Raw genomic sequence first — 144,179 nt, 5'->3', positions numbered from 1 at the left:
ACCTTAGGAAGCCATGATTTAGGCATTCATGTAAAAGGTCTAGGAATTCCATAAATGTGGAAGCTTTTAAAACAGAGCTACCTCTCAAAGACAGATGTAAGCAGTTTTCCTTTAATGCCATTTCATCTGTGCTATCCAAAGCTGGGAAAACAATAGCAGCAGAGATGAAGGCAACAAGGTTGTAAATCATGTTAGTTATGCAATGGGATCTTTAACTTAGACCTTGAAAAACTACTGAAAGAAACTGGGATGCATCAAGGGTTGGACCATGACTACATTGTCTGATTCCTTCTAATTTACATAGGAAGACTGTGTAAGAGTTGTCCTTTCTCCCAAATATGTGAGAAAGGGAGGAATAGAAGTAGGGGTAGAGGTAAGGATATAATTATGGCAACCTTATTGAAATACTTTCTTGGAACATACTTAGAATGAAATACAGAACTGTTACTTTTTTCTTTCTTTCACTTTCTTACTACTTTTTTTTTCCTTCCTTCCTTCCTTCCTTCCTTCCTTCCTTCCTTCCTTCCTTCCTTCCTTCCTTCCTTCCTTCCTTCCTTCCTTCCTTCCTTCCTCCTGTCCTTCCTTCCTTCTTTCCTTCCTTCCTCCTTTCCTTCCTCCTTTCCTTCCTTCCTTCTTTCCTTCCTTCCTTCCTTCCTTCCTTCCTTCCTTCCTTCCTTCCTTCCTTCCTTCCTTCCTTCCTTCCTTCCTTCCTTCCTTCCTTCCTTCCTTCCTTCCTCCTTTCCTTCCTCCTTTCCTTCCTCCTTTCCTTCCTTCCTTCTTTCCTTCCTTCCTTCCTTCTTTCCTTCCTTCCTTCCTTCCTTCCTTCCTTCCTTCCTTCCTTCCTTCCTTCCTTCCTTCCTTCCTTCCTTCCTTCCTCCTTTCCTTCCTCCTTTCCTTCCTCCTTTCCTTCCTTCCTTCCTTCCTTCCTTCCTTCCTTCCTTCCTTCCTTCCTTCCTTCCTTCCTTCCTTCCTTCCTTCCTTCCTTCCTTCCTTCCTTCCTTCTTCTTTCCTTTCTTCCTTCCTTCCCTTCTAAGGGAAACATACTGTGACCATTTAAAATATGTTAAAGTTCTTGGAGTTCAGGAATCCAGATATCATTTTGCAGCACTTATTGAACTGAGCACATAAAATTGAGCAGTTCATAAGAATAAGTGACAATAATAAAAAATAAGGTTTTCAAAATGCTTTACCATATCATATCATCTTCTTGATTCTCCTAACAATTCTATAAAATAGCTATTATAGATATTATTATCCCTATTTTGAAAATGAGAAAAGAAGTGTTCAAAGACTTTAAATTGAGAAGAACCAGAGGAAAACAGGATAGAAAAGCTTGGGTGATAAAGGACCTTTATATCATACCATGTGAGAATTAGTTGAAAGAATTGGGGATATACATTTTAGAAAAGAGAACACTTAAAAAGAGATATAGTTGCCTTCTATAAATATCTAAAAGTAGTCTTTTACATGGAACAGGTATTAGACTAATAATACTTAATCCTAGAAAGAGGTAATAGGAATAGGGATAGAGTAGAGGAAGATCTTTGTGTAAGGAAAAAAAAAATGAACAAATTAGAGTTATAGGGAAATGTAATATACTGCTTGAGATCTTTAAACAAAAGTTGCATGTCCATTTTGGGGCATGTTGCAGAAGAAATATACCATTAGTCAATTAATAAGCATTTATTAAGTATCTGTTATGGACCAGTCACTGCCTGTTGGCTGGCTGTAACTGATGAGGTTCTGGAAATAGAAATGCAAAAATGAAACAGTCCTTGCCTTCATTTTTTTTTCATAATTTTCCATATTGATGGAAATATACTATGTTCACAGATAAATATATGACTTAAGTCAGCAATTGACTTAAGGTAGTTAACTGGTAACAAAAAATAAAGAATGTTCTCTCATACAGATGATATGGGTTTTCAGGGGCCACTTACTTTATATCTTTTGGAAAGGGGCTTCTCTAAGATTCACAGAAGCCTTTCCCTACCTGGCCTTCTGAAGATCCAGAGACTTGAAAGAGTGAAACCTTCACTTCTGTGCAAGCTTCCTCTATCCAAGATTAGTTACTAAGTGGACCTTTGTGGACAATAGAAAGCTCTAGGAGTTTCTTCCACATTTATGGTAAAGTAATCTCTTGGTCACATTAAAATTTAGAATAATTTATTTTATCAGAGTGAAACAGATTTCCAATCTCAGTTACAGACAGCAACATACACAAAATAAATGTGAAATGATTGAGGGAATGGGTGCTAACAATAAGAAAATCAGTGAACACTTTTTGAAGGAGATGATATTTGAATTGGGTCCTGAAGTGAGAGAGAGAGAGAGATTCCAATAGACAGAGGCTGAGGACAGACAGTATTTATATATGGAAAATATCTTATACAAAGGTATAGAAACAACAGATAGAATGTTGTCAGCAATTAAGTCTGGTGGAGCAAGAAGTACATTGGAGAAATAATGTGAAATCAAATCAAAAAGGGGGCAGCTAGGTAGTGCAGTGGATAGAGCACCAGCCTTGAATTCAGGAAGACCTGAGTTCAAATCTCGTCTCAGACATTTAACACTTCCTAGCTGTGTGACTCTAGGCCAGTCACTTAACCCCAGCCTTAGGGGAAAAAAAAAAGAAAGAAATCAAATCAAAAAGATAAACTGGGACCAAAATATGATGCATTATAAATGACCTAAAAAAAAAAAAAAAAAAAAAAGAAAAGAATTTGTTCCTTATCTTAGAAGCAATGGGACAGACTTTAAAACTCCTTCAGCAAAAGGGTGATTGTCAGACCTGTATTTTAGAAATCTCTGTATGAAAGCTATATGAATTACAGAAAAGAAAAACAAGATGAGAAGAAATTAGGAGATTGTTCCAATTGTGTAGATGAATAATAATGTGGTCCTAGAAAAGGGTAGTTGGTGTATAAGTACATAAAAGGGAATGAATACAGAAGATATTGAGAACATGGAATTGCCAACTGATTGAAAATGGGGTGAATAAGGGAGAAGTTGAGGATTACTCCTGGGTAATGAAACTGGGTAACTGGAAGAATATTTCAACAAAACCCACAATGGAAATAGGGAAGTTATGAGGAGGGTGGATTTAGGAAAGGACAAAAATAAGCTCTGTTTTATACATCTTTGGATGATGGCTAGACATCCAAGTAGAGTCTCATTTAGGTCTGAGATTCATATGGAGATGTCCATTGTAGATTTCTGAAGTTTTTTCCAACTCTGAGATTCTCTTATCTGATAATTTGTCAAGAGACTTGCTCATATACAATACTCAGTAAGTTTTGAAGGTAGGATTTGTGACTAGGCAAAGAAATTCTGAAAATGAAATAAATATTTCATTTACATAAAATTTTAAAATCTTTTATACAAACAAAATCAATGCAACAAGAATCAGAACAAAGTAATGGATTTGAAAGAAAACTTTTCATCAAATATTACTAATAGAATTTTGATATCCACCATCTTAACATAAAATAATTTATACAGATATTTAAGAATTGGACCAGAGAGTAATTTATTTATGAGAGCCATTCCTTAATAAACAATAAAAGGATTTAAGCAAACTTTTGTCGAAAGAAAAAATGTAAAGCATCAACAATCATAAAAAATACTTCAAAACATTTCTCAGAGAAAATAAGCTAAAACAATTCTAAGATGTCACTTCATTTTAATTAAATTTATAATTATTATAAAAATATGGAAAGAGTCAATAATAGAAAAATTTGGGGGAGGCTTTGGGGAGGTATACATTCTAATACAGGTAGAGCTATTATTGTGTCAACTGTTTTAAAAGACAACTTGAAATTATTCAATTATTCATCACCAAACTAAATATTCCCTTTAATCCAGTAATTTTACTACTGAATTTTAATGTTAGCATAGTATGTGACAGAAAGAAAAGTCCCCAAAATTACCAAATATTTATTAAAACAGTATTTGAAGTAGCAAAAAGCTAGAAAGAAATTATATTCCTAGTCCCTGGAAAATGGTTAACATTTTGTGGTATATATGGATATGAATGTAGTACATTAATAAAATGGAATATCATTCTTATGTAAAGCACAAATAATAACATCATCAATGATAATGATACCTGCCATTCCTGTAATGCCATTTAGGTTTGCAAAGGCTTACAAATATTACTTCATTTTATTCTCACAATGATAGTGGAAAGTAGGTACTTTTGTTTACCTTTTTTGATAAAAGATAAAACAAAGGCATGTTGAAATTAAGGGACTTGACCAGTATCATACAGCTAATAAGTATTTGAAGCCTGAGGCTTCATTCAAATCTAACTCTAGATCATATATTCTATCTATTGTCTGAATTCAGAAAAAAAAAAAAATATATATATATATGGGTAGGTTTGAATGAACTGATTCAGAGTAAAGAAATCAGAACCAAATTAAAATATTCATAAATACTAAAAAATGCAAATGAAGAGAACACTAAAGAAAACAATAGTTTTTATAAAAATATGAGATTCTGATGATTAAGGAAGGCTAAAACACTCATTTTCTGTTAAGAGATATAAAACTATAAGAGTTAAAAGTTATGTTGTGATGCCATTCACAATCAATATATTGGACTATTTTATTTTAATTGTTTTGTTTTGATGAGAAGATCATCTGGGCAGGATGTTAATTAGTAAGTGATTGATGTAGCAAAACAATATCAATAATTTTTTAAAAAAATGAGCAATGGCTATATAAACAGCAGACTTAAAGTATTTAAATTCCAGCTTGATTCAATTCAATCCATCAAACATTTGTTAAATTCCTATACTGTGTAATGGGATCATAAATATTTACATGTGACTGAAAATAATTGACCAACAACAATAATGTATAAAGCATTGGGCTAAGTTCTGGGAATAGAAAGAGAAAATGAAATAACCTCTTTATTCACCCTTCTGGGGTATGAAGTTTATTTCATTTTATAGCATGGATGGTCAAGGGAACCTATGATTTGTCATATTGGAGTATATCCTTTGGAGCTTGACTTATGTTGTAGTCCATTTCTGAATGACACATGACTTCCTGGGATATCACAATAATTATTGAAAATCTTAGTAGGGTTTAATTGGTAGTGGCTATGTCAGGAATTGCTTTGTCATCTCAACAAAATATTTGCCTTTCTGTAGTGGGTAAAATATATATTCGACTTTGTGGGAAGTTCTCCAGTTCAGCAAATTGAGGTTCCTTCAAACACATTATTTACACAGAAGACTAAAAATGGTAATTTCAGGTGGAAGAGAAATATAACAACAAAGAAGATCAGGGAAGGCTTTTAAAAAAATTTTTATTTTCTTCAGTTACATGTATAAACAACTTTTTTTTTGTTATACATGTACATTCATTAAAAAAAAAATTTCCTTACAAATCATATTGGAAGAGAAAAATCAGAACAAAAGGGGAAAAAAAAAACACGGAGAGAAAAAAAAAAAGGACAAAAAAGTGAACATAGCATGTGTTGATTTACATTCAGTCTCCATAATTCTTTCTCTGGATGTGGATGGCATTTTCCACCCAAAATTTATTGAGATTCCTTTGGCTCACTAAACTGCTGAAGAGAACCATGTCTGTCATAGTTAATCATTGAGCAATCTTGCTGTTACTGAGTACAATGATCTCCTGGTTCTGCTTGTTTTACTCATAATCATTTCAGAAAAATCTCTTCAGGCTTTTCTAAAATTAGCTTGTTCATCATTTTTATAGAACAATAATATTCCATTACTTTCATATACCATAACTTATTCAACATTCTCCAATTGATGGGCATCAATTCATTTTCTTTTTTTTTTTTTAATTTATCTCCCTGTTTATTCTTCTATTTAATTTTTTAAAATTTAATTATAGTTTTCATTTACTGGATATATGATTGGATAATTTTACAGCATTGACAATTGCAAAAACTTTTGTTCCAATTTTTCCCTTCCTCCCCTTCCCAGATGGCAGGTTGACCAATACATGTTAAATATGTTAAAGTACAAATTAAGTACAATATATGTATACTTGTCCAAGCAGTTGTTTTGCTGTAGAAAAAGAATAGGACTTTGAGATAATGTACAAGTAGCCTGTGAAGGAAATAAAAAATGCAAGTGAACAAAAATAGAGGGATTGGGAATTCTATGTAGTGGTTCATAGTCATCTCCCAGAGTTCTTTCGCTGGGTGTAGCTGGTTCAATTCATTACTGCTCTATGGGAACTGATTTGGTTCATCTCATTGTTGAAGATGGCCACGTCCATCAGAATTGATCTTCATATAATATTGTTGTTGAAGTATATAATGATCTCTTGGTCCTGCTCATTTCACTCAGCATCAGTTCATGCAAGTCTCTCCAAGCCTTTCTGAAATCATCCTGCTGGTCATTTCTTACAGAACAATAATATTCCATAATAATCATATGTAACGTGCTGTTGTCTCCAGAAGCTGCCAATCACTCTCTGGGAGGAGATCTGCTGTGTCAACTCAAATCTCTCGAACAGATTCTTCTTCCCATAGAGAGCCAACTCAACTCTGGCCTAGAGCAGAGACTCCCCTTTCCTCCAGAGCTGCCCTCTTTTATCCTCCCAGAGAATGGGCGTGGGATAATGCAAGGGCTTCTGGGAAAAATTACTTCAACCAATGAACTTGCTCCTCCTAAGCATGCAAGCTCCTCCCCAGTAAAGGCCAGAACTAGAGAATTGTCAAGTACTGACTTAGTACTTAGTAAGAACCTAATATCTCATTATCTCATTAGCACTTAGTAAGAACCTAACATTCATATACCACAATTTATTCAGCCATTCTCCAATTGATGGGCATCCACATAGTTTCCAGTTTCTGGCCACTACAAAGAGAGCTACCACAAACATTCTTGCACATACAGGAGGGAAGGCTTTTTCTTAGAAAATGGCACATGAACTAAGTCTTGATAAAAGCTAGAATTAAAGGCTAAAGAATTGTTTATCTTGGGGGCGGAGCCAAGATGGCACAGAAGCCACACATGACATTCTGAGCTCTCTCTTACCCTCATTACCAACTATTTAATTCAACCTCAAAAATAGTGCTTGACTGTTAAAACCCATGATGATTAGAAGTACAACAACAGACCAGCTGAAGGCAAACTGGAATTTCATCAGAAAAGGTCTGTCCTGAGGGGCAGGAAAAGACCAGAGCGAGCAGTGATAGAACTAGGCTAGCATATTGTTCAGACTGGGCTGGAGAAGCCTCTAGGGTTAGAAAAGCTACAGAGATAGATGACTCTGGCATAGGCTGATTGCTCTACTTTGCTTGTAAAACAGCAGATCAGAAGAGAAATCAAAGCTACTTTCTAAAAATGCCAGAACCTATAGTCTGCCTATAACTACCCAAAACCGGAAGTGACTCAGCACAGATCACACCACAGTTGTGTAGCCCCATTCTGCTATATGGGGATTTTCCTTGGGGCAATTAAGAACTTGCAGGGTAGGGGGACACAGCCCAGGGCAGCCTCTAATCTGCACAGCCTGAGGCAGTGGAATTTCCACCTCAGCGAAACTTCTGCAGCAGCAACTGTGCTTCCTGGGGCAGAGAAAATTCTAGTCTGTGCTCAGGGGATATTCACTGGTCAACTGCTAATATCTACAGCCCCAAGGGGGCTTTGGCCTAGGGTTGCTACACTTTCACTGTTCAGCCTCTAGCCTCAGGGCAGTCTCTAGGCCACACAGTGGGGGTTCTTCACTGTGCACTTCCACAACCCAGCCCATGCTAACCAGTTCTGAATTACTTCTGGTGGGGGGGGAACTCTCTCCCAGAGCACCCTTGTACCTTTGCAGCCCATTCACAAGACAGCTGCCATCCATATACCTATCCCTGTTCTGCAGAGGAAGCTGGTAACCTCCTTGCCCTGAAAGCAGACATTATAGGTTTTTTAAGATGAGTAAAAAAATTAAAAGGACAATCAATAGCTTCTATACAGAAAGAGAGCCGGTTTGCAACCCCAAGGAGACAAATAGCAGACAGTCTCCAGATAATATCCTGAAGGGGAATGTTACCTGGCCCCTATCACATAACTCTCTCCTAGAAGAGATTATTAAAAAAAAACTCAAAAGAGAGTTAGAAGAAAAATGGGGAAAGGAAAGAGAAGCTATGCAAGAGAGTAACAACATCTTGAAATGTGAATTAGAAAAGATAAAGAATTCACAGGAAGTACAGGGAAACAGAATTTGTGAATTGGAAAAGGTTAAAAAATCCCTGGAAAGTAGGATTTGTGAATTGGAAAAGATAAAGAATTCCCAAGAAGGTAGGATTTGTGAATTGGAAAAAGAAGTAAAAAAAGCAAATGAAGAAAATAATTCATTAAAAATCACAACTGAACAAATAGAAATGAATGATTCATTGAGACACCAAGAGTCAGTCAAGCAAAACCAAAAAAATGAAAAGCTGGAGAAAAACGTCAAATATTTCCTTGGAAAATAGAAAGACCTGGAAAATAGATCTGGGAGAGATAATCTGAGGATTATAGGACTTCCTGAAAATTATGATGAAAAAAAAGAGCCTATATTCTATTTTACAAAAAATCATCAAAGAGAACTGCCCAGAGGTAGTAGAACCAGAAGGTAAAATAAGCATTGAAAGAATTCATTGAACACCTGAAAAAAGACCCTAAAAAAATAAATAAATAAAAAATAAAAATAAAAATAAAAACTCCATGGAATATTGTGGCCAAACTTTATAACTATCCGACTAAGGAAAAATATTACAAGCAACCAGTAAAAAACAATTCAAATATCAAGGTGCCACAATAAGGTTTGCTCAAGATCTGGCTGCCTCCACATTAAAGGATCGAAGGGCCTGGAATATGATTTTCCGAAAGGCAAAAGAACTTGGAATTCAACCAAGAATAAACTACCCAGCTAAGTTGAGCATTTTCTTCCATGGAAGAAGATGGACATTTAATGAAACAAATGAATTCCATTTGTTTCTAAGGAAAAAAACCAGATCTAAACAAAAAAGTTGGTCTCCAACACAGGACTCAAGAGAAGCAGAAAAAGGTAAAAGGAACTCATGAGAACTATATTTCTGTTGTGGATATACATAAAGTCCACATATATAATTTGATTTTTACTGATATAACATAAAAAGGGGAAATAGAAATGGAAAGGGGAAAGTGTCAGAAAACAGGAAAAGGGGAGATAAAAAGAGGGAAATTACATCCCAGGAAAAGGCAAAGAAAACTTATCATATCTGAGGGAATTTAGAGAGGGGGAGGAACATTGTGTGAATCGTACTCTCATCAGAAATGGCTCAAAGAGAAAATACTTGACATATTTGTTTTACAGAGAATTCTCTCTCACCTCATTAAAAAGGGGGAGAGGAAAAGGGAAAAGGAAAATAGTAATAAGGGAAGGGTACAAGAAAGGGAAAGGGATTTAAAAGGAGGGGGGAGGGATACTAAAAAGGGAGGGTTTTGTGATGCAAGTGGGGCCCATAAGTTTAATACTGGGGAAGGAGTTCAGGGGGGCAAGGGAAAAAAACATAATCTGGTGATAAAATGATGGCAGGAAATACAGAATTAGTAATTTTAATTGTAAATGTGAATGGGATGAACTCTTCTATTAAGCAGAGGCAGATAGCAGACTGGATCAAAAGTCAGAACCCTATAATATGTTGTTTACAGGAAGCACATTTAAAGCAGGAAGGCACACACAGAGTAAAGGTAAAAGGCTGGAACAGAATCTATTATGCTTCAAGTGAAGTCAAAAAAGCAGGGGTAGCCATTCTTATCTCAGATCAAGCAAAAGCAAAAATTCATCTAATTAAAAGAGATAAGGAAGGAAACCATATCTTGCTAAAGGGTAGCATAGACAATGAAGCAATATCAATACTAAACATATATGCACCAAATGGTATTACAATTACCTTCCTAAAGAAGAAGTTAAGAGAGTTGCAAGAAGAAGTAGACAGCAAAACTATAATAGTGGGAGACCTCAACCTTGCACTCTCCAAATTAGATAAATCAAACCACAAAACAAATAATAAAGAAATTAAAGAGGTAAATAGACTATTAGAAAAATTAGGCATGATAGATCTTTGGAGAAAACTGAATGGTGATAGAAAGGAGTATACTTTCTTCTCAGCAGTTCATGAAACCTATACAAAATTTGAGCATATATTAAGACATAAAGATCTCAAAATTAAATGCAGGAAGGCAGAAATAGTAAGGGCTTTCTTTTTAGATCACAATACAATAAAAGCTATATTCAATAAAAAGTTATGGGTAAATAGATCAAAAAGTAATTGGAAACTAAATAATCTCATCTTAAAGAATGATTGGGTGAAACAGCAAATTATAGACACCATAATTTCATTCAAGATAATGACAACAATGACACATTATACCAAAATTTGTGGGATGCAGCTAAAGTGGTAATAAGGGGAAATTTTATATCTTTAGAGGCTTACTGGAATAAACTAGAGAAAGAGAAGATCAATGAATTGGGCTTGCAACTTAAAAAGCTAGAAAAAGAACAAATTAAAACCCCCCAATCAAATACTAAACTTTAAATTCTAAAATTAAAAGGAGAAATAAATAACATTGAAAGTTAAAAAAGTTATTGAATTAATAAATAAAACTAAGAGTTTGTTTTATGAAAAAAACAATAAAATAGATAAACCTTTGGTAAATCTGATCAATAAAAGGAAAGAGGAAAATCAAATTGTTAGTCTTAAAAATGAAAAGGGGGAACATTCCATCAATGAAGAGGAAATTAGAGCAATAGCAAGGAGTTACTTTGCCCAAATTTATGCCAATAAATTTTATAACTTAAGTGAAATGGATGACTACCTCCAAAAATATAGGCTTCCTAGATTAACAGAGGAGGAGGTAAATTGCTTAAATAGTCCCATTTCAGAAAAAAGAAATAGAACAAGCTATTAATCAACTCCCTAAGAAAAATCCCCAGGACCAGATGGATTTACATGTGAATTCTACCAAACATTTAAAGAACAATTAGCCCCAATGTTATATAAACTATTTGAAAAAATAGGGAATGAAGGAGTCCTACCAAATTCCTTTTATGACACAGACATGGTACTGAAACCTAAACCAGGTAGGTTGAAAACTGAGAAAGAAAACCAATCTCCCTAATGAATATTGATGCTAAAATCTTAAATAAGATATTAGCAAAAAGACTACAGAAAATCATCCCCAGAATAATACACCATGATCAAATAAGGTTTATACCAGGAATGCAGGGCTGGTTTAATATTAGGAAAAATATTAGTATAATTGACCACATTAATAATCAAATTAAAAAAAACCATATGATCATCTCAATAGATGCAGAAAAAACATTTGATAAAATCCAACATCCATTCCTACTAAAAACACTTGAGAGTATAAGAATAAATGGACTATTCCTTAAAATAGTCAGGAGCATATATTTAAAACCATCAGTAAGCATCATATGTAATGGGGATAAACTGGAAACTTCCCCAGTAAGATCATGAGTGAAACAACGTTGCCCACTATCACCATTACTATTCAGTACTGTATTAGAAACACCAATCTCGGCAATAAGAGTGGAGAAAGAGATTAAAGGAATTAGAGTAGGTAATGAGGAAACCAAACTCTCACTCTTTGCAGATGATATGATGGCATACTTAGAGAACCCCAGAGATTCTAATAAAAAGTTATTAGAAATAATCCACAACTTTAGCAAACTTGCTGGATACAAAATAAATCTACATAAATCCTCAGCATTTTTATACATCACCAACAAAATGCAATAGCAAGAGATACAAAGAGAAATTCCGTTCAAAACAACTGTCGAGAGTATAAAATATTGAGGAATCTATCTACCAAACGAAAGTCAGGAATTATATGAGCAAACTTACAAAACACTTGCCACAAAAATAAAGTCAGATTTAAATAATTGGAAAGACATTAAGTACCCTTGGATAGGTGGAGCCAATATAATAAAGATGACAATACTCTCTAAACTAATTTATTTAGTGCTATACCAATCAGACTCCCAAGAAAGTATTTTAATGACCTAGAAAAAATAACAACAACAACAAAAGGTTGAGAATTTCAAAGGAATTAATGAAAAAAAATAAAATGAAGTTGGCCTAACTGTACTTGATCTAAAACTATATTATAAAGCAGCAGTCACCAAAACCATTTGGTATTGGCTAAGAAATAGACTAGTTGATCAGTGGAATAGGTTAGGTTCACAGGAAAAAATAATGAACAACTATAACAATCTAGTGTTTGACAAACCCAAAGATCCCAGCTTTGGGGATAAGAATTTATTATTTGACAAAAACTGCTGGGAAAAGTGGAAATTTGTATGGCAGAATTTAGATATGGACCCACACTTAACACCATATAACAAGATAAGATCAAAATGGGTCCATGATTTAGGCATAAAGAATGAGATCATAAATAGGTTAGAGGAATAGAGGATGGTCTATCTCTCAGACCTGCGGAGGAGGAAGGAATTTGTGACCAAAGGAGAACTAGAGATCATTATTGATCACAAAATAGAAAATTTGATTACATCAAATTAAAAAAGCTTTTGTACAACCAAAACTAATGCAAAAAAGATTAGAAGGGAAGTAACAAATTGGGAAAATATTTTTACAGTTAAAGATTTTGATAAAGGCCTCATTTCCAAAATATATAGAGAACTGACTCTATAAAAAATCAAGCCATTCTCCAATTGACAAATGGTCAGAGGATATGAACAATTTTCAGATGATGAAATTGAAACTATTTCCACTCAATGAAAGAGTGTTCTAAATCACTATTGATCAGAGAAATGCAAATTAAGATAACTCTGAGATACCACTACACACCTATCAGATTGGTTAAGATGACAGGAAAAAAATAATAATGAATGTTGGAGGGGCTGTGGGAAAACTGGGACATTGATACATTGTTGGTGGCATTTTGAAAGAATCCAACCATTCTGGAGAGCAATCTGGAATTATGCCCAAAATATTATCAAACTATACATACCGTTTGATCTAACAGTGCTACTACTGGGCTTATATCCCAAAGAAATACTAAAGAAGGGAAAGGGACCTGTATGTGCCAAAATGTATGTGGCAGCCCTTTTTGTAGCAGCTAGAAACTGGAAAATGAATGGATGCCCATCAATTGGAGAATGGTTGGGTAAATTATGGTATATGAATGTTATGGAATATTATTGTTCTATAAGAAATGACCAGCAGGATGAATACAGAGAGGCTTCGAGAGACTTACATGAACTGCTGCTGAGTGAAATGAACCAGGAGATCATTATACACTTCAACAATGATACTGTATGGGGATGTATTCTGATGGAAGTGATGTCTTCAACAAAGAGAAGATCTAATTCAGTTCCAATTGATCTTTGAACAACAGAATCAGCTACACCCAGAGAAGGAACACTGGGAAGTGATTGTAAACTGTTTGCATTTTTGTATTTCTTCCCAGGTTATTTTTACTTTCTGAATCCAATTCTTCCCGTGCAACAAGAAATTTGGTTCTGCACACATATATTGTATCTAGGATATACTATAACACATTTAATATGTATAGGCCTGCCTGCCATCTAGGGGAGGAGGTAGACAGAAGGAGGGGAAAATTTGGAACAGAAGTGAGTACAAGGGATAATGTTGTAAAAAATTACCCATGTACATTTGATACATATGCATGTATCAAAAAATTATATAATTATAAAATTAATTAAAAAAAAAAAAAAACCTAATGGTTTCACGAATGGGAAAAAAAAATTGTTTATCTTAAAATCAACAAAATGCTGCTAAACTCTTTTAAATAAGTGATGTTATCAGAACTATGTTTAAGAGTATTAATTTAGTAATTACACAAAGGCAGTATAGGGGAAGTAACAAGTAGAAGGGAGACCAACACTTTCTAGCTACTAGAAAAGGAATTAAATCTCTGAGCTTCCGTTTTTTCATCTGCAAAATGGGAATTAATATTTCCACCATGAAATTTATGGAGTTGTTGGAAGAAAAAGACTTTGTAAACCGTAAAATTCTGAAGAAATATGAGTCATGATGGTCATGATATTTTTTGACTGTGAGACCATGAATCAGCAAGCATTTATTAAGAACATCCCATGTGCTAAGTACTGTACAGGAATTACAAAAACAAAAATGAGACACTGTCTCCTCTAGGAAAATTGATTTAAAACCAGAAGTTTGAATGGACCTCCTTAATGTCAATCTAAGTGTCATCAATAAATGCTAATTTGGTGATCTTGACTTCCTTTTCAAATCTAAGGGAAATACTTCATTTCATCCCTTTTACAGTTTTCTTTTTCTTTTCTTTTTTTTTTTCTTTAGATACTAGTGGAGAATAAGAGTGAATTCATTGTATAATATGATAAATATCCATTTTCCAAATGTGAAAGTGGTAGGTTAAATTGTTTTTTTCCTCCCAAAATTCAAGCTGACATATAAAACAGACCCCTTTGGACTATACTTTAAAAGTTCAAAAAGGAAGAGATAGAGTTTTTCTTTTACCATGTCTTATTTATTCTGTTGATATAAAATCCAAACTAAAGCATAAATTTAGGAAATACTCCTGAAACAATGGCATGATTTTGACTCCCTCCTCCTCCAGGTCTCCTTTTCCTGCCTTCTCTCCATAATATTTCTAATGAATAATTTATATTAGAAATCTCACCCAGTGAAAGGTTTTTCCCTAAGGCATATATATATATATGTATATATATATATATATATTTTTTTTTTTGAGGGTGTAGAAAATGGTGTAGTTGACCTTCAGGGGAAAATTAGAGTGAGCTTCGAGGATTTTGAAATTTGAACCTTAAACCAGGTGGAATTCTACTTAGCTCTAAGTCTGGTTTCAAAAATTTTACCATAATATTGACTCAGCATTCTCCAGAAATCAAAGTAGAATAATACTTCAATTTTTGGAGAATGCTGAGTATTCTATGTAAAATCTAATCATCTGGAGCCCATTTTACTCTGTTAAGCATCTACCATCAACTTCAAACTAAACAGGAAGAACTTCTACAAAAGAACCTCGAAAATTTGGGAAAATACTGCCTGCATTTTAATTTTTCAATTACTTCTCCAAAACACTTTTAGCTTCTCTTGACAATCTGGAATGTTTCTGTTAACATGAAATTCAGTAAGGTCCAGGTGGGCCATTGCCCATTGACTGATCCTTAAAAAATGTTCTCCTTTCCTTTCCTTTTCTTTTCCCCCTTTGGAATGTATACTCTTAGATATCCATTATCCTGAAAGATGAGAAATGCTTACCTTCTTGCGTTTATCTTCCTATTTAGTGTTTACCTTCCCACTCTTGATACTGTTACCACAGCCACCTTGCCTATACCCAGATTCTTTCCTTGCCTCAGTTACCATAAAAGTATAATATCAACCTTCTCTCTCCCTCTTTTGACTTTGGATTTCAAGTCAGGTACCAAGCTATAAATTGAGGTGAAATTTACAGCTGGGTCAATAAAACTGGTGGACGGATAGGAAAGTGAAATGTGCTTCCTATCGTTTTTCACAAAGTTTGAAAAACAGAGTTGGCAGAAGGGGAAAAAAAATAAAATAGGAAGGAGGGTTGTACATATAAATTAAACTTTTTCACCCCAACCCTTTTTAGATAGCCCAGAAGTAATAAGAATGTGTGTGTTTTGGAAAGGCTAAGCAAGCATTCCAATAGTAAATGGCTTCCTGTTCAGTGTGTTCGAAGGCTGGGCCTGTCTTTTGGGGTTGGTTAAAAATATGTGTGAAATATGTACTTTTATTTCAAGCCAAATCAAATGTTTTTAATCATTCACATCCCCTTGCAATTTTCCCCTCCCCCTCTCCTTGAACCTGCCCCCTAAAGACAGCAAAATGTAACCCAACTGTGTTTTCTTTCTCTAAGGAAGTTCCAGGATTAATCAGGAATTATCTAATAACATTTATTATTTCCCTCAGAACTACTTAGCAAGGACCTGGGCTAATGTCATCCCAAATTGGCATTTTTGCATTTTAAGTTGTGGGCAGTAGAGGGGAAAAGAAGCATGCAGGAGACCAGGTATTTGGCTCAAATACAAGAGGGAACCAAAAGATATTTGAGGGTGAGAATTGGACTACAACATTTCAGTCGACTGGATATGAACCTATAATTCTCAAATTGTTCATACATTTTTTTCTATTTCTACCATGTTGGTGTCAAATATTATTTTGTACTGCCTGTTCCCAGCGGATTTTTTTCTTCAGTAAGGTCCAATTACAGATGTCCCAAAAGAAAATAACATACCTCGGGGCAATCTTGGGTACTAAGAAGTGCCACAGATGTTTTAAGTGAAGGAAACGTAGTCTCTTGGTGAAAGCCACACACAGTCTCTTTTTGCAGGACATTTCATAAATATTCCTCAGTTATTGCTATTGTTGTTTGGCTCTAATTAGAGGTATCTTTTAGTCATAAAAATTTGACATCACTTTCTCTAGTGACCTTTTGCTTTACTTTTAGCTGCAGAATCTATAAGTCTTGTCCTGAAAAGATCCAGTATTTTTTTTTTTTTTTTTTTGAATTAGTTTCTCATTTGCAATTGTGCCACTGAAATTCAGGGTTGGTTAGTAGGCTACTTTGTACAATGTTAAAAATACACTGAGATTGCCTGAAGAGGGCTCTAATATGTTAATACTAGGTGTGTCCTGGAATTAACCTTTGCAGCCTTTTTGAAGTTATTGCTTCAGGGAAGAAGGTGGACATCACCTTTTATGTGAAAACCTGACTTTTGGAGTTTCCAATGAAAATCTTATTGATTTAGCTGCAGAAACATTTTTAAGGAAACAGGAGTCTGGGAAGTACATCCATGAATTTCCATTTTCTCAATGTTCAAGTCTAATGTGTTGTCATATAAAAATGTTATGAAAATTTCATTAAATAATAATAATGGGAAAACACAAAAGGAAGATGCATCAGCTATTGAATAAAAGTAGATAATGGAATTACTGTCTGCTATTATATTAAATATACTCATTTTTTTTCTTTTGTCATGGCTCTAGCAATGGTTTCTCAATAACAATAGGAAATGGTGTAATGTAAAGAATACTGGATCAGAATTCAAGAAACTTGGATATCTGGCTCCTATTCTGCAAATGAACTCTGCTGTGTTTTCTTGGATAAGTCCTTTCATTTCTCTAGGTGTTGTTTTCTTTATCTGTAAAATTAGTAAGAGGAGGGAAGCCTCAGGAATCTCAAAACTGAGACTTACCAACTGCTAAATTATTAGCAGTCTTATAATGTAGATTTTTCTACTAAGTATTATGTAATATCAACAGTTTCTCATCTGGTCTCCCTGCCTCTATTCTCTACCCTCTTTAATCCAAACCTTCTCTGCCAAAGTAATCTTTTTAATACAAAAATCTGACCATGCTACTAGCCATCAGAGGTCCCCTCTTGCTTACGAAAGAAAGTATAAATTCCTTAGCCTACCATTTAAGGGCCTCTGGAATTTAGTTTTAACCACTTTCCCTAATTACACACTGCTCTTCTTTGTTCATAAACTTCATATTCCAGTGTAGACAACTTACCATTTCCCTATCCTTTTGTACCCTGTACCTTTGCATATGCCATCCTCCTTCAGTGAGAGATTGCTTTTATTCCTCTGCCTGCTGAGATGTTTCCCTCTCTTTAAGCTCCAGGTCAGATGTCATCTATTCTCACAAACACCATGAACCCTTAGCTATAAAACATCTCATCCTGATCAAATATCTCCAAGAAATATTTTTAAACTTCTCTTTATGCACTGTTCTAGTTCTTACAATAAGTTCTCTTTGTGTATTTTATGCACTCTTTTGATTGTAAGCCTTTGAAGGTAGGCACTATGTATTACTTCACCTCTGTGTTTCTAGCACCTGGGAAAATGCATGCACATAATACTTTAACGTTAATAATCCAAAACATTCTTATTACATTTCTGTGCCAAAAATTATTTGATGATGAGCCTCACAACTGAGGTTGGGTGAAGACATATTTGAATATTTGTCTTGAGCATTTGGGTGCTGTGGCCAAATATGTGACATAGAAAGATAATTTAGCCAATTATATGGAGGATGGATTGAATAGGAGAGAGAAGAGAAACAGGAAAGATTACTTAGGAGGTTTTCACTGTAATCTGACAAGTGGACTTAGGTTCTGAACTAAGGTGGCAGAATCTTGAGGGGAAAAATCTAAGAAATACTGTGGCAATAGAATGAAACAGATTTTATAATTCTTTGAATATGAAACCAAAGAGAGAAAAAACAAATCAAAAATGAAAAGCATCATAATATTGTGAATAGTGTTGGTCTGATATCCAGAAAGGTCCTTATAAAAATCGTTATTCTATGTGGATAGGACCAGCATATATTTTGTGGACAAAGATGTTATGATCTAATGAATTTTAAATATTATTTATAATGTTCATTTTTTTAAATTTCTATTTTCTAGTTTCAAATTCTCTTCTTCTTTGAACCCCTTTCCCCACTCAATTGAAAAGGCAAAAAATTCAATATCTATATACATCTATATACATGAAGTCATGTAAAAAGTATTTCATATTAGTCATATTGTGAAAAAAGCAAGGATTTTTTTTTCTTGTGGATGTTGTTAAAAGTTTGTACAACAATTTATATAATCATATTATTTTTGTTGTTTTGTTATTGATGTGGTCAATTATGCTGATAATTTTTCTAATATTGAATGAACCCTGCATTCCTGGTATAAATCCCACTTGGTCATAGTGTAAACTCTTTGGGATATATTTCTGTAGTCTCCTGGTATTCATTGGTCTTCTGGAAAAGAGTGTAAGGCTAAAAATTTTGTATAGCTCTGCCTCACATATCCAATTCACACAAGTCAAGTCATCACCCCTGTGATGTCATTGGTCCTCTTCAAGAACAAAGGACAAATGGTAAATTTGGATATCTTTTGTCTCAACTTTTACTAGCTCTTAGTCATCAAATGGCCATGGCTTCTCTTTGTAGTGGCCAGAAACTGGAAACTGAGTGGATGCCTATCAATTGGAGAATGGCTGAATAAATTGTGGTATATGAATATTATGGAATATTATTGTTCTGTAAGAAATGACCAGCAGGATGATTTCAGAAAGGCCTGGAGAGACTTGCATGAACTGATGCTGAGTGAAATGAGCAGGACCAAGAGATCATTATATACTTCAACAACAATACTATATGATGATCAATTCTGATGGACATGACCCTCTTCAACAATGAGATGAACCAAATCAGTTCCCATAGAGCAGTAATGAACTGAGCCAGCTACACCCAGTGAATGAACTCTGGGAGACGACTATGAACCACTACATAGAATTCCCAATCCCTCTATTTTTGTCCTCTTGCATTTTTTATTTCTTTCACAGGCTAATTGTACACTATTTCAAAGTCCAATTCTTTTTGTACAGCAAAATAACTATATGGACAACTGTATATTGTATTTAACTTATACTTTAACATATTTAACATGTATTGGTCTACCTGTCATCTGGGGGAGGGGGTGGGAGGGAAGGAGGGGAAAAAGTTGGAACAAAAGTTTTTGCAATTGTCAATGCTGTAAAATTACCTATGCATATACCCTGTAAATAAAAAGCTATAAAAAAAAATGGGCATGGCTTCAGACAAACTGGGAAAGGCCTAAAGGTTAATGTTATCCACAACTTCCTGGGCCATCACCATTCTTCTTGGCTTTTGCCCAAATGTGCCACGTACAGCCTCATTAGTATAGTTTTACTATCTATTTTCTCTTGTAACTTTTCCTTTAAGAATTTGGATGCTATGTCATTTGGTACGTGTTTGTTTGGTATTGATATTACTTCATTTAGCAAAATTTAGTTTCCTGTCTTAACTCTTTTAAAATAGATCTGTTTTTGCTTTTGCTTTTTTTAAAATCTTGATTGTTATCCCTGCTGAAGGTCAGAGAACTAATAAGTGTCTGAGGCCAGATCTGAACTCAGTTCTTCCTGACTCCAAACTCATGTTCTATCTATTGAGCCAATTAAAAAAAAATAAATAAAGATCATTTCTTTCAAGTCCCAAATAGAACCAAATGAATTTGAAATATTTTCAAGGGTCTGACCAAATTTAGAATTACCAAGTGGGCAAACTTTATTTTTATTGTGTACTGCACCATTTGTCTACTATAGACTGTTTACATCTGCCTAAGTAACCATGGATAAAGGGGGCCAAAGGCAATACATCTGGAATTGCTTCTGTATGTCTTGGAGTTATAAAAGAACACCCTGACTGACTCATGAAATTAATAATGTATCTGACCTGCCAATATTGTGTTCAGTGTCTGGGAAGCCAATATAATATATTTTTGCCCATATTGGTCGTGGCTGTGATTCACTGAGACAGTTTGAACTATGCTGGGATCATGTAACAGGGTTTAGAGTTCTCTACCTGGCAGCAGAAAATGTAAGGTTTCCAAACTACTGTAAATTATCCATGAAATCATCTTTTGCCCTAGTTCTCCTTCCCATATTTAGTCAGATTTTGCTTTGTGGAATATAGGTCAATCAGGACTATTAGCATAAAAATCCCAACATCTTCATGCATTTTCTCTTTCCTCTATTAAAAATAAGATTGAGAGAGACAGCAAGGGAAACATGGGTTTTACATGAAAGGTATAGTTAGATAAAATACTTATCATGTGCCAGGCACTGTGCTAAGAGCTGGTGACACAAATTCAAGTTAAAAAAAAAAAAAAAGACTCTCTAAGAATTTACATTCAGGGGAAGTACACATACAAGGAACTAAAAAGGAGAGGGAAAGGAGAAAGAAGACTTGGGGCAAGACTGCTGATAAGTAGTTACAGAAATTTGGAGAGTGAGGAGTGGAGATAGAATTGAAGTGAAGATAAATGGCCTAAGCTCTTCACAAAACAATGACCCAGGCCAGGAATTCACAAATCAGAAGAGAAGCATCTCTAATGTGAAAAATCTGTTGTCAGGGAAATCTGTTTTCCAGTGGAAAAGCCTGGAGAATGATAGTAGGTAGAGATATTGTCTAGTTTCTAGAAACTTGGTTTGTCTTTTGTAAGAGCATAATATAAGAACTATTGATTAAAAAACTTTCATAAATAATCCTTCACATCTCATCTATGATCAGTGATCTAAATCAATAATTTGTTACATAGTGACTTCAATGTAATTAGAATAAGTAAGAATTGGCGAGAAAGTTATGAGATAATATCTATAAAGAATGAGGAAAAGATTTATAAAATACAAAAATTACCAAATAATCATTACTTTTAAAAAAGTCCCATTCCTATTATGTCATGAAGCCCTTCCTGATCACCAGGCCCTAGTATCTATTCCCCAAATTGAATTGTATTTATTTTGCATCTATTAATATATTTAGAGTAGATAGAGTGGCTGGGCCTGAATCTTCATAATTTTATATCTGTTCTCAGACATTACTAGCTCCTCTCGTAAAGTTTATAGTCCAGGAGAGGAAAATACAAATAATTAAATAATTATAATTATGCTTATTACATATTTTAATATATTAAAATACCAAATGTGAAATATTTTTCTATGTATAAAATACTATAAATACTAGTGAATACTAATATTGAATGAAAATTAGATATAAAATATAGTCACTGAGATTAAGAAAAGTTTTATGGAGATTGTAATATGAATAGGATTTTATATAATAATAATTGACATTTATATAATACTTGGTTTACAAGGCATTTTAATACAATATATCATTTGACCATAGATACTTTGGAAGGTCTGTACAACAATTATTATTATAATATATAATAAATATTTTAGAGGAGGAAGGTAAGGTTTAGTTAGGTTAAATGACTTGTCTGAAGTATATTTTAGAGCTGGGATAGAAGTTGTTTTTCATTGTATTCCAAGTTCATTGTTCTTTCCTCTGGCCCTCAATGTTAAAGTAATTTTTTTTTTTTTTTTTTGTATCAAGGAGACCTTTGGAAGTTTGTTAAAGCCTATGGGCCCATTCTCAGAATAGGAATTTTAAATACATAAAATAAAATATAAAGACATAAAAGATATTGATTATATTGAAATATAATTTTTAAAATTAAATATATATATATATATATATATATATATATATATATATATATATATATATATATATATATATATATACTTCAGGTCAAGAGCTCTTGCTTTAAAGGATGAAAAAAAGTTGAATTGAAAAAAAAAATGTAAGAAAGCCATTCTACATGTAGAATTTGGAACCAGAAAGACTTATTTTAAAATCCTGCCTCAAATACATACTAGTCTGTGACTGTGAACTTGTCATTTAAATTCTCTCAAATACAGTTTCCTCATTGAAAAACTGGGATTATAATACTACCTACCTCACAGAGTTGTTTTGAGGGCAAATTCATAAAATTTAAAGGATTTTATATGTGTGTGTACACACATATATACACAACTTAAAGTATAATATAAATGTTAACTACCATTATTGTTTATTATGATTATAATTGTGGCCTCAGGGAATAACATAGCAAAGGCAGTGAAATAGTACAGCTAGGTGTTCAGAATGAGACTTATATTTGGATGAGTTATGTCTTAAGGAATAATATAAAGTAGGAAAGATAATAAAGCTACTAGATTGTTTAGGATTTTGAGTGTTAGTCATGGAAATATTGATTTTATTGAGGCAATAATGAACCAGTGAAGATTTTCAAATAGAGGAGTAAAATGGCTGATAATGGTAAGTAGGAAAGATAATTCTGAAAAATATATGACAAGTGAATCAGAAGGGAGAAAAACTAAACTCAAAAATTTTATTAAGAAGATATTTTGATAGTTTAAGTAGTTATTAACAAGAACCTGTGCAAGGTAGCTGCTTGATAAGAGATGAATATGAAAGATATTGAACAGGTAGAATTCACAGAACTTGATAAATGACTGGATAGTAAAGGTAAGAAAAAGGGAAAATCAAATTTAATTTCAGATTATGAACACAAGAGGAAGTGTGATTAGTGCTGTCATTGTCAGAAAAGGTGAGGTCAGAAGGAACAAATTTAAGGAGAGAGATAATTGGAGGTGGCAATGCAACATTACTATAGATATATGGATCTTCTTATGATTTCAATGAGAGAAAAATCGTTCTTCTCTACCCTGCCAAAATGGCAGTAGGAGTTATCACAGAGTAATTTAAGGCACCAGAAATCATAGTAATGTGGACATAGTTTGATTAGAAAAGTAGCAGAGCTATAAGGTTAGAAATTTATGATTATGAGTCAAATTTCAAATATCCAAATTTAAGATGTGTTGTAATTCTGAGAAATGGTCAGGCCTGACATCATTATTTTAATTTCTAGCCAAAGTTAGGTAGAAAAGGAGAGATAGAGAGAGTCATTGGGGTCAAGAAACTGAGTAATTGAAAGATCAAGTTGATGTAGAGGTCACCAACATGACTAGAAATCTTTGAGGATGATGTATTTGAAAGGAGAATTTTACTAAGTACCAAAGTCAATGAGAATAGTGTGAAAGCAATTTGGAGGTTAATAGATGATAACAAGGATTGGCTGATGTTAGAATAGAGAGAATGTATGGGCCTCAAAAAATGGAGAGATTCATAGTGGAAGAATGGAAGGAAAGAAGGAAGAATGGGTCATATCCATCTACCTGGTCTTGTGATTACTAGTAAAATTAAGTACTCAGAAGAAAATTTCACTTTTTTATTGAACTCATTCCTCAATGATTAACAAATTCTCATCTGGTCACATCCCTGCAGACATCAGTGATTTCTATGACTAGTATTCAAACCCTTATTGCAAGTCCACAAAAAAAAAGATAGATAAAATTCCAAGTAAATTGTAAAATAGAAAAGTTATTTTTAATCAATAAGAGAAATTTTCATAGAGGAAAATATATTGAAACTGACTTTTGAATGTTCCACAAACATGGAGTCTATATCTCCATAGTGAAAAGAATTGGATTCTATATTACATTTTCCTCAGATATAAAAAAAAGTCACATATTTACTATGCAGGATACGGTATATTATATTGATGCATAAGAGTTTTTGTCCTTTTTTATTGAACTCATTGTGCTTACTGTAAAGATAGGAGAATATTAATATAAGTAAACAGATAATATATAGAAATAGGTCAAATAAATGAAGCATGTGGTAGATTTCCTCCCCAATATTTCTTAGAAATTGTTGACAACATCCTTGACTTTCCTGTCTTTAAATAGAAAAAATGCCTTTAATGTTTAAAATAAATCAAGAGAAGAACTGAATATGAGTTTTCTGAGGCTAGCAAGGACTGTGGGAGGGATAACTCCCTTTATCCCTATTCTCTCATTTTACAATACAAGAGAGGTAACTAAGAGAAACATGAAGTGCAAGTTAAACAGAGAGTACAAGAGGCAGTCTCCAAATCCACCCTCTTCCACACTGCTTTTAGATATTGATGAAGTATTTGGGTTTGGAATAGCAAGAGAAGGGGAAACATAATGAAGAATGTAAAACAGATAATATCTCTAGGCCCAAGAGGAAAAGTTTCAGAGAAGAACAAAGTGATTTTAAGTAGCAATCTGTTAGGTATATCAGGAATACTCAGTGCATTACATCACTGGGAAAGAAAGAGTAAATATTTCAGCAGACAATTAATCTACCTTAGAGCCAACAAGAGAAAACAAAAGCATCATTGATATACTTTACTTCCTTTTCCTGGCTACAGTTCTGGAAAGAGCTACAGGAGCTTACGACTTTTTGTTGTTTTGCAAGGTCATGAGTTTCCACAATACTCTCTGCAGCTGTTGTAAGGTTAATTGCTGGAGCATCATTGGTTGGAATGAGCCCACTGTTAGCCTTTGGATTTTCATAACAACAAAGAAAATCTTGGCAGGAATTGTTAGGAACAGTTTACAAATATGAATGTATTTAGATCAATTCCCTGAAAACTGTTTAAAAAATTAATAAACGGAATACATTTTATATATATATATTTTTTTATTTTATTTTATTTTTTTTTTTTTTGTTACTTTTGTGAATTCATTCTCCGGTATGAGCCAATGGAGATTGAAACACATCTAAACTTTTTCATCCTCTATGATTTTTGTCCAAGTTTTCTCAGGTGTTAGGAGACCATAGAACTATAAATGGAATGGACCTGGAAGTCATCTAGGCCAACTGCATCATTTTACAAATGAGGAAACTGAGAGACAGAAAATTTAAGTGATTTGGTCAAGGTCAACGATTTGCTCAATATTTAAATCCAGATGCTTCAGCTTCAAGTTCACCATTCTTTCCACTTTACCACACAGTCACCTTCCATGGTGGGTTTGCCTGGTAGAAATTACTAATCATATAAATTATTTCCAAGACTTTAGTTTAGTCAAATTGTTGACAGCAGCCTCTGGTAGTTTTTAGTAGTCTGACAAAGCATCCAACAAATTTAATGAATGATTAAGACTTGAATAGTCTCCATAAAGTAGACAGGCCAAAATCCCAATGTACTAGGGCATTAAGCAGAGTTTCCAGGAAAAGTACACAAAAGGTCATTACCCTAAAGATGCCTGAAAACCCGTTGGGAGAGATAGTCAGTTCCTGACTGTGACTAATTCAATAAGATTCAAGAGTAGACTTGGAATAAACACATTTGAGTTTCATGATTTTCTTTGCCTTGTGTGCTTTCTGTAGAAGTGCTAATAAGTAGACATAAGGCACAGAATACCAAACGTATCACTAGGCCAAGAATAAGGAGTTCAGAACTTTTAGTTATCCTTCTGTAATTAACTAGGTAAGCAACACCAACAAAGATACTTGGATCTTTCTGGGGCCTTAGTTTTCTCCTCTGGGAAATGAAGACTAGATGATGTCCACATTCTAGGTCTCATAATTTATGAAAAACAAAGGAAGAAAAAGGTGCCTGAATATAATTCCTGGATAATCTGAAAAAGTAAGCTACATGATAGCTCCTGAATGGTACTATCATAGTGCTTGAAGTCTTATTTTCATTTAGGAAGTAACATTAATTTTTTAATAGGCATTTAATGCTGGAACTCTGTCTTCCCAGAAATCAGCCAGAGTCAGGATCACCAAAAATCTTTATTCTTGGTCTTTTGGAGTTGCCGGCAGGCGATTAAATCTAGCAATCTCCACACCACCTTCCTCTCTCTCCACCAACAGGAGAATGCCTCTATCTCCTCCTCCTACTCCACCCACACTAGTCACTTCCCCTTCTTTGTCCCACCAATCAAGCCAGCACAGAATAGTTGGGGAGGGTCATTCTTCAAACATGTTATTAGAGTATTGTCCAATTGGCAATTAGTCTCACGTGCTCCATTATCCAACTGCATTTGCTCAGTTCTAGCCCTTTACAATTTAAAATGATTATAACATGATCTGTCATTAAGAATTAGCCAGCTTTGGGGCAGCTAGGTAGCATGGTTGATAGAATACTACCCCTGAAGTCAGGAGGACCTGAGTTCAAATATGGTCTCAGACACTTAACACTTCCTAGCTGTTTAACCCTGGGTGAGTCACTTAACCCCAATTGCCTCAGGAAAAAAAAAAAAAAAAAAAGAATTAGTCGGCTTCAATAAACTGGGAAAACAATTTGACATTCAAGGTTCTGATAAAGGCCTCATTTCTAAAATATATAGAGATTTAAGAATTCAAGCCATTTTCCATTCGATAAATGGTCAAAGGATATGAACAGATGATTTTCAGATAAAGACATTGAAACCATTTCTAGTCATATGAAAAGGTGCTCTAAATCACTATGGATCAGAGAAATGCACATTTAAAATAACTCTGAGGTACTACTACACATCTCTCAGATTGGCTAAGATGACAGGTTAAGATAATGACGAATGTTGGAGGAGATGTGAGAAAACTGGGACACTAATACGTTGTTGGTGGAATTATGAACGTATCCAGCTAATCTGGAGAACAATTTGAAACTGTGTCCAAAGGGCTATCAAACTGTATGTACTCTTTGATCCAGCAGTGTTTCTACTGAGCTTATATCCCAAAGAAATCTTAAAGAAGAGAAAGAGTCCCACATGTACAAAAACATTTATGGCAGCCCTTTTTGAAATGGCAAGAAATTGAAAACTGAGTGAATGCTCATCAACTGGAGAATGGCTGAATAAGTTATAGTATGTTAATGTTATGGAATATTATTATTCTATAAGAAATGATCAGCAGGATTATTTCAGAGAGGGCTGGAGAGACTTACATGAACTGATGTTAAGTAAAATGGGCAGAACCAGGAGATCATTATACATGGCAATAACAAGATTAAAGAAAGATCAATTCTGATGGATGTGGCTCTTTTCAATAATGAGATGATTGAGGCCAGTTCCAATGTTCTTGTGATGCCATCTACACCCAGAGAGAAGACTATGGGAACTGGGTTGGATCACTTTCACTCTTTTTATTGTTTGCTTGCATTTTGCTTTCTTTCTCATTTTTTTTTCCTTTTTGATCTGATTTTTCTTGTGCAACAAGATAATTATGTAAATTTGTATGCATATATTGGATTTAGCATATTTTTAAAACATGTATAGCATACATTGGATTACTTGCCATCTAGGGGTGGGAGGGAGAGGAGAAGGTAGGGAAAAATTTGTAACACAAGGTTTTGCAAGAATCATTGTTGAATTGTGGGTGGAATTGTGAATGAATCCAACCATTCTGGAGAGCAATTTGCAACTATGCTCAAAAATTTATCAAGCTATGCATACCTTTTGATCCAGTAGTGCTAGTATTAGATCTTAGTAAAAAGATCTTAAAGAAGGGAAAGGAACACGCATGTGCAAAAATGTTTGTGGCAGCCTTTTTTGTAGTGGCTAGAAAGTGGAAACTGAATGAATGCCCATCAATTGGAGAATGGTTGAATAAATTGCGATATATTAATGTTATAAAATGTTATTGTTCTGTAAGAAATGACCAGCAGGATGATTTCAGACTTACATGAACTGATGCCATGTAAAATGAGCAGGACCAGGAGATCATTATATACTTCAACAATAATACTATATAATACTATACATTTTTGATGAGCAGTTCTCTTCAACAATGAGATGATCCAAATCAGTTCCAATTATTCAATAATGAGGAGAACCAACTACACTCACCAAAAGAACTATGGGAAATGAATGTGGACCACAAAATAGCATTTCCACTTCTTTTGTTATCGTCTGCTTGTATTTTTTGTTTTCTTTCTCAGGTTATTTTTGCCTTCTTTCTAAATCCAATTGTTCTTGTGCAGCAAGATAACTGTATATATATGTATACATATTGTATTTATATATGCTTTAACATATTTAACATGTATTGGACTATCTGCCATCTAGGGGAGGGAATGGAGGGAATGAGGGGAAAAGTTGGAATAGAAGGTTTTGCGAGGGTCAGTTTTGAAAAATCACCCTTGCATATGTTTTGTAAGTAAAATGCTATTATAAAAAAGAATCAATATTGAAAAATTATCCATGTATATGTTTTGAAAATAAGAAGCTGTAATTAAAAAATGATAAAATAAAAAAAAGAATTAGCCAGCTTCTCTTATAAATTATTGATCTTTAGTCAAACACTGGCTATTTGGCAACTCTTGAATAGAATAACATATAGAGAAAACTATAATACAATATTTCATTATTAACCTTGAATGACAATTATAGAATGGAAACTAGCAAGCAATTGTAGAAATAATCTAGTCCAAAACTCTTGGATTAGGGATTAGCAATCTGAAAACTAAATAATATTGGTATTTTTTAATTCAATTGTCTTCTCTTCTCCCCCAAAATAGAACCTTATCTATTTACTAACTCTACCAATGCATTTTATAGTCTACCCATATCTTTTTATCCAGTGTAATTCTTGCTATATTTTTTCATCCTGCATAGAAGACTTACTTTTCCTCTTTGATTCTTTCTTTGACTTTTTTTTGAAAACTTTAGGGATATCATTGTAACGCCTGATTTGGAAGGAAGTCAACATGGTATAGTGGAAAGAAAACTGGATTTATAAGGAGAGGAAGAGAAATTCCATCTTGACTCTTCTGCTTGTTACCTACTAGACTTTGGGCAAATCACCTAACCCCTTTGTAGGTTTCAGTTTCCTTATGTGTAAAATGAATCTATATTCCTAAACTTCAGTTTACATCTGTAATGTATAATAATACTTTATCTTTGTTATACTTGCATTGTCCTTTGAAGCAGACCTATGGAACAGATACTTACCTATAATTTGAAGGATAACTCCAACAAATTCTTGGTTTTTTGATATACTATTGTATTAGGATGACTCTGGGTCATTAAACTATGAGTTCCTTGACAGAAGGGACTAGGGTTTTTGTTTTTTGTTTTTTCATTTCCTTTCTTCCCTCCTCCTCCCTTCCTCCCTTCTTTCTCCTTCCCTCAAATAGTGTCTGAAATTGGATTTGAATTCAGTTCTAACTCCAGCACTCTGTCTACTGTGCAATAAAAATTACTGGACTGTGTCTATTATTTAAAGACAACTTTACTAAGTTTGGAGACACTCAGCAATACTTTTCATTTTCTACTCAACTATGCTCTTTTGTAATTCTTTATTATGTCTCAGGAATCTCTTCATTTTGCAAACTTACTTTAGCTCTGGAGGCCCCTTTTGTTCAGTACCCTCTACTTATGACACAAGCCAGCTTTCTCTTAATTTCCCTTAGGTCTGAACTCCTCTGGAGTTCTCCATTATTTGCCCCACCTACCTTTCATTCATTTTCATTTTGTGGATTGTCTTTCTTCATTAGAATGTAAGCTTCTTTGAGGGCTGGAATTGACTTTTATTCTTTTTGTTTCTTTATTTTCTTCAGTGCTTAACTATTATTCTCAGTTTAAATAAAAAGAATCAATAAAGACCTATTAACTTGTATCCAGCAATTTCAAGGAACAGTGTAATCCTTATAGATAGCAGAGAAAGCAATGAGCAACAAGACCTTAATTCTTTCTAGTCCTGATACAGAATTGAGCAAAAACTATTTTACCTCAGTGGATGCTTAATTAGATGCCTTAGGCCATAGTAGGCACTCATTGACTAATATTTTTTGTAGTCACAGTAACTCTTTTTTTCCCCCTGTGGCAACTGGGGTTAAGTGACTAGCCCAGGGTCATACAATTTGGAAGTGTGAGATATCTGAGGTAAAATTTGAACTCAGGTCCTCTTGACTTCAGGGTTGGTGCTCTTTCCACTGTACCATCTAACTGCCCTGTCAGCCTGTTAAGGGCTGAAACTTTGAGTTGATGCACAGGAATCAGATGACCGAGCACTTAGGGCTAATAACCAATTGGACAATACTCTATTAGCATATGCTTGGAAAATGGCCCTTCCCACTATTCTGTGCTGGCTTGATCTTTTGGTGTATACAGATAATTGTAGAAAGGATTAGGGGGTGGAATAAAACAAGCCAGGGTTACTTTGGCTGTAGATGAGGAGAAGGGAGGTTGTGGAGAGCCTGCATCCATGCCTTTCACTTCTACCTCTAAAGACCAAGAATAAAGATCAAGGACTTATGCTTATCCTGACTCCAGCTGATTCCAAGGCCTCTTGGGTGCTACCTCGGTCTTCACAGCTCCAGTTATATTAACTCTAAAATACCATCTATTATGTTTAAAGGAATTGCAATTTGTATCCATGAAGGCCTGTTTTGGAATCTTAGATCCTTGAAGCAAGTAAAGCTTTTGAGCCAAAAACCCCCACAAACTTATTTCTTAAGCAACTAAAACCTTATGTAAAAAACAAACAAACAAAAAAAACAACAACAACAAAAAAAAAAAACCTTTCCCGACACACATTAATTAGAACATTAAGTCTATATTATAGAATATTTTGTAAAAAAAAAAAAAAATTAGTTATTGTTAACTGTTACCATTAATTTCTTTATCATTCAGTGGGGAGTAGTAGCCATAAACTCAATTGAGTTTAATGTAATTATACTAGTGACTTTAATTTGAAAAAGTACTTTCAAGTAGAGGTCCTTGGGAATTTGTTTTAATGAATGCTTAAAAAAGGTGTAATTAGCATATTAATTATAAATGGCACTTCAATGATTAAAGTAGTTTGTTCAGTTAAACATCTCCACAATCTCATTCACTTGTTTAGCAACTCCTTTCTTCATAGACAGAACAAAAGTAAACTTCAGCCCAACCAGTACTTATATGATTTGAAATTCTTACAAAACACAGGATGCCACATCTCCCATTTACAAGGCCAGAAAGCAAAGCTACCTCATTTTCTTATTTAAATCAATTTACATTTGAATCTATCATCCCTATACATCCAGTGAAGATCTGATTTGAGATTCTACTCTTTTTATTCTTTGTCCAATTCAAATCACATAATCACATAATTTTATGGTTGGAAAATATCTCAGCATCTCTCTAGTTCAAATCATTCCAGAAGAATTCTCTTTACATTTCTGACCTTTAGTGGTCTAGTCTTTACTGGAAGAGCTCTGATATAGAAGAAAAGGAAAGAATCATAACTTTCTAAGGTAGTCCATTCTACTTAGGGGCAAGTAGATAGTGCAATGGATGAAGCACTGGACTTGGACTCAGGAAAATCTGGGTTCAAATCCAGTCACTAACTAGGTGACCTTTGGTATGTCATTTAACTTACTGCCTTAGTTTCCTTATCGGTTAAATTAGCTTAATAGTATCATACCTCCTAAGGTTGCAATGAGAATAAATTAAGATAATTTTTGCAAAGTATTTTGTAAACCTTAAAGTGCTATGTAAACATTAGTTATTATTATTTTGGAAAATTCTGCTTTTCACGGAATTCCCCCCACCCCCCTCCTTTTTCTTCCTTGTGCTATACCTAAATGATAATCTTTTCAAAGTCTATCTTCTGCTCCTAAGTCAATCTTCTGGAGTCAAATGAAACCATCCTAATTCCTCATGAAGTAGGTAGTCCTTCAAATTTTTGAAGATACCAATCAAGCCTTCTTGCTCTTCCTTTTCCTCCATACAAATACAATACTTTTTCGACTTCTTATTTGTCTGAAATAGTTTTTGCACAATCATGTATCAGGACTAGAATTCAGGTCTTGTTGCTCCTAGCTCAGTGCTTTCTCTGCTCCTGAAATTGTGAAATACAAGTTAACAGGTCTTTATTGATTCTTTTCCCCTAAGAAATAAAATAGTCCTTTTGCATAAAGTTAGGTTTTCTCCAACATATAAATCTGCCTCCAAAGTTCACCTTGGGGTTTCAAAAGACTCTACTCCTGGTAATGAGATAGAAAAGCTATTCATTATTGAGGGTTAATGTTCATGATGGGAATAGAGTGCCAAGCAATTAACACCTTGTAAACTTGATTAACTGCTGAAACACTCCTGGGTGCTAAAGAATATATTTAGTATAGAGGCATTCAAGACTATAACCATCTATTTGATTGCAAAGCCAAGAGACAAAACAATGTCTAAATTATACCTGCAAATTCACTATTGGACTGTTTCCTTCATTATCTTACCTTTGTGATTAAGGGACTTGGAGATGTTTTGCACCTTCTTGTTTGAAGTCTCTGGAGATTGCCAGTTTCAAAATGAGCAATGAAAAGTGAGAAGAAATTATTTTCTCAAGGCAATTAGGCAAATAATTGCTTAATTTTATTGCTGACATGAAGAAATGGCTGTCTTAGAGACACCAGGGGGTATCCATCAGGCTAAGTGCCAATTAAGAAGGTAGGAGAATGAGAGAGCCAGCAGTTCTCATAGAATTTAACTTTTAGATTAGAAATAATAACTAAAGTTTTCCCCACCAATTCTTCAATTTTTCAGTGACTATTGAATGGACTTCTCCAATCCCCCCCACTCTGGGGGGAGTTAATCCATCCTGTTTTGAGACTCACTTTAGACATAACAGACCCCTATTAAAGGATGAATGAGTCACTTTTCAATATTTATCAAGTTCCAGATAATGTTTTAGTACTTCCTGCAAGACACCAAGGCCTACTCAACAACTCTTAAGATACTGTGTTACCCTTCTTGTCTTTTCTATGCTCCTTCTCTACTTTCTATTTCTTGTTCAGGTGACGATAATTATATCAATATTACCCTTACTACTGGAAAAGGAGTGAAAATCTCTTGTTTTATAATTCTATTCACAAATCTTGGGTGTTGCAGAGAGTGAAACTGCCTTCTTTGCCCACCACTTCTCAATGTGCTGTATCCCCTAAAAGAACATCAACTTAATGAGGGCTGAGATGTCTCCATTTTATATTTTTATCTCCAGCACTTAGTATATGACCTAGAACATAATGAGTGCTTAAGAATAAATATTGATGGTTTTGGAACTACTTAATGGTCAAACCCAAAGCATGGTACAGGGGAAAAACCATTGGATTTGAATTTGAGGGACCTAGTTTGAATATTTTACCTCTATCACTACTTGTGTGATTTTGAACAAATTTCTTTTATTTGAATTTTCTATAGTATTTTATTTTTCTAAATACATGTAATGATAGTTTTCAACATTCATTTTTGTAAGACTTTGTTTTTTCTCCCACTCTTTCTTACCTCTCTGATCCCCAAGGCAGCAAAGTATTCTGATATAGGTTAAATATGGTGAGCAAGTTTGTTTTTTTTTTTAAACCCCCTTTTACCTTACTTTCCATATTTGAAAAAAAAAAAAAGGTTTTATTTGATGTTAGAATGACTAGTCTTTCAGAGACTTTAATTTTCTTCTTGCTCTATATTTATAATTCTGTGATTTTTTGTGGATTAATAGAATGATATTTAACTGGAGAGGGCAGGGGTCTCTATTTTAGTATTGCAGAAATATGGTCTGAAAGATTTTTGCTAATGATTACATGAAGACATAGATTGGCAGTATGGTATAACTGAAAATAAAATGCTGTACTGGCATTGGGAAAACCTGGGTTCAAATCAACATCCAACACTTGTTAGCTGAAAAGAAAAGACACTTAATTTTTCAGGCTCCCAGTTTCTTAATTTGCAAAAATAGGATAATCATCACTATAGTATTTACTGTAAAGGTTTGTTATAAGAGTGAAAATAATGTATCAAAAGTTTTTTTAATCAACTTCAAAGCACAGTATAAATTTCAGATATTATGTAATACTTATTAAATTTGGATATAATATGAAGTTGAAAGGAATGGATACCTAACATGTTGGATGATAGCATCAAAATCTAAAAAGAATCTCATATGCCAGCAAAACTTAACAAGCTAAGACACAGTGTTCAGGCTAACTGGCTGAAGGTTTTAAGGAACAAATGCAAAGTCCTGTTGTTGTTCAGACATTCAGTCATGTCTGTCTCTTTGTGACTCTATGGACCACAGCATGTCAATACAGTCCGTATGCTTTTCTTGGGAAGGATTCTGGAGTAGTTTGCCATTTCCTTCTCCAGAGGATTAAAACAAATAAAAGTTAAATGACTTATCCAGTCACAAACCTAGTCTGAAGCTATATTTGAACTCAGGTCTTCCCAACTGTAGGCTGCCAAATAAGCATGACCTGGAAAGATTTCAATTTGAGCAAAAACAACTTAACACTTTTAGTGGATTCTCAATAAAATATAATGTAATACATCTGACTAAAATGCTAATTCTATCTTGGCCACAATAACAAAAGTGGAAAAGTCCAGAATAAATGAAATATTTATTAAATGCTTATATTTGAAGACATTATGCTAAGCACTAGTGGCACAATTTGAAAAGTAGAACAATCTTGGAGGCAACACATATGGAATGCTTAAGATATTAGTCTGTGAGGTAATTGATCATTTAGCTGTACTAGTAAGGCTACTTCTGGCATATGGAATCTAGTTCTGAGTGCCACATTTAGAAAAGATATAGGCAAGGTGAAGAATGTCCTGAACATTGATTGTAGGAAGTACCTTCAAATCTTTTTAAACTCTTATTTTGATGCATAATATCCCAGTATTTAGAAGGGATTAAGCCATATAATTTACTGCCTTCATTTCAGATAAAAAAACTGAGTTTTACATAGTTGAAGTGAGTTGCCTAAAATAATTAAGTACTGTAGTTGATTAGTTGTCTTTTGTTCTCAAAGAGGACCAAAATGATATCATGTTAGAGTCAAGTTAGAGTATGTCTAACTGGACACACAGTTATCTGCGATCAGACCAATATGAGCTTAGAATGTTCTGCCATAGATTAGGCACAAATAGTCCATGTAAACATTTGGGATGGCTTCTCTTGTACATCTTGTATTTCTTTGAGCTACTGCAATTCGGCTTCTCTCCTAGAGCATACCACCTTCTCTGATGAGGACACACCATACTGGTCAGTCCTGTGCCATTGACTCTCATGTCATACAATCAATTCCAAAGTTATTGAAAGAGAACTTGAGTGTCCTTGTATCACTTTTTCTGATCACTTTGTGAGGACTTATCTTGTATAAGTTCTCCATAAAATAGTTTTTTAGGCAAGTATATATGTGGCATTTGAATAATATGGTCAGCCTTTTGGAGTTGCACTTTCTACAGAAGAATTTGAATGCTTGACAGTTAAGATCAATAAAAGACTTCAATGTCTATTACCTCATCCAGTCAAGAGATCTTTAAATTTTCCTAAGACAATTCAATTGGAAGTGATTCATTTTCCTTGTAAAGTGCTAGTACACTGTCCTATATACTATATTGTATCTTGTACTATGATAACAAGATAGTTGTTGAGGTTGGGAAGGGGAACCCTAAAAGTCCCAGACCAGTGTTGTGAATTATCTCAAAAGAATTTACAGGCTTGAATCCATCTCCTAGTCAAGGGGCAAAGTTTTATTGAAAGTAATGTACACCATTACAAAGCAGACTGAATTCTAAGGGAATCCAGTAAAGAAAATGAAGCTAGGAGGTACACTTATACAGCTTTCAATCATAGATATGTTAATTTTATGGCCCAAAGGTAAGGTGAGGGAGTAATCTCTATTAATTGAGAGTGGTCTCCAAAATTTGATTATCATTGATTGATTATTCAGCAATGAATTGAGAAATAGTCTTATTCACTATTGTCTCAGGAGTTTGATCTCTGTATTTCCTGAGGCCAGAAGCTATCTGGCTTAGCTATTGTGAGTTTCCTGAAACAAACTCCAAAACTCAAAGTTTTAGGGTTTCTTATTATATCACAATGATTCCAAAGTTTAAATCTTGATAAAATGTTGAAGCTAAGATTGTCTGTTACAAACACTCCTTTAGTCGAAATAAATTTGTAAAGATAAGTTCTTTCTAAATTATGCATAAAGATAGATATGAAATCATATTATTTCACTCTTCCATTATTAGGTGTTTGTGCAATACCCATTTATAATGTAAATTCACTCAACAAATGTGTCAGAGCAAATTTTATTCCTTGGTACTTGGTATTTTATTATTTTGCATTTTAATATTTGGTAGTTTTTTAAAACACTATTTTGAGTCTAATGAAGATATTTCCTTTTTTATGAAAATTTAATTCTGCTTTGTCCAAGAATTACAAATTATGTAGAACTTTATATTTGCATATTTGTACATGGTTGAGGAACAAATAACTTGGATTGGGCTATCCTTAATTCAACTCAACAAACATTTATTAGGTGCAGAGCATTGCATGAAGCACCGAAGAAGATGCAAATCTTAGATTAGATTCTTTCTCTGCTCTTTTTTGGAATGGTTACCATGGGAAAGCTGGTCAGTGGCTAGGATTATATGTCAAGATGTAAAATTATAAGTTGGACATAGTGAAATTCATTGTAATTCCTGCCTCCAAAGAGGCTGAGGCTGGTGAATTGCTTGAGCTTGGGAGTTCTGAGATGTATGGGATAATCCTATTAGTTGCTCATAAAAAGTGCATCAACAATACAGTGATCTCCTGAGAAGGAGGAACACTAAGCTTCCTAAAGGAGTGGTGAAATAGCATAAGAAGCAAAGTAGGTAAAAGCTTCTATGCCAGTCAGAAGTGGAACTGGATCTGTTAGTGTGAGGATTCTTATAAGGTGCTAAGTAAGTGAAATTGAATAGATAATGGTTAAATCTAGTTTAGCATTGATTTAATCCTACAACAAATAATGGTTTCCTAGTGATATCATGATTGGTGTATACTCAGTGTGGAATATATAAGGAATAGCTGTCAGGGCCAGAAGGACAAGCATACTAGAAGCTCTTTGGAGGCTTGAGACAGATTCATTCCATCTTCCACCTTTGTTGTAGCTGGGGGCTGAAGTATAATCTTTGCATTCAGAAACATTCAGAGGTAGCTAGAGGCAGAAGCTGGCAGAGGCAAAGGACTAGCGGCAGGAGCTTTCGGAACCAAGAAGAGAGATAGGCCTCTTTTAAAGCTAACTAGGCCCCAGGAAAAGAGACAAGACTTTGAAGGAGACAGTAAAGGATTTGGACTTTAAGACCTGGCTGCATTTGGGGTGATGACTCTGAACTGAAACTAAGGCTGCCTCCAGAGACCCCAAGGAAACCTCAACAAGAGAAGACTAAATTTAGAGAAGAATATTACATGTTAGTGGGATATTTTATGTCTAGCCTGGGTAAGATACAAATACTTAGTCTCTAAAGAAAAAGAGAGGGAAGAAAGGAGGGGACAGAGGAAGAGGAAAAGAAGGAGAGAGAGAGAGAGAGAGAGAGAGAGAGAGAGAGAGAGAGAGAGAGAGAGAGAGAGAGAGAGAGAGAGAGAGGAACAAAATTAATTTTTTTAATTTTTAATTTTTTATTATAGTAAGTTTATTTTTAATTCACATTACTTTATGAATCATGTTGGGAAATAAAAATCAGAGCAAAAGGGAAAAACTATGGGAGAAATTAAAAAAAAAAAAAAAACAGAAAAAAAAGAGTAAACAGCATGTGCTGATTTACATTCAGTCTCCTTAGGTCTTTTTTTCTGAATGCAGATGGTATTTTCTGTCCAAAGTCTATTGTGATTGCTTTGGATCACTGAACTACTAGAAAGAACAAAGCTTTCAAAGTTGATCATTGCATATTCTTGCTGTTATTGAGTACAATGTATTCCTGGTTCTGCTTGTTTTGCTCAGCATCAGTTCACTTAATCATTCCAGATCTTTCTACAATCAGCTTGTTCATTATTTTTATAGAACAATAATATTCCATTACCTTCTTGTACCACAATGTGTTCAGCCATTTCCCAATTGATGAGCATCCCCTCCTTTTCCAATTCTTTGCTACTAGAAAAAGAGCTGCTACAAATATTTTTGCACATATTGAGTCTTTCCCCCTCCTTTATGATGTCCTTGGGATACAGATCCATTAATGTCACTGTTGGGTCAAAGGGTGTGCACAGTTTTATAGCCCTTTGGTCATGGTTCCAGATCACTCTTCAGAATGGTTGGATTATTTCATAACTCCACCAACAATGTATCAGTGTCCCAGTTTACCCACATTCCTCCCCCTCTCACCCCCCAACATTTATCATTCTCCTGTCATTTTAGCCAATCTGAGAGGTGTGAGATGGTACCTCAGAGTTGTTTTATTTTGCATTTCTCTAACCAATAGTAATTTAGAACATTTTTTCATGTAGCTATACATGGCTTTAATTTTGTTATCTGAAAAGAGAAAACAAAATTAGTAACTAGTTTATCATTCTCTTTTGGACTATGGAATCAAGTTTTAGTAGAAAGAATAATAGGTTCTGAGATAGAACTAGGTTCAAATCTTGATACATACATACTCTGTAACCTTTGCCCATTAAATTAATTCTCTTGACTTTGATTTTCCCATCTGTAAAATGATCTTTTATGAGATTATCAGTAACTTCAATCTCTGATGTTATAGAGACTGCTGTTTAGATTATGAGTAATTGTTAAATTTCTGCTAATTATTAGGCCCTATGTTAGGCATGTAGGATACAAAGTTACAAGCTATAGTCACTTTCCATTCTCATTGTTGAAGCATAGTTGAAGTTCATTTGCACTTCAGTATGAGGAGGTCGCTATCTGGTTTGAATTGGAGATCAATAATATATGAATCTTGGCTGTTGATTTGGTACCTTTTATGAAACATTAAAATGCTACTAAAATTTTTTAATACATTGAAATAAAAAGACCCTTGAATCCAAGAAACTAGTTATTTGTTATTTTTTTTCTAAAGGTCTGAATTCTGTTTCTCAAATGGTCCTTGATAGGAACTGGAAATAGTTCTTGTCAATGCATCCATTATCTCCTGTTACCAGAAGATATGTGGGAGGCAGGCAGGGATTTCAGAATTCCTTTTACATAGGAATTACATATCTGTCATTTAGTTAAAAGAAATGATTGATTTGTAAATTAAATGAAAACCTTGACTCTTCACAAACAGCTTCTATGCCTGGAAGGCTTAAGTTTGCCTTTATTTTTAAGAAATGTTTTTCCTCATTTTATGACTGGCCAATTTTTCAAAGTGACCGAATAAAAACATGTTTTGGCATTCATGGAAACCGGAAAAGCCTAGGCAATTATAGACTAATCCAAAAAAGGTTTGAAATGCCTTTTTTAAACCGGGAAAATGAACCATCCACTTTCTTATCTTATGAAGTGGGCAAGTTGAAAACATTCTTTGAAACAATTATAGTACTCATTTTCTTTTTCCTCTAGAGACCAGTGTAAATACAAAGCTCAAAATTTAATTTCCACACCCTCTTACTTTCAGGTTTCAACTGAGACCAATTATTTGTCTCTTAGCAGAAGCTCACCATTTGGTATGGTCTCAAGAATAAGACAAAGTAAAGGCTTAGAACCATTTAAAAGAGGAATTGGAATAGCTGTAGTTTTTATGTAGTGTGAAGGTTTTAGTTCTACTCCTGGGAATAGGAGTTGAATAGAATTTGGATTCTAAATCCCATTCCATCAGGACTTATAGAGCAAGAATTTTGACAAATGTCTGACTTGTACTTTCTAGTAACTGGAAAGCCTTTTTATAGCATGCAATTTACTCAAGGTTCAGTTCAATGCTAGTGACAATAATTGAAAAAGTTGGTAAAGTGGATAGAGACTTGGAATCAGGAATATTCTTCTTCTTAGGTTTAAATCTGGCCTCAGATACTTCCTAGCTATGTGACCCTGGGCAAGTCCCTTAATTGTTTGCTTTAGTTTGCTCAACTAAAAAATAAATGGGAGAAGGAAATGGCAAACTACTTCAGTATCTCTGCCAAGAAAATCCCCAATAGGATCACAAGATTGAAACCACTGAGCAGCAGCAATAACACAATGATTAAACCTTTTAGGTTTATACTGATAAAACCTTTGCTTTAAAGGGGTCTTTGTGAAGGCTACATAGTATAATGCTTTAAAGGACAGCCTTTCTGTGTCAAAATTATAAGTAATAATGATGCCATTTGTAGCATCACACATTTCGTGTGCATTTGTGGAGGGAATTTCTATACCACAAAACTACAATAATGAAGTCACAAGCGCAGATAAGACCAATTCACTTAATAGCAATCTACTTTGTTCCAATAACTCCATCACATTTCTTATCTTCTTTCTGAATGCTTGCTTCTTACCAATAGTTTGGAAAATGAATCAATAGTTTGGCCTATGAATTTCTGAAGTGAACTGACCAAATTCTCCAGCAAACTATTTATGTCTCCTAAGGTCATTTCAGATTATTAGCCCTCCTCTATTATGTAGTGGGCAGGAAATGTTTTCCTCCTTTTTCATATGAGCAATTAATTAGGGAGAATGCAAACAGCTCAATATGCTATCAGCACCCTCCAGTTGTTTACCATGGCCTTTGCAGTCTTAACTGGGACATTAAGTTCTCTTAGATACTAGTTAGGGTAACATGGTTTTATATATAAGGCAAAATAAACACTTCCTGTAAGGCTTCAGAGGATTACTTCCCTGAGTCTTATCTCTCAATGTCATATGAGATAGAGGAGAAGAAAGATTCCGTTTTTCTGAACAGTCTCATTCTTCCTTTAGGGAGTTATGCTATTATAACTTCAGATCATTCTGTTTTGCCTCAGAGGAGACAAAAAACAACACTTCTTCCCTCTCTGCATGTAATCTTTTTCTCTGCCTTCCCCTTCCACCCCTATATTTAATTTTTCTGTTTATGAATGGATTTGGCATGTATTCAAGGTCATCTAAAAACAATAAAGCATCTCAATCACTCCCATTCTTAAGGTCCTGTTTGAAAAGGATTGTTTTGTGTTGCCAAAATCTTATGAGCTATCAGTACTGCATGCCAGAGATGCTGAGGAATTTGACTATTTCCAAAGGAAATTTTCTTATTGTAGTGGGCCCCCATGGTGAAAACACTCTGTTATTGCAAAGTAAATGTAGACTTTGGCTTGGAAAATACTGTCTGTACAGGGATGGCCTGAGACCTTTTCATCAAGATAGGCTTACCATGATTTACTCTTATAAAGTTAACTTCATCTATGAGGAGGCTGTCAGAGAGGCCACCCAGCTGAAAAGCAATTCTCCTCCTTTTGTCTTACATTCTGTTATGAATTGCATTGGCTAATATATATCTACATACATAATTTTTTCCTCACTTAGAAAAAAATAAGACCACCTTGATTGTTTATCAATATATTCTTTATCAAAACTATGCATTCTATTCTTCACTGTTTGCAATGATATGAGGTATTAAGCAGATAATTAATTACATATAATGTCTATTTTTTAGAAGTGAGATACAGTGGAAAGATCACTAATATGCCACAAGTTTGAATCCATATTTTGTCACTACCTATGTAGATTTGCCCAAATTTTTCTTGGCAATCAGTTTCCTCATTTGTTATTGATGGACTAAGTCATATCTATGGCTTCTTTGACTTTAGAACTATGATTATAAAAGGTAACACTTCAAAGATGTTTAGCCACCAGGGCTCTGACAAAGAAAACACATATGACATGCTTTCAAGTTTAACATGTATTACTAATATTTTTCTCTTTCACTTTCCTAAGTCTGGACAATCAACAAAACAATATATCAAGTTCTGATTTGTAGCATTTGCTAATTTTCAGAATAGAAATACTCACTCTGAAAATTTGACAACTGATTCTCTAAAAGGAGCAACATTCTTATAACACCTATACAGATGGTTATGCCTACCATTCCTTAGACATACAATCAACAGAATAAAAAACATTAAGCAGATTATATATATATATATATATATATATATATATATATATATATATATATATCACTTTTAGGCCAAGCTTAAAGGCATTTTAAGAGTATGGAACAATAGTAATACATGATAATTTCATAATTGGGATAGAACTGATAAACCAGCCAGTCTAACACCTAGTTAAACAAGAATTCACTCTGTAACCTCCCCATCAAATGGTCATTTTGGGGAAATGAAACAATGAAGGGTATACCACTTATGCATATCTCTGAATTTTTTTTCATATATCAAAACTATATATTTTTTTCTTCAATTTCCACCAGTCTGCTTTAGTTCATGACAATTTCAATATTGTGAGGGAAGTCATAGGCCAACCAGTCTATATATATACATCTAAATTTTTTTTTTTGAGATATAATGTACCCATCAAATGGGTACATTGGAAGAATGTACTTTGCTGGAAGATCAACAATGAAAGAAAACCAACTTTTATTCTATCTCCAATGTTCTAAAGTTTTTTTTTTCTCATATATCAAACTTATATGTTTCTCCCATTCTTACCAATTCTCTAGTTCTGACCCATGACACTCAGGAGAAAAAGTTTCATCTTTCATATCTGTCAGCTCTTCAAATATCTGAAGACAATGATAAAACCAAAGCTTGCGACATCTGATTTTCAGTTGATCTCAACAAGGTTATTGCTCTGCTATGTACCAAATGTTGGCTGCTCTGAATGAAATCTAAGCAGTATCTCCTTGGGATGGGAAGAATGTGATCTTCTAGGAACAAATGTCTTCTTTACAGACCCCTGAGAAAGATCGTAAGCTATAATGTTGTATTTTCTATTTATTTTCTTATCAGACTTGTGAATCCTTTGTTAAAGGGACCTTCTAATGAAGAAACACTCAACCAATGTAGTAAGCAATAGCTCTTCTCTTTCAGTCTTAGAGATTTTTCTGAGACACTAAAAAGTTCAATGATTTTACCAAGTCAACCAAGAACCTGAATTTCTCAGAGGAAAGGTTCTGATATTTCCTTCACTAGAGTTCAAGTTCAGTCAATTTAGAAGAACTGTGGCCTTTTTAGGGTCTATTTAGTTATTGTAGACAAGGCAAAGTCTCTCACTTTGCTATCAATACTGTGGCTTTCTTTTTATCTTTTCAACATTAGTTTTCCAATTATCTAATGTTTTTTCTGTCTTTAATCTCTTCTTCTTTCCCTTCAAACAGAATTCTTTTATTAGGGTTGAACAAAACAATTTCCCATTTTGGGCATATATAAAAATGATTTCTCATTCTCATTCTCTTGGTCATAACATTTAAAATATTTTTCTTTGTAGTCCTATGGACTCATGGTCACTTTGTTATCAAAATTGTCTTCCAGAAGTTTTCATTATTATAATTTTAATGTTATTGTATAAATTCTTCTTTTTATTTTTCTCATTTCATTTTGCATCAAGTATTGTAAACCTCCCCAGTACTCAACACTGTTTCTTTCTTCATTTCTTATGGCACAATAATATTGTTTCCTTCATATGTCAGAATTTATAAGATCACTGAAATGGACATGGTCCCTCTTCTTGGACTTAGTATATTTAAATTCCTTTCTTTCTTCTCTATTCCTTGAGAAAGTCCAATATAAAGGAAATCTCATTACATGGTCAGTTTTATCTTTGCTTCACCTTTAAGACTTTACCACAATAAGTACACATATGCATACACACTCACACACACTGATTTGAAAGAAGTAAACCCAAAGGATGTGAAAATCAAGCTCAGAAGTATTTCCCCATATTTTCTGTGTTATATATTGAAGTTATATTGGAAATATGTCAAAGAAAATCTTTCCAGTAGCTTGGAAACATTGAATAAAAGAATGTTAAAGATAATTTATTATTTTTTACCCTGAGATTGATTTATAAGATAAAGAAAGATAAAGAAAGGAAAAATATTCGAGAGTCAACAGCTTGGAAAAGGGAGGCAATTCCTTAAGAAAAATAGTTGGTGAAATGCAAAAACAAAAACAAAAACAAACAAAAAACAAACAAAAAACCCCCACCACCAACAAAAACAAACAAACAAGCCAAAAAATACACTGAAGAAAACAATACCTTCAAAAGTAGAATTAGCCAAATGGAAAAAGAGATACAAAAATTACCTGAAGAAAATCACACATTAAAAATTGGAATGGAGTAAATGAAGAATCAGTAAAAGAAACTAAAAACAATAGAAACAACAACAACAACAACAACAACAACAAAACAGGTAAAAAAAAAATGGACCTCATTAGAAAAACAGTCCATCTGGAAAATAGATCCAGAAGAAACAACTTAAAAATTATTGGCCTACTTGAAGGCCATGACCAAAAAAAGAGCCTGAATAGTATTCTTCAATAGATCAAGGAAAACTGCTCCAATGTTCTAGAAATAGGGGGAAACACTCATTGAAAGAATCCATTGATCATCTTTAGAAAGAGATCCCACAAGGAAAATAGGCTAGCTCCTTGGAGGCCTCAAAATCAGCCAGAGTCAGGATAAGCAAAAGTCCTTGGTCTTTAGGGGGAGAAGTGAAGGGGATGGACAAAACTGCCAGGAGTTTTGTCTAGGATCCTTCCTTGATTCTAGAGTCCAGAATCTCCAAGAATCTCCACACATGTCTCATTGTCCTGAGGCCAAGTGAAGTTCTCTCATCTCTCTCACTCCACCCCCTAATCCTTACCTACAATTCTCTTAACCCCAAGCATTGAGCTAGCATCAACTGTGAGAAGAGAAATTCCAAACATATGTCAATAGTTATTGTCCAATAGGTAATTAGGCTTAAGTGCTCACCTGTCTGATTCAAGCACACCTTTTAAGAGTTTTAGCCCTTTACAGAAAACCCCAAGGAACATTGTTGTAAAACTCCAAGAATATAATCTCAAAGGAAAAAAAATACTGCAAGTTGCCAGACAAAAACAATTCAAATATCAAGGAGCAATAGTGAAGATTACTCATCTCTGGCAGCTTTTACAATAAAGGATAAGAGGTCCTGGAATACCATATTTTGGAAGGCAAAGGAAATGGGATTATAAAAAAAGGTCTGTAATGGAAGAAAAGGAAAGGAGATGTGTAATGGAACAATTAGTTCAAATGAAGAAGTGAAAAAGACCTAATACAATCCAGGAAAAAAAGGGAGGGGGATTTGTATTGTCTGAACCTTGATCTCTTCAATTTTGGCTCTAAAGGAGAATAATTTAGTTATGTAGTTGAATACAGAAATTTATCTAACCCTATAAAGAAGTAGGAGAAAGAGAAAAGAAAAGGTAAAGGAGAGGGGAGGGAAGGGAGGGCAGAAACACTTGGGAAAAGAGGAAAAGAAGGGGGAAGGAGTTGATAGAAGATAAGGTAGTGAGTGGGTTAAAAAAACACTACAGGATGGAAAGAGAGAAAAAAAGTATAATAGAGGAGAAAATATGATGGAAGGAAATACAGAACAGGTAATTATAATTTGGATGTGAATGGGATGAACTCTCCCATAAAACAGAAGTAAGGAGCAGAGTGGATTAAAAACAGAATTCTACAATATATTGTTTACAAGAAACAGATTTGACACATACACATACAGAGTAAAGATAAAAGGGTAGAACAGATTTTATTATACTTCAGCTTGAAGTAAAAAAAAAAAAAGTAGGGGTAGCAATTTTGATCTCAAATAAAGCACAAGTTAAAATAGATCTAATTAAAAGAGACAAGAAAGAAAGATACATCTTGTTTAAGGGTACTATACACAATGAAGTAGTAATGATACTAAATGTATATGCACTAAGTGGGAGAGCATCCAAATTTCTAGAGAAGATTTTAATTCCAGTTATAGAAAGAAATTGACAGACAAACTATAATTAGTGGGTGACCTCAACCTTCTCCTCTCTGAATCAGACAAATATAACCACAAAATAAACAATAAAGAAATTAGGGAGGTTAATAGAATCCTGGAAAACCCAGATATAATAACCCTCTGGAGAAATTGAATAGAGATAGAAAGGGGCACACATTTTTCTCAGCAGTGCATGGTATCTACACAAAAACTGACCATGAATTACAGTGTAAAAACACCACAGTCAAATGAAGAAAGACAGAAATAGCAAATGCTTTATTTTCAAGCCACAATGCAATGAAAGTTTTATTCAATAAAGGGCCAGTGAATGATAGACTAAAAACCAATTGGAAATCAAATAATCTAATTCTAAAAATGGTTAGGTCAAACAACAAATCCCAGAAATCATCCATAATGTCATCTAAAAGAATGACAAAAATGAGACAACACACCAAAATTTATGGGATGCAGTCAAAACAATTCTTAGGGGATATTTTATACATAAATAGTTACATGAATAAAATAGAGAAAGAAAAAATCAATAAGTTAAACATACAACTAAAAAGCTAGGAAAAAAATTAAGACTCCCAATTAAATACCATATTAGAAATTCTGAAACTCAAAGGAGAGATTAATAAAACAGAAACTATGAAAACTATTGAAATAAAAAAATAAAGCTAAGAGTTGGTTTTATGAAAACAAAACAAAACAAATTTTGGTTAATTAGATTAGAAATGAACTAAAGAAAGAAACTAAATCACCAACAAACCAACAATCAGAAATGAAAAGCGATCATTCTTTGCAAATTATATGATGATATACTTAAAGAATTCTGGAAAGTCATCCAAAAAGTTACTGGAAACAATTAACAGCATTAGCAAAGTTGCAGGATATAAAATAAACCCACACAAATTGCAGCATTTTTATATATTACTGACACAGCCCATCAACAAAAGATAGAAAGAGAAATTCCATTTAAATTAATTATAGACAAAATAAAATACTTCAGGTTCTAACTTCCAAGACAAACCCAAAAACTATATGAACACAATTACCAAACAAATAAAGTCAGATCTAAACAATTAGAAAAATATAAATTACTCATGGGTAGGCCAAGATAATATAATAAAATGACAATTCCGCTTAAATTCATCTACTTATTCAGTGCTATACCAATCAAACTGTCAAAATATTATTTTGTAGAATTAGAAAAAATAATAACTGAATTTATCTGGAAAAACAGAAGGTCAAGAATATCAAGGGAATTAATTAAAAAAATACAAAGGATGGTGACTTAGCAGTACCAAACCTAAAACTATATTATAAAGCAGCAGTCATTAAAACCATTTGGTATTGGTGGATCAACGGAGTGCATTAGATACACATGACACAACAATCAAGGCCTATAATAATCTAGTATCTGATAAACCCTAAAACTCCAGCTTCTGGAATAAGAACTTAGTATTTGGCAAAAATTGCTGAGAAACCTGCAAAATAATATGTCAGAAACTCAACATAGACCTATAGCTCACATCTCATACCAAAATAAAATCAAAATGGGTACATGATTTGGATATAATGATATCATAAACAAATTAGGAGAACAAGGGATAATTTACCTATCAGATTTTTGAAGAAGGGAGGAATTTATGACCAAGGAAGAACTAGAGAACATTATGAAAGTCAAAATGGACATTTTTTATTTCATTAAATTAAAAAGGTTTTGTACAAACAAAACTAACAGAAACAAGATTACAAGAGAAGTATAACTCTGGAAAAAATCTTTATAGCTAGTGTTTCTGATAAAGATCTCCTTTCTAAATTATATAAAGAAATGTCAAATTTATAAGAACATATGTCATTCCCCTATTGATAAATGGTCAAAGGATATGAACAGGTAACAAATTTAAAGTCATTTATAGTCATGAAAAAATGTTCTAAATCACTATTGATTAGAGAAATACAAATTAAAACAACTCTGAGGTACTATCTCACAACTCTCAGAACTGCTAAAATGACAGGAACATGATAATGATAAATGTTGGAGGAAATGTGGGAAAACTGGGACACTAATGCATTCTTAGTGAGATTGTGAAATGATCCAATGGCTCTCAAGAACAATCTGGAACATGTCCAAAGGGCTATACAATTGTGCATATCCTTTATCCCAGCAGTGCCACTGCTAGATCTATATCCCAAGAAATTTATAAAGGAGGAAAAAGGCTCCACATGTGTAAAAATGCTTGTAGCAGTTCTTTTTGTGATAACAAAGATTTGAAAAATAAGTAGAATCCCATCAATTGGGGAATAGCTGAACAAGATAATGGGATATTATTGGCTTTTTTTTTTTTAATTATAGCTTTTTATTTACAAGATATATGCATGGGTAATTTTTCAGCATTGACAATTGCAAAACCTTTTGTTCCAATTTTCCTCTCCTTCCCTCCACCCCCTTCCCAGATGGCAGGTAGACCAATACATGTTAAATATATTAAAGTATATATTAAATACAATATATGTATACATATCCATACAGTTATTTTGCTGCACAAGAAGAATCAGATTTTGAAATAATGTACAATTAACCTGTGAAGGAAATAAAAAAATGCAAGCAGACAAAAAGAGAGGGATTGGAAATGATATGTAGTGGTTCACACTCATTTCCCAAAATTCTTTCACTGGGTATAGCTGGTTCTATTAATTATTGAACAAATGGAACTGATTTGGTTCATCTCATTGTTGAAGAGAGCCACGTCCATAAGAATTGATCATCATATAGTATTGTTGTTGAAGTATATAATGATCTCCTGCTCCTGCTCATTTTACTCAGCATCAGTTCATGTAAGTCTCTCCTGACCTTTCTGAAATCATCCTGCTGGTCATTGCTTACAGAACAATAATATTCTATAACATTCATATGCCACAATTTATTTGAATATTATTGTTTTTTACAAAAATTGATGAACAAACTGATTTTAGAAAGGTCCAGAAAGATTTATATGTACTTATGCTGAGTGAAACAAGAAGAAGCAGGAATACAATGTACACTAAAACAGTAAGAATGGGCTATGATCAACTATGAAATAATTAGTTCTTTTCAGTGGTTCAGTGAACCAAAGCACAGAAAACACAGTTGGTTGAGCCAGTTTGTTCATTCCTAATTTATTTATTTAAATTCAGATTTCTTTGACTTATTATATAAACCTGTATGCTGCCATAGATTAGGACTCTTATATTTAGAAATGGCTAATTATGTTTCAGCTATGCTTTTGCTCATGTGTAGGAGGTAAAAAAGATCTGAAATGAAAACAACAGACAAGGAACCAATCAATGTTTATTTGATTAACAAACATAGGAGACATGCATGATTTTGCTAAAAAGGTAGAAGGAAAGTATTTGTATTTTTTACTTTGGATTAGTTTCACTGCCCAAGATATTAGGGAATCAATCACTGACTTGGATAATCCGTATTACAACACAGGATCACTTCACAACTTTTGATGGTCTGCAATGATATCCTTCAGTTTGCTACTTACCTTAGTTCTTGGATCAACATTCCCGTTAGCTCTATAGTCTTCTCCTTGCTTTTTTACCTCTTGAGTTTCTTCTCCTTTGAATCCTTCTTTTCAAAAGGACTATTAGAATAAGTCTGAGAGTCAAGTTTGGCCACCCTCTATCCTAACTGGGTTATAAGTGACATCAATATATGACATGATATGGCATGATATAAAGTAATATGAGAGGTATTATGATGTGACAAATAGATTGCTGGACCCAGAATCAAGAAGATTCAATTTAAATCCTGCCATAGATATTTAACTGGTTATGTGACCAGAACAAGACACTTGACTTCAGTTTCTTCCTCTGTGGAAAGAGTAAAAAGAGAGGCTTAATTTCAATGACCTCTCCAGTACTCTTCAGCCCTAAAACTAACCTAGGAATGTAAAATGACCATAATAGTTTTGAGGGTCATCCAAGAGGGTTGAACTGTATGCCCTGAGGAGGAAATATCTTTCTGTACTCTACATGATTATTGTATGGCTTTAACAATGACACCAAAAGTAATAACATCCATTGAAGGCCCCCAAAATTCATTTCCACAGTTGATGGATGTCAAACTGATTTGAAAAACAACAAGGTATGCTATCATTCTGGGCCATCTATGTGAGACAATATGGAGACCACTAAGACTTGCCAACACTAATCATCCATCCCAACTATTGAAGATAATGTGAGGATTAATGAAACTACTTTAGAAAACTAAAGGGGAAAAAAAAACCCTGAAGATGCTATAGGCGTGTTCATTTTCAAGATTATTGCTTATTAAAAGGTAAAGAATTTAGAAGATAAAGGAAGATATGAGAAACAAAAACATAATTAGGAAGATAGGGTACATAATTTAATTTATTCATTCATTTTAACAAGCAATGAATAAATAAATACCTGTTGGTTGCAAAGCACTATGCTAGGCCTGGATAATACAAAGTTTAAGATTCAGTCACTGTGCTCTTGAAATCAATAATCTATTACAGGGATAAAGATATGGAATGACAAAATTGCATTAGAGAGTAGAAGAATAAAATCTCATTGGGGTAGACAGTGCTAAGGAGGATGAACTCTGAGTCATACATGGGCTTAATTCAACAAAATAAAGGAATATGGGTGTGTGTATTTTGATAGGTTTGGATACATATATGTATGTGTATATATATATATACATATAAATATAAACTATTTATATTTAATTTTACATATTTGTATAAGAATAAAACATATAATATGTATATAAATTCACATATTTATGATGTGTTTATATTTAAAGCATAATTTATAATATATTATATTTAATACATTTTCATATGTATATTCATATTTATATATAAATTTACCTGGAAACTTGCATATCTGACTGAAACCATTTTAAATTGAAAATGGGAGGATATTTTATATAATTGTTAAGTCAGATATCATAGAAGAAGTAGATGTGACATCAGAAGATTACTAGCATTAAGATGTTCAGAAATCAGTAAAAAATACTAGCCAGGAATAGTGGTAGCAATAAAATTTTTGATCTCAGATGTTTGTGTAAGAGTGCACCAGTATGTTAATTAATTCAATTAATTAGATACTCCAATACAGAAAAATAAATATAACCTCATGAATATCACTGGAAGATCATATCTTTGGAAGAACATGATTCATGATTAGAAGAGATCTGAAAAAAAAGAGAAGATAGATAGAGTACCATTTTAAATCTTCAAGAAAAAGAAATCAGTTGAAATCTACTAATATAAAGAAGGAAACATGGTGTAGAGAAACTGAATGAAGAGGAAACAAAATAATAATGATGCTAACAATATTGCCTCACATTTCTATACTGTTTTAAAAGCATTCTCATTTTGCAAACAAAGAAACTGAGATTATTGATTTGCCCTTGGTCATACAGCTAATAAATATCAGTCCCGATATTAAAATCCAGTTCTCTTCTGACTCCATATACAACGCTCTTTTTAAAAGGAAGAAATAGATGATGAGTTAGTTGTAGAAGGAAATCACAAAACTGAAATGGAGGCAGGATATAGTTTTTATAGGCGATTATCTAAACATATCCTGGAAATCTTGTTAGGAAAGGAAAGAATTTGGCATGCAAATGATTCTCTCCCATCCAATAATTCGTGAGATCTTTTAAATGAAGTGAGATACAGAGTAGACTGCCAGAACCCCACCGAATAAACAAAGACAGGTTTGTGAAACTTAAGAGGTGTACTAGATGAGGTCTTACTTGAAAACATATGGACTTCTGACAATAGTATTATAGAAGCTTTCAGATCAGTAAAAATAATATTTACAAATTGTGTTTACTATTCTTTACCAAAGATACAAACTTTCCTGTAAATGGAATGGAATTTGATTATTTCTAGGGACAGTTTGGCATACTTTGACACATGGCCATTTAAGACCCAAATCCAAAATAATGGGGGGAAAAGGTTAGGATAAGTGGGGAAAATGAGGCATTATTTAATTTGATCCCTTTATTTTACTTATAAGGCAACAGAGGGACTTGTCCAATTCAGGTACTAACACAGGTACTAACTAATGGTTTGGGTTTGAAGACAATGGTGGGTGCTAACCCATTCATGAGAGACCAGCCAACTCTGTATCTAAGATGGCCAATTTTATCAAAACATAAACTTCCTTAATTTCAAGATAATCTAATTATTGCAGGTTTTTTTTTTTTTTAATGAGACCTATTGTTTAAGATGGTGTTTCCAAATAGCTAGAAGGGAGTCATAATATTGCCAAGAAGAGCCTAGCATACATGCTCTTAACAACACCTTTCTGCCAGAAGCAGAATGGCTTATCAGTCTTGGCATGTTGGTAATTTCAAGTTTTAAAAGGTAGAAGTAGCTGTCAGGATTCTGAGTAATAAGGAGAGTCAAACTGCTCAAAGAGAAATAAATAAAACTTTGAAAGAAATGATCAATTAAATATTATATAGCTCTTGAATGATCTTCGTTATGTAATGTTTATACTTAGCTATTTTAATAGTAGTAACTTTGACTTTGCTCCAGAATAAGCAGAGTTCATTTTCTGACACTGATGAGTGCTGGCTACATGACCATGGCCAAATCACTTAACCTCCCAATGCTGTAGGCCTAAGATACTTAAACTGTGAGTTGTGACCACATATAGGGTTATAAAACTATGTGGATGTTGTGAAAAACTTGGCAACAATAAAAGGTTTCTGAATGCAATGACAAAAATTAATTCAAAATCAAATGTGTAATGACTACTAGGTGATTGTCAGTACTTGTTCCTATTGTATCATGGGCAATTTCGCTGCAGCCTTTGTTCTGAACATACCACATGTGTATTTTACACTATACATGTATGAATGCCAGAAACACCTTGATTCAAGATAGGGACATGTAAAAATTTCTTTGGCAAAAAATAGTCACAAATGGAAAAGTTTAAGAAGCCCTGTTCTAGGATATTCTCTGAAACTCTTATGTTCCAAACATGCATCTATAGAGAGAATTTCTTCAAAAGTTCCTTGCATCAGTGAAATCACAGGTCCAGTCCACATCTTTGCCTTATTTTAATAAAATTACATTTATAATTAGGAGGAGGAAGAAGAAAAAGAGGATTAGGTGAAGGAGCAAGAGAAAAAGACTTGGGAGTAGTAGTGGTAATATCAAACTAGTTGATAGGAAAGCATACTAAGTTTATATTTTAATGGGATCTAAATCATTTGGCTCAAAATCCATGAACACGATGTTTTATCTCCTAATATGCTGTTCTAATTATGTTGGCTCTACTGGAACCTTTAATCACCTTTAATCCTTCTCTATTTGGAGATTATCCCTGATTGGAGATTGGTTCTTATTGATCAGTTTTTGCTTTATATTGCTAAGTCCCACCTCTCTATGTCTTGCTATCTCCTGATTTTTATATATTTCTCTCTCTGTACTTCTACCTCTCTCATCTACTACAAAGATCAGAAAACTTTGGCCCAAGGATCAAATCCAGGTGGTTATACACAAACACACACACTATATGCACACACATATGTATATACATACATATATATATATATATATATACACACACACATATGTAATGTTCTCTTCTCTAAAATGTACTGTTCTCTGGGAGCAGGTTTCTTAGGGGGCTTCTGGAAGCAGCCTTCTTTTCAGTTCAGTTTCAATAATCACCTCAAATGAAGCCAGGAGTTAAAGTCCAAATCCTTTATTTTCTCCTTCAAATATTATCTCTTTCAAAATAGCCTGGTTAGCTTTAATAGAGGCCTATCTCTCTCCTTGATTCCAAGAACTCTTGCCAGTAGTCCTTTGTCTCTTCCAGCTTCAGCCTCTCATCTTCCCAATGTCTCCAGCCAGCACAAAGGTGGAAGTTGGAATGAATCTGATTCCGCTTCCCAGAGTGGGCTTGTGGGTCTTCTGACTTGTGAATCTCTCGTAGTCCATCCTAGTTGAGGCTCCTAGCTTATATATGCTCTCTAAAGGTATGAATGTATGAACTAATGTGTGAACTCCTTTAAAGGTGTGAACTAAGTCCATAAACATTAGCATCTTGTTTCAAGTTCTGGCCCATAACATACATTTATAAACATCTATCTATCTTTCTTTCTATCTATCTATCTATCTATCTATCTATCTATCTATCTATCTATGTATCTATCTATTTATATCTCCTGTAACTATATGCAAAATATATGAAAATACTTGTGACCTTGATCTGTTGATATATATATATATAATATTGTTAAGAAGAAATGACCTTGAATGTTAAACCTGTAAACCCAACTTAATGAATTGATAGTAGTCAGCACCATAGTCAGCTCTGAAGGCCAGTGACTGAGAGCCATTAATTTATGCATGGGATTTGAAATGATTATGAAACAATGTGCATTCCAAATGGTCAGAGAAGTAAAGTTCTTTTCTTTCAGAGGTCTTTGACTATATTCAAATTTTCCTTTTAAAGGGAAAAAAATAATGGATTTTATATGTTCTGTAGTTAAAGTTGTTAAATGGTTTAATCTGTATATATCTATTTAAAAAATCAGAATTAAAAATGGAACATTCAGAGGAAAACAATCTCATTAAAAAACATAGATACCGCTATGTCAGTATTTACCCAGTTTCCTTTTAAAACTAATGGAAGAATTTCAGAGAAAAAAAATGCAGGTATAAATTATAAACACTGTGATCACATTATTAAATCTGAACCAATATGATTAACTACCACTAGCAATTAATAGCAGACACACAGCCTCCAGGTGTGAACAATGAGTATACATATATATCTATATATCTATATCTATATCTATATCTATATTTTTCCCATTGCACAATAAAATTACTCAGTCATTTTTATAAGTCTATTTTACCTGTACATTCCTGTAATGTGGTCAGAATTTACTAATCCCCATTTCCAAAGATTAAATTTATTAAAATAGGATGTTACAGTTGTATTGTATTCAAACATGCTGTCACAGTAGAAAAAGTACACACCATACTACTTATGTGTTATATTAATGGTATACTATTGTCAAATAAAGAACAAGAAGATGCAAATTCTGAGATCACAAATGATAAACTGAAGAGGCTTAACTTCTCCTTTGAAAAAGTATGTCCAATTTAAGAGTAACAAGTAGTAATCTTGCCCTGAAGGAAGGAAAGAATGCTGAACATATGTTCATGAAATACTGGTATTTCTGAATGTATTTGTGAAGTACTTAATTGATAATCCATCATTATTTCTGTCCTTTCATATTCAAACTCCTATATATTCTGTCTTTTGAATGAACTGTTACAGAAAATGGTTATGATAGGCTCATCCAGAAAGTAGTATGATTGGCTCATCGAATGTAAAGACATCCATTATGGGAATGGGAAATATCCCGCATCAATATTGCAAAATAAACATGGAAAGAGATTTTCTTAACTATTTTTAAATACATGAAGAACATAACACTCATATTTACACAGATGTTTTTGAGATAATAGCCTAGGAGCTATATTTCTTTAAAAACTACATCAAAAATATAACTATGGAAAGTGTGATTATTACTAAAACTAATCATTAAAATATTAAAGTAACGATATAACCAGGAATACTACTTGTTAGTTAAAATGTGGAATATGGAAAATCTAATTTTCTTTCTCATTAATCTTATATTATCTTGAATTATAACCTCAGGTACTTATTAAAGGTTTACATAAGTACACATCCATAAGGGATACACACACACACACACACACACACACACACACACACACACACACGTAATTAGCTGCTCCTTTTACCAAATAATGAGTAGTATTTCTGTTTGTAGTTTGCTGTTATATTAGAAACACTATATTCCCAACTTGTTTTCATTCTTGAGGATGCTGGGCAGTTGGTTTGCATATAATGAGTTTGCTGGTACCAATGAAGCACAATGGGTTATTGGACATCAACTAAAAGCCATGCTAAATTTGGCTACTGATTCACTTAGAATTATAATATTTAGGGCAAATCTTTGTAACATGATGAGAAGCATATAGTTGATGATGACATTAATTAGGTGATACAGAACACCAGATTTGAAGTCAGGAAAACCCAAATTCAAATTGACCTCAGATACTAGCTGGGCAAGTCACATAAAAGAATTTATCTTAATTTACTCATATGTAGAATGTGGATAATAAAAGCACTTACTATAGTAGAGGGTTATTGTAAAGACTAAATGAAGTAATAATTATAAAACATTTAGAATAGTGTCTGATATATAATACTATAAGTGTTAGCTATTATTTTTTATTCAAATGTGCACTGTCCATAGGGGTTATATATATCTATTCCAGTTGTCCATATAATTTTTGGAAAGGCATAGATAAGAGCAACAATTTCTTACAAGGCTTTATTTAGCCATCAAGACCTTGTAGATCTTTACTTTAGAAGAAAAGCTTTAAAAGAAAAGAAATTAATTGCAGATCAATTATTCAGCAAGAGGGTGGGAGAACAGAGCTTTACATTTGTACCAAAGTTTTGAGAATTGAAGAGAAGAGAAGAAAATGGTGATCATCATCCCACAGCTGCAACACAACCTTTGTGGCTGCCAGGTATGGCATCTCTCAAGACCATGAGAGATCAATTCTAAATGGCTAAGTAGATCTCTGACATGAGAGGGTTCTTGGTCTAGTAGGAATAGTGCTGAGAGGAAAAACAACAACAACAACAACAACAATATAAACAAGCAGGTAGTTCTTACTTGGCCCCTGATTTATTTCTCCTTAATTGCTTTTTTCCTTTATTTTATAAAATAATACCTTTGCCAGATTCAGTATTCTTTTTCACAAATACTTATAGTTCATCCTGTTCTTGTGCTTCCTGGTTTCCCATTGTTTGAGATTTCCCACAAAGATGCAATGGGAGCCACTGAAGAGTGATCTTTCCTAGTGCAGGACTGAGAACTAAACTTCTCTGCCCATTGTTTGACAGTTTTGTTATCTGTGAGTGTAAACATAGTGTTTCATAATTACATTACAATAATGTAAAATTATTAATGAATAGAAAATAAGTTGAATAAATCTGACTGATAGATAAGGGTTTGAATTACAATATTGATTGCATATTACAAAGGAATCTTACCTGCTCCTCTCTAAAGAGACTTTAATTCCTGCTATGAAGGGAGCAGGAGAAGAGGGCTACTCTCTTTTTCTCTGAGACGCATAAATAAGACTATAAACTATAATTTTATCCATCTGCTTTTCTAAATATTGTTTGTTTGGGGTAAAACTGGTTCTGAATAAAAAGTCTTTTTCTCTTTAGGAATGAGTGTATCCTCCTTTATACTCACCAGTGTGGCTTCTTCCTACAAATATTACTTACACAAGAGACCATCACAAAAAAGCAAATAATAAAGAAATCTATTTATGCAAGCAAATAAAAAACAGAAAACAGAAGAAATATTTAAATAAGAATATAACAGAAATCAATTTTATTTCTTTTTTCTTCCTTGGAGATATTCCTGGAGAGGATATTTCCAAAGAGGTATTTCTTTCAAAGAAAAAAAAATGAAAAATGCCTCCTCTTGAAAGCCCCTCATCCAGGCCCATTGTATTTCATCAACATTCTTGCCATGAAATAGGAGACTTTCATGCAAAATTCTCCAAATTTCACCAGAAACATTATTCAGATATTGGTACTTCTATTAATGTAGACCAGAGCTGTCAAACACATAGTCCAGTCTGCCCACAACACTCCTAAGTGCATTGAAACTGGATTAAAATATAATTGGGATATATTTAACAAAAGATATAAAACATAGTAGAATATAAATAATGAAAATATGTGATTTTTCTAAGTCAATAGTGACCCATGAGGATCCTTACGTATGATTTAGGCTAGTTGACGCAGGTAATATTTGACATCCTCCATATATTTATCATGAATCTTTTCATTCATCATTCATTGGATTAGTGATAGTTTTGGCTCCTTCAAAACAATTGTATACCATTACTCTTAGCCACAACAATATACCTGTATTAAAAATGAGAGCATTATTTCCTAGTAATGATTTTTGGAAGCCAAAAACAAGGTGTGATATTGGAAAACACTCGGTTATAAGTCCAATTCATTATTCATTTTCAGTACTTGACCAAACTATAAGCATTGATTACATAAATCGAATTATGCATGGTTGCCCAACAACTCTATATCACAAACATAGCAAAGAAAAAATAATTTATCCTTAATTAATTCCTACATAAATGGTTAGACTAATTTTTTAAGAAATAGAGACTTTTAGTAAAGGATTTATAGTGATCTAGTGCCCAGTGAAATGAGCATAATATTAGGTAAAAGCAGGAGCAAAAAAAAAAATTCTACATTATACCTCCTTATGGAAGAGACTTTCAGTTGACAAAAATTATTCCAACATCATCAGGGCCTAGAAGATTCTTCTATGATGCACAACTCTAACTGGTTTCAGTAACATCTGTTATTTAGGGGAGCTGGCCTAGTTAAGTGCAGTGAGGCTTATTACTGGAAAGTTGGTCATTATGTAGTAAATTCTTTGACAGTGGTGATCTAGAAACAAGATAATTATGATTAAAAGTAACAATTAGAGTAATATACATCTTGCTCTCCCTGTTTAATCTATGTGTAAAATGAGATTAGAATAGTCATATATTCTGAACACATCTAGCAAAAAGCTTTGCACGTAGTAGTCACTTGATTTATTTAATTGAATTAAGTGACCTGTAATTTCATGCTAAGTGTCAGATTTGCAACTCAAATCCAGGATTCTTGATGCCAATTGCAATATTTTTCTATACTTCTATGTTCTCAGAAGATAACATAGGTAACATATGAGCTTTATGGTATAGGCTATATTATTTGGGGCCAATTCGTCTCCAACAACTTATCTCTTACTAGTTCTTTTTGTCCAATTAGAGCAAAATCATGTTCTCTGGAAAAATTTCTCATACTGCTAAGAAACTGTTGAAACAAAGGTTTACAACAATAGCGAGAGCAAAATGATTTCACTTTTATGTTATCAGATAAGTTAACTTTGAGAAAACACAAATATCCTCAATAGCTATACTTTCTCTCAAAGAATCTTTAGAGGTAACATACCTCATGTAACTTTAGTGCTGTATAATAGTTGTCTTCTGACTAGGCAAAGTGGTAATAATTTTGACTGGATATATGGATCAGCTGATGATGTCAGGATAATGGTTATAAATTTACTAGTCTTTATATTTTAAAAGGGTTTTTATTGATATCATTTGTTTCATAGATTATCATAGTTTTCTTCAATATTTCTTCCCCTTTTCTTCCAAGGAGGCATTTGACATAACAATTTATATTTTTAACAACAACAAAAAAAAAAAAAAAAGAAAAAGGAAAAAGTATACTCAATACATTAAAAATGTCTGAAGTAGGGGCAGAACCAAGATGGCAGAGAGGACACATGCTTCATTCTGAGCTCCCTTTTACCTTCACTTACTGATTATCAAATTCAGCCTCTGAAATAGTGCTTGAGTGGTAGAATCCATGAATATTGGGAGTACAACAAATTACCAGAAGAAGATAATCAGGAAGATCACCAGAAAAGGTCTGTTCTGATCAGGCAGGAGGAGGCCAGTGCAGGAAGGGAGGCAGAACATGGAGTCCAGTGCATACTGAGCAGACTGGGGGGAGGAGGGGAGTGCCATCTCCTCTGATGAAGAATTTGTAGGGAGGACTCTACCACATATTGCCTACTCTGCTTTGGTTGCAAAGCAGTAGATCAGCAGAGAAGTTACAGAAACACCAAAGGTAGAATGTTCACCAAAACACCAGAGTTTAACAGGACCTGGCTACACCCACCCAGCACCCTTCCAATAAAAACTACGTTCAAAAAAAGCTAGGGTTAAATAGACCAAAAAGTAATTGGAAACTAAATAATCTTATCCTAAAGAATGTATGGGTGAAACAGCAAATCATAGGCACAATTAATAATTTCACCCAAGAGAATGACAACAATGAGACAACATACCAAAATTTGTGGGATGTAGCCAAAGTCTTAATAACGGGAAATTTTATATCTTTAGAGGCTTACTTGAATAAAATAGAGAAAGAGAAGATCAATGGATTGGGCTTGCAATGTAAAAAGCTAGAAAAAGAGCAAATTAAAAACCTCCAATCAAATGCTAAAAATTTAAAATTCTAAAATTAAAAGGAGAAATTAATAAAATTGAAAGTAAAAAAAAAAAAAAAAAAACTATTGAATCAATAAATAAAACCAAAAGTTGGTTTTATGAAAAAACTAATAAAATAGATAAACCTTTGGTAAATTTGATTAGAAAAAGGAAAGAGGAAAATCAAATTGTTAGTACTAAAAATGAAAAGAGAGAACTTTCCACCAATGAAGAGGATATTAGAGCAATAATTAGGAGTTACTTTGCCCAACTTTATGCCAATAAATTTGAAAACCTAAGTGAAATAGGTAGCTACCTTCAAAAATATAAGCTGCCCAAATTAACAGAGGAGGAAGTAACTTGCTTAAATAGTCCCATATCATAAAAAGAACTAGAACAAGCTATTAATCAACTCCCTAAGAAAAAAATCCCCAGGCATATGGACTTACATGTGAATTCTTTTTTTTTTTTTTTTTTTTTTTTTTTTAATTTTTTTTTTATTATATATATATATATATTTTATAATATTATCCCTTGTATTCATTTTTCCAAATTACCCCCCCTCCCTTATTCCCTCCCCCCGACGACAGGCAATACCATACATTTTACATGTGTTACAATATAGTCTAAGTACAATACATGTGTGTGAATATCATTTTCTTGTTGCACAATAAACATTAGAATCCGAAGGTACATGCAACCTGGGCAGACAGATATTAGTGCTAACAATTTACATTCCCCTCCCAGTGTTTCTTCTCTGGGTGTATCTACCTCTGTCCATCATTGATCAACTGGAAGTGAGTTGGATCTTCTTTATGTTGAAGATTTCCACTTCCATCAGAATACATCCTCATACAGTATCGTTGTTGAAGTATACAGTGATCTTCTGGTTCTGCTCATTTCACTCAGCATCAGTTGATTTAAGTCTCTCCAACCCTCTCTGTATTCCTCCTGCTGGTCATTTCTTACTGAGCAATAATATTCCATAACTTTCATATACCACAATTTACCCAACCATTCTCCAACTGATGGACATCCATTCATCTTCCAGTTTCTAGCTACAACAAAAAGAGCTGCCACAAACATTTTGGCACATATATGTCTCTTTCCGCTCTTTAGTATTTCTTTGGGATATAATCCCAGTAGTAGCGCTGCTGGGTCAAAGGGTATGCACAGTTTGATAACTCTTTGGGCATAATTCCAGATTGCTCTCCAGAATGGCTGGATTCTTTCACAACTCCACCAGCAATGCATTAGTGTCCCAATTTCCCCACATCCCCTCCAACATTTGTCATTATTTGTTCCTGTCATCTTAGCCAATCTGACAGGTGTGTAGTGGTATCTCAGAGTGGTCTTAATTTGCATTTCTCTGATCAGTAGTGATTTGGAACACTCTTTCATGTGAGTGGATATAGTTTCAATTTCTTCCTCTGAGAATTGTCTGTTCATATCCTTTGACCATTTATCAATTGGAGAATGGTTTGGTTTCTTATAAATTATGGTCAGTTCTCTATATATTTTGGAAATGAGACCTTTGTCAGAACCTTTGTTTTTAAAAATATTTTCCCAATTTGTTACTTCCCTTCTAATCTTGTTTGCATTAGTATTATTTGTACAGAAACTTTTTAGTTTGATGTAATCAAAATCTTCTATTTTGTGATCAATAATGATCTCTAGTTCTCCTCTGGTCATAAATTCCTTCCTCCTCCACAAGTCTGAGAGGTAGACTATCCTCTGTTCCTCTAATCTATTTATTATCTCCCTCTTTATGCCTAAATCATGGACCCATTTTGATCTTATCTTGGTATATGGTGTTAAGTGTGGATCCATATCTAATTTCTGCCATACTAATTTCCAGTTTTCCCAACAGTTTTTTCCGAATAATGAATTTTTATCCCTAATGTTGGAATCTTTGGGTTTGTCAAAGATTAGATTGCTATAGATGTACCCTTTTTTGTCCTTTGTATCTAATCTGTTCCACTGATCTACCGGTCTATTTCGTAGCCAATACCAAATGGTTTTGGTGACTGCTGCTATATAATATAGCTTTAGATCAGGTACACTTAGACCACCTTCCTCTGAGTTTTTTTTCATTAGTTCCCTTGCAATTCTTGACCTTTTATTCTTCCATATGAATTTTGTTGTTATTTTTTCTAGGTCATTAAAATAGTTTCTTGGGAGTCTGATTGGTATAGCACTAAATAAATAGATTAGTTTGGGGAGTATTGTCATCTTTATTATATTCGCTCGGCCTATCCAAGAGCACTGAATGTCTTTCCAATTATTTAAATCTGATTTTATTTTTGTGGCAAGTGTTTTGTAATTTTTCTCATATAATTCCTGACTTTTCTTTGGTAGATGGATTCCCAAATATTTTATACTATCAACATTTGTTTGGAATGGAATTTCTCTTTGTATCTCTTGCTGTTGCATTTTGTTAGTGATATATAAAAATGCCGAGGATTTATGTGGATTTATTTTGTATCCTGCCACTTTGCTGAAATTTTGAATTATTTCTAGTAGCTTTTTAGCAGAGTCTTTGGGGTTCTCTAAGTATACCATCATGTCATCTGCAAAAAGTGATAGTTTAATTTCCTCATTTCCTACTCTAATTCCTTGAATCTCTTTCTCGGCTCTTATTGCCGAGGCTAGCGTTTCTAGTACTATATTGAATAGTAATGGTGATAGTGGGCAGCCTTGTTTCACTCCTGATCTTACTGGGAAAGGTTGCAGTTTATTTCTATTGCATATTATGCTTACTGACGGTCTTAAATATATACTCCTGATTATTCTAAGGAATAATCCGTTTATTCCTATACTCTCAAGAGTTTTTAGTAGGAATGGATGTTGGATTTTGTCAAATGCTTTTTCTGCATCTATTGAGATGATCATATGGTTCTTATTAATTTGATTATTAATATGGTCAATTATATTAATAGTTTTCCTAATATTAAACCAGCCCTGCATTCCTGGAATAAATCCTACTTGATCATAGTGTATTATCTTGGAGATGATTTTCTGAAGTCTTTTTGCTAATATCTTATTTAAGATTTTAGCATCAATATTCATTAAGGAGATTGGTCTATAATTTTCTTTCTCAGTTTTCGATCTACCAGGTTTAGGTATCAGTACCATGTCTGTGTCATAAAAGGAATTTGGTAGGACTCCTTCATCCCCTATTTTTTCAAATAATTTATATAACATTGGGGCTAATTGTTCTTTAAATGTTTGGTAGAATTCACATGTGAATCCATCTGGCCCTGGGGATTTTTTCCTGGGGAGTTGATTAATAGCTTGTTCTATTTCTTTTTCTGAAATGGGACTATTTAAGCAATTTATCTCCTCCTCTGTTAATCTAGGGAGCCTATATTTTTGGAGGAAGTCATCCATTTCACTTAAGTTATCAAATTTATTGGCATAAAGTTGGGCAAAGTAACTCCTTATTATTTCTCTAATTTCCTCTTCATTGGTGGAAAGATCCCCCTTTTCATTTGTAAGACTATCAATTTGATTTTCCTCTTTCTTTTTTTTGATCAAATTTACCAAAGGTTTATCTATTTTATTGGCTTTTTCATAAAACCAACTCTTGGTTTTATTTATTAATTCAATAGTTTTTTTACTTTCAATTTTATTGATTTCTCCTTTTAATTTTTGTATTTCGAGTTTAATTTTTGGTTGGGGGTTTATAATTTGGTCTTTTTCTAGCCTTTTAAGTTGTAAGCCCAATTCGTTAATCTTCTCTTTCTCAATTTTCTTCAAATAAGCCTCTAAAGATATAAAATTTCCCCTTATTACCGCTTTAGCTGCATCCCAAAGATTTTGATATGATGTCTCATCATTATCATTATCTTGGGTGAAATTGTTAATTGTTTCTATAATTTGCTCTTTCACCCAGTCATTCTTTAAGATGAGATTATTCAGTTTCCAATTACTTTTTGGTCTATTTACCCCTAACTTTTTACTGAATGTAGCTTTTATTGCATTGTGATCTGAGAAGAAGGCATTTATTATTTCTGCCTTCCTACATTTAATTTTGAGATCTTTATGTCCTAGTCTTACATGTGAATTCTACCAAACATTTAAAGAACAATTAGTTCCAATGTTATATAAACTATTTGAAAAAATAGGGAATGAAGGACTCCTACCAAATTCCTTTTATGACACAGACATGGTACTGATACCTAAATCAGGTAGGTTGAAAAGAGAGAAAGAAAATTATAGGCCAGTCTCCCTAATGAATATTGACATTAAAATCTTAAATAAAATATTAGCAAAAAGATTATAGAAAATCATCCCTAGAATAGTACACCAGGACCAAGCAGGATTTATACCAAGAATGCAGGACTGGTTCAATATTAGGAAAACTATTAGCATAATTGACTATATCAATAACCAAATTAACAAAAAACATATGATCATCTGATAGATGCAGAAAAAGCATTTGATAAAATCCAACATCCATTCCTATTAAAAATACTTGAGAGTATAGGAATAAATGGACTTTTCCTTAAAATCTATTTAAAACCATCAGTAATCATCATATGTAATGAGGATAAACTGGAACCATTCTCAATAAGATCAAGAGTGAAACAAGGTTGCCCACTATCACCATTACTATTCAACGTTGTGTTAGAAATGCTAGCTTCAGCAATAAGAGTTGAAAAAAAATATTAAAGGAATTAGAGTAGGTAATGAGGAAACCAAATTATCACTCTTTGCAGATGATGATGGTATACTTAGAGAACTCCAGAGATTCAACTAAAAAGCTATCAGAAATAATCCACACCTTTAGCAAAGTTGCAGGATACAAAATAAACCCACATAAGTCGTCAGCATTCTTATATATCACCAACAAAATCCAACAGTTAGAGTTCCAAAGAGAAATTCCATTTAAAGTAACTACCGATATTATAAAATATTTAGGAATCTATCTGCCAAGATAAAATCAGAAACTATATGAGCAAAACTACAAAACACTTTACACACAAATAAAGTGAGATCTAACCAATTGGAAAAATATTAAATGCTCTTGGATTTGGTGATCAAATATAATAAAGATGACAATAGTATCTAAAGTAATCTATTTATTTAGTGCTATACCAATAAGACTCTCAAAAAACTATTTTAATGACATAGAAAAAATAACAACAAAGTTCATATGGAAAAAACAAAAGGTCAAGAATTTCAAGGGAATTAATGAAAAAAAAAATCAAGTGAAGGTGGCCTAGCTATACCAGATCTAAAATTACATTATAAAGCAGCGGTTACCAAAACCATTTGGTATTGGCTAAAAAATAGACTAGTTGATCAGTGGAATAGATTAGGTTCAAAGGACAAAACAGCCAATAACTTTAATAATCTAGTATTTGACAAACCTAAAGACCCCAGCTTTTGTGATAAGAACTCACTGCTTGACAAAAATTGCTGGGAAAATTGGAAATTAGTATGGCAGAAATTAGGCATCGACCCACACTTAACACCTTATACCAAGATAAGGTTCAAAATGGGCATAAAGAATAATATTATAAATAAATTAGAAGAACATAGGATAGTTTACCTCCCAGACCTGTGGAAGAATAAATTCCTTTATGACCAAAGAAGAACTAGAGATCATTATTGATCACAAAATAGAAAATTTTGATTATATCAAATTGAAAAGTTTTTGTACAAAGAAAACTAATACAGACAAGATTAGAAGGAAAGCAATAAAGTGGGAAACATTTTTACAGTCAAAGGTTCTCATAAAGGCCTCATTTCCAAAATATTTAGAGAATTGACTCTAATTTATAAAAAATCAAGCCATTCTCCAATTGATAAATGGTCAAAGGATATGAACAGACAATTCTCAGATGGAGAAATTGAAACTATTTCTAGCCATATGAAAAGAAGCTCCAAGTCATTATTAATCAGAGAAATGCAAATTGAGACAACTCTGAGATACCACTACACACCTGTCAGATTGGCTAGAATGACAGGGAAAGATAATGCAGAATGTTGCAGGAGATGTGAGAAAAACACTAATACATTGTTGATGGAATTGTGAATACATCCAGCCATTCTGGAGAATGATTTGGAATTATGCTCAAAAAGTTATCAAACTGTGCATACCCTTTGATCCAGCAGTATTACTACTGGGCTTATATCATCTTGCTCATAGTATACTTAAGTATATGCTCACTACAAGATTCACAAAGATGCCTAAATATGCATTCCTTCACTGTTCAAAGAAATGTCTATTTCATTTGCATTGGAGGCATAAAGACTCTGTTGTTTTCTTTTAAAAGAAATGGTACATAGACTCATAAATTAATAGATTTAGACCTGGAGAAGTCTTTGATGTCATTTAGTCCAGCCTCTTCATTTTACAAAGAAGGAAACAGAAGTCACAAAGATTAAGTGACTTTCCTAAAATCACATAAATAGTAAAGCACAGAACTAGGATTTAAATCCAGATCCTGCATTTTTCCAACTACACCAAATTATCTACCCAATATTTATTAGCATCTACTCACAGGATCTCTTCCTATATAGTTCCTTTTTTATATATTTTGGTATTCTAAAAATATTAATAGTATTAGAAAGCAAAAGGATGGATTTTCTTACTTTGAAAGTACTGCCTAGATGCATGAGTTTGATTCTAGGATAGATACAACTAGAGGTAACTCTTGGCAAATTATTGGTCAAATACATTCTGCTTCATTGAAAAGTATACCATCTGGTAGTTCTCCTTTTCTCCTTTCCCTTTTCTGGCTTTTGATATATCACTCTAAGATTTGTAAGAATATGTTTGATTAATATCAATATGAATGAATGTTTAAATATTTTTGTATAAAACTGAATATTGACTTTCTGGTCATAAAGAGTTTGGGGAGTTCCCATTTTGGGGAGAGGAATATGGGAAAAATCTTAAGATTTCTATTCTAATTTTCCTCCTTCTATACAAGAAATTAAACTAATTTTATAAATATATAAATTATATAATAATAACTAACATAACTAATACATACAAAAGCATCCCTGGGGGACTTTAGAAATAAGATCTTTCCCTTTCATCATCTATCCAGAATGAATTAATAGAATAATTCCTAGAAGCAGAGTGATAGAACCTCAAAAATTCTCTCTAGACCTACAATTCCCAAATCTGCATTAAATAAGCAAGCTTCTAATTACAATGGGCAAAAGATTTGCTAATGCCATCTGATCTCAAACCCTAAGAACCTCAAATCAGTCTTGCCCAACATAGCTTGGTAGAGGTTGGATTTTGAAACTACCTCAAACTATTTTGCAAATGGCTTGGGTTTGGCAGAATTCAAAATGAATTTTATTAGGCACTTTTTCTTTCTAATTTTCATATTCTGGATTTTAATGGAAATTCATCCCATCTGCTTTTTATTCTATCCCATTAAACTCATAATGTTGCTTGGTATGTACCAGAAACCTTATGAGTAAGGATTAGAAAGCTTAAAATATTTTTTCTTATGACGAATAAGGAGGTTTTCTATTCCTCAAGAGTAAACAAGCCTGAGTTCCAATCTAGATTCAGGGGTACAAAGGAAATTCTCCCATTAAATTCTTCAAACTGTAAGAGGTATAAATCTGCCATGTCAAAGAAAAAATATACAAATAAAAATTTATGAAAAATAATAAAAATATCAGATTGTTTTATGTTCTTATTATAGTCACAAAGGGTAATTATAACAAATATCTAATCATCAGCAAAGGAATGGCAGCTGGATGACCCAGAACTACAAAATAGCCCATGATCCTGTTGCTAAGGGAACCTCATCGTTGTTTAGGCTTTGAAAAAGTTCATGCTATCTTTGTATTACACAAATTTAGCTTTCCACATAGCAACTTGTGTATCTATGGTAATTGACACTGACCAGACTAACAGATGCTCACAGGTTCCAACATCAAAGAAATTTAACTTACAATATTTTCTCCCTTTTCTTTTCTTAGATTGTTGGATAAGCCTAAAAGGAACACAAGTCCTGTGGTCCATTAGTCTAAAAAACCCCCTATTCATCTGTGTGATCTAAAGTGACCCTTTTCTTGGAAGACAATGATGTAGTTGAAAGAATCCTACATTTGGAATCTCAGGATCTCACTTCAAATCCTAATTCAAATTTGAAGTGATAGGCTCATTTATTTGGATGATTTGAGAAAGTCACATAGCCTCTATGACATTCAAATTTCCTCATTTATAAAACAAGGTTTTAATCAGAAGCGCTCTCAAGTCATTTCCAGTTGAAATATCTATGATACTGATTACTGGGTTCTGTAAAAATAAAACAAAATAAAGACCATGTGTTTGCTAAACTTGAATAGTCTTTTTAGAATAGAATTATTATTTACTTGGGGACAATTGGGTGCTGCAATGAATAGAGAGCTAAGCCTGGAGTAAAGAAGCTTCTTATTCCTGAGTTCAAATGTGACTTCCAACATTACTACCTGTATGATCCTGAGCAGGTAACTTAATTCTGTTTGTCATAGTTCTTCATCTGTTAAATGAGTTAGAGAAAGAAATGGCAAACTGCACTACTATCTTTTGCCTTGAAAACCCCAAATGTGTTCATGCAGAGTTGGACATAATGGAAATGACTGAACAATAAGTTTTTTTGCTTTAAAAGAATTCAAAGTGTGATGTCAGAAGAGACTTCCAAAGAATTAGAATGATCTAAAAGTAAAAGGGAGTAATAGGTTCCTCCTCATTTGTGGTCTTTAAGTGAAGACTAAAGATCCCTTTCTAAGTAGATTGTAAAAGGGATTTTTGGAGAAAGTGTGTGTTACACTAAATGATCATTTAGTTCACTTTCTATTTAACTCTAAAATTCTGGGATCTACTCTAAGCTTCTTATTTAGTGAATGAGGAAACTGAAGCTTGGAAAAATTTGGTAATTTCCTAATGGTTGTACAATTATTTAATGGCAGAATGTGAACTAAAATCTTCATCCCAGCTTCCAGATCAATATAATTAACATAACTTTACATTGTTTTAAAAAAAATAAACACACTGTCATAATGAAAAAAGAAAAAATTGATTTCTCTTCTCTTTGATGGCAACATTATTCTCCAAATATTTTCTTCATTCTGCTACATATTTTGTCTCACACTGTCTTAAAGCTACTTAATGGTAGTTTGAAAGAACAAATTAGCTATCCCTATCAATTAATAGCTTCTAACAAAATCTGTTGAGGATTTAATAGATAATTAAATTTTCTTTCCAGAATTACTCTGTAACTATCAATTCCTCAATTCTTTCTGGGAAGACATCTTACTTGTAATAGATTCCATGGTACCCATGCAAAAGTCCCATCAAAAAATAACCCACTGAAGTATAAATATCTACTAAATAGACAGTTTGGTCTCATCTACAGTACAGAACTGCAGATTTCACATTCTTATGGTTATTTTTTAGTCACTAGAAAATTAATGCATAAAGATTTTTTCTTTATGTTTTTATCTCTGAGGTCTGTCTTATTTTTTTTTTTCTTTTTTAAAATGAAAGAATTATAAGTTGAGTGGACAAATTATCAAAGCTTATGAACAAACAGTTTAAGTAGATACATTGTTGATGGAACTGTAAATTGGTTTAGTCCTTCTGGAAAGTAACTTGGAATTATGATAGTAAGGGGACTAAAATATTTATACCAGGGGAGCACTTGAATTTGCCCTACTCATATCTAGAACATGATTTATCCCCTAACTTCTTAAACTATGGGTTGCAATGTTATAAGAGTCACATAATTGAATTTGGGGATTGTGAAGTTATGATTTATGAACATTCAATATTTGATTTGTATGCCTCTCATATATGCTTACCTACCCAGGGTCACATAAAAATTGCTCAGGCAAAAAAGGGTCATGAGTGAGAAAAGTTTAAGAAGCCTTTGTTTTTCCAACACTAACTTAAATAAGGTTAGTGTCTTGGAATCTTTCTTACCATGAGACATTATAACATAATCTCTACTTCTATAAATCCAAATAGGGTCAATTTCATAGGGTCAAAATCAGAGAGTCTCTCTCTTAACCATGGGTGATTTAAGATTTTGCTCAATCTATTTTACCTCAATGTTGTTTCAAAGTTGCTTAGCTGAAATATGAAATTTGCTATTTAAAGCTCTCTAGTGTTAGTTATTTTATTTCCAAATTATAGGCTGAATCCTTTTTATTTTACTGAAATGTCTCTCATTATTCTGTATCGTATAGGACTTAGCTTATTAAGGACATTTTCTTCTTCCCTCTTAATTTTGTGAAACTTTTTAAATCAGATCAGCAAGTCTCTAGCTAATTTTGTTTTATCCAGGAATTCATTCTGACATCTTAAGATCTAATCCAGAAAACTGAAGTTTTTTCGTATAGACATTCATAAACTTATTAATTTTTTATTTTGTGGATGATGAGGCTTCTGGATTTTTAGCAACTTTTGATTTAGATCTAGTAAGGGGATTGAAAATAAAATAGATAATCCAAAACATTTTCCTTCTTGACCCTGCAACACACAGTACACAATTAGAATCTGCTTGTGTATCTGGTCTCCATGGAAAGAGGATTATATTTTACTCTTAAGCCATTGCCAAGATGTTATTTATGAATGAATGTTACTGTAATTAAACAAGCCTATTTGTGCATATTGGAATGACTAGAGGCCATTTATCTAGGGGCAGTGATGTACCAAAAGAGATGCCATATGCCAAGCATATTCTATGAATGAAGAGAAGTCTATAATATTTTTTTTTCCTTAAAAAGAGATCTGAGGGGCAGCTAGGTGGCGAAGTGGATAGAATACCAGCCCTGAAGTCAGGAGGACCTGTGTGACCCTGGGCAAGTCACTTGACCCCAACTGCCTCAGCCAAAAGAGAGAGAGAGAGAGAGAGAGAGAGAGAGAGAGAGAGAGAGAGAGAGAGAGAGAGAGAGAGAGAGAGATCTGAAAAACACCTCATTGAATGGCCTACATTAAGCCTGTCAGAAAGCTGCACAAGTTATTATAATTGGCATAGTTTGTTTATTGGCTATTTTTGTTCTGTTTCAACATGGCAAGGCCTAGCTGTCCACATTATAGAATATACCCACTATTTTTTTTTCTTATTCTAAGAACTTTCTAAATTTAGTTAGATTTCCTACTTTTCTAATTTTTTCAAGATGGAATAGCATAGAGTATAAGATGAAATAAAAATAATATTACCTGAGAATTTATTATGCTATACATTAAAATGATACAATATATTTTTGTAGAAATAAATTCCTTCTTAGCTGGAACCCAAAGAACCTAGAATTCAAATAACCAGATTTTTTTTTCAAGACAATTCAGTCTTAAGCTATTGTTCATAATGACCCTCAAAGCACCTGAAGAAACTATAGGATCTTCTGGAAAATGACTAATGAATGATACCCCATAAGTTTCATTAGAGTGCAACTTACATTGTGCTTTAAGTTATTCTGTTGAGAAGCGTTTATTAAATTCTTATTACGTGTCAGTCACTGTGAAGTCAAAAAACATAATCCTGGCTTTTCTGCCTTCATTCAAATGTAGTAGGCAGCATGCAAAAAACCATGTCTATACAAGATGCAGGTGATACAGAAGTAGGAGAGATAACTAATAAGTTGTATACCAGAGTCAGAATTGAAAAACATCTCAGCATTCTAGAAAGGGAGGAAATAAAAGATGAAATTTCAAAGAGACATAATAAGGTATTACACTTACTTTGGTAAAAAAAAATTCAATATAGATTTGAAGTGACAATTTGAAAAGGGTCCAAGGGTTTTCATAGGATAGTAGACCTTGACCTAGAAGGAATCTTAAATGTTTTATTTCACTGATAAGGAAACCAAGTTATAGAGAATTTAAATTAGTTGCCTAGGGACTCAGGAGGATTTAAATAAAACACTGGGCCTCTTGACACCAAATACCATTCTCTATCCAGTTACACTATGGTGCTAATCTTAGTAGACTACAACCTCAATATAAGCAAAAAGTGTGGCATGGCAACACACAAATAAACAAACAACTAATATGATTTTAGACTTCTTTTTTAGGTGACATAGTTTCCAAAAGGAAGGTAGTAGTGTTGTACTCTTAGAAAATACTTGGAGTATTATGCATACTTTTCAGTGTCACATTCATTCTCCAGAATCTGCCACCATGTTTCAGCTGTCTCTGATGTTATCATGGTCATCTCTCATCTTTCAGCCCCCTTTTACATTATATTCTTGCATTAGAAGGTAAACTCCTTGAGGGCAAGAACTATCTTATTCTTTCTGTTTGTATCCCCTGTGCTTGGCACAGTGCCTGGTACATAGTAAGCCTTAAATAAATACTTGTGCTTTTATCTATTTCCACAGTATTTTTCTGGAGTAGAATGTTAAATGTTTGAGGGCACAGTCTTTATATTTCTAGCACAGAGCAGAATGTCTGGAATAATTAGATGTTCAATAAATGCTCACTGAACTGTGATTTACATCATAAGAAGGAGTATAACAGTGAAATCACTATTGATTGAAGAATATTTATAATATGTTGATGTCCTAACTACCCATCCATATAACTCTGAAAGACATTATGTTTTTTTTATTCCTTTTACTTCCAAAAACTAGACTTCTAGAAATAATGCTTAACCCTGAGAAACATCATCTTAATTAGCAATAATATTATTATATATTCCTGAATATTTATGATATATTTATTATTGTTGTATCTATCATTGTACCTTTTTTCTGTGTCTCTTTCTGTGACTGAGAGTATGTGTGTGTCCCCTTCAAATTAAGTCCACACATGTAGAGTGTTTAATAGATCTTTTTGAATCTTCAGTGATATCTCACAGCATTTACTAATATTATTTATTCTATAATATGATAACAAAATAATTTTATGATATAATAGGCCTTTATGCAACCATCTATAATATTTAAAAACAAGGAATAATGATAGACATGTGATTTCATTGACATCCCCATCCTCCAGGGAGAAAACTTCTCTATCAAAGCAGGTCAGCATTTTATATGCATTATATAGTCTTAAAGATTGTCCAGAGCACTGTGAGGTCAATTGACTTGACCAGAATCACACAACTGATGTTTGTCCAGACCCTAGGTCTTCCTTGATTTAAGACTGTTGGAATACGTGGGAGCCACCTGACAGTGGCTGCTGGAGATCCAATTCAGAATGGATCTCCTCCTATGAGAGAGGATGGTACAAGGAAACTGAGAGGCAGTTGTCTGACCTCTCTGATTGAGAGGCCATTGTGTTGTCTGACCTCTCTGACTGAGAGGCCATTGTGTTGTCTGGCCTCTCTCCTCTTCTCTCCGCCTTCCAAATTTATCATTCCCAGTTTGCAACACCTGTGTCAGCAAAGGCTGCCCTGCAACTCCTTCAGATGTCATGATCCACAGCTGTGGGGGCTCTAGGAGAATTAACCTGTCCCTTAACATAACTGTTGTTCACTATTGCCTTTCATTTATTGAATATCTTTCTAACCAAAACTAAATTCCCCCTCCTCTCCTACTCCTAGGCTATCTTTCCTCTATAGTACCATCTGGATAATTGCTATCCATATGTCAAAGGGAAATATAAGATCTATCTTTTTTATGAAGTATTATAGGAATGATTTTAGTCCCCATAGATCCCTCAACAACAACAGCAACCATCCTTAAGTAGTCTCCAATTGCTCAACATATATTAGTAAAAGTTTACTAAATGGATGGTAAATAACTATTTGAAAATTGAGGCTTTGCAAAATGCTTCCAAATTTGCTACAGGATCTAAAATAATATGAAAACCTAAAAATAAAACAAATTCACTAATGTTTGACTGACAGGTAGGAAATTTTTATTTATCTTTAACATATCTTAAAAGCAGCTACTATTATTTGGGCCTTTGGAGGGGCAAACAATGATTAGTTTGCCTCTCTAAATAACTCATATATTATATGAATTATTATATGGGTATAGCTTACCCATAAGGACATATACTTTTCTCCATAATAAAACTTATCCTTTGAAGGCTCAATATATCTTTGTCATTTGCCTACTAGATGGTGCTTCTTTTGAAAATACTATTGCATAGTTTCCTTTCTCGGCATATAAGGGACACCCTAGATTTGCCATGTTACCATCTGTGGTTGACTTAGCTCAACAAAATGCTGAGAGTATGGGGAAATGGAGAATTAAGAGCACAACAAAGTAACATTTCCCCTCCTTGGTTGAGGATATTTTTACCCAACTTTCCTCTCAGATCTAGAAAGTGAATCAATCAGACAACAGAGAGAAAACCTATATTTTTGTCAGGTTCCTCTGAGGCAGCATTTTTCACAGGTGCATGAGACGATGAAACTTGCTGACATTGAATTGAGAAGTTTAAAATGTGAAGAAAATGAGAAATTAGAGCCTCATCATGGTTTTAGCCGAAATTGAGATCAAAGCTCATAGTAAGGGGTGTGGATGCATTTTGGGAATAACTAATTTTAATGTAAGACTTTTTATATTTTTTAATGTGTGCCCACTTTATCCTGGCTAAGATTCTCTGTCTGTAGTTCTATTTATTTTAAAAGCCTTCATTAAATTTAGATGGGGGGAATTGATATTTTGACTTTTTCCTTTTAACTTGATAGGACAATTATTCAAAACAGATGAATACGAGTTAATATACATGATATTAAATAATAAAACTTTAAAAGACTTCATCACTTATATAAACATCATGTTAATGTATTCTTAACTACTCCATTCATGCCCATGTCTCCAGTTGTAATTGTACTTGCCATTTACATACTATACAAATAGTTAATTGAAGAAATTAATTTTGAGATTGTAATCCCAAAAGAACTACTAAACTGAAGTTATTTCTAACTCCCTGGTTTATAAAAACAACAAACTTGCTATTTTCTTTTTTAAAATAGATTTTTATTGGGATTTATTCCCTTTTTAAATAAAAAAAATGAATTGGTAAAATATGTTTTTTTTTTTTCTGTCTCATGCATCATTGGGGAAAGAAAGAAAAAAAAAGAAAAGTAAAATCCAAAAAAAAAGTAAGAAATATGCAGTCAAGTGACATTAATCCCCCATAATGATTATATCCTAAAATAAGTTTATTCTGCTCCGAGAATCCATCACTTCTCTGTTGTGAGAAGGAGTTCTTCATGTTGTCTTTCTGGAAATCATGAATGATCATTGCAAAGATCAATATTATCTTCCAATATTGTTTATGTTTGCATGGCTGTTACTAACACACACACACACACACACACACACACACACACACACATATATATGTATGTATAGTTTTGGAGAAACAAAGAAACGACTTACTCAGAATGAAGTGAGTAGAACCAGGAAAAGAATGTGTATTGTGTGTATGGCTATATATGTATGTGTATGTATGACATTATCAGCAATGCTCCACATCTCTAAACACTCCACTTTTACAAAGCAATGGGAAGAGAGGAGTCAACCGATTATGCTGCCCACTGGCAGCCAGAGTGTTTGTTCCACTGGTATACTCCAATATTGGATACAATCTTGGATAAAAGCACAAACAATTTGAGTAAAGTTTTCTAGTATCTATTACAATCTAAGCTAAGTGCTTGTAAGATAATAATTTAATTGGATAGTCAGTATCCTGTATATATACAATCAACAAAAGAGGAGATATATTAAACATAATTGATACAATGTGCCAAAAACAGCCTAGGAAATTCGATTTAAAAATAACCAAATAACCCTGTATTGGTGTCATCTTTTTAACTTATAAATATAAAGTACTTAAAATAAAGGCAAATACTGATCCTGCTCCTCTGCATCCAAAAGGCCTATGTTATTTAAGTCTTGTAATGTTATACAGTGGGGTTCAGATTGCTTGCTCAGCATTTGGGCTATGGACAAAAATATATAGTAGGCCCATTATAAATCTTTTCATAACTCTCACCCTTTTAATAAATAGTTATTTTGACTATAAGTAAGTGAGCATGCTGTACCCAAAATTTTACTTATGAAACATGATAATTATTTCAATCACTAGTTGTCATTTCTTATTCCAAGTCCAAAGTTTCATGCTCATTAGTAGCACATCACAGTCCTATGCCATTTTCTGGTTGAGTTTTAACTATGTCCTATGAGATTAGACCAAGCTAAAACACAAAACTTTTCACTGAACTGTTTAAACTCAAACCTCAAGGTTTTAGATTTCTTCAATGCATTGTATATCAACACATGTGGTATATCCAAATGTTCCTGATGCTATCAAATCTCTTTTCTCTTCGAAGAACCTGGAGTTCTTACAAGCTAGTTGCCATGATGACATCAGATTCTCTAACCACAGGACAAGAATCATTTTCTAAAATAAAAATTTGCCCTATACTAAAAATATTTCATTGAAGTCACTGCAAAGTATAGATAGCTTTATATTCCAAAGGAATAAGGGAAACACAAAAAAGCTCAAACTCCAGAGGACCTCAAACCAAAGACCTATCATGTTGAAATGAAGTTTTTCTATGGCTCAGGAATCATAATCTCACAGTTCCTTTTTCAAGTCTACACAGCTTTTCAAAACTTTTACAGTGACATTTTAAATAGTCATATTTACATTTTTCCTAGTGTTTTTTTTTATATCAGCCAGGAAATATAATAATCAGAAAAACAGGAATGGAAAAATAAAAGAAAGGCCCAACATAAAATGAAGATGTATTGGTTATGTTGCAAAACTTAGAGATGAAAAGGTGAACAGCCAGATTCCTACACTGGTGCACATGTCATCAGTGTCAGAGAAAGTAAAGAAAACATCCAAAAGTTCAAATGTATCATCTATGGTCACTTTATGGGAGTACATAGATCAGAGGCATACAAGATAGGTAGGGATTGATGGATCACAACCTGTATTGTTGGAGAGAGAAAGCAAATTTATTAGGTTATAGAACCATTTGAGTTTTGAGAGAAATATTACAATATGCTTAAATACTATGTGTGTGTCTAAGTAAAAATACACACATAGGATCCTAGAATTTGAAGCAAGAAAGAACCCCAGTGATTATCTACTCCAGCATTTTTAAAAATTTTTGGTCTTTGGACCTCTTAATTATCTTTTCTATTTTTTAACTTTTGGAATAATGCAAACATTTCCATAATGTGGAATAATTAAAAAAGATGATTACACATAAAACTACAAATCTATTACTTACTTGCTATTCTTTTAAAATATGCAATATAATTATTATGTAATTTTCTTTTTTTTTCTTTCCCCCTCTTTCTTTTCATCTTAGAGATTTGTATCTATTAGCATAAATATGTTTGTATATTTGTATATACACACACATACATGTTTTTAAATATATATATGTATAAAATTCTATACATACTTCCATGTATCAATTCTTTCACTAATTGCAGATAGCATCTCGTTATTTGGATATTTATAATACTGAAAATGATGTATTTGTTCAAATTTGTACTTACAACAATGTTTCTACTATTGTAGAAACAAAAACTCAAAAAATTTTGTTTGTATTATATTTACTGTATTAGAAAATACAGTATTTTATTGGATTTTTATAAATTTGGTATTTACTGTTTATTACTGTATTGTAATTACTGGATATACATCATATTTATTGTATTAGAAAACAAAATATCTTACTATTATTATGAAAACAGTTTTAACCTTGGCGATCCCTTAAAACATCTAATGGACCACCAAGGGCTATTCTATAACATACTTTGAGAACCAGTGATGAAGCCAAGTGATGCATATCTCTTCTCTCTCTTTAGACACACACACACACACACACACACACACACACACACACACACACACATACACATCAAGAAACTAGCTCCAAAAACTTTATATAATTTAACCAAGATCATAATTAGCACATGAACCAAAGATCTATCATTCCAAAACAGTAGGCCATAGATTTATGGCAAAAAAGAATCTGAGGATATTTATTCCAATCCTCTGCTCCTCTCTTTCCCTTTTACAGATGAAGAATCTCAAGTCCTGGGAAGTTGTGCCTTGCCTCAGACCACAGAGGAAAATAAGTGGTCAAGCTTGGATTCATACTCAGATCTTATGACTCCATATCCCCTTTAGCATCATAGATTTAGAGACAGAGACTCTTTATCTGAAGCTCATGTTTGTTTATTTCTTTTTTGATACTTAGCCTTTAATATAATTGATTTCCTATATAATTTTATGTTAACCATTTAAAATTATTCTGATAAGGGTTCATCAGACTGTCAAAAGTGTCTATGATACACAAAAAGACCCAAGAATTTTTGAACATTAGAAAGGACTTTAATGGTCCTTGAATCTAAACACTTAATTTTATAGGGTCGAGAAAGCTGAGATACATAAATGTTACATGATTTGCCTAGGGAGGTGGGGTTTGATCCCTATTCTTCTTGGCTCCAAGTCCTATGCCTTATCCTCCATAAATGTCCTAAAAATAATTGCTTGTTTCCAACTCTCTGTTTATGTAGGTATATATCTATACCTCTGCCCAAGTCTTAGCAAAATTCCTCATCCTGAAATGAAAGTGACCAGGTCCAATTATGTTGAAATAATTTTGAGTATAGATTCAATGATGTACTTTATTTTATTTTTATCCATTTTAATTATGAGTTCATAATAACAATATATACTACAAAATTGTAAGCAATATTTTAAAAGTAAAACAACCCACTATTAATAATTTCAAAGAGTATGGGAGTATTTTATGTATATTATGCAAGAACCACTGTCTGAAGAGATATCACCAGGTTAATCAGAGGATGTCACATGTTTTTGACCATGAAAAATCTGAGGGTATTTATGTATAGAAAGTTTGTGATCTGACCAAATGGAAGGAATACTGAAGCTCACTTTTTTTTAATCAGAATTTTTTGTTTGCAGTATTTAAACATGTATAGCTATATGATTGTATAGATGCATGTATATATGTGTACATACTTACTATACTAGTATGATCATATCTCTCCCTGTTTGCAAACTTTTAATGATTCCCTATTCCATATAAGCTAAAATAAATACTCTTTATCCTGGCTTTCCTGCCCCTGCCCCTTTATTTCCTTATATGGAAAAACACAAAGCAATTCCAGTTTCCTGAGGCTTTGTTACTGAGCTCATCTAATGACACTATGGCACTAAGTCAGCATCTTTTGTAATGTGTTTACTAGTTGCTTCATTTTATTGGCTCTCTAGATGTCCTTTTGGACCAGTCCTTACATGAACAGTTCTCATTCTTAGAGCATACAGCGTGACTGCACAGTTTTGGTGAAGATAATGAGAAGGCCTTTAAAGGCCAACTTGAGAAAGAAGGGACTGCTTCAGCACATTTTTACTGCTGATGTAACTGCTTCCTTTTATTTTTATCAATAAAACATCACATCACTCCCAACGTTAAGAAACTCATTGGTCAAAAATGTACGGCTCCCTGTCTAGAGAAAAGTTTAGGGATTAAAAAAAAAACAAAAACACACACACACACACACACACACACACACACAATATTACAGTTCAGACAGCCTTTCTTGGTGTTTCATTCCTTAGCTATTTTACATTCTTTCCCAGTGAGCGAGATTGATAAGCAGCAGATTCTATTTATAAAGGATGACAAGTGCTATTTAGCTATGCTTTACTTGGTTAAAAGTAAAAATCACAAGGAACTACACAGATTTGCTTTACTCTATTTTTTTCCCCAATAAGGTACCTTAATATCCTTTGGGGAAATCAGTTTGGTGTAACTCAATACAAAACAAGCTTTGCTGTTTAAAATGGACTAAGTAAAGCAGTTCACCACACTTAGTGACATTTTATATTTATTTGTTAAATAATAAAGCTCCATTTTAAGTAAAACTCTTGGCAAGTCACTTTTTAACCTTTTTTTTTTTTTTTTTTTTTTTTTTTTTTTTTTTTTTTTGGTCAAGGTATAAAATAATATGATTGAACTAGATGACCTGAAGATTTCTCTATTTTAATATCCTTGGTACTTTTATCAATAACTCTATCATATATTTGGGTATTTATCTGAAAGTTAGGGTTCCTTTTATAGTTTTAAAAGAGGGAATAATTTATGGCCTCTCTTTATAGCACAATTAAAAACACCTAATAGTTCTTTGTATATTTTCATAGGCAGCTATATGGTATAGTGGACAGAATGTCTGGCCTGGAGAAAAAATTTCTTTAAGCTGAGTTTAAATCTGCCCTGAGACACTTACTGTGTTACCCTGACAACTCACTTAACCCTGTTTTTCTCAGTTTCCTCATTTGTAAAATAGGCTGGATATGTAAATAACAAACATTTCAGTATTTTTGCTGAGAAAATCCCAAATAGGGTTATGTAGAGTTATATATAATTACTGAAACAACATCACAAAATAACCATCTGATTAGGTAATACTTTTCTCTTAAAACAAACAAACAAACCAACAAACAAACAAACAAAAAGGTGGCCACTATTCATATGCCAAAATTACACATTATTCCTTGGAAGGTGTAACAAACAGAAAAAATCTTGTTCATTGGACAGATGGTCATAAATATTAAATAGGCATAAAATAAGAAATTTTTGTTCTAACAAAAACAATCTCTCAGTGTCTCAGGATGGCATTTTTCTTTACGATGAAGACATTGAGAGAGAAGAATTTTAGCAAAATGAGATAACTTTATATCTTGAGAAGCACCACAGTGCTTTACAGGGAGTATAAAGAAACAAATGCTGGATTTGGGGTGAAGAAAGCTGGATTCAACTTTGCTTTTAAGACTTATTGAGTATGTGATCAGGAACAAGTTACTTAGCCTTTCCATTCATCTGTAAAGTGGTCATGAAAACACTAATATCACGTGCCATATTAGATACAGACCAACATCTCATACCATATACATAAGATAAAGGCAAAATGGATCCATGATTTAGACATAAAGGGGTAATACGATAAGCGAATCAGAGGAACATGGAATAGTTTGCCCATCAGATCTATAAATGATGGAAAAATTATGGATAATTAAGAGATGAAAATCAGTAAAATAGATAATTTTGATTCCATTAAATTAAAAAATATTTTACACAAAGGAAACCAACGTACCAACTTTCTGCCAAATTGTCTTCTAGTTTTCCTAGCAGTTTTTGTAAAATATTGGGTTTTTATCCCCAAAGCTTGGATTTTGGGGTTTATCAAACACTAGATGACTATGACTATTTACTTCTGTGTATTTTGGGCTTAATCTATTCTACTCATCTACCACTTTATTTCTCTTCCTCCCTCCCTCCCTCCCTCCCTCCTTCCTTCCTCCTTCCTTCCTTCCTTCCTTCCTTCCTTCCTTCCTTCCTTCCTTCCTTCCTTCCTTCCTTCCTTCCTTCCTTCCTTCCTTCCTTCCTTCCTTCTTCTTCTTTCTTTCTTTCTTTCTTTCTTTCTTTCTTTCTTTCTTTCTTTCTTTCTTTCTTTCTTTCTTTCTTCTTTCTTTCTTTCTTTCTTTCTTCTTCTTTCTTTCTTTCTTTCTTTCTTTCTTTCTTTCTTTCTTTCTTTCTTTCTTCTTTCTTTCTCTCTCTCTCTCTCTCTCTCTCTCTCTCTCTCTCTCTCTCTTCTTTCTTTCTTTCTTTCTTTCTTTCTTTCTTTCTTTCTTTCTTTCTTTCTTTCTTTCTTTCTTTCTTTCTTTCTTTCTTTCTTTTCTTTCTTTCCTTCTTTCTTTCTTTCTTTTTTTTTTCTGAGGCAATTGGGGTTAAGTGATTTGCCCAGGGTTATACAGCTAGGAAGTATTAAGTGTCCTGAGAACAGATTGGAACTCAGGTTCTCCTGACTTCTGGGCTGGTGCTCTATTCACTATACCACCTAGCTGCCCCTACCATTTTACTTTTATTATTATTATTATTATTATTATTATTATTATTATTATTATTATAGCTTCTTATTTACAAGATATATGCATGGGTAATTTTTCAGCATTGACCCTTGCAGAACCTCTGGTTCCAACTTTTCCCCTCTTTTCCCCCACCCCCTCCCCCAGATGGCAGGTAGACTAACACATGTTAAATCTATTAAAGTATATATTAAATATAATATATTTTACATATCCATACAGTTATTTTGCTGTACAAGAAAAATTGGACTTAGAAATAAGGTAAAATTAACCTGAGAAGGAAAACAAAAATGCAAGCGGACAAAAACAGAGGGATTAGAAATGCTATGTTGTGGTTCACACTTATTTCCCAGAGTTCTTTTATTGGTATAGCTGGTTCTCTTTATTAATGAACAAATGAAACTGATTTAGTTCATCTCATTGTTGAAGATGGCCACGTCCATCAGAATTGATCATCATGTAGTACTGTTGTTGAAGTATATAATGATCTTCTGGTCCTGCTCATTTCTCTCAGCATCACTTCATGTAAGTCTCTCCAGGCCTTTCTGAAACCATTCTGCTGGTCATTTCTTATAGAACAATAACATTCCATAACATTCATATACCACAATTTATTCAGCCATTCTCCAGTTGATGGCATCCATTCAATTTCCAGTTTCTAGCCACTACAAAAAGGGCTGCCACAAATATTTTTGCACGTGTTGGTTCCTTTGCCTTTTTAAAGATCTCTTTGGGATACAAGCCCATTAGTAACACTGCTGGATCAAAGGGTATGCAGAGTTTGATAATTTTTTTTTTAGCATAGTTCCAAATCATTCTCCAGAGTGGCTAGATGTATTCACAATTCCACAAACAATGTATCAGTGTTCCAATTTTCCCACATCCCCTCCAACATTCAGCATTATCTTTTCCTTTCAACCTAGCCAATCTGAGAGGTATGTCGTACCACTTCACAGTACCAGGTTACTTTGATGATTGCCACTTTATGTTACAGTTTGAAATCTGGTATGGCAAGGCCATGTTCCTTCCATTTTTTTCATTTATTCATTGATTCCTTTGATATTCATGAACTTTTGTTAACATCATTTTGTTATGACTTTTTCTAGCTCTTTAAAATATTTCTGATAGTTTGATTGGTCTGGCACTGTATAAAGTAATTTGGGTAGAATGTAAATTTTATTATGTTGGCTCACCCTATTTATAAATAACTAATATGTTTCTAATTATTTAGATCTGCCTTTATTCGTGTGAAAAAAAATTTTTGTAATGTATTTATATAGTTCCTGGATTTGTTCTGATAGGTAGACTCCCAAATATGTTAAATTACTTATATTTATTTTAAATGGAATTTCTTTTTCTATATCTTGCTGCAAGACTTTGTTGGTAACATACAGAAATACTGATCTTATACATAGACTTATTTATATCCTGCTACTTTGCTAAGTTGTTTCAAGTAGGTTTCTAGTTAATGCTCTAGAATTCTCCAAGTTTATCAAAGTATCATCTTCAAAAGTGAAAGTTTTGTTTCCTCATTGACTATTCTAATTCCTTCAATTTCATTTTCTTTTCTTATTGCTATAGGCAGCATTTCTAGTACAATATTGAATAATAGTGATGATAATGAACATTTTTGCTTCACCCCTGATTTTATAGAAGACTTTTAGCTTATTGATATTACAGATATTGCTTATCCCTATTACAAATAATAATTTTAATGGATGCTCCATTTATTCCTATGTTTTCTAGTGTTTTTAATAAAAATGGATGTTGTATGTTGTCAAAAGATTTTTCTGTATCTATTGAGATAACCATAATTTTTGCTGGATTTGTTATTGATATGGTCAATTATGTTGATAATTTTCCTAATAAGGAACCAGCATTTCATTCCTATTATAAGTCCCACCTGATTATAATGTATAATATTTATGATATATTGGTGTAACCTCTACTAATATGTTATTTAAAATATTTGCATCAATATTTATTAGGGAAATTGGTCTACAATTTTCTTTCTCTGTTTTTGTTCTTCCTGGTTTAGATATCAGCACCATATTTGTGTCATAAAGAGGAAGTTGGTAATACTCCTTTGTCTATTATTTCAAATTTTTTACAAAGCATTGATATTATTTATTTTTTAAATGTTTGTTAGAATACATGTAAATCCATCTGGTCCTGCTGATATACATACATACATTTTATATATATATATATATTTCCTTAGCAAACTTATTCAATGCTTATTCAATTTCTTTTTCTAAGATAGGATATTTAAGTATACTATTTCATCCTCTCTTAATTTGACAAACTTAGATTTTTGTAAATATCCATCCATTTAACTTAGACTATAACATTTATTGGCATAATTGAGTAAAATAGCTTCTAATATTTGCTTTAATTCATCTTCATTTGTGATACCTTCACCCTTTTAATTTTTTCATGCTGGTAATTTATGTTGTCTTCTTTTTTTTTAAAAAAAACAAACATCAAATTAGCCAATGTTTACTAATTTTATTGATGGTTTTTTCATAAAACCAGGTATTAGTTTTATTTACAAATTTAATAATTTTTTACTTTAATTTTTTGATTGACTTTTTTGATAGTCAAGATTTCCTATTTGATGTTTAATTGTTGATTAAAATTTTTTTTATTTGTATGCTTAATTCAATGATCTGCTCTTTCTCTGTTTTGATGACACAAGCATTTAGAGGTACAAAATTTCCTCTCCATGCTGCTTTGGCTGCATCCCATAAATTTTGATGTGTTGAGCCACTGTTATCACTCTACTGAAATCATTGATTATTTCTAGGTTGTGTTCTTTGACACACTCATTCTTTAGGACTAGACTATTTAGCTTCTGATTTATTTTAAATTGCTCTTTCTTCAATGCAGTTTTTATTACATTATGATCTGAAAGGGATTATTTGATATTTCTGCTTTTTTTGCATTTATGCCCAAATACATGACAAATTTTTATGTATGTGCCATTTATAGATCATACAAAGGTATACTCCTTTCTATTTCCATTCAGATTTCTCCAGAGGTCCACCATATCTAACTTTTCTAAGATTCTATTCATCTCTGATTTTTTTTCTTTTATTATTAGATTTATCTTATTCTGAGAGTTGAAAGTTGTGATTGCTCACTAGTTTAGATTTGCTGTCTATTTTCTCCTATAATTCATTTAACTATTCCTTTAAGAATTTCTGTGCCTTTGCTTCATATATTTAGTATTGACATTACTTCATTGTCTATGTGTCCTTTTAGCAAGAGGTAGTTTCTCTGCTTATTTTTTAAAATTAGGTTTATTTTTTTTTCTTTTGCTTTGTCTGAGATTATGATTGCTACTACTGCCTTTTTTAGTTCAGCTGAACCATAATTAACTTTACTCTAGTCCTTTATTTTAACTCAGTGTGAGTGTGTATGTGTGTGTGTGTATGTGTATTTCAAGTGCATTTTTTTTGTAAGCAACTACAGTAGGATTGTTGTTTGTAATTCACACTGCTATCTGCTTCCATTTTATGGGTAAGATCATCCCATCCATAATTATATTTATAATTACTGTCCACCCTGCTTGCACCCCCTCTTCATCTCTCTCTCTCTCTCTCTCTCTCTCTCTCTCTCTCTCTCTCTCTCTCTCTCTCTCTCTCTCTCTCTCTCTCTCTTTCCCCTCAAAAGTGTTTTGCTTCTGACCAGCACCACCTTCCCCTTCACCCTTCTGTCATCCCCCAGCTCTTTAGTATTCCTGCTCTCCTATTTTTCTGTTATGGTAAGTTAGATTTTTATACCCAACTGAGTCTGTATATTAACTCCTTGAATCAATTCTGATGAAAGTACCATTCAAACATTGCCCATCATATCCTAACTCCATTGTCCTCTCTAGTGTAAAGGTTTTATTATAGTTCTTTTATTTGAGTTAATTTACTCCATTCTACCTGCCAATTCCTTTGTACTAAAGCATATCTATTTCTCATATCTATTTCTTACCCCTTAATTTTATTTTTTAAAATATCATCCCATCATAGTCAATACAGACTCATGCCCTCTGTATTATACTCCCAAGTGCCCTAATATTGATAAAGTTCTTAGAAATTAGCTCTTTCTAAGTAGAAATGTCAACATTTAAGCTTATTGAATACCTTATTTCTCATTTCTTTTTACCTTTTTATGCTTGTCTTGAGGCTTTTTTGAAATTCAGATTTTTTATTCAGCTGTAGTCTTCATCCTCCATTTCATTAAATATCTATTCCCCCCCCCCCCCTCTGAAGAATTATACTTAGTTTTGATGGATAGATGATTCTTGGTTGTAATCCTAGGTCCTTTATCCTTTGGAATAGCATCCAATCCTTTAATGTAGAGTCTGCTAAAATTTATGTTATACTGATTGTGGCTTCATGGTATTTGAATTATTTCTTTCTGGTTGCTTACAACATTTTTGACCTGGGAACACTGGAATTTGGTATAATATTTCTGGATATATTTATTTTGGAACCTCTTTCAGGATGTCACCAGTGGATTCTTTCAATTTCTATTTTACTCTCTAATTCTGAGATATCAGGGCAATTTTTCTTAATAATTTTCAAATTACATTTAGGATCTTTAAAAAATATGGCTTTCAGGTAGTTCAGTAATTCTTAAACATTTTTCCTTAATTTATTTTCCAGATCAGTTGTTTTTCCAATGAGATGATATTTCACATTTTCTACTATTTTTAAAATTTTTAAAAATTTTATTTTTTTCTTAATGTCAAATAATTAACTTCCATTTGTAGAATTCTAATTTTTAAGGAGTTGTTTTCTCCTGGGAGTTTTCATACTTCATTTTCCATTTGACTAATTCTACTTTTTAATGAATTCTTCTCTTCAGTGAATTTTTTTGTGTTTTTGTGCTTCCTTTATCAAAGTTTTTTCATAATTTTCTTTCACTGTTCTTATTTCTTTTTCCAATTTTTCCTCTGCAATTTTCACACACACACACACACACACACACACACACACACAGGTTTCCAGTGCTTACTCAGACTATCTAAATAATCAATTATCTTTAATAATCATTCAGAAGCACTTTTGAGTGTTTTTAGGCTCTTTGAAACTGATCAAAACTCATTTATATGGTGCTTTCAAGTTTGCAAGCTAGTTTTACATATATTAACTCATTTGAGATGGACATAAACTTTGGGAGATATAAAAGCAATCATTATTCTTATTTGATATTATTAACTTGCCCAAACTACTTAATTAGTAAGAGACTGCAGTTGAATTTGAACTCAGTTCTTTTGGTTTCAAATCCATAACTCTATTACCTCATTCTGTCTCTTAACTGTTTTCTGATTTACCTTAATTTGAAAATTTTGTAGCCAGATAGCCTGGTTGTTTCACTATTGAAATCTAGATTTTTGGTTTAATCTCAATATAGACAATTTCTCTGTGACCATTGACAGCATGAGAATTTTTTTCAATTCTCATGCTGTGACTGGTCAAAGAGGGAAGTGACAACTGGTTGAAAGAAAACATGAAAAGATCAATGTCACTTGAGAAACTATGTATACTGGGCTGTTGAAAGTAGGTTGATAGTATCCCTGTGTAAATAAACTTAAGCATATTTCTCTTTCCCTTCTCCTTTCTCTTCCCGTCTTGGTCTCTATTTCTCTGGGTCACACATACATACATTTATGAAAGTTTCCAATGATTACATGGACAACCTGGATAATCAGATATTTTTAATACTCATTCAGAATCAATTGGAGTATTTACTAAAATTAAAATATCAGGGCAAAAGAAATCCCTGCTTGTATTCACAAAATAGAAATCCTGTGACTGTAGCTAAAAAGTAAACATTTATAGCATTAAATTGCTTCTGAATGTCACATTGTAGCACAAGAAATTTTCCCTGTTCAAAAAACTGTAAGATCCCTGAACAAAGACAAAATTTTGGAGGAAAAAAACACTTCTGTGTTAATGTCTATGTTTTTCATGTATGGAAACCCAAGCAAAACTTGGGAAAGCAAATAAAAAGGATATGATGAAACTATCATAGTCACTCCCGATCTCTAACCATGGAATTCTATACACAATTCATTTTTAGGATGAGAAATATCTATTTAGTCTATGGCTTTGGGTCTGGACAGGAGCCAATTTCCCATCCCATCCAAGAGCTTATAGAGGCATACTATTCTGTTTTAATTATTTTCTTGGGATTTTTGGTCATCTTTCTTGGTTTCTTGAATCTAGCAAGTGGGTTTATCCAATATTCAGGCAATTATTGGATTCAAGAAACTAAATGAATGGTTATCCAGGGGATAAAATTGACTTTTTTCTCCTCAAAGTAATCCCTGGAAACAAATACAATACCTTAAATTTTTTTGCAAGTTCATTTTACAGAAATTTATTTGGGCAAGTTAATTTAAAAAATAATAACAGAGTTAGAAGATGAAGACTATGATAATTATTTGCAAGTCAAAAAAGGCAGCCCTATTGAACAAGGACTAGCTTTATTCTCTATAATTCCAGGGAGCAGAATGAAAATAAGTGTATATTAGTTACAGGGAAATAGATGGTAGCATGGCATAGTGGATAGAGAACTATCCTCTATGAAAAGTCAAAATAAGATCTTAGTTCTGGCACACACTGGCTATTTAACTTTGGCCAAGTAATTTAACTTCTTAGTGTTTCAGTCAACTCTAATAATGTAAGTTGCCACTTATCATTGATAGAAATAATTTTCTTATGTGGGAATTCTTTGTATCAGTTTCTATATAAAGAAATATGCATATTTCTAAAGGTAGCTATGTCTATATTTATAGCTATCTATCTATCTATCTATCTATCTATCTATCTATCTATCTATCATGTAACTAACTAACTAGAATTTTCAAAAAGGAAATTTGGTCTTTTGAGAAGCAGTGAGCTTCTCACTGGTGTCACTGAAGGTTTTCATAACGAATAGCCATCATAAGTGCTATACAGTGGATTCCTGAATTGGATGGATGATTGAAATAGATGATTTCTGAAGTTCTTTCTAACTTTAAAATTCTGAGTCCACAAGAGCTTTAAAACCTGTCTCAGGGAATCAATAAATCAGACATAAACAGTAATCTGACTAGACACCAGCTATTGCAGCAAAGCATAATATAAAAAGTGCTTAGTTAGATCAAGGGGATCTGAATATGAATTTAGACTCCCAACTTACTATAAGATATTGAGCAAATTACTTAACTGCTCTTTGTACCTTTCTTTATAGGATGGTTAAAAAAATATTTAGGGTCAGAGATCAAGAACTGACTTAGAGGATATTGATTTGACGCTTTCACTTTACAGACAAAAACTGAAGCCCAGAGATGTGAAGATATTTGATCAAAGTCAGAGTTTTTTAAGTGGCACAGATGGGATTTGAATTCAGACCTTTTGACTTCAGATTAATCACTTTTTATTTTATTCATCATTCATTTACTTTTATTATGCTATTTTATTTTTCCAAATATATGCAAAGATAGTTTTCAACATTTATCCTTGCAAAACCTTGTATTCCAAAATTTTTTCTTCTCCCCAAGAAAAAGCAAGCAATTTGATGTAGGCTAAATATGTGCAATTCTTCTAAATATAGTCCTATATTCATTATGCTACACAGTAAGCATGTGACTGTAGCTAAGAAGTAAACATTTAAAGTAGAAAAGTAGAAACAAATCATGAGAAAGAAAACAAAGCAACAAAAAGGTGAAAACACTGTGCTTTGATCGGCATTCAGTTGTGATTCTAAACACAATGGGAAGAGAAGGAAATTAGAGCCTCCCCACTCTACCTCATTTTTAACTCAAGAGAAAATTATTTATTTGTACTTGTGACCTTTTTGTGATTGCTGCTATAAATTTTCTGGTGACAATAAAAACCAATTTGTCTCAATATAATATATACACACAAAAAACTTTTAAGCCATTAATTACCTTGTAAATGTAGGGCATAAATTATTATTATTAATTTTTGTATGTTTGGAAATTGACAGCTATGGATTAAAAAAAAATTGAGGCTGTGAGAACCAAAGTAGATCTATTCATTGCTAATATTTTATTTAAGATTTCTGCATCAGTATTCATTAGGGAAAATGGTCTATAATTTTCTTTCTCTGTTTTAACTCTATTTGTTTTAGTTATCAGCACTATACTTATGTCATAAAAAAGATTTTGGTAGAACTCCTTTTCCCCCTCTTTTCCCAAATATTTTGCATAGTATTGGAATCGATTGTTCATTAAATCTTTGGTAGAATTCACATATAAATCCATCTGACCCCAGAGATTTTTTTCTTAGGGAACTGGTTAATGCTTGTTCAATTTCTTTTTCTAAAATGGGACTATTTAAGTAACTTATTTTTTTCTCTGCTAATCTGGGAAATCTATATTTTTGTAGGTATCATCAATTTCACTTAGATTATCAGATTTATTGGCATACAGTTGGGCAAAGTAATTATTACTCTAGTAAGTTCACTCTTTTCATTTTTGATAATAATTTGATTTCCTTCTTTCCTTTTTCTAATCAAATTATCTAAACATTAATCAATTTTGTTGATTTTTTTCATAAAACCAACTCTTAGTTTTGTTTATTAGTTCAATAGTTTTCTTATTTTCATTTTATTAATCTCCCCATTTATTTTCAGAATTTCAAATTTTATATTTAATGGGAGTTTTTAATCTTATTTTTCTAGCTTTTTTAGTTGCACCAATTCATTGGCCTTCTCTTTCTCTATTTTATGCAAGTAAGCATGTAGAAATATAAAACTTCCCCTAAGAACTGTTTTGGCTGAATCTCATAAATTTTGGTATGTTGTATCATTATTGTCATTTTCTTGGATGAAATTATCAATTGTGTTTATGATTTGTTGTTTTACCCATTCATTCTTTAGAATTAGATTATTTAGTTTCCAAATAATTTTTGGTCTATTTTTCCCTGATCCTTTATTTCAGGTAATTTTTATTGCATCATGATTGGAAAAAGATTCATTTACTATTTCTGTCTTTTTGCATTTGATTTTGAAGTTTTTGAATTCTAATACATGGTCAGTTTTTGTGTAGATTCTATGCACTGCCAAGAAAAAAAAGTATATTGCTTTTTGTTTCCACTCAATTTTTTCCAAAGGTCTATTGTACCTAACTTTTCTAACATTTTCTTTACCTCCTTAACTTCTTTCTTATGTTATGATTTTATTTATCTAGTTCTGATACAGCAAAGTTGAGATCCCCACTATTATAGTTTTGCTTTCTAATTCTTGCAGCTCCCTTAATAAAGCATATCTATTCATTAGACCACATTGAATGAGTAGAATCTGTGACATGACATTGCAAATAGATTTCCACTTTTGTTGCAGGTAAATTCCAAGCTCTGATCAATAGTTTTATTAGATATTTTATTAACAAATTATTCAAAGAGTCATAGTTAATGTTATATCCTAGAGTAACAGATTCACAACATACCATTATGTTAATGCCTTAAAAAATGTAGAGCTCTTAATAGGTTAATTGTACAAATGCTATATTTCTCAGATAGATAATGAGCAAACCCTTTCTGTTGATTTTTTCTATTATTTTACATTGTCCAAACTATTGATACTAACTACAAAATTTGAACTTTAGTCTTCTCTGTGCTTTTATAGTGAATCATACTGGTTTTGTTTTGTTTTGTTTTCATTGAATTTATTAAGCATATATCATATGCTGAGAATGATTTGTCCTGGTCACACAGCTAGGAAGGGTTGTGTCTGAGGCCAGATTTGAATTCAGATCCTTATCACTTCAAGGCTGATATTCTAATCATTGCACCAGCTAGTTGCCCAATAGTGTATATTTTTTATTATTATACCTTTTTATTTATAAGATATATGCATGGGTAATTTTTCAGCACTGACCCTTGCAAAACCTTCTGTTTCAACTTTTCCACTCCTTCTTCCCACCCACTCCTCCAGATGGCAGGTAGACCAATAAATGTTAAATATGTTAAACTATATGTTAAATAAAATATATGTATACATATCCATACAGTTATTTTGCTACACAAGAATAATTTGACTTTGAGACAAGATAAAATAAACCTGAGAAAGAAAGAAAAAATGCAAGTGGATAAAAACAGAGGGATTGGAAATGCTGTGTAGTGGTTCACACTCATTTCCCAGAGTTCTTTCCCTGGATGTAGCTGGTTCTATTCATTATTGAACAAATGGAACTGATTCGGTTCATCTTATTGTTGAAGAGAGCCACATTCATCAGAATTGATCATCATATAGTACTGTTGTTGAAGTATATAATGATCTCCTGGTCATGTTCATTTCACTCCATATCAGTTCATATAAGTCTCTCATGACATTTCTGACATCTTCCTCCTGGTCGTTTATTAAAGAACAATAATATTTCATAATATTCATATACCACAATTTTTTCAGCCATTCTCCAATTGATAAGCATCCATTCCATTTCCACTTTCTCACCACTACAAAATGGCTGCCACAAATATTCTTGCATATACAAGTCCCTTTCCCATCTTTTCATATGAGTAGAAATAGTTTCAATTTCTTGATGAGAAAATTGTTATTTTTTGACCATTTATCAATTGGAGAATGATTTGTTTTCTTATGTTAGAGTTAATTCTCTATATATTTTGGAAATGAGGCCTTTAACAGAACCTTTGACTGTAAAAATGTTTTTCCAATTTATTGTTTCCCTTCTAATCTTTTCTGCATTAGTTTTGTTTGTACAAAAGCTTTTTAATTTGATATAATCAAAATATTCTATTTTGTGATCAATAATGATCTCTAGTTCTTCTTTGGTCACAAATTCCTTCCTCTTCCACAGGTCTGAGAGGTAAACTATCCTATGTTTTTCTAATCTATTTATAATCTCATTCTTTATGCCTAGATCATGAAGCCATTTTGACCTTATCTTGGTGTACGATGTTTAAGTGTAGGTCAATGATTACTTTCTGCCATACTAATTTCCAATTTTCCCAGCAGTTTTTGTTAAACAGTGAATTCTTAGTCCACAAGATGAGGTTTTTAGGTTTGTCAAACACTAGATTATTACAGGTACTGACTATTTTGTTCTGTGAGCCTAACCTATTTCACTGATCATGGATTCGCTGATCCCTAGTCTATTTCTTAGCCAATACCAAATGGTTTTGGCAACTGCTGCTTTATATTCTGGTTTTAGATCTGGTATAGGTAGGCCACCTTCATTTGATTTTTCTTTCATTAGTTTCCTTGAAAGTCTTTACCTTTTGTTCTTCCAGATGAATTTTGTTGTTATTTTTTTTCTAGGCCATTAAAATAGTTTTCAGGGAGTCTGATTGGTATAGCACTAAATAAATAGATTAGTTTAGATAGTATTGTCATCTTTATTATATTCACTCTGCCTATCCAAGAGCTTTTAATATTTTTCCAATTGGTTAGATCTGACTTTATTTGTGTGGAAAGTGTTTTGTAGTTTTGCTCATATAGTTCCTGACTTTCATTCAGCAGATAGATTCCCAAATATTTTATATGATTGGCACTTACTTTAAATGGAATTTCTCTTTGTATCTATAACTGTTGGATTTTGTTAATGATGTATAAGAATCCTGATGATTTATGTGGGCTTATTTTGAATTCTGCAACTTTGCTAAAGGTGTGGATTATTTCTAATAGCTTTTTAGCAAAATCTCGAGAGTTCTCTATGTATCATCTGCAAAGAGTAATAATTTGGCTTCCTCATTATCTACTCTAATTCATTGCCGAGGCAAGTGTTTCTAATATAATATTGGATAGTAATGGTGATAGTGGGCAAACTTGTTTCACTCCTGATCTTATTGGGAAAGGTTCCAGTTTAATCCTATTACATATGATGCTTACTGGTGGTTTTAAATATATGCTCCTGACTATTTTAAGGAAAAGTCAATTTATTCCTATACTCTTCAGTGTTTTTAATAAGAATGGATGTTTGATTTTATCAAATGCTTTTTCTGCATCTATTGAGATGATCATATGGTTTTTGTTAATTTGGTTATTTATATAGTCAATTATGCTAATAATTTTCCTAATATTGAACCAGCCCTTCATTCCCGGTATAAATCCTACCTGGTCATGGTGTATTATCCTAGGGATGATTTTCTGTAATTTTATATTTTATTTAAGATTTTAGCATCAATATTCATTAGGGAGATTGGTCTATAATTTTCTTTCTATGTTTTCAACCTACCTGGGTTTAGGCATCAGTACCATGTTGGTGTCATAAAAAGAATTTGGTAGGAATCCTTCATTCCCTATTTCTTCAAATAGTTTATATAACATTGGAGTTAATTGTTCTTTAAATGTTTGGTAGAATTCACATGTAAGTCCATCTGGTCCTGGGGATTTTTTCTTAGGGACTTGATTAGTATCTTGTTCTATTTTTTTTTTTTTTTCTAAAATGAGAGTGTTTAACCAATTTACTTCTGTTAATTTGGGCAGCTTATATTTTTGAAGGTAGTCATCTATTTCACTTAGGTTGTCAAATTTATTGGCATAAAGTTGGGCAAAGTAACACCTAATTATTGCTCTAATTTCCTCTTCATTGGTGGAAAGCTCTCCCTTTTTATTTTTTAAGACTAACAATTTGATTTTCCTCTTTCCTTTTTCTAATCAAATTTACCAAAGGTTTATCTATTTTGTTGGCTTTTTTATAAAACCAACTCTTAGTTTTATTTATTAATTCAATAGTTTTTTTTACTTTCAATTTTATTAATTTCTCCTTTTAATTTTAGAATTTCAAATTTAGCATTTCATTGAGGGATTTTAATTTGTTCTTTTTTCTAGCTTTTTAGGTTGCAAGCCCAATTCATTGATCTTTTCTTTGTCTATTTTATTCAAGTAAGCCTCTAAAGATATAAAATTGCCCGTTATTAAGACTTTGGCTGCATCCCACAAATTTTGGTATGTTCTCTCATTGTTGTAATTCTCTTGGGTGAAATTATTAATTATGTCTATGATTTGCTGTTTCGCCCATTCATTCTTTAGGATGAGATTATTTAGTTTCCAATTACTTTTTGGTCTATTTACCCCTAGCTTTCTGATGAATGCAATTTTTTATTGCATCGTTATCTGAAAAGAATCTATTTACTATTTCTGCCTTTCTGCATTTAATTTTGAGGTCTTTATGTCATAACCTATGTCCTTTTGTATAGGTTTCAAAAATTGCTGAGAAGAAAGTGTACTTCTTTCTGTCTCCATTCAGTTTTCTCGAATGATCTATCATACCTAACTTTTCTAATATCCTATTTACCTCTTTAACTTCTTTCTTATTTGTTTTGTGGTTTGATTTAATCTAATTTTGAGAGTGCAAAGTTGAGATCTCCCACTATTATTTTGCTCTCTATTTCTTCTTGAAACTCTTTTAACTTCTCCTTTAGGAATTTAGATGATATACCACTTGGTGTATATATGTTTAATATTGATATTGCTTCATTGTCTATGCTACCCTTTAGCAAGATATAGTTTCCTTCCTTATCTCTTTTAATTAGATCAATTTTTGCTTTTACTTGATCTAGGATAAGGATGGCTATCTCTGCTTTTTTTTTTTTTTTTTTTTTTTTTTTTTTTTTTTTACTTCACCTGAAGCATAATAGATTCTGCTTCAGCCTTTTACCTTTACTCTGTATGTATCACCCTGCTTTAAATGTGTTTCCTATAAACAACATATTGTAGAATTCTGGCTTTTGATCCAATCTGCTATCTGCCTCTGCTTTATGGAAGATTTCATCCCAATTCACATTTACATTTAAAACTACTAATTCTCTATTTCCTGCTATCTTATTATCCCCAGATTATGCTTTTCTTTTTCTTTGTCCTCTTACCTCCCCTCCCCAGTATTGAACTTATGGGCACCACTTGCTTCATGCAGCTCTCTCTCTTTAGAATCCCTCCCACCCCCTTTCTTATACCTTTCCCTTATTTTTTCTGTATTCCCTTCTATTTAACCTACTCTTTCCCTTTTCCCTTTTCTTCTCCCATTTTTTAATGAGGTGAGAGAAGTGTCTCTATAAACCAAATATATCTAATATTTTCTTTTTGAGCCAAATCTGATGAGAGTAAGATTCACACAATATTCCTCCCCCTCCCTTAATTCCCTCAGATATGATAGGTTTCCTTTGACTCTTTGTGGAATGTAATTTTCTTCTTTTTAATCTCCCCTTTCCCATTTTTCTCATACTATCCCCTTTCTACTTCTAGTTCCTTTTTTTTTTTGTATTATAACAGTAAAATCAAATTATAGACATGCTCTTTATGTATTCCCATAAGAGAAATACAGTTCTCAAGAGTTCTTTTTTATCTTTTATACTTCTCTTGGATCCTATATTTGGAGGTCAAATTTCTTGTTTAGCTCTGGTTTTTCTATTAGAAATAAATGAAATTCACCTGTTTCATTGAATGTCCATCTTCTTCCCTGGAAGAAAATGCTCAGCTTTGCTGGGTAGTTTATTCTTGGTTGAATTCCAAGTTCTTTTGCCTTTCAGAATATCAGATCCCAGGCCCTTCGATCCTTTAATGTGGAAGCAGTTAGATCCTAAGTGATCCTTGTGGCCCCTTGGTATTTGAATTTTTTCTGGCTGCTTGTAATATTTTTTCTTTAATCTGATAGTTCTGAAATTTAGCCACAATATTCCCTGCAGTTTTTATTTTGGGGTCTCTTTCAGTAGGTGTTTGGTGAATTCTTTCAATGCCTATTTTACCTTCTGATTCTATTACATCTGGGCAGTTCTCTTTGATGATTTCCTGTAAAATAGTGTCCAGACTGTTTCTAAATAATTTTTAGGAAGTCCAATAATCCTCTAGGAGATTATCTCTCCTAGATCTATTTTTCAGGTCTGTTGTTTTTCATTTAACATTTTTCCTATTTTTTTCTTTTTTCTTTTTTTGTTTTGCTTGACTGAGTCTTGATGTCTCAATGAGTCATTCATTTCTATTTGTTCAGTTCTTATTTTTAATGAGTTATTTTCTTCATTGTTATTATTTTTTTTTTTACTTCTTGTATATGCCCAATTGAGTTGTTAAATGAGTTGTTTTGCTCTATGGAATTTTCTTTTCCATTTCACTATTTTTTTTTAACCAATTCAGAAATCCTACTTTCCTGGGAGTTCTTTATCTTTTCCAGCTCACAACCTCTGTTTCCCTGGATGTTCTTTACCTTTTCCAATTCACATTGTTTTCTTTTTGCACTTTATTAAATTTTTCTTGTAATGAGTTATATGTCTTTTTCTTACTCTCTTGCAGAGCTTCTCTTTTTTCCCCCATTTTTCTTCTAGCTCTCTTTTAAGATGTTCTATAATTTCTTCTAGGAGAGTCTTGTGTGATGAGGACCAGGTTACATCCCCCTTAGGGGTTTTGTCTGGAGACTGTCTGCTATTCTCTTTGGGGTTGGAAACCTGCTCTTTTTATGTATAGAAGCTATCAATAGTTAGAGCTTGCTTGACATTTTTACTCATTTTTTAAAAAGCCCTTAGGGTCTGCCTTTGGGGCAAAGAGACTAACAGCTTGCTCTACAGAACAGGGATAGATAGATGGACAGTAGCTGTCCTGCCAGTGGGTTACAAAGAGTGGCCAAGCCACGGAAGTGCCCTGTGAAGAGCCCTGCAGTGGAAGTATCACTTCCCTGGGAAGAGTGGCCGCACTGCTAAAGTTCTACAGCCCCAGTAAACCCCCACCTCCATTTGCAGAAATGGGGCTGCCCTGGGCAGAGCCCCCCTGCTGTGCAGAAGTATGGCTGCCCTGGGCGCAGCTGCCCAGCTGTGATGTTGTCTGTGCTGAGTCACTTCTAGTGCTGGGTGGGTGTGGCCAGATCCTGTGAAATTGGCATTTGTGTAACTTCTCTGCCAATCTAGTGCTTTGCAACCAAAGCAGAGTAGCCAACCTGTGGCAGAGTCTTCCCTGCAAATTTTCCACTGGTGGAAACTGCTCCTGCCTCTGGTATATGCAGTGTGCTAGCTTCCCTGTTCTGCCTCCCTGCCTGTGCTGGCCTCTGCCTGCCCTATCAGGACAAACCTTTTTGGTGCTCTTTCAGATTATCTTTGGCTTGTAATTTGTTGTATTCCCAGTATTCGTGGATTTTACCAATCAAGCACTATTTCAGAGGCCGGATTTGGTAATTAGTTGTGAGTGTAGAAAGGAAGCTTAGAATGAAGCTTGTGTGCTCTACTTCCATCTTGGCTCTGCGCCCCCCCCCCCCCCGCCCCGCTATTCTTTATAGACTTCAAAACACTTTCACATACCTTATGTTTCATGTAATTTCAACACATTGAGGTAGCCTGAACAAAATAGAACATATTACACCTATTGGACAAATGAGGTTCTGAAAAGTGGTTTATTGATTTGCCCCAGAGAGATCACTACTTATAGAAGGCCTTACTCTGTGATCTCATCTATGATCTCACAATCTCATCAATGCAGCTACTCCATTTTATTTAATAATAATTTCAAACTTAATTGTTAAAACTGCCATTTAAGAACCTATAATTTTGTTTTCATATCATTTTCATAATTATGCTATTATCAAACCATAAAATCAAATGCTCTTGCTCTCCATAGCGAAATGATGTCATATTAAGTGACAAAGGTAAGAAACAGAAAATAGGAATCCCATTTCCCATATTTAGAATCCATTCATTAAGGTCAAACTTCTTCCAGTGTCCTCCAAGTATGTGGTTCACTAAATATGGAAATTCTTAGTATTATCTAGGGGATAGAACACTGTTTCTTTTTTCATGAAAAAATAAAATATTATCTCATGACATTATAATCTTTTAAACCTCCCACCAAAGGAATGTATTCCTAAGTATTTCATCTATTAAAAATGCATAGATTTATATTTAGTAAGGAACACTAAAATGGACAAGTAAATCTTTAGTGCTTTTCTTCATAATCTTAATGATTCTAAATATGAAATCACAATATTCAGTTGAAAATAAATTATACTTGAGGCAGCTAAATGGCACAGAATATAGAATGCTGTACTTAGAATCAAAAAGATCTGAATTCAAATCCAGCCTCACATAGTAACTGTTTTACTTTGGACAACTTGTTTAAGTCAGTAAGTGGCTGGCTGCTGCAGTTTTCTATTTATAAAATGAAGATTAATAGCATCTAGGGCAATTATGTAGGATAATGGAGTCATGGAGTCAGGAAGACCTAGGTTCAAATTTGACCTCAAACACATGCTAACTGTGTGACTTTGAGCAAATCACTTAACATTGTTAAGTAATTACTTAATATTACCTAACAACAACAAAATTTAAGGTAGATGTGAAGATTACATGTAAAAATATTTGTAAAGCATTTTTCAAACCTTAAAATGACAAATAAATGCTTCCTAAGTATTACTACTGCTGCTTTCCTGCTGTTGTTGCTGCTGTTGCTGCTAATACTACTACTATTACTATTACTTTCAAAGATTTTCTTTATCAAGGGACTTAAGATAAATTAAAAATAAAAACAGATAAATAATATATATATATATATATACATATATATATGTATATATATATATGTATATATATATATATATTTAAAAATATCTGAAAACCACAGCATCTTCTTGGATATGTCTGAATACCATCTGTCAGATATGAAATTAAGGTTAAGCTGTGAACCATGTTTCTGCTCTGATTTTCTTTTTCAGAAGTAAAGGAGCAGCATTTTACACTTTAAAGATATATGATGGTGTATTCTATTTTAAAAAAACAGCATTCATGCCAACATGCTTTTGAAATCCATATAACTAAGCAAGAGTCACACTTCAGATGCATCACTGTAGTAGCCATAAGCCAGCAAGAGTTTATTTCACAGTCTTATGGTTACCAGCTTATGCTGGGAACATTTAGACAGCACCAATGTTCAAGGTTTTTCCAAGTTTCCATGTGGGTGTTGGTAACTCCTTGAAAGCATGACCATTTCCACATTTTTCAGAGGAATATATCTAAATTCTCTTCCTGTATCTTAAGTAAGTTTGCTCTCTCCCATCTCTGTTATTCTTTTATTCTAGTTCTGAGTCAGCAACATCCCAGTTCTGAAAAAAAAAGACAACACAATTAAAAAACTAAGTAAAATTGACTAGGACTGACTAAAAGAAACTTTAGAATTTCAACCTTGATATAGGAACTTGCATTCCAAGTCTATCATAAACCCAGGTTTTCATGAATTGGTCACTATGTTTTCATCATGAACTCATTTTTATTGATGGAAATACTATATTCTACTCATGGAAGAATTCCTTACTGAATTCATATAGAGGTAGAAGAGGGCTTGTTAAGTCTAGCAAATAGTTACTAATCCAGTTCATTTGGAATCAAAAGTGCATCTAGAGAGTAAAACTGTAGTGTTACTGTACCAGGAGGAAATTCCGGAATATATCTGATTGTCTTTACCTTCTTCCTTAATCTCACCATCTTTAATAAGGGTTCATTAATATATTTTGAGTTGCTAAATCCTTTTCCATAGATAAAATGTTGCTCAGGAGAGAGGAATAGATGTACTTGCAAGCCATAGACTCTGGGAAAATTTTCTTGCTAAGCACAAACATGAAAATTCATTAAAATTATTTCTATAAGTTGAGGATACACTTCTTGACTACTTTTAAAGGAAAAATATTTAAACATTCTGGTAAGTAAAATAAAATTAGATTACCAACTAATATCTGTCCCAGATCCATTGATCACATTTAAACACAAGACCAGGCAACCTCCCAACGCCAAAGCGAGCAGTTAAGGTAACATTAAAAATAAGATAGAAAAAAAAAAAAGAACCTCCAAAGGGAAGAGTCTCAGAGAGAAAAATTTTTCTCTCTGATACAGAAGCTGGAATGGGAGATGGGGGTGGGACACCAGATGGGGGTGTGATGCTGCCCTTAATCTAGAGAAGGGATAGGAGAAAATAAAGATATGAAGTAAAAGGAGGAGGAGGGAAAATAAATAGGGGAGATAGAGATAGGAAGAAACAGAATTGCCTACTCTAGCTAGCTAAAATATATCAATCAATTAGAAGCTCTGTTCTTGATGTTGAGGATAAAAAGAATACCTGCCCCATAAGGAGTTTACATTCTATCAATATTGCATAGTCAACTAGGTGAATAGGATCCTGGACTTGGAGTCAGCAAGATCTGAGGTTAGATTTGACCTCAGATATTTACTAGTCATGTGACTTTGGACAAATCAACTTCAGTTTCCTCAATTGTAAAGTAAGGATGCTAGTAGTATCTATTTTCCAGGATTGTTGTAAGGATCAAATGAAACAAGTATTTACACAGTCCCTTAGATATTGATTCTTTATTGCTTGTGCTAATTTTAGGCATAATAATCAACACACTCACACTTACACTCCATGTGCTGTCCACTAGCCAGTAGTACAACAGGTATATATGGAACAACCGATTATAGAAAATAGAGAAATATTGAATGTTGTGGGAAAATTTACTTACCTTGGCAGTATAGTTTCCACAGATGTACATATTGATAATGAGTTTCACATACTCATTGCCAGAGCCAGTTCTATATTTAGGAGGCTCTGAAAGAAAGTGTGGGGGGAAAAAAAGTGTGGGAGAGAAGTATTAGACTGCCTACCAAACTAAAGTATATAGAGCTGTTGCACTAATCTTATTGTTGTATGCCTATGGAACCATGGACAGTCAATCTACTAGTGTCAATCCAGAAAACTAAATTGATTCCATATGAATTGTTTTTGGAAGATTCTGAAGATTAGCAAGGTATGCAAACTGAGGTCCTTTCTTGATACTGAAGTCCTTTCTTGAGCTAAACTGCCAAACATTCAAATTCTGTTATAAGTGCAACTTTGATTGGCTGGTTATATTACATGAATGTCAAACATATTTATGCTTACAAGATTATCTTATAGGGAATTTACTCAAGGCAAATGCTCACATGGAAGTCAGAAGAAGGAATACAAACATTCTCTCAAGGTCTCTCTGACAAATTTTGGAATTGATTGTGTGACATAGAAGAAAGTGGCAAAAGACTGCCCACCATAGTAGGACCATATTAAAGAAGCTTCTGTGTCCTATGAATGAAGCAGAATGGTAGTAGCTTAAAAAATATGAGGCATGAAATGTTCATATGGACTATCTGTGTGCAGATTGTCATAAAGGTTTTCTAGCCTCTATTGGTCCAATCAGCCACAGTTAGACACATAGCATTTTGACTCCAACATAGTAATGTCATTTTGATCCTTTTTGAGAAATAAGGACAACAACCAACCAATAAACCAACCAATTTGGAATATAGTAGTGTCTGATAAATGCTTGTTTCCTTTCTTCCTGTAAGCACATTTTCTATACTTTTCTAATTTATTGATATGACAGTATATGCTCATCTGTGTTTGAACTTTGAAATCATCTTTGTCTTTTTTATCACTTTTCATTTGTCAATCATGGTGCTTGGAATATAATACAAATTATACATATGCAAGCTATTACAGTTATCATCATCCTAATTATTAATACCACCAGGGAGATATGTATTAAATAAGTATATGTATATAATAATTTTCTCTTTATTTATTTATTTTTTATTAAAGCTTTTTATTTTTAAAACATATGCATAGATAATTTTCAATATTTGTAAAATATTGTAAAATCTTGGATTCCAAATTTTTCCCTCCCTTCCCCCCACTCCCTCTCCTAGACAACAAGTAATCCAATATATATTAAATGTGTGCAATTTCCACAATTACATGCTGCTCAAGAAAAATCAAATCAAAAAGAAAAAAAAAATGAGAAAAAAACAAATGCAAGCAAACAACAAAAAAGTGAAAAATACTATCTTGTTATCCATATTCCATCCCCAAAGTTCTCTCTCTGGGCACAGATGGCTCTTTTCATCACAAGACCATTGGAACTGGCCTGAATCACCTTGCAGTTGAGAAAAGCCATGTCTGTCAGAATTGATCATCATATAATCTTGCTGTTGCTGTAGTACACTGTTTTTCTGGTTCTATTCACTTCAATTAGTATCATGTAAGTCTCTCCAAGCCTCTCTGAAATCATTCTCCTGATTGTTTCTTATCAAACAATATTATTCCAAAACATTCATATACCCTAATGTTAGGTTCCTTACTAGGTGCTGTCAGTACTTAACAATTCTCTATCTCAGATTTCACACCTTTAGTTCAAACCTTTAAAGGAGTTTATATCTTTAAAAGGAGCTAGCTCATTGGTTGTAAAGGAGTTCCCACAAGCCCCTGGGAGTACCCACAAGCCCATTCTCTGGGAGGATAAAAGGAGCCAACATTGAGTGGGCAGGGCAGTCTGGAAGAGGGCAGTCTGGAAGGAGGCAGTCTGGAAGAGGTTACAGTCTGGAAGAAGTTAGTCTGGAGTGAGTCAAGGGAAGGACTTCCTGGGAGAACTTCAGGGAAGCTTCAGGAGATTCAGAGCCAGGATCCAGGAAGAAGAGAATTTGAGATTCTACTGTGGTGCTGACTGGGGACACTTGGCCAAGAGCAGAGTCACAAGAACTAAAGGAAAAGCCTGATCAAGTAGATTCACAACTAGGATTGACTTCCGAGAAACCCACAATCCCACACCTTGGAGGCAGAGTCTTATTCATTCCCACGTCTACCTTTGCTCTGGCTGGAGGCTCCAGAAGCCTCCCAAGAAATCTGCTCCCAGAGAAAAGGATTTACAGAAAAGAAACCTCCTCCCAGAGAAGGATCATAATCGAGAGACAACAGAACACTATACTTTGGTGCTCAACATGGGGGCAAGGACTTTTGCTTATTCTGACTCTGGCTGATTCTGAGCCCTTTGAGGAGCTAGCCCAGACATAACACCATAACTTATTCAGCCATTTTCCAATTTATGGGCATCCACTCAGCTTCCAGTTCCTTGCCACTACAAAAAAAGGCTGCTACAAACTAAATATAATATTTATAAGAAAAATAAGTATAAGAATTTTTCTGTTTTTGTTTTTTTGTTATTCTTTTTGTTGTTGTTATTTTTTGGTGGGAGAAAGGACTAATAAGTGGAGGTGAATGGAGATAAGAAACCATTGTGCTTGAACTAAACTTTGAAGAATACTTGATATTTTAAAAGGTAGAAGCAAGGAAGAATTGTCTTCCTTAGAGCTCAACCTACAGGAAAGGAAGAAGTGATAGAGTGTCTTATGTGAGCAGTGTGTATCTTTTCTACATTCTTCTCACTGTTTCTAGTCTAGTTCCCACTTGCTAGACTATTTAGCAGTTTGGAAGGGAGCCATAAAAATGCCACCTTGCTGGTTCTCTATAACCTGTTCCTCAGTTCCCCCGGAGGGTTGATGGCAAAATGTTAAATTCTGGATTTCAAGCTCTTAACCATATCTGCATATCATTAAGGATGCTGCTTCTTTTAAAGGTATGGGTTAACTTTGAGTCTGTACTGTTCAATCTAGTAAGAAGAGGAACCTTTCTCATTAGTTGGGCTTCAGAATCCATTGCTGCTTCATCCCCTGTCCCTTCTGAGACTTATTGTTCTATTGAAGGTGTATTAGTACTATTCTGTCCTTTTTTCAAATAGCTATAAAATAATGAGATGTCAATTAATTATGATATTATTAAGACTAGGTAAGCTCTTAATATTGCCTATCAAGAAAGTTCTTATGATGAGCCATTCTGTAAGTCAACTTTTCCAGATGCTTTAATCTTTTAATCCAATAAACTTTAAAACAAACTGTTTAGCAGCAAGCATTTACTAAGCATAGGACAGCTATAGGACTTTGTGGATCTATTGATAGTCCTGAAGTCAGGATAATGTGTTCCTGCGTTCAAATCTGAACTCAGACACTTATTATCTGTATAACCCTTGCAAAGTCACTTAACCAATTTTCTTTAGTTTTCTCATAGGTAAAATGAGCTAGAGAAGGAAATGGTAAATCATTTAAGAATCTTTGTCAAAAAAACCTCAAATGGGCTTATAAAAAAGTCACACACAATTGAAATAACTCAATAATAACAATATTTTATGAAGCTCTTATGTTGCAGGTATTTTACCAAATGCTGGGGATATAAATACAAACTAGGAAGAGACAGTTTCTGCTATCAAAGAGTTAATTTTTAATGGGAAAAGAACATACAAAAGAGAACTGATAAGGGAGGAGTAGAAGAATAGTAGCAAAGAATGATCATTTGAATGAGAGGGGAATAAAAGATGGCTGACAGAAATGTTTTCCCCAAATGGAGGCCTAGAATTTACCAATAAAAAAATAGGCCCAGCATAGGGTTACTCTCTGGTCAGAAGATCACAGAGACATGTAGATATTCCAGACTGTTATGCCTTGGGGTCTGAGAGAATTTCCTTGGTAAGATCTCAACTAGGACATAATAGCAAAGTCCAGAAAATCAACAGAGTCAAAAAGATAATCAAAGTTGGATGGCCTGAACCTCTCCTGAAAATGGAGCCCTGGAAAGAACTGACCAATGGAAGAAAGGGGTTAATTTGGTGAAGGAATGTTCTAGGTTGAGAATAATGAAGTAGACATATTTTTCAACCTTTTTGCCTTCTTAAACAGTATATTGAGCATAATTTGCCCTTTTTTGATCAAATATCAGTACAAAAAGTAAATTATAGTACTATTATAATAGAGAATTGACCTCAGGTTTACACTGAATATGACTATTTAAGAGGCATTTAAGTCCAATATTTTACTCAATTTTCAAGCCTAATTTTTCAATTTGTTTCTTTGATATTAAGTTTTCACTTATCTCTTTATACTGTTGTTAGTGTTTGTGCTTGTGGGCCTTATGCTCTCTCTCTTTTTCTTTTTTTTTTCTTCTGTAGGTTTAGAAACTACATTTGAAATTAAAAAAAAATAAAACTTTAAGCAAACTTATTAAAGCTATATGAAAAATATGAGTATATCACATTTGAGTAAAAATTTGAAGATTCTCTTATGATTAAAATCTATGAGTTTTAGCATAAGAACTTTTATAATTTTGATTCTCAGACCTCTTTTTTTCTTTTCTTTTAAATTTCTTTTTTTTCTTTCTCTTTTTCTTGCTATTTCTCAGCTATATTCTGTCTATATAAGTTTATTCATAAAATTTCCACATATTTGCATCTTAGAGAAGACTTTTTATCTCATAATTCAAAAGTAAATCTTATTATTTTCACTAAACAATTAGGACAATACTGTGAGTGGAACTAGAATTAAGGTTTGGCTTCTCTAATAATTTTGGCCTCATTCCAGGTACTTTTCATGAGTCTAAAACAATATAAACAGTGATGTCAAGTTTCCAGACATCTTTTTCTAGTTTTTAAGCAGGCTATAGTAAACTTGCTCAAATTTTGCTTTTGAGTCTGATACATACTGTTATATAGTCCTGAAGAACTTATTTAACTTGATTTCTGCTCTCTTAACTTATTGCTCTATAGGACTATACATTGAAGAGCAGATACCGGTCAGAAAAAATAGTAGGATATTCTTTTTGATGTCCATCCATCCCCCAACTCTCACTCATGATTCCAAGAAGCTGTAGCATGCATGTCTGCCACACCTTGGTAAATTGTCTAAGCAGATAGGCTGATAATAACCAACAATTCTCAAACCCATTCTTTGGTGAGTCAGGGAGGTGTCTATCACAAGCATGCAAAGACTGCCATGGTGGAATGGATAGATGGGAACAACATGTTCCAATGGCCATGAAGATGACTGAAGCACGAACTATGAAATTCTTAGAGTAGTTTAGATATCAAAGATACCAAGGTCATCCAATATACTCTGGACTATCACTAGTCATCCTGACTTTTGTTTTACTCTTGGACTTTGATGACTCTGAAAGAAAGTATGAGGCTAATGCTGAGAGGCACCATGAAATAGTCAAGAGAGCACTAGACCTAAGAGGCAAGAAAAGCTGGGTTCATATCCTTTCTTCAGACACTTCCTGAATATATGACTTACCCTCTCTGTGCCTCAGTTACTTGAAATGTAAAATGAGAGGGTTGGATTCAATAGTCTTTAAGGTTTTTCTAATGAGACTGATGACTTTGTACTTGTTTCTATTTGGGGAGATAATATAAAGAGAATAAATGTATATAAAAATAAATATAAGGGATTTAAGTGGAAGGTAGTTGGAGACACTGAAAGATGAGGGAATCAGGAAAAGCACTGTAAAAAAAAAAAACTGATGTTGGAATGACAAATCTAAGGAAGTAAAATAATCCCTGAAGCAGAAAGAAAGGAGCAATTTAAAAGCATAGGAAATGACATTGCAAAGGCACAGAGATAAAAATAATGATGTGTGTTAAGAGCAGACAGAAAGGAAGTTTGGCTAGATTGCAGAATGCACAAGGAGGAGTAACTTCAAGTGGAGTTAAAAGACAGGTTGGGGCTAAACTGTGAAAGAAGTTCAAAGTGAAACAAAAGTTTATATTCTATCCTAGAGGACTTTAGCAGTCATGGAGTATAGACATTATATGATTAGACATGCACTTAAGGAAAATCACATTGGCAATATTATGGAGGAAGGATTAGGGAACAGAAAGAGTTGAGAAGACTGACCAATTAGAAAGCTATTGCAGCAATCCAGGGGAAAGCTGAGGGCCTGAGTGAGTAGAGTCTAGGAGCACTAGATGGGGGGAATGCTGTAGAGATAGACAACAAGATTTGGGAATAAATTGGATATTGAGGATAAAGGAGAATATGAAGTTAAGTATAAAATCAAGGTTGTGAACCTGAAAACTAGAAAAGTGGAAGTGTTTCATTAACCTTCAAAATAGTTAGAGAATTAGGAGACAGATATTTAAACAAGATTCAAAGAAGAGCATTTAATAGAAGAAGATGATCAAAAGTTTCAAATAAAGCAGAGAGTTCAAGAAGCATAAAGACTGGGAAACATAGGGGCAGCTAGGTGATACAGTAGATAGAGCACCAGTACTGAAGTCAGGGGACCTGAGTTCAAACCTGGCTTCAGACACTTAACACTTCCTAGCTATGTGACCCTGGGCAAGTCACTTAACCCAATTGCCTCAGCCAAAAAAAAAAAAAAAAAAAAAGACTGGGAAATATCAGATTGGAAAAGTAAAACATTGCAAGAGACATGGAAGCTAGGTGGTTCAGTGAATTGAACTTTAGGTCTACAGTCAGGAATACCTGAATTCAATTCTGGCTTTAGATTCTTACTAGTTATGTGACCTTAAATAAGTTACTTAACCCTGCTTAATGGTTGTGTTAACTGTTTTTCATCATAAAATCAGGAAGTTTTAAAATTAGGAGCCTCTAGGTGGCTCATCTTTCTAAGTTCAAATCTACTCTCAGACACTTATTAGTTCTGTGATTCTGAGCAAGTCACTTAACCCTGGTTGCTTCAGTTTCCTTAACTGTCAAATGAGCCAGAGAGGGCAAGCCCCACTTGTATCTTTGCCAAGAAATCTCCAAATGGGTCCACATAGCATTGGACATGACTGAGACAACAACAAAGTTAGTTACTCATGTAGTTTCCTCATTGGTTAAAATAGGCATAAGAGTATTTTAGTGTGATTATGAGGATGAAATGGGATAATGTTTTTAAAAATGCTCTGAGCCACACAGTTTGCTTATATTTAATGTGAAGGATAATATCTTCACTAGTTAAACATTTGTTAGGATTGTTTCCATGAAAGTATTTTTAAAAACTCAAATAGCTATATTAATATTGTTATTTTATTGCAATAATGATTATTGTTATTTAATGACTATTTTACAAATATGACAAGCATCTGATATAAAAATTTAAATCCTTGGTGTGCAGCTTTTTTCTTTTTTTTTTTTTTTTTTTTTTTTTAGCAACAAATACAACTCCTGACTTTGGATCTATTTTGACTTATTACTGACTTGACTAGTAGCTCTAAATGCCCCTGTTTGTTTCATTTGCACCCCAGTAGGCAAGACTTTTGAAAGACAAATTTTTAATCAATTATCCCTTTGGGAAGATTTGAGAGCACGTGTGTCTAAACTTCTGCTTTGTTATAGCCTCTAAAAATGAATTATCTATGTTTGAGTGGTTCCAAAAAGAAATTGAGCAAAATAACAAAGGATCTTCCCGTTTGAATTCCAAGATATAAGCAATTTAAATTATTTTTTGGCTTAATTTCGATTTTGAATTATTCATCGCTGTTTTATTTTCCTTCCAATTGTAACAAATTTCTAAAGTCCATTAAAACAAATTCCTTTATTGACCATGTGTAAAAATTATATATGTCTTATCACCTCTCTGTCTAGAGAGGGAATAGCATGCTTCATCATCAGTCATCTAGAATCATGATTAGTTACTGTGCTAATTGAAATGATTAAATCTTAAAGGCCTCATTTCCGAAATATATAGAGAATCGGCTCTAATTTATAAGAAATCATGCTATTCTCCAATTGACAAATGGTCAAAATATATGAACAGACAATTTTCAGATGATGAAATTGAAACTATTTCCACACATATGAAAGTGTTCCAAATCTCTATTGATCAGAGAAGTACAAATTAAGACAATTCTGAGACACCATTGCACACCTGTCAGATTGGCTAAGATGACAGAAAGAAATAATGATGAATGTTGGAGAGGATGTGTGAAACTGATTGCATTGATGCATTGCTGGTGGAATTGTGAAAGAATCCAACCATTCTGGAGAGCAATCTGGAATTATGCCCAAAAAGTTATCAAACTGTGCATACTCTTTGATCCAGCAGTGCTACTACCAGGTTTATATCCCAAATAAATACTAAAGAAAGGAAAGGAACCTGTATGTGCCAAAATGTTTGTGGCAGCCCTTTTTGTAGTGGCTAGAAACTGGAAAATGAATGGATGCCCATCAATTGGAGAATGGTTGGGTAAATTGTGGTATATGAATGTTATGGAATATTATTGTTCTGTAAGAAATGACCAGCAGGATGAATACAGAGAGGCCTGGAGAGACTTACATCAACTGATGCTAAGGAGATCATTATACATTTAAATAACGATACTGTATGAAGATGTATTCTGATGGAAGTGGATATCTTTGACAAAGAAAAGATCTAATTCAGTTCCAATTGATCAATGATGGACAGAATCAGCTACACCCCTAAAAGAAACACTGGGAAATGAGTATAAATTGCTTGCATTTTTGTTTTTCTTCCCAGATTATTTTTATCTTCTGAATCCAATTCTCCCTGTGCAACAAGAGAACTGTTCAGTTCTGTACACATATATTGTATCTAGTACATACTATAACATATTTTACATGTATAAGACTGCCTGCCATCTAGGGGAGGGGGTGGAGGGAGTGAAGGGAAAAGTCGGAACAGAAGTGAGTGCAAGCAATAATGTTTAAAAAATTACCCAGGCATATGTTCTGTAAATAAAAAAAATTATAATTAAAAAAAAAAGAAATTATTAAATCTTTTAAAGTTGTTTGAGTGATGTAATTATTGTAATTTTTTTCTCCTGTTTGCTTATTTGATTCTATATTTATAAAAGTCTTCTAAGGTTTCTTTGAAACATTTTCTTCATTGTTCCTTATAATAAGACAGTATTATATCATATTCATATAGCATAATTTATTCAGTCATTACCCAATTTATTGCTATTCCTACTTTCTAATTCTTTGTCAATTCAAAAAGAACTATTATTATTGTGCCACAGTTTCCTTTTATTGTCCTGCCTGTTTCCCTAATTGTCTTACCTCAGTTTCCTTAATTGTCCTATCTCAGTTTCCCTAATTGGTTCTGCCTTAGTTTCCCTAAATTGTACTGCCTCAGTTTCCCTAATTGTTTTGCCTCAATCCGGGGAGTTCAGACTCTGGTGAGCAGGAATCTCTAGGCAGGAACCATTAATTTAGTTCAGACAGGTTGAGGGGTAGGACTATAAATTCTTACTAATGGGGAGGTAAGAAAGTGTCTGGCTAGAGACAAAAAGTCTAGACTGCCCCTTTTTGAGTTTACACATTGACAATTTATAACCTCTGAGTTATACCAGTCTTAATGAAATGGAGGGGGGGTGGGTTTGCAATTAAGGGGATTGAGGCAAAACAATTAGGGAAACTGAGACAGGACAATTAGGGAAACAGGCAGAACAATTTAGGGAAAGTGAGTCAGGACAATAAAAGGGAACTGTGGCACAACATTATAAATATTTTATGAATGTTTTTTGCATTTGTAGGTTTTTATTTTCTCTTTCTTTGATCTCTTTAGAATACATATTTAGAAGTTGTATCACTGGATCAAAGGATGTGGACAATTTAGTAACTTTGGATCATGGCTCCAAACTGTCTTCCAAAATGTCAGGACCAATTCAAATTATACCAATACTGCATTAAGTATCTGTTTTCCCACAACTTTATCAGGATTTATTGTTTTAAATTTTTTCAACTTTGCTAGTCTGATGTATTTGAAGTAGCAATTCAAAGGTGCTTTAATTTGCATTTCTCTAATCAGTATTAATTTGGAACATTTGTTTCTTTGGCTATTGATTGTTTTTCTTCTTCTGAAAACTGCCTATTCAATTCAATTCAAACTGCTCATTTAGCAATAGAAAAATGGTCAAACATTTGAATCAGTTCTCTATGTATTTTTTTAAATTTTCAATTACACATGCTCCAACTTCATGAGGTATTCTCTTTCTCCTGAATAATTGTGATCCATTAAGGAACTTGTCTCTTCCATAATTAATTATTAAAACGTCTTTCTTATTAACCATATGCTCTCCTACTCTATTTCATATGTACCATTCCTGTCTATTGTATCCCTTAATTTTGTCTATAACTTCTTTTAAATAAGCTTTCTGCCAAAGAGAATAGATACTATGAATTCTTCACATTGATGAGGTAATAGGGAACCTCAAAATGATGAGGTAACTTGAACCAAATCATGAGGTAAATACCTAATGAGGAGGTATATACCTCAATAGGATTAAGTGAGGGCTAGTGGCAGGATTCGGGGTACATGGAGTCACATGGAGCTCCCCTGCAACCCCCTTAGGATTTGGCGCAAGGATACAAAGTTAAATCAGGTCTAGTGGAGGCTAGAGTCCCCTGTAAATGAATTTACAGGCCGAAAACCTAGATGGGTAAAAAGATGTTTATTGCCGGGTTTGGAAGCAAGGTTAAGGTCTGGTTAGTAAAAGGCATTAGATAGAGGAAGATATTCGCCGAAAGCGGTGGGGACAGAGAATCTCTGATGCAAGCATCTTAGCTAGCATCTTTCAAATCTCTGACCCCCCATGATTCTAGCTTTGCTCTTTTTATCTGCTTGAAGGAGTAATGGGCGGAGCTCAGGTTAATTCTTTGAAGGCCAGATTTTTGGCAGGCTTTATCTAAGCCAGCTCAGATCTGGTGGGGGGGGCTGGATGCAAGCCCAAACTAGTTTTGACCAGATCTTGTATCAAAGGGGACTGAAAACCCAAACCAATTGGGGGCTGGGTACAGCCCAAACTGGCTCAGATAAGGATCTTTTCCCTTAGGAATATCTTGTCCCAAAGGTAGATCAGACAAGGAATCTTAAAAGGGCTGTGCCCGCAACAACATGACTAAACCCCAATATTTGGTGCTTCTACTAAAACATATCATCTGATGTCACATCATTTGCTACATAGCCTCACCAATCAATACTGAATTACAGGCAATTAAAATATAGAATAGGCTAGAAAGAACCCAGTTGGTTGAGGTAGGTGAGTAGAATCACTGGTCTAGCACAAAGGCTAGATATCATAACTGGAGGATATGTGATCATAGTAAATATTGAAAATGAAGTTGAGCTTCAGTTTTAGACAAACTAGGGATCAGAGGGAAGATAATGTAGTAAACTAAATGGAACAGGATAATCATGCAAACATAATTCAGTAGGGCAGGAAGGGACAAGACAAGCATAATTTTAAAACTGAACAGCAAAAATAGGTCAAAAATGGATCTAAGGCAAAGAATCTGGGAGTGAATAGTCTCAAACAATCAGAGAATGAATATTGTTTCCAAGACAGGAATGTTCTCTGTCCTGAATGTAAATTACCTTCCTGAGTGACTCTAAAACAGGAACTTTTGGCCTTTTTTTCAGGTACATGTCAGGGATACTTTTGACAATGTGGTGAAATCTATGAACCCATTTTCAGGATAATTTTTTTTTAATGGAAGGAAATGCTAAATTTTAGTCAAAGATTAAATGAAATTAAAGATGTCATTTTTTTTTTTTCTTATCCAACTTGAAGGATCCCCTGAAATATATCCATGGAACTCCTTGTCTCTCAAGCAAAGAACTTGAACTAGTTTTGAGAATTTCCTGAAAGACTTTAAGGAGGGATCTTATGGTTTCAAATTGTTATATTATTATTATTTTTCCTGTGTATTTAATGTTAAGATAAAAAGTAAAGCATGATACCTCACCAGGAAGAGTAACTTGGGCATCAAGCTACTAGTGAAACACAGGATTGATAATGCAGGCTAATTTCTGGGAGTAAGGGTTTTGGTGAGACATAGCTCTCTGCCTGATGTCAACCTGATGAGGTCTAAACAAATGTTGAGGTCTAGATAAGGGATATCTAAATAAAATTAGGATTAATTGAGGTCTAGTGGCAGGTTTCAGGTATAAGGAGTCAAATGGAGCTCCCCTGCAACCCCTTTGGATTCAGCCCAAGGATACAAAGTTAAATGAGTTCTAGTGCAGCACAAGAGTCTCCTGTAAATGAATTTACAGGCCTGAAAACCTAGATTGATAAAACGAGGTTTATTGTAGGGTTTGGAGGTAAGGTTAAAGTTTGGTTAGTAAATGGTGTTAGATAGAGGAAGAAATACACCAAAAGCGGCAGGACAGAGAGTCTGTGATGCAAAACATGGTGCTTGCATGTTTCAACTCTCTGCCAAAAAATGATTCCAGCTTGGCTCTTTTATTTGCTTGAAGGGGCCTAGGGTGGAGTTCCAGGTTGATTCCTTGAGGGACAGAACCCACCAGGTGGGGTTGGGAAATCTGAGCATATCATTAAAATGGGGGCTGGGTATAGCCCAAACTGGCTCAAATCCGGATCTCTCCCCTTGGAATACAAAAGGGTGGTTTTGACCAGGATTTGTGAATCAAAGGTCAGTCCCAAAGGAAGTTGTAGATCAGAAAAGGAATCTTAAAGGGGCCACAGCCCCCATCAAACCCAAGTTAGGAGACTGGGGAAGTCTGCTTCTGGAAAAACACAAGGATGTGGGAGTCAGGACAAGAACTTCTAGAGTTTACTTACATTATGCTATCTATATTAATATATGGAAGAGAACTTTGGGGTAGAGGTGATGGATACCAAGATACCAGTCATCATTCTAAGATTAGGGAATGGATTCAGGCAGGGGAAGGGGAACTGCTAAGGGCAATAGGAAACATGAGTAAGATGAGATTTTTGCTATTCTTGGATCAAAATAATACTAAAAGGGCACTAGCAATCAATCAAATGATAAAATACAGAACTGTTCTGGGAAGTGCTAGCCAAAAATACTTGTAATAAAGATATTGTTAAACAACAACAACAAAAACTACTCCCAATAGAAATACAAAAACATTAATATATATATGTATGTATATATATATATATATATATATATATAATTTTATTTATTATTATTATTTTTTTTAAATAGAGGCTCTATTAGATAAAGCTGGGTTGACTCCAAATGTTAAATTTAAAAGTACTTGCCGACTAGTGCGGAGTGTTTATTGAATGCTTTTGCAGAAGAAGGGTTTTAATTAGAGTGGCAGTTGGGAACCACTTTGGGAAACAACAGATGACTTGTTACTTTGCAGCAAGACCTGTTTGAGCATCCATAATGTATGCTGCTCATCACCATTTCTACCATCTTTCCAGCTAAAAGCTACTATTTTATTATGCATTCCTGTTTTTTAACTAGCCTCTCCTTACTTGGCTTAAACAAAAATGTTTTCTTAGCCACAAATTTAAGCTCCTTAGGCCCTGTCACTCAATTTAACATCTGAATGAAACTGAGCTAGAAAGGGATTATGAGGCTGCAGAAAACAAAAGAGGGAGAATAATCTAAAGAATGTCAAGGGCTACTTAGGAACATCTGATATGAAAAATTCTCTAAGAAATAAGCTCACTCAAAGAATCAACCAGAGTTCACTAGGTTTAGCTCTCAGAAAGAAACACATTTATGTCCCAAGGATTTGGGTCCCTGAGGTCAAGTGTCCCTATAATGAGGACCTCAATTTATTTGGTTGTTGGGAAATTTCATTGCAGCAAATATTGTTTGGAGCAAGTGAACTATTGGTTGGGTCCTAGAAGACTTATAAGAGTTATAAGCACAAATGATTTGTGGGAATGGCATTTGTAGTAAGTGGGCTTTGAGAAGAGCCAGGAAGTGTAGTGAAATAGAACAAATGCTGAAATTGGAGTCAGTGCCTCTGGATTCATATCCTGGCTCCCCTTCTTGGTGGCTAAATCGCCTGAAGTGAGACACTTCTCTCTGAAAATTCTAATTTTCTTCATTTATAAAATTCTTGGATCAAAGGAATTGTAAAAACTCTTTTAGGTTTAACTCTATCAACTGAAGGCTCCAATAAAGGTTGTTTAATTTAAAGTAGTGTCCTACATACAAAACATCTTACTTCCTCTCAAAAAAGCAGCTCTATGATCCTCCCCACAATGATACTGTTCATACAATTTGTTCTACTTTTTTTTTTATATACCAAATGTTCAAGATGAAAAAAAAAACAGACATGAGTCAGAAGTTGCTTATGTATCTTTATCTTTTTTTTTTTTTCATAAACATATCATCTCTGTTCTTTCTCTCTGTTTTGTAAGGAGAAGAAGGTAATGATTCTACTATCCTCATCCCTTACCTCTTACAATAAATGAGAACTTGGTTTGCCTTGGGATAGAGACAATATTAAAAAGTAAAAAATAAGGGCAGCTGGGTAATGCAGTTTATAGAGTGCTAGGCCTATAGTCAGAATGACTCATTTTTTGGAGTTCAAATCTAGCCTGAGATATTTACTAACTATATGACCCTGGGACAAATCATTTAGCCTCGTTTGTCTCAGTTTTCTCATCTGAAAAATGAGATGAAGAAGGAAATGTCAAGCTAGTACATTTGCCAAGAAAACTCCAAATTAGGTCCCAAAGAGATGCAAGTGACTCAATGACAATAACAATTTAAAACAAACAAACAAACAAACAAACAAACAAACAAAAAAAAAACAAGGTTAAAAAATGAGTTGAGGAAGTATGGAAATATATAAAGCATAAGGAAATTTTGTGTTCTAGTCTGACATATTAACTGTACTCTTTCTTCATTTCTATGGCTAACTAGTGTATATAAAACTTTTATTTTATAGTATAAAATATAATATGATTTAGTACTACAGGTACTGTAATGCTGGAGAAACTGAGGCAAGATCGAGATTAGAAAATATTTAATAATTTATTTAAAAGGGAGAGATTTACTGGGAGTAAACCATGGTTTGGTCCCAGGGCTGAATGAGACTATCATCTCCAAGAATCCAGCCAACAATGTGAGTTGTCAATGACCTATATATACATGGCTCAGACTCAGGGGGTAGACTGAGGCAGGGACAGAGTCAGGGTGCTGAGAACAGGACCCTGACAGGGTGGGGTAAGCCACCAGAGATGGGGGGAGGCATCTTGATAAGATAGTATCTGACATTCCAATAGCTTGGGATGGGGAAAGGCATTCTGATATTCTAAAACATAAGATATTTTACCCTTCTATCTATCTATTCTGATAAAGAGGGAGGGGAGGTTTTGCAGGACTGAGCTTTGAGCTGATAATTATAAACTGAAGCAGAACAATTAGAGAAACCCAGAAACTGAGTCAGGACTGGGTCAGGATGATTAGGGAAACTGAATCAGGACAATAAAAGAGAACTGTGGTATAGCAGTACCTTAGTTCCAGTTGCTGTCATTTTGCTGATAAGGAAATTGAGTATCAGAGAGGTTAATAATAACAATAATTAATACTAATAAGGCTAATAATAAATCATATTGGCATTGCAAAGTACTTTATATAAGATTTCATTTGATCCTTATAACTATCCTTGGAGTTAAGTGCTATTATTATCCTCATCAAATGGTTCTGTCATCTTTTTTTTAGTTCAAATTCAATGACTTTTTATTGCTCTTTTAGAAAAGTAGCCACTTTTGCTTGTCATAAGACAAGCAACAGCCTTCTCTGGTGATAAGAAGGAAAGAAGGAGATTTTACCATTTATTTTTCTTTATGGAAAGGCTGCTCAATTTCCCCCCAGAGTTCTGGCTAGACCTTTCTATTTTAAGGGAGAATTTCTTTGCTCCGGGGCACCAAGCTTGTTAAGACATAAGAGCAAAATCCTTCCAGCTAGCAAATATTCTTGGGCTTAATCTTTCATTTGGACTGAACTTTCTGCCCTCTAGTTTATGAAGAACATCCTGTATACCTCCTGATTTTTAATCTCAGAAGAGTAGACTATAACTAGTCATCATCTATGTAAAGGCTATTCAATTAACATTGCCAAGAGCTCTGAAGTCCCACAGTTTTATAGTTTCCAAACACTATGCATTATCCCTTGCAGATGATTATTTTGGGAAGGACATTGAGATAAAGCTAAATCCAAAGCACAAGGTTATTATCTTTTATGCCAAGCCAGTTATATTCCTGATCTTTCATATACATTCATGGCCAGCCAAAATATAAAGCCTTTTCAGATGTTTAGCTCACTGTTACATCACATTGAATTAAGTGGAATTGCTTTTCCAAAGTTTCTTCTGTTGTTGGCATTAATAAGAACATGAAGAAATTCAATGGTCATAAAAAAGTCCTTTTTCTAGGGCTAGTTAGAAAAAAGATATAAGAAAGTCACGTGCTGATTTCTGAGCACATGCCACACATTGATTATATCATGCTTTCTTTTTTTCTTTTTTCTTTTTCTTTTTATATTTTAATAGTTTTTATTTACCAGATATATGCATGGGTAATTTTATAACACTGACAATTGCCAAACCTTTTGTTCTAATTGTTCCCCTCCTTCCCCTCCCACTCCCCCAGATGGCAGGTTGACCAATACATGTTAAATATATTAAAGTATAAATTAAATACAATATATGTATACATGTCCAAGCAGTTGTTTTGCTGTCCAAAAAGGATCGGACTTTGAAATAGTGTACAATTAGCCTGCGAAGAAAATCTGAAATGCAGGCAGACAAAATTAGAGGGATTGGGAATTCTATGTAGTGGTTCATAATCATCTCCTAGAGTTCTTTTGCTAGGTGTAGCTAGTTCAGTTCATTACTACTCTATTGGAACTGATTTGGTTCATCTCATTGTTGAAAATGGCCACATCCATCAGAATTGATCATCATATATTATTATTGTTGAAGTATACAATGATCTCCTGGTCCTGCTCATTTTACTCAGCATCAGTTCATGTAAGTCTCTCCAGGCCTTTCTAAAATCATCCTGTCGGTCATTTCTGACCGAGCAATAATATTCCATAATATTCATATATCACAATTTATTCAGTCAGTCTCCAATTGATGGGCATCCATGTAGTTTCCAGTTTCTGGCCACCACAAAGAGGACTGCCACAAACATTCCTGCACATGTTGGTCCTTTTGCCTTCTTTAAGATCTCTTTGGGATATAAGCCCAGTAATAACACTGCTGGGTCAAAGGGTATGCACAGTTTGATAACTTTTTGAGCATAGCTCCAAATTGCTCTCCAGAATGGCTGGATGTATTCACAATTCCACCAACAATGTATCAGTGTCCCTGTTTTCCCACATCCCCTACAACATTCTGCATTGTCTTTCCCTGTCATTCTAGCCAATCTGACTAGTGTAGTGGTATCTCAGAATTGTCTTAATTTGACTTGGAGCATCTTTTAATGTGAATGGAAATAGTTTCAATTTCATCATCTGAAAATTGTCTGTTCATGTCCTTTGACCATTTATCAATTGGAGATTGGCTTGATTTCTTATAAATTGGAGTCAATTCTCTATATATTTTGGAAATGAGGCCTTTATCAGAACTTTTGACTGTAAAAATGTTTTCCCAGTTTATTGTTTCCCTTCTAAACTTATCTGAATTAGTTTTGTTTGTACAAAATCTTTTCAATTTGATATAATCAAAGTTTTCTACTTTGTGATCAATAATGATCTCTAGTTCTTCTTTGGACATAAATTCATTCTTCTTCTACAGGTCTGAAAAGTAAATTACCCTATGTTCCTCTAATTTATTTATAATCTCATTCTTTATTCCTAGGTCATGAACCCATTTTGATCTGACCTTGGTGTACAATGTTAAGTGTGGGTCAATGCCTAGTTTCTGCCATACTAATTTTCAATTTTCCCAGCAATTTTTGTCAAACATTGAGTTTTTATCCCAAAGGCTGGGGTTCTTGGATTTGTCAAATACTAGGTTATTAGAGTTATTAATTATTTTGTCCTTTGGACCTAACCTATTCCACTGATCAACTAGTCTATTTCTTAGCCAATACCAAATGGTTTTAGTAACTGCTGCTTCATAATATAATTTTAGATCTGGTACAGCTATGCCACCTTCATTTGATTTTTTTTTTTATTTTCCTCTCTCCTTTTTCTAATCAGATTTACCAAAGGTTTATCTCTTTTATTGGTTTTTTTCATAAAACCAACTCTTAGTTTTATTTATTAGTTCAATAGTATTTTTACTTTCAATATTATTAATTTCTTCTTTTAATTTTAGAATTTAAAGTTTAGTATTTGATTGGGGGTTTTTAATTTGGTCTTTTTCTAGCTTTTTAAGTTACAAGCCCAATTCATTAATCTTCTCTTTCTCTATTTTCTTCAAGTAAGTCTCTAAAGATATAAAATTTCCCCTTATTACTGCTTTAGCTGCATCCCACAAATTTTGGTATGATGTCTCATTGTTGTCATTATCTTGAGTGAAATTATTAATTGTGTCTATAATTTGCTGTTTCACCCAATCATTCTTTAAGATGAGATTATTTAGTTTCCAATTATTTTTTGGTCTACCCCTAACTCTTTGTTGAATGTAGTTTTTATTGCATTGTGATTTGAAAAGAAAGCCTTTACTATTTCTGCCTCCCTGCATTTAATTTTGAGATCTTTATGTCCTAATATATGGTCAACTTTTGTATAGGTTACATGAACTGCTCAGAAGAAAGTATACTCCTTACTGTCATCATTCAGTTTTCTCCAAAGATCTATCATACTATCATGCTTTCTTTATCTTTCAGATTCCTCAATTCTCATTTTCATTTCTCTTCAATCTCTCTCTTCATGGTTCTCCAGGTTATCCCTACCATGCCCCAGAAATATCTTCATCCTGGAAACTTACTCCAGCTCTATAATTCCCACTTTGGAAGGAAGGCCTGGGGTCTCTCCCTCTGATTTGATGGTACCTCTCATAACCTTCATTAAAGGGAGGCACCCAGACCATTCAGGTATTTATTTTTTTCCAGGCTTCACTCAATAATTTCTCTTCCATGTCCAGCACTGGGTTCCTCTCTCCCCCTTTATAATTTCCTTTTATATATTTTCATTTCCTATTAGTATGCAAGCTCCTTTAGGATAGCAACTGTTTTTTGTTTTTGTTTTCAGCTTATATTTACTTTATCAGCTAAGAGTTATAATACAGGACATAGTAAGAGTTTAATTTAATTTAATTAATCAACATTTAATGTTGAAAAAATCAGTCATTTTTTCTTTTATCTATAATAATTTAGTTCTTCATACATCTTCTTTTTCTTCTTTCTTAGAGGAAGAAATATATCTTTTATTCCAATAAATCTTTTAGTTATACTTTTAAATCCCTCCTTATTCCCCTTTCTTATAAAACAAAGCTCTTCTTACTTCTCTATTTTGATTAATGGAACCACAATTCTGTTAGTTGTCTAAGTTCAAAAGCTGAGAGTCATCTTTGTTTATTTCCTTTCATCCCTATCATTTAGTCATCAAATAAGTTTCTCTTATCTTTTTATTGCATCCTTTGCATTCTAATAGTCACCACCCTAGATCAAGCCCATATACTTCATGCTTGGATTTTGGAAATAATCTCCTAAATCATCATCCTGCCTGGAGTTTCTCTTATACTCAATACTTTTTGCACATTAACTAATTAATATTCTCAAAACAATGCTTTTAAAGATAGCTAGGTGGCATAGTGATAAAGCTCCAGCCCTGAAATCAATAAGACCTGAGGTCAAATCTGGCCTCAGACACAACACTTCTTACCTGTGTGACCCTGGGGAAGTCACTTAACCCCAATTGCCTCAGCAAAACAAACAAACAAAAAACAACAAAAACAACAGTGCTTTTATAATATCATAGCATTTACCCCTAAATATTTGATTGTTATATTTTACTTACAGAATGAATTTCACTCAAATAGCTGTTTATTCTGCATAAGGTACACATAGTGCTAGTTAATAGAGATTATAGATGTATATGTGTGTGTGTGTATGTATACATAAATATGTATACATGTATGTCTGTGTATAAAAGGGAGAGCAAAAAAATGAGAAATTTATACAAATAATTATAATTCTAGCTAGAATATGATTAGGCAAATAGTGAAGAACAAATTATTAATTGTGTTTATAATTTGCTGTTTCACACAATCAGTGGAGAAATTATCCAAGCTGGGGGTCTGGGTGATGGTTGCAGGAGAAAGGCAATCTGAATTATACCCTGAAAGAGGGAAAAGATTACAGTGTGGAAAGATGGGAGTGGGGTTGGAGGAGAGAATTACATTCCAGATATGGAGAAAGGAGGCAGCAGAATGAAATGGAAGAAGAAAACTAATCTAATTTCAATAGTAGTGACAGAGAGATGAAGGGGAAGCTTATCTAAAGAGGATTATGATTTAGGAGATTATTTCCATAATCTAAACATGAAATATATGGGCATGATCTAGAGTGGTGACTATTAGAATGCAAAGGATGGAATAAAAATATGAGAAAATTATTTGATGACTAAATGATAACTATGAAAGGGAACTGGACCTAGATTCTAGACTTCTTTGAAAAGATAGATGGAGAAGATTATCTTTTATTTGACAGTCACTGGGGATCAACAGAATGTTTTGGAGCAGAAGAATGATATGATCAGCTTTCACTTTGTAGTATTAGATTAATTAGATTAATATCTAGGATGAATTGAAAAGGGAAAGCATTGGAGATAGGTAGATTGTTATAATAAAGATGAATGGTAATGAACAGGGCTGAGGACATGTTGGTAGAAACATGAATAGAAAAATTAAGGAAGAAAAATGGCAGCTTTTATAATTGCAGATAAAAGAAAGGAAAAAAATCAAGAATGACTTTAAACCTGGAAGGCTTACATGAACTCATGCTAAGAGAAGCGAGCAGAACTATGTATAAAGTATACAGTTTACTATAACATCATATACAGTAACAGCAATATAGTGCCTCAGTGAATTTTGATAAACTTAGCTCTTCTCAGCAATACAATGACCTAAGACAATTCCAAAAGACTCAAGATGGAAAATGTTATCCACATCCCAACAAAGAATTATGGAGTCTGAATGCAGATTGAAGCATAAAATTTTCAATTTTTTTTCTTTCTTGTGCTTTTTTCCCTTTTGTTCTGATTCTTCTTTCACAACATGACTCATGTAGAATTATATTTACTGTTATTGTATATGTATATGTATAATCTATATCAGAGAGAAATACAGTAGAAAAAGGTTATAAAAGTAAATGTTGAAAACCAAAAAAGAATTTTTAAAAAGAATAATTTAGAAGTTTCAGGGCTGAATGATTTAGGGATTTGGAGGTGAGGAGGGCAGGATTCAAAGTGATAATATAAGGACTTTTTGCATTAATGAGGCTGAGGGCTGATGATATAAAATCAAAAAGAATACAATAACTGTTCCTGCCTCCCTTCCCCCCATCCCAAGCTTATATTTTACTGGAATGACATGACTTTATATAAGTAAATAATTACAAAGTACATGTAAAGTTATCCAAAGTCACTTTAAGATGGAGGTTATCAAATAAACATAAGAAAGACCTCTTCTAAAAGATGGAACATATGTCAGGCTTTGAGGGAAACTAGGGATTCTCTAAATTGGAGGCAAGAAGAATTGATTTCCATACATCATCCACCACAGGTACAAAATCATGGAATTGAAGTTGGAATATCATATAAAGATCATCTAGCAGTTCAATTTGACTGCAATATAAAGCATGGAAAATGAAATAATATGAAATAATAATGGAAAATAGGTGGGAGTTATAATGTAGAAGGTTCTAAATGATAGGCTGTGGATTTTGTATTTTTTCCTAGAGGAAAGGAAGAGATGGTAGTTTTGAAATAGGGGATATGACAGTCAGTTCTGTGTATTAGAAATATAATTTTCACAGACCTACAATGAATGGATTAGAGAGGAGAAAGATTGTAGGCAAAGGACCATAGAGATAAATTGAATAAGGAGAATAGGGAATGAATTCTATAAAACTCAAATTTATATAACTTGGCAAATGATGGGATATGAGAGTTTAGAGAAAAGGAAGAGACAAAGAAAATTCTAAGTTTGTTCACTAGGATAGCTGGTAGCACTTGGTGAACTTAAGAGACATGGAGAGATAGGTGGCAGAGAGATTAGAGTGATGAACCTGTAGAAAAGAAGTCCTGAGTTCAAATTTTGCTTTAGACTTTTACAAGATGTATGATCCTGGGCAAATCTCTTAAACTTTTCCTGTCCTAATTATTTTTCTTTTGTGTGTAGATTTTTGGTTCTTTTCAACTCATTTCCAGATCTTTTCATATTATTTATTTCATGAGGTTTCTGTTCTAATTGGTGCTAGTTAATTTGGGCTTGCTAAAATTGGTAAGAGTTAGAGTGAAGAGATTTTACTATATGTGAAAAGGTAATGCTTTTTAAAAACCAAACCCAATTTTAAGTCAAAGTTACTAATGTAAAAAGAGAATTTTTATTAATAGCTTTTTATTTTCAAAATACATGCAACAATAATTGTCAACATTCATTCTTGCAAAACCTTGTGTTCTAAATTTTTCTTCTTCTCTTCTGTTGTGGTATGGAAACCACCTGGGAGTGGCTGCTGGAGGTCTAACTCAGATCTATAGAATGGATCTTTTCATATGAGAGGATGATGATGATACAAGGAAACTGAGAGGCAATTGCTGTTTTCTGACCTCTTTCCTCTTCCCTCTGCCTCCAATTTATTTCATTCCCAATCCACAAAGAACATCTGCGAAAGTTGCTTTCTAACTCCTTCAAGTGTTATGATTCACAGCTGCAGATGCTCTCAGGGAATTGACCTGCCCCTTCACTTAGGCATGGTCTTTAACAATTGCCCATTTTTTTTGGTTTTATGGAAAAGTGATTACTTTTCCCCACAGCATAGTCAGTAAATTTATGTATTATCTGTTATCTGAGTCCACATGTTAAAATATCTGAGTCTGCATGCTAGGGAGTGGAAGCAGCACTATAGCAGGAGTTGAATCTTGTGAGATGTCATGGAGGCAAACTTTCTGACAAAAGAAGAAGAGGACTATAGCCAGAACAGGCATTTTTCATAAGTCTCTCATCAGTCTCCTGACTCGGCCCTTTGATGTGTTGGCCCATTTAATTATCCTGACTAAAAAAAGTCTTAATGGGTCTCTTCTTCCTTTCCTTCCGTAGGGGTTACCAAAGGAACTCTCCTGGGAGGATCCTACTCAGACACTGCTGTTTCTTTGTTTCTTGTGATTCTTATGCCTCACATCCAGGTGCCATATGTTGTGATATGGGAGCCACCTGCCAGTGGCTGCTGAAGATCTAACTTAGACCTGTAGGAATAGTTCTCTTCATGTGAGAGGATGATGATGATACATGGAAACTGAGAGGCAATTGAGTTCTCTGATCTCTGTTTTCTTTCCTCTGCCTTCAATTTATTTCATTCCTAATCCACAAGGAACATCTTCAGAGGTTGCTTTGTAACTCCTTCAAGTGTTATGATTCACAGCTATGGAGACTCTCAGAGAATTGAACTGCCCTTTTACTTAGGCATGATCCTTAACAATCTCCCTTCTATCTCCCTCCCCAGATAGCAAGCAATCCAATATCTATATTTATATCTACATCTATAGATCTATATCTATATCCATATCTATATCTGTACACACACATACATATATGCAATATATATCTATATAATCAAATATGTATATGAAATTAATACATCTTTGTTGTTCATTTGTCCCGAATTATATTCTAGACCCTGTAGCTATCTATCATTCATTCTATTGTCACATCTCAGTCAGTACTGGCATCCCTGAAAATACTCTTTCCTCTTCCTCCTCATCTTATATTAATTATTCTGTGTCTTTTTCCTTCAGAAACTCAAAGATATTAATTTCCTAATCTCAGTTTAGTCAAACTAAAAGTGTTAATGATTTATTCTATCTTTACAAAAAACTTTTTAAAAAGAAGAGTTTTGTGAAAACAGCAATTTTTAACACCCCCCCAATTAATATCCAACAGTTAATTTCTAATTGGTCAATTTCTTTTTAATGGAAGAATCATCCCTTAAATCACTACCTAACAATCTATTTACTACTCCCCCTTTTTAGAGGATTATGTGTTTAAACTTTTTTTTTTAGAATGAGTGATAATATAATGAAAAAGATATATTTTGAAATTGTATTGAAAGGAAAATAAGTTGATAAAGCATACTAGTATTTTCTTTTATTCAAGGATTTCCTTTCAAAATTCCTTCTTTTGCAGTAAAATATTTTTCCTTCATAACCACTTCACTTTAGTCTAATCAGGTTGGTAAAATGTTAGTTATTTCCCTTGTTGTTCACATTTCCCTTTTATTGTGCTAACTTTCCCTAATTGTCCTGACTCAGTTTCCCTGAATTGTCCTGACAGTTCCCCTGAATTATTCCGCCTCAGTTTCCTTGAATTGTTCTGCCTTAATCCCCCTAGTGGCAACCCCTTCCTGATCATTAGGACTGATATAATTTACGGCTAGTTACTCTAAGATTATAAATTGTAAATGTGTAAACTCAAGATAAGGGGGAGTTCAGACTTTCTGGTTCCTAATTCCTCCTAAGTCATCAAGAATTTATGGTCCTCTCTCCCAACCCTGTCAGAACGGGATTTCCATTCAAAATAACGGTCGATAGTATAAAATATTGGGGAATATATCTACCAAAGGAGAGTCAGGAATTATATGAGCAAAATTATGAAACACTTGCCACAAAAATAAAGTCAGATTTAAATAACTGGAAAGACATTCAGTGCTCTTGGATAGGCCGAGCGAATATAATTAAGATGACAATACTCCCTAAACTAATCTATTTATTTAGTGCTATACCAATCAGACGCCCAAGAAACTATTTTAATAATCTAGAAAAAATAACAACAGAATTCATATAGAACAACAAAAGGTCGAGAATTTCAAGGGAAGTAATGAAAAAAAAATTAAGTGAAGGTTGTCTAGCTGTACCTGATCTAGAACTGTATTATAAAGCAACAGTCACCAAAACCATTTGGTATTGGTAGACTAGTTGATCAGTGGCATAGGTTAGGTTCACAGGGCAAGATAGTGAATAAAAATAGCAATCTAGTGTTTGACAAACCCAAATTTTGGGATAAGAATTCATTATTTGACAAAAATTGCTGGGAAAACTGGAAATTAGTATGGCAGAAACTAGGCATGAACCCACATTTAACACCACATACTATAATTAGATCAAAATGGGTCCAAGATTTAGGCATAAAGAACGAAATCATAAATAAATTGGAGGAACATGGGATGGTTTACCTCTCAGACTTGTGGAGGAGGAAGGAGTTTGTGTCCAAGGGAGAACTAGAGACCATTAGGTTCTGATAAAGACCTCATCTCCAAAATATACAGAGAATTGACTTTAATTTGTAAGAAATCAAGCCATTCTCCACTTGATAAATGGTCAAAGGATAGGAATAGACAATTTTCAGATGATGAAATTAAAACTATTTTCACTCATATGAAAGAGTGTTCCAAATCACTATTGATCAGAGAAATGCAAATTAAGACAACTCTGAGATATCATTACACACCTGTCAGATTGGCTAAGATGACAGGAACAAATAATGATGAATGTTGGAGGGGCTGTGGGAAAACTGGGACACTGATTGTTGGTGGAGTTGTGAAAGAATCCAACCATTCTGGAGAGCAATCTGGAATTATGCCCAAAAAGTTATCAAAATGTGCATACCCTTTGACCCAGCAGTGCTACTACTAGGCTTATATCCCAAGGAAATACTAAAGAAGGGAAAGGGACCTGTATGTGCCAAAATGTTTGTGGCAGCCCTTTTCATAGTGGCTAGAAGCTGGAAAATGAATGGATGTCCATCAATTGGAGAATGGTTGGGTAAATTATGGTATATGAATGTTATGGAATATTATTGTTCTGTAAGAAATGACCAACAGGAGAAATACAGAGAGGTTTGGAGAGACTTACATCAACTGATGCTAAGTGAAACGAGCAGAACCAGAAGATCATTATACACTTCAACAATGATACTGTATGAGGATGTATTCTGATGGAAGTGGATATCTTCAACATAGAGAAGAGCTAATCCAATTTCAATTGATCAATGATGGACAGAATCAGCTACATCCAGAAAAGGAACACTGGGAAATGAGTGTAAACTGTTATTTTTACCTTCTGAATCCAATTCTTCCTGTGCAACAAGAAATTCGGTTCTACACACATAATTTGTATCTAGAATATATTGTAATATATTTAACATGTATAAGACTGCCTGCCATCTGGGGGAGGGGGTTGGGGGAGGAAGGGAAAAAATCTGAACAGAAGTAAGTGCAAGGGATAATGTTGTAAAAAATTACCCATGCATATGTACTGTCAAAAAAAAGGTTATAATTATAAAATAAAATTAAAATTAAATAAACAATTAAAAAAAAAAGATGGTCAAAAAAAAAAAAAAAAGAACTGGATTGATAGTCCATTTTCCTCAGTCTACCCCAGTTGCTTGGAGCCATGTCCACATATACTTCATAGGAAACTCACATTAGCTGCTGGATGCTTTGAGACATCAACCCTGGGGGCAACATGCCCCCAGCACAATCTTTGCCTCACAAATTAAATATTAAAAACTCTCTAATCTTAATCTTGCCTCAGTTTCTCCAGCATTACACCCTCTCTTACAATGTATTACAGTAGATGAACTCTGACATCCTTTCTAGCTTCTAAAGCTAGCTTCCTTTCTTTAAATTTTAGTAAAGAAGATTGAAAGTAATAATTCCTACAGTTCAAAACAGTTTCTACAATTTCCTATCCACTAGTTGGGTCTGAACTGATTTCGTATTGTTAGTAAGTGGTTTCTTTTCCAGACCCAGTGCTTGGAGTTTTGGATTATACTTGGAGATTTTTGATAACTCCAAATCTTTGACAGCAGTGGCAGTGAATATAAGCTAATCATCCTGGATAACACATTCCCAAGTATCAACCCAAGTTGTACTCTTTATTAGTTCTCAAATCACATAGTACACAATGCTACCACACTTTGGAAAGATGGCTGAATGTAAATGTGTAAAACTTTGAAAGGACATGAAGAAATAGAATATGGACAAATGATTCCAAAAGCTTTAGCACAGCCAGCACACAAAACTAAGAATTTCTAATATCATTAAGAAGGAAGGTAGCATTTCAGTCTGATCTATATATGGTGATTTTGTCAGAGAAGAAAAATCTAGTACAATAAAATCCTTGAAATTATCTAATTCCTTGTAAATCTCCCATCTTTAATTCACAGAAGCCAAAAAGGGAAAGACATTTTTCCTCTTCATATCTACTTTGTAGTTTGCTAATGATTCCCCTCTCCCCAAATATTGAGATATATGTGATATAGAGTGATGAGTGAAATATTCCTATCTTTCTCGATCACTAGAACAGCACCTTCCATATAACAGGATATGTGTGCTCTGATTCTATAGGAAAATGCATATGTTTTGGTTCAGCCGTGAGAGGCTTGCCCTGATATATACTACTCATGTATTCCAGCTTCTCTATATTCTATATTGAAATGCTCAATAACGTTCCATTTGTCTTCATAGTCACTGTCCAAAATATTTTGTAATTGTATAGGAAGAATCTCTCACTCAGTAGGCTTAAAAGGAGAAATAGCATTCCCTTTCACTACTTTTTTTTCCCTTTTTCATGAATCAGATCTAGTTAAAGGTAAAGTCTAGGTACATGATTTTGGAAAAGACAAATCCATTTTGTAATCGTCCTTTGTCAGGGTCAGGAACAATTGCTTTGCTGGGCCTAAATTCCTTAGTGAGGTGCTATTTCCAAGAGTGAAGACCAAATTCTGTTTATTTTTTGAGTAGTGCCTTTGTAGGACCTTTGCCAAAAATATTTCAGCAATAGAGGATTCAATGAACAACAAAGGTAAGCTGTGGCTTTATGATAAATTGCCTTGCTTTGGATTATTGCTCCTGGGAAACTACAATGAGAAAAATCCAGGAAAGTAATTTGTTTATGAACTCTTATAATAATTATGGAAAGAACAATTAGTGGGAGCAGCTAGGTAGTACAGTGGATATAGCACTGGCCCTTGAGTCAAGAAGACCTGAGTTCAACTTTAGCATCAGACAGCTAAAAGTTATTATCTGTTCAATCCTGGGCAAATCACTTAACTCCAATTGTTTCTCAAAAAAAATGTATGATTATGAAGCAACAGCTAGCTTTTATATAGTTCTGAAAGATTTGCAAAGCACTTTATAAATATGTTCTTTTGACCACACGACAACTCCAAGATGTAGGCTCTATTAGGATCCCCATTCTAAAGTTGAGGAAATTGAGGCACTAAGAGATTAAATAACTTGCCAAGGATTATACACATAGTAAATATTTGAACCTTAGTCTTTCTGATTTCAGATCCAGTGCTCTGGAACTAGTGACCAAATGCAAATGGGAACTACTATTTGTTATTCATCCTTTGATTTTGAAGAGAATCAATAACATCACAGGATGGTGTCTTTATGTATGAATTGTATTAAATGAAACAGAACTATACAATGTCATCAACCTCACTTTCTCTTCCAGAGTTATGGAAGGCCAATGGCAAGACAAAAGTCAGGAAGATTAGTGATAGCCCAAGATATGATGCAGGATTTCTCAAAAAAATTTTCACTCATGACCCCTTTTCATTTAAGGAATTATTTTATTATATAATTTGGCCTTGAGGTATATAAAATAGATATACAAATCAAACATTTACTGATCAAAAATAATCATTTTGTGACCCTAACATTTGGTTACAAGACCTCACAAAGAGTTATGAACCAGAGTTTAAGAAGCTGGACAATAGCAGTGATTTCTTCTTTGTCTAACTAAGTTCTAAGAGCTCCACAGTTCCTGCTTTACTCATCTTTGGGCTATTGGAACAAATTGTTCTCATTTACCCATTCCACTGGAGGACATCTTCAAATCTAATTTAGCGTGAATGTTCAGATGGTTTTCCTGTGGCCACTATAAAAGCTATGGCTTTTTGGAGCCACAAGTGAATGTTATATAGCAAGTGGACACCAAAATGGATGAGCAGCCCTGAAAAGGATTCAGCAAGACCTCATACTAGAGGTTCTAATCCCTCTGAATACCCCATAAACTTCATAATTATTCTTTATGTATTAAATGTATTTTCAGCTATAGGTTCTAATAGATGCATTTAAGGTATTTCCTAATCCTGATAGTCTAAAAGAAAGCTCTCTCTCTCTCTCTCTCTCTCTCTCTCTCTCTCTCTCTCTCTCTCTCTCTCTCTCTCTCTCTCTCTTTCTCTCTCTCTCTCTCTCTCTCTCTCTTTCTCTCTCTCTCTCTCTCTCTCTCTCTCTTTCTCTCTCTCTCTCTCTTTCTCTCTCTCTCTCTCTCTCTCTCTCTCTCTCTCTCTCTCTTTCTCTTTCTCTCTCCTCTCTCTCTCTTCTCTCTCTCTTCTCTCTCTCTCCTCTCTCTCTCTCCCCCCTCTCTCTCTTCTCTCTATCTATGTTTTCGATACTTATTCCTTTAGCTTATGAAGTGTTGACTGATTAAAAAGGAGCTTACTAATTTTCAATAATTATTACATTGACATGGTAGCAGCATAGGATTAGTGAATTACATAATATTTGGTGATAGAGTCATGGCAGCCATGATTTAAGCTTTGTCTGAGACACAAACTACTAGTTTGGTTGTAGTCAAATTATTTAATCTCTCAGTGATCCTCAGACAACTCTCTAAGGCTTTGAATAAAGGCCTGTCTGAAATGATAGAATTTCCATGAAGTACATCATGGAACACTTGGCCAGACCATTTCCTGCCTCCTCCCCCCTTCCCCCCCATGCCTACCCCCATCTATTCACCAAAACAATACAAAATAAAAACAGATACATGGTGAGTATAAAATGCATGAGGATACAACTAAAGATGATTTTGCTTTTTAAATATATTTCTTTCTTAGGTCTTTGAAATACAAACATTAGCTGCGGTATTAAGACTTCAAATCATTGTCTTCTTTCTAAAGTCTTCTATTTATAAACTGTAAAATCACAGGCTTTTAGAGCTTAACGGCCCCTTAGGGAACCAATCCACCCTCCCCTCCTGAACACTTCAAATTTCGTGTATTATTCAGACTAAGGTTTCTCTTCTTTAGAAAATCTAGCTTTTGAGTCACTCTGCCAAGCTCCGGTCATGGCAGGACTGTTTGCTCTCCATTTCCCAAGGATGGCATGGAGTTCACAACAGCAAAGAATATTTTGGAATCCTGGCAAAGGAGGTGAAACAGTGTGTCCTTCCCACACATTTAGCAAAGCTGAGGGACTGGAGGACATGGCGTACTTCTTATTAAAGGTTTTGAAAAACACCACACCTCAGTAAACATTCCTAAAGAGCTGGAGGAAACAGTCCGGTCAAGAGCTTTACCTCAGCTACTTTGGGTCTGGTTTATGTGTAACAACAGACAATGCAAGGGACAATACAGTGATGCTAACTTGCAGAAAGAGTGAAATCAATGTTCATGTTTGCCCCCTTTCCAGGCTTAGTGTTGCTCTTCAGGTTTTATGATTTCACCAGAAAGAAGTGATCACAAGTCATTTCAGAAGCTAGGTTAGGTAACTAGGTACATATGTTTTCTTCTAACATGGAATTAAATCCTTAGTGACTTCCTCTGTTTTTGCTGCTCCAACTGTAGTACTACAGAGGCAAGGGTAAACCAAGCTATTCACAGAAAATCTACTCTTTTTTTTTTCCCCCCTGAGCTATAAATGAGCTGCCAGGCAACAAATGGAATCTTGCAACCAGTGCTGAGGCAAAAGAATAACAGATTATCATTCCACATTTCCTCCCTTTCTATTTGGTCAAAGTAGTCAATGAATAGACTTATCTCATAATAAGAGCTTATGATAATACTTTAATGGAAAATAGTCATTAGACTAGTTCCTGTTTTCCATTCGTCAGTCCCTCCTGGTGGATGTTTACACTTGTCTGACTTTGATGTTGTGCTCTCTTTCATCCACTGGTCCAGGACAAATGATGGTACAACAGGGTAAAATTTGTGACCTGTTTGTAGCCCTGGGGATGTCCACCAAAATAGAGTAGGGAAAATTGGATCACAGTTTCAGAGATGGCAGGGCCCCTTTGCAGGGCAGTGGTACTTTGGAAAGGGCATTGCCAAAGTCATTGCAAAGTAATGTACTCTAAGGACTGACTACTGCACAACAACATTTAGGGATTGAATTCTGATCCTGATTCTTGGCTATATTCCCAATTTAACTTTGGAGTGAATGCATAATCTCCATCTGGAAAATGAATATCTGACTATTTGCTATCCACCTCTCTTTTGGGGAAAACTTTGCTAATAAATGATTGAAAAGCTACTCTAAAATCTTCATGACATGTTGATTTGGCATATTTGGCTTATGGAAAAATACTCCTTGAATCTAATTAAAGATCACTTCTAAGCCTCCTACCATTTTTTATTTTGGTGGAAATTCAGAGTACTAAAAGTAGACAAACATATAAGGTATCATTAGATCAATATATCATTATAATTCTTAATTTTTTATAAATATACATTTTATTGTTGTTATAAATTATTTATGCATTTATCTTGATATTCATTTCATGTCTCTTCCACTGCTACCATCCTCAATCAAGCATGAAATAAACAACAAAATGAATATAAAACTTTCATAACAAATATGAATAGTTCTACAAAATAAATTCCATAATTGACTTTGTCCAAATATATGTCTAATTCTGAATTTAAACCCATCATCTCTTTGTCAGGAATTAGGTAGAATATCTTGACTTCAGTTTTGGTAGTTTATTATTAGATATCAATTCAATAAATATTTATAAAGTGCCTATTCTGTTCCAGGCACTGTGTTAGGCATTGGAAAAATACCAAAGGAATCTTCTCTCTAAGTAATCTAGGACTTTTTTGGCCTCACATTAAAAGACATGATTTATAGTAAAAAGAACAATGCCACAGGGAATACAGTTTTAAATCTTTGCTTAAGTATGCATATAAGTTCTGTGGAAAGTTATTATCATATCCATAATGAGCATGGCATGTGTATAAATGGGAATTCTGTTATTCAGTAGTTGAATATCATTATGATATGGGGAAAATCCCGCTAACTCTGAAATCAGAGGAGTTAAGAAGTTAAGACATACTTTAAAATTTAATCTTTATTATTAATATTTTTCTATTTTCATAGATCTAATAATTAATAAAAGAATAAATCAAGTCCTTATCTGTATCATTTGCTGATTTCTGAGGTGCAAATGTTCACTGTGAAAATTTAATAATTGGCTCTCATGGGTCAAATTGAGCTAGCTTCAGTGTACCCCTGCTCCTAGGACTTCTATGATACCAATAAAATAATATCTAGGATCAGCTAACTTCTTACAAGGTGTTGGAGTCAGGGCCCCCAGGAAGCGGAGGCAAATTTAGGGTGAATCTTCTCATTTATTTCCATTCAGAAGAGAGGTTAGATTGTAGCTTATTGCCCGTGTTTAAGCCTTGGGCATTGTCAACAACTTTGGAGTGATCCACACTATTTAATTACCAGTACTAATAGCAGAGGATTCTGAAGTGTTGAGGTCAGCACAGTTGTCTCAGATAGCTGCCCTGTAAAGAATAGTTTTATTCCTCTCCAAGACATGGTTTTAATTGTCCAAACTTTGTCACCATAATGGAGATACCTTCTCATCCTGTTTTGTGGTATCATTCCCATCTCCTACTGCAAGTAGCCCCTGAAGGAAGGCCTTGATGTAGGAAATTTCCATAGATTGCTGCATGGCCTAATTTTTACCCTTAGGTGAGAAAAGTAATCAGACCCTGCTCTTTATCCTAGGTTTTTCATTTTCTTTTGTGTCTTGACGGAAGGTAGCAAAAGAGCAATGCAGATTTCCATGTACCCCAGTGACTTCCCTGCTGTGTCCACCTGTGAAACTAATAGCTTAAGTGAGAAAAGGAGCCAGACATTGCTCTGATTTTTCTGGAGATGTGGAAAGGCTATGGTGAAGAAGAGGAGCAATCTACCCTCTGAGCTCAGTCCTTCTGTCTCCTATTATATTCCCTTGAGGGAAGAAAATGAAATTTAATGGAAAATGGAACTTATTATCTTCTGCTGTGCCATCTCTTACCTAATGTCTAGCCTTCAAAGGGAAAAGGAATACTTAAATGAAGCTTCCCATCTGGCCATCAGCCTTCCATCTCAAGATACTCTTGTATGTTGCTGATCTCTAACATCCTCTATAAAGAGGCTTCTGTTCAATGATAAACATTTGCATACCATACACTTCTTAGGTAAGGATGTACCTTATACACCCCTGTGATTTGGAAACCCTATAGATTGTCATCTAATCCCATTTCCTATCTTCTATTTCCATATTCCTCATTCCTATCCCTCCCAAGCCTCAACCAAATGCCACTCACCCTTTCTGCTGTGCACTTTGGATGCCTCCTTGATAAGTAAATCATTTCCCTTTCCTAAATTTTTTTTTCTTCTGCAATTCCTTCCATCTTCTAATAATCAATGAAACCTGGCTCTTCTTCCTATCCAATGACATAGCTGAATATAGGAGGAGAAAATCATGTAGCCAATCTGACAGGGGCAATTAAAGATTTATATTACCTAATCTCAACTTGGTTCTCAATATTGTTATGCAATCTTTTTACACCTTCTTTATCAGATCACTATCCAATTAAAAAAAAAAAAACAGCTCTTCTAAAACTTCACATTCTTTTCATACCTTTCCTCACTCCTTTCTCAACTTTCTCAACCCTGATTCATATTTTATCCTTTATCCTTCTCCTTTATCTCATCTCACATGAAGAGATGGCTTTACTATTACAAAGATTATCCATTCCATCTATACAAGTGATACTCTTCCAACTCATTTCCTGCAAAAGATTTCTCCATCTATGTTTCTTATTATTTTCAATGTCTCCCCATATATTCCTTCCTTACCACCTATAAACATGCATGTCTTCTCCATCCTCAAAATACCTTCACTTGATCCTCCTATCTCTATCATTCCATATTTTTCTACTTTTGATGATCAACCTCTTTGAAAAGGCTGTCTATACCTCTATTACCCCCCTCTCCTTTCACTTCTTCCAACTTCATAATTCTATTGATACTGTTCTCTTCAAAATTGCTAGCGATCTTTTAATTGCCAAATTCAACTGCCTTGTCTCAGTTTTCATTCTTCTCAACCTCTCTGTATCCTTTAATATGGTTAATCACTGTATTTTCTTTTATGATCTCTTCACTCTAGGTTTTTAGAACTCCACTCTCTTCCAGTTTTCCTCCAACCTATCAGACCGCTACTCAGTCTCCTTTGCTAGATCTTCATCTAGTTCATATACTCTAAACATTCTCCCTTTATTTTTATTTTTTTTTGGCCAAAGATAAGACTTCAATTGGAAATTAAAGGAAACCAGGGAAGCCAGTATATAAAAATGAGAGGAAGGAAAGAATTCTAAATATGGGAGACAATTAAAGAAAATGTCTAGAGTTGAAAGATGGAGTGAGTGTCTTGTTCCATTGTCACTGACATATAAGGAGGAGCTCCCACAAGCCCATAGTGTTCACATCTTTAAGAGAGCATATATAAGGAGGAACTCCTGCAAGCCCACAGGAATCCAGAAGCCCACTCTTGGAGGCAGAGTCAGTTTTATTCCAACTTCCACCTTTGTGCTAGCTGGAGACATTCGGAGAGAGCTTTTGGAACCAAGGAGAGAGATAGGCCTCTTTTAAAGCTAACTGGGCCCAGGAAAAGAGACAAGACTTTAAAGGAGAAAATAAAGGATCTGGACTTTAACTCTTGGCTACATTCGGGGTGATTATATTGAACTGAAATTAAAGCTGCTCCCAGAAACCCCCCAAGAAACCTACTCCCAGAGAATGATTATAATTTAGAGAAGAGAACATTACAATTACCTGTCATTGAACTTTAATTAGAAGCTTTTGTTATAACTCAAACTCTGCTAATCTGATCTTGATTACCTAGGGTCACATTTAAATCATTATGAATCATCAAAGAAAGATCCCTCAAAGTCCTAGTCTGATGCTCCATTTTCATAGTTTGGGAAAACAAAAACAAAACCTATTTTTTTTTTTACTAGTCTTGTCTATTTTTTTTTTTTTGTCTAAGAAACTATCAAATGATCACAGATCTGGAGATGAAAGAAACCTCCAAGGATATCTGGTCCAATTCCCTTATTCTATAGATAAGAAAACTGAAGCCCAGGAAGATTGAATGACTAGACTATGATCACCCTGATATTAACCATTAAGAGGTAAGATTTGAATCTAGTTTCTCCTACTCTAGAAAGTGAACAAGCAAGTCAGCAAGCATTTATTAGGTACTTACTCCATTCCAGGTACTGTGCTAAGTGCTCCTGAAACAAAGAAAAGCAAAACAAACAAACAAAACAAGCAAAAAATAGTCCTTACTCTCAAGGAACTCTAAGTTTAACGGGGGAGACAATATACAAACACTTGAAACTTGACTTGAAATTGTAACTGTATCATTGAAGTCATATAACCAGACCCAGAGTATAAGATGGAGTAATTGAAGAACAGCAAGCAGGCTAGTATCAGTTGGTCATGCATCAGGATGCATGGAAGAGAATTAGGTATAACTATAAAAACAATAACAATAACTACTCCCCCAAAACAACAACAACAAATTAGAAAAGGTATAAAGAAGTCAGACTTTGAAAAGCTTTAAAATCTAAATGGAGGTTTTAATATTTGATGCCACTAGACTCAGATGACTCTGCTGGAGACTTAACTTAAATCCAGTTCATTTTCAAGTTATGGCATCATCTTCTTGATGTCATTGGTTGTCTTCAAAAACTAAGGACAAACAACAGCAACTATAGATAATAAGAAACCACTGGAGTTTATTGAATAGGTAGGTGAGTGTGACATGGGTTAGAAAGATCAGTTTGATAGATGAGTGGAGGATAGACTAGAAGAGTTTTATATGAAAGACATTATGAAGATAGAAAGAGTAAAACTTGGCAATTGATTGTTTTGACATGATTTGTCTTGATGTATGCTTGTGGTGCACTGGTGGATAATAATATCTATTTCATTCTGTTTTCAATGCATAGTTGGATAGATCAGTTCCAGTATAAGGAATATTTACTTTCATCCTCTTCCCTCCTTGGGTGTCTCCAGTTAAGCTATGTGGTTATCCCTTTCATTCCTTCTCTTAAATACACCTTTTTAAATTTGTGTGTGGTAGAAACCTATGACTTTCAGTATTGACTGACTCATCTAGTTTTTCTTTAAAGTCTCATTAATCTTATCAATAGACCCTGTCACCAGTAATGGCTTAGAAACGACCCTGAATTCTATTAGGAACATATCTGTTCAGTTATCTTTGGTAATTTATAAAGTTATCCACTGATGTATGGTTATTTTCTACAGAAAGAGGAAGAGCCATAATTTAAATCCAGGCTTTTTGACTACAGATTTAGACTATTCAGTTTGATGACATATCTAACTCACTTTCATAATGAAGGTTGGACAAAACTACGCCTTGCTAAAGGTAGTAAAGTGCCACAATGGATAGAGCACTGAGCTTGGAATCAGGAAGACTCAATTCATGAGTTTAAATCCAGTCTCAAATATTTACTAGCTAAACAGCACCATTTAGAATTGCAAAAGAATAAGAAAAGTGTGATTGATGACTTTTGTGATTCAATTAAAATGGATGAAGGGATTTTGTTTAATTATATTTTTATAATAGACGATATACAAGCAAATTGTTCCTGTGCTAATTTGGCTTCTTTTACTTGTACATTAAAGGCAATGCTATAAAGTGGATGAAGAATGGCTTACATGTCATTGAGACTTGAGTTAAAAACCTGTGATGCAAACTGACCATGTGACTCTGTGCCAGTTATTTAATCTATTAGTTGACCAAATAAAACTTTAAGACTATAATTTATGGAGTAGGTGGCAATCTACATGGGTTGAAATTATAAATATATATGAGTATTTTCTTCAAAAATAAAAACAAACAAACAAACAAACAATAGTTCACCGTCTTCCTGATTCTCATGAAGCTGCTGGCCCCTAATGTGGTTGCTGCTCCCCCTACTGCTTACAAAAATCAACATTCTCCACTACTGGGCAGGGGACATATGTTCTTGGCTTCCTCATTTGGAGGACATGATGCCTTTCTCCACAGAAACTTTGTTATGAGTTGAAGATGAGATGTAGTTGAAACAGAAGTATCAGTACCACACTTCAGCTACAATATGGGTTATAGAGGCTTTTGTGGTCTGGTCTGGATACTTAATGAACACTGACAGATTTTTTCTATGAGAAAATGTATCCTGAATTTCAAACAACTGTTTGAAATAGATTGGGGCATATAATCTATTCATCATTTGGGGACTGACTATACTTTTAATTGGCAATGGCTGTAGCCATACACATTCCTTTTTACATGTGAAAGTGTGCATTAGGCTTTAGGATTGTAGTCTGTGGTTTTTCTCAGAGTAAAATTAGTAATTCCAGGTGATGATTAAATCAATGACATCTCATTAACACTGGGCACTATACACACAAATTAAATCACTCAAGAAAGGATGATTGAAAGCAAAATTCAAAGGGCAAGCACATATTTTTTGAAAGCCAAATAACAGAGTATGAGATTGATTTAATGTCAAACTCTAGGATTAAAATGAAGGCACACAGAGTGGTAATTGTGTCCAGCCTTCATTATTGTGAGATTTAGATCTATCATCAAGATGAAGCACATGGGAAAACTGGAATTGAGGTGAGAAAATGAATTTGAATTGTGGTTCTCTGTCACATTCAGAAAGTTATTTCTCTTTTCTAGGCCTTGGTCTCTATATCTATAAGATAAGTTGGTTGGACAAGATGACCGTTCCTGTTCTAAATCTATAATCATTTAGCTAGTTTTCAAATATATTTTCCCATAATCATATTCAATCTTTATCTTAATTAGTGTCCAAAGACAAAATGGCATTTATGATCTATTCACTAATTTAAGCTAGGTTAACTGCAATTTGTCATCTCTGGCTTTCTTAAACATCAATATCTAATAGATGCTATTTTTTGCAAGGAAAAAGCTGTCACCATTTCTACATATGAATTGTTATTTGGCAACCTATAAAGCATCAATTGGTAATATGGGTTTCTGGCTTTTAAAAAGCATAATTAACATAGTTTTCTGGTATTGTTGGATTCATTCATTTTCAGCTTTCTTCTATAAAAATATATATCAAGGACCTCTTTGGTCTGATGATGTTCATGGCGCTCTTTTCAGAATAACATTTTTAAGTAAATGAAAGAAACAGAAAATTTAAGTTTGAAATTAATGAAAATAAAGATGAAATATTTCTTACATCCAAGTTCCTAGCCCTTCATCCCCATCCCTGATATCCATGGTATCAGATAAGAATTATATGTATCATTTAGAGCAAATGTACTTATTTCATAACTTTTATATTAGCTCCAAGCACACCCAAATTGGTGGATATTTAAGCATACCTAATCTAGATTATTAATAAGACACATAAAGAAGGCAGAGATTATCCCCTTTGATACAAAAATAAGAAATGAGTTAATTCTCTGATAATAGAAATTTAATTCAGCATATTGACTTAATTTATATTTAATAACATAAATTAATTTCTTTTATTTTTTCTACCTTTCCAAAGAATTTATTACAAAGTGACTAGTCTACCAAAGATAAAGGTTTCCTTTACTTAAAGAACATAGTCCTTGGAAAATAGATAATAGCTTGTTACCAAACCACTACTCTAAGCCTTTGCAATATCATAGAATCTGCCAGAGTGTATGCTCCTTTATATGAGGTTTGTGAAGCCAGAGTAGTATCTATGCCATAATAAGACATCAGAGTATAATTTAAAATAATATATTACATACCATATGACCAGGAGAAAAAAAGTAATTTTTTACATGTCAATATGATTTTTTATAAGGGGAGCTTTTAGAGTATAGATACTCCCTTGCATTTCTTCCTCAGAAGGCCAAAACACTGGAAGACCTAATTGCTTTTGAAAATAATATTTATTACTCAACAGTAAGGAATGTCTTTTATCTCTTGCTGACACTGTTAAGGAAATCTGAGGAGCTGTGGTAGAAGCACATAGAGTGTAAACATTGAGCTATGTCCAAGAGTGAAAAAATAAAGGAGTTGGCATTTGGCAACTAAAAAGTGTCAGTCAGCCTGCAAAATATAAGCAAAGATTTGGGACCCAAGGAAGAAATGGGATAGTAGTTAAGAGTACATTATGGGTTCTATCTAGAAAACTCCTTTTAAAGGAGCAAGTGATATTGATAATGAAGAGTAAAGCATTTCCCCTGGTATGGGATTGTAAAGGCTTGTAAACTAACATTAGTTTGCCCAGTTTCAAATTCTACCACTTACGCTTATTAACTGTGTGAAATTAGGCAGATAACTTACTCTTCTTGAACTTCAGGATCCTCTTCAGTAAAATATAGTGAATTGTATTTGATGACCTCTGACCATCTCTTCTAGCTTTAGACCGATAATTTTTATGACTTGAATCCCCAATTTATGACTTAAGTCCCCACTTGTTTAATCAAGTAGTTTCAAGTAGTTATTTTCATCAATAAATATAGGTCTGAAAATGTAGTTACCTACAAGCTTTGCTTTAGCATCAGAGATACAGGGAATTTTAGATCACCTAAAAGGAATTTTAGAATTATCTAGTCCAACTCCCTTTTATTACAAAGGATAAAATTGAGTCATATGAGGGACATGCTCATAAGTCACATAAAGAATTAATGGCACAGTAGGAATGAAAACTTACTTATTTTTATTTCCAGCCTAGTATTCTTTTTTTTCTCCCTGAGGCAATTGGGATTAAGTAACTCCTTTAGAGTCACACAATTAGGAAGTATTAGTATTAAGTGTCTGAGGCAAGATTTGAACTCAGGTCCTTTTCACTTCAGGGATGGTGCTCTATCTACTATGCTACCTAGCTGCCCCACCATCCCACTTTTCTTTTCAATTTGGAGACTTTTTTTTTCTTATTTCCATGTATCAGGTTTAGCTAGGCCTAGTGTAAAATGATAAGGGTTAGAATCCTATTCCTAATATATATATATATATATATATATATATATTTTGTTTTATTTTGTTTTTATTTTGGCAAAGATACTGCATTGGGTTTGCCATTTCCATCTCTAGTTCATTTCATAGATAAGGAAGCCAAGGCAAACAGAATCAAATGACTTATGCAGGATCACACAGCTAGTAAGGGTCTGAGGCTGGATGTGAACTCAGATGAGAACTTATGATTCCAGACCCAGTGATTTCTCTACTGCACTATCTAGCAGCTACTATTATAATTAATAATTATTAATATCACTGAAATTATTATCATTAAAATAATAAATTTCAGTGATAGCAATAATCATTATTATGAATTTTACTAAAATAATTACTATCATTAAAATAATAAATATTTGATCATCATCATCATCATTATTTGATGGGGAATTGGCCAATGAGACCTCAGTTCTGGGAGTATGTCCATTAGGTGAGATTGCTTCTGGAAATGTCTCATGACACTGAATAAAAGGCTGTAGTGCTCCACCTCAGAATAAGTATAGTAATTCTATGACTTTTTTGTTAGCTACTTACACTGGATCTCTTAATAGCAGACTCTGGAATGGATTCACTTCTCTGGACCTTCTGACCTTCCTAAGCTTACTAAACTGCAATACTAAGCTTTTCTGTTCAATCTCCAACACTCCTTCATCTAAGGCAGGAAAAAAATAGACACGAAAGAAATAGCAGGACCATGTGCTTGTGGCTTCATGTCACTCAAATGGAGAAGGAAGTAATTCACCCTATCCAAAGTTTTATAGCAGTTTTTCCTTCCTAATTGAAATGCAGCCAGTTGGAAGTGATAACTAAGCTGTTTCTGTTGTAATATATATGTGTATATATATGTATATATATATATATATATATTTTTTTTCCTATTCTGATTCAGCAGCCAGGTAAAAAGTCCACTTCATCATTTTATTAGTGGGCTAGAAGCAGAAGAGACTGAGAAAGAGAATAATTGCACCTCCTAATTGTTTACCAAAGAAGCAGTGACACCAATCTCTGTGTTCCCAGAAGTGAATCCTCTTTGTTGAGTGGCCTCCATGACATACTTTATATAGACATGATGTGGATGGTATTGGTCAGAAAAGGTAGGATGAACACATAATGTGAATGAGGAATAACAGATGGACAGCTCCTGATTTACTGCTCAGGAAGTACAAAACGATTGAAAATAAAGGTTTAAAAGTGTTAGGCAAATGCTATGAAATAATAGAATTATAGCAGTTCATGGACAAGAGTTGCAATCTATTCCCAATTCTTAATATAGTGCCTGTTGTTTGAGCTTTGTCTGAGTCTTCATGACCCCATTTGGGTTTTTCCTGGCAAAGATACTGGAGTGCTTTTCCATTTCCTTTTCCAGCTCATTTATAGATGAAGAGCTGAGGCAAAGAGGGTTAAGTGACTTGCTCGGAATCATATGGTTAGGGTCTGAAACCAAATTTGAATTCAGAAATATCTCTTCCTACTTCCAAGCTACTACTCTGTCAACTCCATGACCTAGTTGCCCCATATAGCAGGTGACAGACAAATATTTGTTAATTTGGAAAGGGTACCCTCATAAGATAACACCAATATTAATTTAAAAAAAATTTTTAATTTTTTATTAATTTTTATAATCATAACTTTTTTTGACAGTACATATGCATAGGTAATTTTTTTTTAACAACATTATTCCTTGTACTCTCTTCTGTTCCAAATTTTTCCCTTCTTTCCTCCACCCCCTCCCCTAGATGGCAGGCATTCCCATACATATTAAATAGCTTATAGTATATCCTAGGTACAATATATATGTGCAGAACCAAATTTTGTTGTTGTGGTTGCAAAGGAAGAATTGTATTCACAAGGTAAAAATAATCTGGGAAGAGAAACAAAAACAAAAACAAAAAGCTCACAGTTTATACTCATTTCCCAGTGTTCCATTTCTGGATGTAGCTGATTCTGTCCATCATTGATCAATTGAAATTGGATTAGCTCTTCTCTATGTTGAAGATATCCACTTCCATCAGAATACATCCTCATACAGTATCATTGTTGAAGTGTATAATGATCTCCTAGTTCTGCTCGTTTCACTCAGCATCAGTTGATGTAAGTCTCTCCAAGCCTGTCTGTATTCCTCCTGTTGGTCATTTCTTACAGAACAATAATATTCCATAACATTCATATACCATAATTTACCCAACCATTCTCCAATTGATGGACATCCATTCATCTTCCAGTAGTAGCACTGCTGGGTCAAAGGGTATGCACAGTTTGATAACTTTTTGGGCATAATTCCAGATTGCTCTCCAAAGTGGTTGGATTCTTTCACAACTCCACCAACAATGCATCAGTGTCCCAGTTTTCCCACAGCCCCTCCAACATTCATCGTTATTTGTTCCTGTCATCTTAGCCAATCTGACAGGTGTGTAATGATATCTCAGAGTTGTCTTAATTTGCATTTCTCTGATCAATAGTGATTTGGAACACTCTTTCATATGAGTGGAAATAGTTTTAATTTCATCATCTGAAAATTATCTGTTCATATCCTTTGACCATTTATCAATTGGAGAATGGCTTGATTTCTTACAAATTAAAGTCAATTCTCTGTACATTTTGGAGATGAGGTCTTTATCAGAACCTTTAA

This window comes from Sminthopsis crassicaudata, chromosome 4 (genome assembly GCF_048593235.1).
Source record: "Sminthopsis crassicaudata isolate SCR6 chromosome 4, ASM4859323v1, whole genome shotgun sequence".
Lineage (NCBI taxonomy): Eukaryota > Metazoa > Chordata > Mammalia > Dasyuromorphia > Dasyuridae > Sminthopsis > Sminthopsis crassicaudata.
Note: the sequence above shows the minus strand (reverse complement) of the source record.